This window comes from Eretmochelys imbricata, chromosome 1 (genome assembly GCF_965152235.1).
Source record: "Eretmochelys imbricata isolate rEreImb1 chromosome 1, rEreImb1.hap1, whole genome shotgun sequence".
NCBI lineage: Eukaryota > Metazoa > Chordata > Testudines > Cheloniidae > Eretmochelys > Eretmochelys imbricata.
Window position 1 is genome coordinate 67,951,571 of NC_135572.1, and position 144,179 is coordinate 68,095,749.

The 144,179-nt window shown below is 39.5% G+C and overlaps 1 protein-coding gene across 1 annotated transcript; it reads left to right on the forward strand.

Moving 5' to 3' along the window:
- The first annotated feature begins 16,755 nt into the window (after positions 1-16,755).
- On the forward strand, positions 16,756-118,959 carry PCDH17 (protocadherin 17). Its single transcript, XM_077806844.1, has 4 exons — positions 16,756-19,465; positions 45,200-45,258; positions 45,390-45,562; positions 118,277-118,959. Exons 1-4 carry the CDS (start codon positions 16,859-16,861, stop codon positions 118,957-118,959), a joined length of 3,522 nt encoding a protein of 1,173 aa, XP_077662970.1. The 5' UTR covers positions 16,756-16,858.
- Positions 118,960-144,179: the final 25,220 nt, after the last annotated feature.

The following is a 144,179-nucleotide window of genomic DNA, read 5'->3' on the forward strand; positions in this document are numbered from 1 at the left end:
TCCCCACCTCCATTCCATAAGGTTTACCGTAATCAGCCAACACATTTTAAAACTACAACTATAATTTGCTTTATCTATATCAGGATTAAATAGGTGTTAATTACCATATGCTAAAAATACACCTTTGATCCTTGTAAAGACAAGGCCCCAGATTGCCGGCTATCAGTTCCAAAGCTTTCTCAGTTAAGGACCCTGTTCCTTATCCCCCATCTGGCTTAACCCCTCTGAGAGAAGGGGCTTTTTTCTGGAAAATGGCCTTATTCTGGAGTGTTTGTCAACCAAACACAGCTACTGGTGCAGAGAAGCAGCTAAATTTAAAGAAAGAAAGAAAAAGGGGTGCATGGAAAGAAAGAACAGAAACGGGGGAGATTAATTGAGCAAGGGTTTGTGCCATCAGTTCAACCTGTTTTCTCTCAAATTAGAAAGGAAATCTGGGGAAGGAAAAAAAATAAGAAAGGAACCAAAACAACAACAAAACCCTTTATTCTTTTGAGTTCTTTTAGATGAAGCCTCTTTATCTCACAAATCATTCCTGTGACTCAGTTATTAAGCATCTGGATTCTCTAATCTATTGTCAGCTAAATTAATGTCTGTGAATCTTTATCACTGACAATATTATAATATCAGAAGTATCAAAGGGCAACTGCTTTCAGTTTCATTGACAAAAGCAATGGGAAGTAGAAGCAAAAACTTGCAGCAGCAAATCATTAAATTATTCTGCTAATAAAAATGTGGCATTTGATTCATTCTTTTTAATTTAGAAATCATGATAACCAAACAGAAGAAATCAAAATGCCTAGTGACACTAGGTTTGCCTCTTGAAATATAATTAGGAACTTGTTTAATTAACAATAACACTCCTCAAACTGTTGTATCATGTCAGTTACGTAGATGACTTATATGAGTAAAGCAGGTTGCTAAAATTTGTAGATCTGATGCTACTGTAAAAAAATCAGAGAAAAAATACTGAAGTAATTTTATCATGATAATTGGAGAAATATTAAACATGGAGAAATGGTAGATCATAAAATGGTCCAAAACTTAATCTCCTCAGATGTTTAACATATGATTATTCTCTGTTGATCACTATTTGCCTAAATTAAAATATGCTTTAACGTGATTTGTGACTTACACCACATGCATTTAAAGACCTGGACCTTCTATAATGTATACCTGCTTGTAGTCTATCTAAAAGTACTAAAAGAAAATGTTTAGCATTCTTTCTTTTAAACATAGTCTCAAATCCGTAAATATTTTGACACCTAAAATTGACTAGCACACTTTTTTAACCTGTTAAATTCAATGAACACCTGTTAGCTTTAGTGCACTGATCCTTTAAAAAATTTATCAGGGACTCTGCTCCCCACTTTGTGGTGCTAGTGAGTCAGTGTGGATAGTGAGCAACAGTCTAAATATTTTGACTGAAAGTCTCTTATTTGAAAGACAATTCATAATCCGCTAGAACAGTTTACTCTTTCTTTTTCAGCGTATCTCTGAATCAAATCAGAGTAATATTTCAGCAAATATATGTACAACTTAATTTTAAATAATTTACTTTACCTTTTACTGAGATAACTTTACTCTATGCATTGTTTTACTCTGATTGATATGTTAGGGATCTTATAATTTATTGACTGCAGACTTTATTAGTGTTGTATTTGCCTATACTAACTTTAAAAAAACACATGTATTTTCAATGTCAACATTCCTGTTCCTGCTGCCATGGAAATCAACTACAAAACTCCCACTGATTTCAATGAGAGGAAGATAATACTCCATGTTGACAGCTTAAGATATTTGTCCCCAAGATTTTGCATGATAATGAGCTGCACACATTTATTCAACGAAAATGACTCTAAATTATTTACTTGACTGTAAATAATACAACATGCAACTGGAAATGAATAATCATGTATGCTTTTTCACATAGTGTAGCACAGACAGTATCAATGGTAAAATAAGATTCTTTAATCTTTGATTTATTTATTGTTTATATCAGGGATCGGCTACCTTTGGCACGCGGCCCACCAAGGTAAGCCCCCTGGCAGGCCGGGCTGGTTTGTTTACTTGCTGCGTCCACAGGTTCGGCCGATCGCAGCTCCCACTGGCCATGGTTCACTGCTCCAGGCCAATGGGGGCTGTGAAAAGCGGCGGCCACCACATCCCTCGGCCCGCACCGCTTCAATAACATCTGCATTCAATCATTCTTGTGACCTAAATGTACTTCAAACATTTCAGTCTCTGAACACTAGACATAGAGATGTTCGCATCAGTGTTGTGGTCTTGTATCAATTCTATTCTATATAAGTTCTTATACCATGGTCATCACTATCATATGTGAGCGGCTTCCAGTGGTGCATTAAACAATCTAACATCTGTTCTCTCCTCCTCTCCCCAGGGGAAGAAATATGTGCAGTGTAATATTTTGTTCAGGATTTTTTAAAAATTTATAAACACACGTTTCTCTGTTGCAGGTCAAAAAATGCACTTTGCACTTTCAGTGAAAGGTGGTGAAGTTTCTGGTGGTCCTTAGTTTCTGGGCAAGTTCATTCTTCAGTCTTGGACTGACCCCTGAGGAAGTTCCATCTCCTGCACAGATGAGCTTTACCCTTAGTGCAAAAAATTCCATTGTGCCAGAGGAGTGAAGTTGTCAACCACAGTCTTCATCTCAGGGCTTTAGACGATCTTTTAGATACCCTGGTACAAGTAATTGAATGCCTTCAAGATAAGAACTGAGACCTTGAACTTGATTTGAAATTCTATAAGAAGCCAGTGTAGAGAGTGGAGGACAGCTCTGATGGATTCTCAGAAGCCAGAGCTGCCAAGACACACTCCAGCGTTTTGTACTAGTTGGAGTTTTCTAAGCACTGAAGGCTTCATGCCCAGATATATTGCCGTGCTTTAGTCCCGCCGAGGGGTGGCAAGGCATGAATAGTTGAGGCTTTCCCAGGATGGGATCCAGTCTCTTAGCCAGTCAGAGATGGTGAATCAATATACTTTGCATTTTGAAGTTAAATTAACTAATCTTCTTCAGTAACACTTTAAACTCAAGTTCCCAAATATGCATTTAATTTAAAGTTAATAACACAGTTATAAATTAGTTATTAAGAAACACAGAAGTTTAAGGATAGATACAAACTAATTACACAGTCCTTAAATCTGAATATATGTATAAAATAACTACCTTACTTTGATGAATATACAGTACTTATTACATCCAAATTAAACTTCTATAATTTAAACAGAACTTTAATTTTAAATATTACCCCTTTTTATTAAACTGTACTTTCCTTCTTTACACTGCAATGGAGACATCTCTTGAATATGCACATCAGTGAATTACCCAAAGTTAGAAATCCTAAACAGTTATACACAATACATTAAAACCAAGTTCACAATATACATTTTCAGACTGATTTTATTTACAATGCAAATCTTAACTTGGAATGCATGTTAAGATGTTATTTCTGCTAACATTTTAAGATGTTATAATAAAATGAAGCAGTATAGCAGTTCATTTATATTAATTTCTTTAAATTCTAAACTCCTAGGGGCAGCAGCCAGGAATTCTTCTCTTTCTTGGGTAGAACCAAATACTATTTTGGTACTTAACAAATAATAACTAGTGATAGGAACACTAACTAGTGCAAATAGGTACATGATTTTCTCTTTTTCAATTTTTTTAAAAAACAACAACATTGCTATTTGGGTATTGTTAATTTACTCTTGTTTAGTTTAGAGCACAAAACAAGACAACATTTAAGACCATGATTTTCAGAAGTGACTAGTGTTTTGGGTACCTCACATTTTGGGTATCCAGCATAAGACATCTTAAAGGGACCTGATTATCAGAACATGGGTGCTAGGCAATTTCTGAAAATCAAGTCCTTTTAAAGTGTCTTATTTTGGGCAGTCAAAAATTAAGGCATCTAAAATGACTAGACGCTTTTGAAAATCTTGGCCTTAATTTTGGGGTATATTTTCTTTTAAAACTTACAGTAAGGGTTACTTTTTAAAAGGCTGTTTCACCTGGGTTGTTCATTTGGTGCTGGTTTTCACTACTGTAGTCTAATAATTTATGACAAGATTGTAACATAACAGTTTGCCTGGAGTAAGGGGTGGTGCATAGCAGCAGCACTAGAGTAGATTGGGCAAGGTTTCTAGAGACATAATCCCCCCTGACTCCTACTGCTCTGCACAAGTAGCTGACACCTCCATCTCAGGTCAGTTCACCCCAGCTGGCCAACATATTCAGGGAGTAGAACCAAAGCTCCACCTGTTCCCTGGCCAAGGCCCAGGAAGTGGGTCAGCAGACTCTGCTGGGACCCATGATGCAGGTAGCCAATGCAAAGGAGTGAGCTCTTGAGCCTCCTTACTCTCCTTCAAATTGTCTAAAGGGCATCAATTTAATTGATGATTACACGGTTAAGAGCAATGTTGAGGCCTCAATTTAGCATACAAATAGTCAAATTAAGCAGTTATCTGATATACAGTTATCCTAATGGGGCCATAATAAAAAGAGCTTGAGAGGTGATCCTGGCAATTACAGACCGGTAAGTCTAACATCAGTACCGGGCAAATTAGTTCAAACAATAGTGAAGAACAAAATTGTCAGACACATAGAAGAACATAAATTGTTGCGCAAAAGTCAACAACGTTTCTGTAAAGGGAAATCATGTCTTCCTAATCTATTAGAGTTCTTTGAAGGGGTCAACAAACACGTGGACAAGAGGGATCCAGTGGACACAGTGTATTTAGATTTCCAGAAAGCCTTTGACAAGGTCCTTCACCAAAGGCTCTTATGTAAATTAAGTTGTCATGGGATAAGAGGGAAGATCCTTTCATGGATTGAGAACTAGTTAAAAGACAGAGGACAAAGGGTAGGAATAAATGGTAATTTTTTTAGAATGGAGAGGGATAAATAGTGGTGTTCCCCAAGGGTCAGTCCTAGGACCAATACTATTCAATTTATTCATAAATGATCTGGACAAAGGGGCAAACAGTGAGGTGACAAAGTTTGCAGACAGTACTAAACTTCTCAAGATAGTTAAGACCAAAGCAGACTGTGAAGAACTTCAAAAAGATCTCACAAAACTAAGTGACTGGGCAACAAAATGGCAAATGAAATTGAATGTGGACAAATATAAAGTAATGCACATTGTTAAAAATAACCTCAACTATACACTCAATATGATGGGGGCTAATTTAGCTACAACTAATCAGGAAAGAGATATTGGAGTCATCGTGGATAGGTCTCTGAAGACGTCCACGCAGTGCACAGCGGCAGTCAAAAAAGTGAATGGGATGTAAGGAATCATTAAATAGAGATAGAGAATAAGACAGAGAATATCTTATTGCCCTTTTTAAATCCATGGTATGCCCACATCTTGAATACTGCGTATAGATGTGGTCTCCTCATCTCAAAAAAGATATACTGGCGTTAGAAAAGGTTCAGAGAATGACAACTAAAATGATTAGGGGTTTGGAACGGGTCCCATATGAGGAGAGATTAAAGAGGCTAGGACTTTTCAGCTTGGAAAAGAGGAGACTAAGGGGGGATATGATAGAGGTATATAAAATCATGAGTGGTGTGGAGAAAGTGAATAAGGAAAAGTTATTTACTTGTTCCTATAAGAACTAGGGGCCATCAAATGAAATTAATGGACAGAAGGTTTAAAACAAATAAAAAGAACTTCTTCACACAGCGCACAAGCAACCTGTGGAACTCCTTGACTGAGGATGCTGTGAAGGCTAGGACTATAACAGGGTTTAAAAGAGAACTAGATAAATTCATGGAGGTTAAGTCCATGAATGGCTATTAGCCAGGATGAGTAAGGAATGGTGTCCCTAGCATCTGTTTGTCAGAAGGTGGAGATGGATGTCAGGACAGAGATTACTTGATTATTACCTGTTAGGTTCAATCCCTCTGGGGCACCTGGCATTGGCCACTGTCGGCAGACAGGATACTGGGCTAGATGGACCTTTGGTCTGACCCAGTATGGCTGTTCTTATGTTCTTATATTGAAAAAGGACCTGATCTTGCAAGTGCTAAGCAATATCAACTCACTGAAGGTTTGGGCCCCACAGGATTCTTATCCCCATAAGAAGATTAAGTGAAGCTTCATGCACATAAATGGACTGTATTGCAGCTACAAACGTCAAACTTTTTCCAAACCTCATGCTCTAGACAACCTTGCATTTTTGCTAATTGGTATGTTTTTCTTTAAAAAGTGAGAATCCTAACCTTTTACTTGACAGATATGTGGATAAAATGCCACATAACATTTTGAAAGCTTATCTACTATATGCTGTTTACCAGCTTTATGTTGGACCTCACACAGGAGGATACAAATGAAAAAAGTCCACAGACACAAAGCTATCACCTAAATGGTTGAAATAAATGTGTACACTATTAGTGAATAGTTTTCAACTATGTAAAAGTGCTAAAATACTGCTGTGCTTGTAAAAATGACTATAAAAATGGTTCATTTTTTCTCAACAGCTCTATTCCTTGTTTTTATTCACCATTCTGTCTGTTGATTTTAGTGACAAAAATAAGATGTCTTACTGCTTTTTTTCCTCATGTTACCGCTGTAGCTAGAAAAGAGTAAATAAGATTTTATTCCTTCCTGAGGATTAGCCACTGAATTGTTTACAGTGTTACAATCAGTTATACCTGTGCAAATCTGCTAAAGCCATACGGTTGGAATCAGTAAAGGAATACTTTGAAATTGAAGACAATAGGGTTTGCACAGGGTGTAACCAAAAGCCTAATCTGGGTTGCAGAACTTTTAGTGCATGATGCATGAGAAAGAAAGAACCAAGTGTGACTCCTAAAGGAGTTTGTAAGGCTTACAAATAGGAGAGAGAAAAAAATGTTACTTGTTAACCAAGGAAAATGTATATGAAAATAATTGAGATGATGGACAGACAAAAAAATCCATAATTTCATCTTCTTTTCCAACTACCACTCTCCCTTCTCCCTTTTACATCCAAACTCACAAAAAATGGCTTCTACATTCACTGTGTGGGGATCCTTTCTTTCAGTTCCATCCTAAGCACTTTCTAATATGGCTTCACCCCTCTATACTCTATTGAAACTTCTCTCAACGAAGTCTCTAATGACTTCTTCACAACAAAATCTCAGCACCTGTACTCTAAGGATGAAATAGCTTAAGGATCAGCTAAGGGTAGCATTCCCTATCTGTGACTGACTTCATTGACATAAGTGTATATTACACTGGACTGTCTAATAAGTTGATTGTTTGCTAATCCTATTAATTCACAGATTCTAGATAATAAAATTTGGAACCACTGCTTTCACCATATTTCTTGTGTCCATGTCTTCTTCCTGACAGTGTATGATCAAAAGAGAAAATTACATATTTTACATGCCATCAGGAGCTTATTATTAACTTTGCTAGCTAGTTGTCTCTGTAAATATGAACTCATCTGAGAAATACTGAAAGTTTCTGTTTGCAGTATTAGCAATTTAGACTAAAACCAGGCTTACACCATTAACTGGTACAGTATTTAATAATCACTACTAGTAAAATTCATTTTTATAAGAGTCAGCAACACATACAATTCACCAGCTGAAACATGTAGTTTGATGGAAATACACATTCAGACGCCAAGAATGAAACCACTAAACTAAACTATGTAAACACTTAATTTTTTTAATCAGAGAGTAGAAATGGAAGGAAGAGTTTTTGTGACTCTACCTACTATAGATTCTAGATTTAATAGTGGACTTATTTTTAAGGGACATACATTTATATCAATGGATTTTGATATGCCTAATAAGTGTACTCATTGTAATACAATATTATACACTTACATACATATGAGTATACTGCATGTATGTGTTTATATATTATTACATTAAAAGCTATTTTGGAAAGAATGTTACTGTGGCAAAATCAAGCACTCAAAAATTAGGAAATGCCAAAATTAAGATTGCTCAAGCAATGCTAATTCGGCCCCCTCATGTGTATGCATTATGACATAGTCTTTAATGACATGATCACATTCTTTTTTCCAGAGGATTCTTGCATCATTCAGTGAATGGGTAATTATTTAATATTTCTTTTTATCCTCCTAATCAATATGCATAGCTCAGATCTTATTTACTGCCCATTATTCAAATGCTGTATTGAATACAAAATTATTTTCCTGATGGGCTTTTCTATGATGATCTCACCATAGTATCCAAGTGTTTCACAAGGATGAATGAATTTATCTTCACAACACTCCTGTGTGATTATCCCCATTTCACAATTAGGGAACTGAGCAACAGATATAGTTAGGCCCAAAGTGTCAAAAGCGTGAGCCCAACTTAGGACACTTAGAGCCTTATTTTTCAGAATACTTAGGATGGGATCCATAAAGGAATGTAGGTGTTACAACACTGAGTGTGATAGCACCTTTGAAGCATCTAGAAAATCACAGGAACACCACTGCAATCCACAAAACCAAAGTTAGGTGCCCAGGTTCCCTATACAATGAATAGAGAGAGATAAGCATCTTAGAACCCACAAATCCAGCATGCTATGTGCTGAGCTGCCTGAGCTAGCCAATGGGAGATGGTGATGAAAGGGGTTTGTCATAGATCCTATCATTCTCCAAGAAAGAGGCACCTAAAACCAGGCTGCATGAAGCTGTCTATCTCTGCTCAGTAATCCACAAAATGGGAACCAGACACCTGTAGTCAGATAGATGAGGCACCTAAAGTGTTTCTTGTAAGAATGAGTTAGGCACCTGTCTTTGACCACACAATAGAGGTGGAGGGGCCTGCATTGCAACTTTTAGCTGTGTGGTTATAGCACTTGCCTGGGGTGACCCAGGTTCAATCCCCACCTCTCTGCCAGAGGGGAGAAGAGAATTTGAAAAGACATGTCCCACTCTCAGGAGAGTGCTCTAACTATTGAGCTTTGGGATATTCTGATGTGGGGCTCTCTCAATCTCTCCTCTTGAAGCTGTTCCACTGTGGATAAATAATGAAAGAGAGATTGAAGCAGGGGGACTGGACCCAAGTTCTCCCACCTCCCATGTGAGTGCCCTACGCACTAGGCTACTGTATCAGTCTCGCTCTTTCTTGCCCAATGACTGTTCCGCTGTGGATAAATATGTAAATAGTCATTGGCCGAGAGAGAGAGAATTATCCTCAATGTGGGGAGGGTGGGAATGAGACATATATTTTCCCACGGGGGTTCTCGGCTATTTGCTGGCAGCAGAGGAATGTAGACACTCAGGGGTCCTGGCAGGGAGCATAATATAGTGGTTATAGATCATTTTGTTTCGGTGCCCCCAGCCTGTCTCTGTCCTACTCTACTCCTATCCACCTTCTAACCCAGTTCCCGTCTCTGCTCCTATTCGATTTCCCCACCTGCTTCAGCACCATCCGCTCTTTTCCTATCCATCTCCTCCACCCTGGATTTTGCTTCCCTCCCCTTCTGCTCCTAACCAATCCACATCCACCTGAACTCCTACCATCCTCTTCCTGCACTTATCCACCCCTCACTCCTGACTTCCTCTTCTGCTGCAACTGTCGGCTCCCTGCCCTTCCCCCAATGCTTCAGTTCCTGACCCTCTTCACCTATCTATCGAGGTTTAAACTGATGTAAAAATGTCCACATGCAAAATTACATCAGTTTAACTTAGTTAACTTCTGTGTGTGTAGACCACACCTTGGATAACTTCTTGCAAGACACTTCATTAAAATAAAGTAAAATTGGAAATTTAAATATATTATTTGAACTTTAGACATTATTTTGTTAACACACACGAAGAATTCTAATAGACTACAGAAGCACCATTTTACTTTACAGAAGCTGTGCTAATTTGTCCTTACAGGCTGATCCAAAGCCCACTGAAGCCAATGGAAAGATTTTTGTGGGCTTTGGAGCAAGTCTTATATCATGTTAATCTAGATGTTTTATAATTCTATTTTTAATTGTAATTTCAACTAATTTCCTGGTATTGAAGTAAGGCTCACTAGACTATAATTCCCTGGATCACCCTTACAGCCTTTTTAAAAGATAAGTGCATTTACTACCCTCTAATCCTCTGATATAGTAACTGATTTTAATGAGTGCATATTTTATAGCAGCTCAGTCATTTAATTTTTAGATTCTTTCAGAATTCTTGATGTCTATCATCCAGACCAGGTGACTTTTTGATCTTTAGTTCGTCAGTTGCTCTGTTGACACGACATTCTATGTAGTACCTCATCTTTGTTATGTGAAAAGAGTAGGTCTGGGGTAGATATCTCCCCAGTATTTCCGGTAAAGCCTGCTGCAAATAAAGCATTTAATTTCTCTGCGATGTCTTGATATCCTTTAATTGTTCCATTTGCTACCTGGTAATCCTGCAGACCCACCAATTCTCTCACAGGCTTTCTGATTTTGATATACTTAATAACGTATTGGTTTGTAAGTGTTTGGCTATTTCTGTTCAATTATCTACAGGTACTTTGCTCCTCAAATTCCCTCTTAGGCCTCCTAATTTTCACTTTACTTGCAGTAGTTTATGTTCTTTTCTGTTAGTTTCACAATGATTGGATTTCTACTTTCTGAAGGACACCTTTTAGACTGAAATAACCTAAATCTTGAACCTTGCCATTTAACCATAATGATTTTCTCCTTGCCATCCTACTTTCTTTTTTAGTTTAGGGATATGAATGTCTTCTATCACTGTTATGATATGTTTAAGTGGCCCCCATGCAGAGACTAAGGATTTTAATTTCAATACTTTTGATTTAAGGTTTTTTGGACTAGTTTCCTGTCTTTTTAAATTGAAATAAAATAAATCCTTCTTTCTCAGGATAGGGTCACCAAGACCTAGTGTTTGGGATGAATCCTTACTCCAAAGATTTTGAACTTTGTTATATTGTGGTAACTATTATTTAACAGTTCAATTAAAGTTACTTCTTGAAGCAACCGCTGTCTGTTACCTTAAAACGAAGTTGAGAATAGTCCTGCTTTTGTTTGTTCTAAAACCAAAAAGTAATAATTTCAGGTGTCAAGAAATTGATTTTCTAAATCTTGTCCTCTTGTACCATTTGACCAGTTCATATGCAGGTAGTTAAAGTAATTTATTATTGCCATTTTATTGGACTCAGTTGTCTTGTTGATCATCCTCAACACTCAATATATTTTTTCAGATCAGGAGGCTGGTTAGTATAATCCTCCTAGTATATTTGTATTCTTATGTCCTGAGAGTTATATCCACATAGTTTATCTCTTTATGGTCCTCTCTACTAAGAAATTTTATCTCACAAAATATTTCTAATAGGTTTTTTTTCCCCCACTAAACATGTGGCATATGCAGAATACATGATGGTGTGGTGCACTACAAAGGTGTTATTGGCACTCATTTGCAATGACCTTCACAACTCTCTTGTGGCTTCTCCACACATGAGTAATGCACCTATTACAAATTAATGCAGATAAAACCTTTATAACACTCTACACAGTCATTTAATATATGCTACATATTTGACAGAAATAAATATTTTAGAAATATCTGCGAGTTGTTAAACAAACAAAAATTATACTATTTGCACATATGGATTGAAATCAATAAATGGCTTTTCATGGCTATAAATTGCATGGCAGAACAAACACCAGAAAGGGAGACAGATGTTTTAGAGGTGCTGAGCACCGAAGTCTATGAAATCAATGGAAACCACAGACAGTCAAAGTCTCTGAAAACAAGGGGTGAAATACTACACCCACCCCTCGAAGTGGGATGGGATTTCACCTCACACCACTTATGTCGGTGTTCAGATATGGATTTAAGGGCCTAACTTTAGGTACTCATATTTTGATATTTTTTTCCAAATATTCTACATGTGTATTTAGTATAAATGGTATGTAGCTCTTTGGTGCTTTTAGGAAAATTTTGCCAGCAAATTTTGCCAGCAAAACTTCCACTGATTTGTATAGAAGTTTTGGCTGAGTAAGGGCTATAGAGTTTGCCCCTTATTTCAAGGTCCTGGGAGCTTATCCTATGTGTGCCCTCAACTTCATTGACTTCAGGGTGAGTTGAGAACTGCTCAGCATGTAAAGTTGAATACTTAATTATATCAAATGGAAAGAGGCAATTGCTGAATTGGGTGGGGGGGGGGGGAGAGAGAACAAATCCCCAAATGCATCTTATTTCAACTGAACATAAAAATTAGAAAGAAATCCTTTGATGCATATTACTCATCATATTCCATTGTAAAAGTGAAGTGACTATTTTGGCATGCTGGAACCCTACTGGTCCCTAACAGAAAGGCAAACTAGAGACAACATATGTACATAAACGGGCACCCACCCACTCACCCACAAGATGCCCCAAATGCAGTAGTACTGGCTCAGTACACTAGAGGGAGCTAGTACATAAATGCAATGAGACACTTTTTCATATTCACAGAGCATTTATGTCACATATTTCGATATCCTGAAGTATTTAATTTGGCAACGGTTGCTTAACTATATAATAATAACAGCACAAGACCAAAGGATGGGTGATACAAACCTGCTGAGACAACTGAGTATCTTTGTATCGATGTTCCACTTTACAAAATGTGTTGTTGGTTCACGTCTTATTTTGGTAAATAAAAACAAACTAGTTGTAGCAGACAGCCATACACACTGAGCTTTCATCAGCCAGTCAGAATCCTCCTTTCAGAAAGCCCAGTTTATAAATATACCATATATATAGTGTCTCTCTTTGGCACACAGACTATGTGTACGTTTCAGTTTAGTGATTCCACACTGTAACAGATAGATAGATAGATAGATGATAGATAGATAGATGATAGATAGATTTTACACAGCATTAGTTTCATAATGGTTAGAAGCAGAATCAATCTTCATGGCAAACTAGCCATTTTAAAGCTACAAAGGGGTCTTAGGATTGGGAAGAGCTCTAGCAAGGACACTGATTTGAATATATAAATGTAAAATATGTACTCTGAGTTGAATGATATTGATGGACATAACTAAAAAAAAGCCTGAGTGTAATTTCATTGACTCAGGCAAAAAACCCCTCTCTCACCTGAATTTTTAACAAACTGCTCTAAAATAATTTCCAGAAGCCTCTTGTAATTGCTCTAGATTTTATTTTCTTTACTTCCTAAATGATACATGTTACTCACTTACACATTCGTCATTCACAATTTATAAATGGCAGCTTAACTTTAGTATTTATGAATTGAGATCAATACATTAGCAATCAAAACACTCACCTTTCTATTTCAATACATCATGCTTCCCTCCTCCTCCCCCAACTTTCGCCCGGGATGTCTGAACAGTAGTCGAAGTTTACAGAGCTCTCTCCCAGATGGCTGCTTTAAGAGGGAATATATGTGTAGAGACAGTAGTCCTAGTTTCGGTACTAAAACATTACTCCAGGAAAAGAAAGGGGTGACAGAGCACGCCAGGTGCTTCTAAATATTGGTAATACTTGGACGCAAAAGAATCTTCTTGTGGTCCAGAATCATTTGCAGAAGTGCCGAAATTGCCTATTCTAGTTGTTTACCACCGCATTGGCTTCCATAGGTACCACACAGCATTCGGACAAAGGTTCCTTTGTGCCTGATAAGATTTATATTTTGGTCATCTTGTGAAACCTGCCTACTGTGGTTAGGGTGGGGCCCGATTTCTAATGAAACGTTTAACGGACCTGCGGAGAGGGCAGATATATTTGATTACCGCCTCTTGAGACACTTATTGATCAGTATGTGCTGGAAAAATTATAATATTCGGGTTATCTGTCATGCATTACTACATTAGTGCGTTTCAAATAATTGTTTATCAAGTGGCAACTCAAATGTTTTTACCGAAGGCAGGGGAGTTGGGTAAAGATCGCTGCCTACCCGCCGGTATCACAGAAGATATGCAAGACCAGCAGCTGGATCACACGGCACATTCTCCCATTCCCACAGTGAAGCATTCTAACCGTACTCAGGGATTTACGTGGAGAACCTGTTGGGAATCTGGGATCTATGTCATCTATGCAAATTTCATCCCGTCATACGCCGCTACTACAGTTTGTTTAATGTCTGACATATGGGAAGTATTGGTCCTAATTTTTCTCTATTTTCAGCGATCACCGAAGACTCCTTAATATTTCTACAAAAAATTTTAAAAATGCCAGAGAAACACTGCAGTGTGTAGAAATGAGAGACTGCAATTTACAAGCAACAAGCCCTTCTCACATTGTTAGTCTCCAATCTAACTGATCTAATCAATGACACCAAAGCACTGGGGATTCAAGCACCGCCTCCCCAAGCCTTTCCACTGATTCTCATTGGCGGCCAGGTTCGGAGGCAGGTTCTTTTCCTCAGCACGGATTGGCTGGCAGGGAATCAGTATCAATGTTTAAGCAGCGGCGTGAGGTGAATAGAGTCAGTCGGCAAGAGGCACTGGGAGAGAGCGATGGGGCTGAGAACTCAGCAAATGCTGCAGTAAGGGAGGGGGGGGGGGGAGCTATAAGAGACAGTGTTCCAACTGTTGAATTTTCGCAAATCTCCACTTACCTACGGACGGCTTGTACTGTGGATCTGTTTTCTCTGAAATCGACATCTCTTTTGCATATGGTCTGGTTAACGTTGGCTAATGCCTTACTGAAAGGTGCCACCCTTCAATGAGACCGAGAGAAGAATTTTTAAAAATCCCTCTACAACAGACTGCAGAATTAACTATGTGCAGTGGCTCCGGACTCAAATAAAGGAGAAAAAAACAGCACAGAACTGAGACTTGGAACTAGAGCTGTGGGCATTTCAATGGGAACCTGTGCTTTCCCCCCCGTTAATGTGCAAGATCTCTGGGTGTTTCACACATAACACTGAGGAAAGGTGGCTAAAAACACTCAGCAAAGCAGGAGACAGACGCGCCTCTGTGCCCGTGAGTGGATAACAGCCTTGTTTTCCTGATCCCCAGTCTCCCGGAGAAAGAGGTATAGTAAAAGTGCAGCTGGATCCGACACCCTCCTCTTTCTTCCCCTCTCTCTTTTTTCCTTCAAAACGTGAATCTGATTTCTCTGTCTATAGCGTGAGTCAGAAAAGCGTTAGGAAGAAGCTGCAACTAATGTCTGTGAAGGGAGGAACATGAGGCGATAGTGAATGTGATTTGTTCTGCTGGATCTGACTCATCCAGCAGATTGAAACACCTGCATTTCTGGATGTGTCAATCATTTCTTTTCGGCTGTTAAAAGAACCTGAAATAAAATTTAACACTCCCCCCATATATACCTATACATAATATCACTGGGGAGGTAAATCATCCCTGGTGAACGCATCTGGCATTGCAGCCGCTCTTTCCCCATACACCAAGATGCACAGAAAGACTATTACAGCTTGAAAAGACTGCAAAATGCATCACACCAAACACTGAATTGTATTTGTTTTATTCCAAAAGAATTGTCGATCAAAATATTTGCCTCTTTTATTCATCGCCAAGATTCCCCCTCCCCTAAATGAAGAGGACTAGGAGGCAGTGTCATTGGAAGGAGATGCTGAATAGAAAGAAAAGAGAGGCACTTGACAGCTCAGCCTTGTGAATGCAGAGACTGTTTCCCTTTTAGCGAGAGACTAAGAGAGTGTGTGTGTGGTGGGTTGCTTTTATTTTTTTGTTCCTCCTCGCCCTCTTTTTTTAAATCCGTGCATCCAGCCATGGGTTGCCTGTTGATTTCCTCTCGAGTAGAGAGAAAAGCAAACTGGAATTAAACTGCATCGAAAAGTGCGGCTCCACAGACACACACACACACGCAGTGTGAGTGAGAGAGAGAGGATGTGGTGGTGGCGGCGGCTACTGGCCTGTCTTAAAGAAACCCAAGTGTGCATTTGATTGAGCACAGCCTGTGATTTAAAAAAAAAAAAACAAAAAAACCCCACATCTATCGCTAGTGGTGACGAGCAGCTGGTGGGTTTCTTAATTCCCCCCCCCAAAAAAAAAAAAAAAAAGAAAAGAAAAGAAGAGAGGGAGGCTAGTGGCGCGGGTAGAGAAAGGAAACTACAAATCCGGACACTAGTTTTCACACTGCAATTTCCCTCCCCTCTTTTTGTTGTTCGGCAAGGAAAGAGTGAGCGTGGAGGAGCCGGCGAGGGGGAAATACCGATGGCAGCGAGATGCAGTTCTCCGCCGCAAGCAATGCAAGATTAGATCTCTAAATGCAGCAAAACACTCCCTGAAAACCAACAACCCCGCGGTGCAATCAGACATTTCACTGCCTCTCACTGCACACGGAGCGGGCTTCTACACAGGCGAGAGACTCTTTTTACCCCCCTCCCCCGCTATCTCCCCCTCCTACCCACCCTCCACTCCATCAGTCGCATCACAAGCAATGAGTAGCAAATAAGCGTTTTCTGTTTACGGTCCTGCTTCCCAACAGCCAACTCCTTTTTCTATATATTTTTTTTTAATTTCTTGGACTGATCTGGAAAACCACCACTGCCACCGATCATTTTTTATACTCTTTGTAAATCGGCGGATATTAAAGGGGAAAAAAATCAAACAACCATTCGGATCCGTCTAAAGAAAAAGGTATATTTTTATTCTCCTCCTCCTCCTCCTCCAGCTGAAGTTGGGCAGCCTAAGTAACTGTGCGGGGATTGTGTGGCCGCAGAAGCGCTTGATTTGAGGCTGCTTTTCTCTCGCTCTCTCGCCCCTCCCTGCGAGCTACATGCTCCATTTGCTGCCCCGCATCCTGTGTCTCTGCAGATGTTTTAGAGCAACAGGTTCAGCAACTTAAAACACAGGGGTGGGGAGCGGGAACAGAAGAAGGGAGCGGGAAGAAGGCGGCGGAGGAAGAGGGGGCAGGGGCCACCCTGGTGCTGCCGCAGCTGCCACCACCCCCTGGCTCGGGGATGTACCTTTCCATTTGTTGCTTCTTCTTCTGCTGGGCTCCTGCCCTGACTCTGAAGAACCTGAATTATTCGGTGCCGGAGGAGCAGGGGGCGGGCACGGTGATCGGGAACATCGGCAGGGATGCCCGGCTGCAAGCGGGGGCGGGCGGGCCGGCGCCGCCGCCGCCGGCGGAGCGGGGAGGCGGCCGGGGAGCCAAGTCGACGTTCCGCGTGCTGGAGAACTCGGCGCCGCACCTGCTGGACGTGGACGGCGAGAGCGGGCTGCTCTACACCAAGCAGCGCATCGACCGCGAGGCGCTGTGCCGCCGCAGCGCCAAGTGCCAGCTCTCGCTGGAGGTCTTCGCCAACGACCAGGAGATCTGCATGATCAAGGTGGAGATCCAGGACCTGAACGACAACGCGCCCGCCTTCCCCTCCGACCAGGTGGACATGGACATCTCGGAGAACGCGGCGCCGGGCACCCGCTTCCCCCTCACCAGCGCCCACGACCCGGACGCCGGCGACAACGGGCTGCGCACGTACCTGCTCACCCGCGACGACTACGGCCTCTTCTCGCTGGACGTCAAGTCGCGGGGCGACGGCACCAAGTTCCCGGAGCTGGTGATCCAGAAGCCGCTGGACCGCGAGGAGCAGAGCCACCACACGCTGGTGCTGACGGCGCTGGACGGCGGCGACCCGCCCCGCTCGGGCACGGTGCAGCTCAACGTGCGCCTCATCGACTCCAACGACAACAGCCCCGTCTTCGAGGCGGCCTCGTACGTGGTGGAGCTGCCGGAGAACGCGCCGCTGGGCACCGCCGTCATCGACCTCAACGCCACCGACGCGGACGAGGGCACCAACGGCGAGGTGCTGTACTCCTTCAGCGGCTACGCGCCCGAGCGCGTCCGCGACCTCTTCAGCATCGACCCGCAGAGCGGCCTCATCCGCGTCAAGAGCAACCTGGACTACGAGGAGAGCGGCCTCATCGAGATCGACGTGCAGGCCCGCGACCTGGGGCCCAACCCCATCCCCGCCCACTGCAAGGTCACCGTGCGCCTCATCGACCGCAACGACAACGCGCCCGCCATCGGCTTCGTCTCCGTCCGCCAGGGGGCGCTCAGCGAGGCCGCCCCGCCGGGCACCGTCATCGCCCTGGTGCGGGTCACCGACCGCGACTCCGGCAAGAACGGGCAGCTGCAGTGCCGGGTGCTGGGCGGCGGCGGGGCGGGCGCTGTGCCCTTCGCCCTGGAGGAGAACTACGACAACTTCTACACGGTGGTGACCGACCGGCCGCTGGACCGCGAGGCGCAGGACGAGTACAACGTGACCATCCTGGCCCGGGACGGGGGCAGCCCCCCGCTCAACTCTACCAAGTCCTTCTCGGTGCGGATCCTGGACGAGAACGACAACCCGCCCCGCTTCAGCAAGAGCCTCTACGTGCTGCAGGTGCCTGAGAACAACATCCCTGGCGAGTACCTGGGCTCCGTGCTGGCCCAGGACCCAGACCTGGGCCAGAATGGGACTGTGTCCTACTCCATCCTGCCCGGGCACGTGGGCGACGTCTCCATCTACACCTACGTCTCCGTCAACCCCACCAATGGCGCCATCTATGCCCTGCGGAGCTTCAACTACGAGCAAACCAAGCACTTTGAGTTCCGCGTGCTGGCCAAGGACTCAGGCTCGCCCCATCGGGAGAGCAACGCCACAGTGCGTGTCACGGTGCTCGACGTCAACGACAACGCGCCCCTCATTGTTCTGCCTGCCCTCATCAATGACACTGCGGAGCTCCAGGTGCCACGCAACGCTGGCGTGGGCTACCCCGTGGGCACCGTGCATGCCCTGGACAGTGACTTTGGGGAGAGCGGACGCCTCACGTACGAGATTGTCGAAGGCAATGAGGAGCACCTCTTTGAGATGGACCCCACCAGTGGTGAGATACGCACTTTGCATCCATACTGGGAAGAACTCAGTCCCGTGGCTGAATTGGTGGTCAAGGTCAGTGACCATGGCAAGCCCAGCCTCTCAGCCGTGGCTAAGCTGATTGTCAGGGCCTTGGCTGGACCACTGCCCGAAGCTGGTGAGCCACAGGTGAATGGTGAGCAGCATCGGCGACCACACTGGGACCTGTCGCTGCCCTTGATTGTGACCTTGAGTACCGTCTCCATCATCCTACTAGCTGCCATGATCACCATTGCTGTGAAGTGCAAGCGGGAGAACAAGGAGATCCGCACCTACAATTGCCGCATCGCAGAGTACAGCCATCCCCAGCTGGGAGGAGGGGGCGGCAGCAGCGGGGGAGGAGGAGGAGGCAGCGGTGGCGGGGGTAAGGGGAAGAAGAAGAAGATCAGTAAGAATGACATCATGCTGGTGCCCAGTGAGGGGGAGGACAGCAGGGGCCCCCTCAATGTCATGAACGTAGTGAGCAGCCCATCCTTGGCCACCTCACCCATGTACTTTGACTACCAGACCCGTCTGCCCCTCAGCTCACCCAGGTCCGAGGTGATGTATCTGAAACCCGCCTCCAACAACCTGACTGTGCCCCAGGGACATGTGGGCTGCCATACCAGCTTCACAGGGCAAGGAACTAACGCCAGCGAGGCTCCCCCGAGCCGGATGTCCATAATTCAGGTAGGAGACTTTTAGAATAACCTGGACCTCACTTTAGACTCTGGTTTAAACTTTACAATTTGTCTGCAGTGAAACCTGTTGTAAGGCACCAACAAAAATCAGTCACTTCAGGGAGGTGGACTTATTAAAATAAAGGTGTACAGATCATACTTGAGGGATCTGATTCTGTTCTCATGCTGGTGTCACCAGTGTAAATCAAAAGTTATTCCACTGACATAAATGGAGTTACACCAGTGTAAAGCTGGTCTATGTGAGAACACAGTCAAGCTTAATATGTTTGGTATACTTTGGGGGTAGTCTCCTAAAATGGGAACTGCCTAATAAAGGTGAGAGAGACCAGGTAGGTGAGGTAATATCTTATATTGGACCAGCTTCTGTGGGTGAAGAAGACAATCTTTCAAGCTACACAGAGCTCTTCTTCAAGTCTGGGAAAGGCAAACTCACCCACCTTGTCTCTCTCATAACCTGGGACCAACATGGCTACAACAACACTGCAAACAACTATTAAAGGTTGTCTCTTCCACAGGTTTCACTGAACTTTTGTTTGGGGCGGAGATGGGGTGGGATATTTGAAGAAGTTATGTCTGCTGCTGTAACCAACAGGACATTGCAGAAACTGTACACACTAAGGACACACTTTTTTTTCCCGAGGAAATCTATTGCAACAGTGAATATAGCCTTCCAATCCTGTATGTAATATGGACTATTTCCAAAATGTATGCTTTTAATTTTTTTATTTTCCTTTTTTGACCATATATACATATATTTTTTATCTTTGACACAGAACAGTATAATTTGGGGCCCCATTACTTCTTTTTCTTCTCTGAAAACAATAAAACTTTCAGTCTTGGAAAGTTCGCTTAGTTAACTAGATTAAAATGTAAGTGATAGTTCCTTCTTCCCTCCCCAATGTTAACAAACCTCAAATCCTATTGTAAATCAACAGAATGACTAGTCAGATTTCCAGTAGCCTGAATCAGTATTGACTATTGCTTTATAGTGAAAGACTTGCATGCTCTGTTGTTTTTTTATCAAAGCTCATTTTTGAAAAATGCAGTAGTGGGCCACATTCTGCCTTCAGTAACACTCATCACCCATTGACTTTCATGTATGTCAGTGATGGCAGAATTTGGGCCATTGGATTGAGTTTAATATTTAATTAACAGAACAACTTAATACATAGTGTGCAGTTTGAAGTTCAAACACAGAAGATGTTTCTGGAGCAGTGGGCTTATACCATGAAATTGAGGGCAGAATCTGGCCCTAATTGATCTAATTTAAAGTATTCCTTGATTAGTGTGGCTTAATGTTCAAATGTTACAGGTATGCTCCAAAGAAATTTTTAGAGTTTTCATTGAATGCAGGCTCTGGGTAATGACTATTAAATATATCTGAAGTGTCATATCTGTTTTGTCCTGTGGTTCTCCTAATATGCTGTTCTGAGTCATAGGGGAATGAGCTGAGTGTATCAAAAGTGACACAGACTCATTTTGTGTTGCCAGCTAATGAGAAAAAGTTGCACTGTAGACACTTAATATATCAAAAAGAAATTCGTAATGCATTTGAGGCTTCATATGATGCAGTTTTGTGAACACCAAATTTACTAGTTTCCAGTGGCATCTAATATTCTCAAGGGAGGTAGCCAATAATTGATCTACTATAGCTGTATATTTTAATAACTGCAGAAAAAATGCCATGTGTACAAGGTCACTGCAAACTATTCCTCAACCCACCGTTGAGTTGTGTCACAGAAACAATTTCATTTTATACTTATCATGAATTTGTGTTGCTATCAATTAGGTGGTTGAGTAATATTCAAAATCAGAAATTAATTTTAACAAAAAGTGACACTTCAGGAGCAATATTAGGTTAGGGCAATACTGAAAATAATTTGAATATAATTCATGCTTTAAAAGACAAATAACTTTCAATGACTCTTGTTTAAGTCATGTAATTTTTTTTTACTATAAAATGAAGTTGTTAAAATACAAAAAATATTTTTTTCTAAGTGACAAGTGTAATACTTTCTAAAACATAGAAAATTATATTCTCTTGCAACCATGTAATGTTTATATAAAGCAATTAATACATGTATTGATGCTACCCAATAGTAAAGATTCAACTGTAGTGTAAAATCTCAGTCGTAAATATTATTCCTTTTTTAAAGTGTTCACTGTATCATATCAGTCATGATTTTTTTTTAGATTTATATAAAACTGAAAGAGGAATTTCCTCTCGTAAAAAAAGGTGTGTTGTGGTTTCTGTGAAAGTTTTGCTGTGATGACTGTGGAAAATCTTAACCGTAATTCCTGATAGCATGAACCTGTATACTAATATTTAACTTTCTGTTTTCCTGAGTATCTGCACACAGTATTTTGGAGCAAGGTGATGCAGCTAGTGAGCTAAGAAACACTCATCTTTCGTTTATGGAAAGCTGGATCAAATTTAGTTTAGGTCACAAGTGGACCTGAATTTAATAGTCACAATATAATCATAAAACAAATACGCAGTTTGACATAGTTGTTGGGCCTTGTTCAGGATAGGCCCAAGTTTATAGTATCAGGAGTTTGTATTCAGAGAACTCTGTGGAAAAAATTGCATGTCTTCACCAAAGGCTACAGATTTTACATGCCACAGAAATGAAATTTTATATTTTCTTGCCTTCTTTCTCTCCCCATCCCCAAATTAAGTATTATATATAAACTCTGCATTTAAAATCAGGAAGCACATGCTACTTTGGGTCTGATTCTGCACTTCAGTGAAGCTCTCATTGGAGTCAGTGGGAGTTTTCCATGAGCAAAGAGTGGAGGATCAGGCTCTCTCCCTAGTAGAATATCTACTTCTAGGAAAATAACCTATGCTGTGAGGAAGCAAAAGAGGTAGCCAGTAAAAGGAAGAACTAGTTTCTAAACATCAGGGTTTCTCAGAGGTTCTTGTTAAACCCTGGATTTGTGCTGGAAATGGCCCACCTTGATTATCATACACATTGTAAGGAGAGTGATCACTTTAGATAAGCTATTACCAGCAGGAGAGTGGGGTGGGGGGAGAGAAAACCTTTTGAAGTGATAAACACCCATTTTTTCATGGTCTGTGTGTATAAAACATCCTCACTGCATTTTCCACTTTATGCATCCGATGAAGTGAGCTGTAGCTCACGAAAGCTTATGCTCAAATAAATTGGTTAGTCTCTAAGGTGCCACAAGTACTCCTTTTCTTTTATCAGGGTTATTGTCCACCTTCATTAACTAGTGAAAAATGCACAATTTGCTCATTGCTTCAAGTAGGTGAAAGCTAAGCTATTTTATAAGTATTTTCTCTAGTGAATATTCAGTTTAGTTTTTTTAATACATATGTATGGTGGAACCACATTAATCTCCTACTTTCTAATTTACACAATAGAACAGCTCTCTTTCTCTTCCTGTTTCTCAGCAAGGATTTAATAGAGTTCTCTCGTGAGGTTCTAATAAGATTTTGTATGTTTACAAAATATACTACATTATATTACATCACATACACTACCAAAAATGTATAAATAATTAAGTAGAGACTACAGTTGTCTAATCAATAAGGGCCAGATTTTCCCTTTCTTACCTTTGTACTCTGCAGTTATTCCCAGACTGAAGTCAATAGGTCAGATAGTGATATCCTTATCCATGTGCATAGCATCATATCTCACCTATAATCCCATCAGAGTTGATGGATACCTGGAAAAAGGTACTACTTAGAATCTGGCCCAATGAGAATACTTGCCATGCAAAGTACTGCTCAGTATGAATGAGGTAGCATAATTTTCTCCCAATTTAAGTACATTTTGCAATTCATTATCTTTTATGTTTTAACTGTCCTTTTACTCACTAATTTGTGAGTAAATTTCAGTATTTGCAATGGGTTTATAAGTAACTAATGTGAATTAGTGGGGTTTTGTACCATAATTATGAAAATCTTCAGATTTCCTGTATTATGTATATGAAAAATTTTGGATCGATATTCAGCAGCACTGAGAACTCAGCACCCATTGATTTCTAAGAGAATTGCAGGTGTTCAGCAACTCTGAAAATCAGGCCATGTTTATTCAATAGATTAATCAGTTGACAGGATAACATATAAAGACTATTACTTTACTAGTCATACATAGTTAGGACACCTACTGTGCACAAACACCTCTTATTGTTACTTAACAATTCAACCAGCACAGTGTATACATCCTCTAATAAAGAATAGTAGTTTTAAAGAATAATTTAGCATAAATATGTTTAGACATAAATGTACTGGTGTGTGTTTATATACACAGACAAAATGTATTTACAAACCAAAATTTTAAATGGTTCACATAGAGGAAAAAAAGTGTAAATTTCATGGCCAGATTAAATCAAACTTCCATCCAAGCCCTTAATCTTGTAACAAATGGGACTTTGCGCTGTATTCTACAAGTACATGCGTTCATATTCAGTTTCCTATCAGTTTCCATATTCATATTCAGTTCCTATCAAAAACTTCTGTAGTTAAGTGTGTAAGCAATTCATGCTAACAGGAAACAGGCAAATAGTTCTGCTGGCAAACAAGCCACAATTTCTTTTTCTTCAAGTTTCCAGTAGATGAAAGAGTGGATGGATAAAGGGAAACCAGCAGAAATAGATTCTTTAAAGTGACATGACAGTAGTGTAGAAAACTATCTACATATGCAAGGAGTGTTGATGATCATAGAGAATATTTATTATTATACTTGGGATGCAGTGTGGAGAGATTTGTACATATATCAAGTGAGACAGAATGTGGAAACTGTGGTCACAGATTTTATTGAATAGAAAAAAAAAGAAGAAGAAGACGAAGAAAAGAAAGATACCATTTTACAAGGAACTATCAAGCTGGGAGTCACCACAGTAGCTGCAGTAGGCAGTCCTGTAACATTTTAAGATAAAGTGCAGATCATTCTTAATACTTCCAGGCACCTGATGTTTCCGATGTGTCAACAGATTACTGTTAAATCCCAATGCAACCTCATCACCAGGTGTCTAGTAGTATCTGAGAAGAAATAGACTTCAAGGGGAAAAAAAAACTCTGTAAGCTGTATTCATGCTGTTATGTGTTCAAATATACTATTGTTCTATTGTTTGCTTTAAGAAACTTCAGTGTGCAGTGTTGCAGAATGAAACATGCTGACTCTGTAATATCAGGAGAACTGAAATAATTAAAAAACAAATTGCATTCATTCCCAGAATTCAGAACTCCAATCTCAAAAGACTCACATTATGTTTGGTTTGTATATCCTTTGCAAAGGGGGAATATTCTTCGTCTGATGCAGAAGCTAATTTTTCTAATAGAGCTAGTGGAAGTTTAGGACATGTATTGAGAGGAGAATGTAGGAGAAGTCAGTGGAAGTTCTGTACAATTGCAGGCTTGCAGTTTGGACATTATATTTCCCAGGCATTTGGATTTACCAACTGTATTTTCTAAACTCAAATAAAAAACTACCAGACTAACATCTGATCTCATGCCAGAGCTATCTGGCTGAGAGGTATTACAATAGTTTTTATAATGTGTATGTTTAAATTAGGTATAATGTAAATTAGGCCTATTAAATGTTTGAGATTTGTAAATATATATTGCACTGAGTATAATTACAGTATACACATTTCTAAAGCTTCTAGGCCTATTTTTCATTGTGTATTAAAGTCAATGCAAGTATTGCCAGCGTAAGAACTGCAGGATTGGACATTTTCTTTATATTTGCACAACAATAAATATTTCCTTTCTGCCCAACAGATACTCTATTTGAATATAACACCGTTACATAAAATACATGTACTTTATGGCCTGATCTTGCAACCATATCCCACATAGTATCCACTGGGATTACTAATGTGGGTTATGGCTGCAGGATCAGGCTCCCCCTCTTTTATACCATGTCTGTCATAGACCCTGTGGGCCTGATTCTGATCTTCCTTCCTCCTACATTTTACACTAGCGTTACTCCATTGACTTCACTGTAGTTAAGCCTGATCCATGCAGGTGTAAGTGAGATCAATCTAAGGCCCTATACTCCAAAATGATTTGTGGGTTTAAACATTACAGAGTTAAACAATACAAAATAGCAAAGGGAGAGACAAATTACAAGTCAGGAGGAGAAAATGCAGATACTGGGAGTAGGGAACAACAACAATGCCTCCAAAATAAAAATCCTCATTAACTAGTTGGTTAAGAAGATCAAGGGCTCTGTATGACTTGTTTTCTGTTAACAGAGACATATACAAGCTGAAAAAAGTTAGTGCAGTTAAAATAAGTGACTAAGGGCGAGATCCTTCAGTCCTTATTTGGGTAAAACTCCCATTGACAGTTATGTGCTGCATAGTTGTTGAAGCTTTGCTCATGTTGGTGACCACTTAACATGAGTAGTCTCATTGATTTCAATGGAAGTACTCAGGTGAATAAGTGATTACCAGCATGAATAAAGTTTGTACAACTGATCCCTTGAAGAGTTAACTTTTGGTTTAGCAATAACTTTGGCCCAGATTCTGCCACCCTTACATTAAGTACTGTTTTACTCGACACATAATCCTATTGAATCCAGTCAAACTTCACACCAAGGAATCTAGTTTCCATTTTAGACAACAGTATAACTCTCATTGACTTCAGTGATGCAAAATCAAGCCTCCTACTAAGGTTTCTATGGAATGTGAGTAAGGGTGGCAGACTCTGGTCCTTTATATTTAGAACTCAGTCATAAAAATCGTCTGTCATAGCAGATGTGGAAAGTTGCTCATATATACATAATATGTGTATATATAGATAGATAGATATAATGGGACCAGCCTGTGCACGATGGTGCAGAATCCTTTTCTAATGAAGAATTGGGGAGATTTCAATCTAACTTTTTAAAAATAATTTAAATGTCCAAATTTATGGTTTGGAGTTGAAAATAATATAGTAATAATTCATTAATTAATAATTATAGTGATATAAAGGTCAGAGATATCTAAGACTCCCTTTGAACTATTCATAAAGAACACTTTTTGCTACTATATTATATAAACAAATATTTGTATTTGTTTTAAACCATATATACAATATTCTATTATTTTTAAAATGTGGTAAATATAGCTCTGTGGAAAATTTTCACTATGTAAATTTAAAGTATTTGCAGCTCTCACCTGCAAATAATCAAGTATAGACCAAATCTTGCCGTTGCTACTCAGGCAAAACATTAATGAAAATGAATGGAGTTTTACTTGATTAAGGATCGCAAAAGTGGACCCTAAATCAGTTCTTGAGGTTTTTTTTTAAAAATATGAAGAAGCTCCAGTTTCTCTTTATAGCCACTTTCTCCCCCTGAGTGAATTTTAGACACTTTGTAATTTTTCACCTTTATATTTTAAAAAAGCCACACTTAACCATCTCTTTCCCTTAATTCTGTTGCAAAAGTAAAAATGTTGTACCAAACCCTTCAGGCAGTATTACACAAATCCATGTCAGTCTATTTCACTTGTCAGAAGCCTTGAAAATAAACAAAAGAACACCCATAGCTGTGTTGCTTTTTGGAGGTAACAAACTCTTCAGGTTTGAGGAGTATCTGTCTATGTTAGATGAAAGGAAAAAATATTGTGCAACAGTTAAGAATTTCCATGAAAGGATCTTTAAACTATGATTTGTTGACCAGAGCAGAAACACAGTTCCTTTTTTATCTCTACTAGTACAGAAGCAGTATTTTGATGTCAGGAGGTCGGAAGAGAATACTTTGGACATATTTTTTTTCCCCAGAAAGTAGCTTGAGGACTTTATATTTTCAGTCATATCAGTGCTTACATTGTACAAACAGAGGTGGTAAAATTCATGATGAGAGGGTACCAAAAGATAGGGAATGAGTGAAATCTGCCTCTCATGAGAATGCAGATTCTTACGTGGACAGGAAAATGCTCCAGGGAGAGCCTGGCAACATCTTTTTGGGGGAAAATATCATTTTTGAGAGTAAGGACCATTTTGTTTTTTTAGTTAGGAAGAGGGAGAAACTAGTAGATCTGGCTTTCTCGTAGTTCTGAAGTGATGGGACTCAGTATTGCACGCATTCTGCCAGCATTAAGCATTTTGTATAAAATTTCCACTGTTAAGTATTTACACTGAAGAGTAAGCAAATTTATACATATACACCTGTTAATTAGGATATTAGGCAGTGCTTTATATAACCTTCCCAAACACAAATATATTTTATATATAAATCCCAGAGGCTGCAGCATACAGTTCATGCTTTATTAAGGTCACAACAGAAGCATCTATTTCTGTTGGTGAATTGCTTCAACCAGTTAGTGTTGCTACCTGTGCAAAAGGACAGTATAAAGATCAGTTCATCTGTCACTTACTTTCAGTTAGAGGATGTCTCTTTTTTCAGCTCTAAAGTTAATCAGTCCTATGCTGATGTACTGTCAATTTATTGTAGTAAAGGAGATGTCCTCTGATTACTTAAAATAAATTATCTTTAATACAAAAGGCTTTAATGACATCAGTGTGCTCTGTGACTGTGTGCTACAGTCTTCAATGCATGGGACAGCAGACTTTTAAGTGTAAAAAGAGAGAATTGTTAGAAAATATAAATGCAGAATTTCAGCTATGTGGATAGCACATCTTATCGATTAATTGTAAATTCTTTCAGTGATAGACATGTGAAATTAGTTTCAGACAGTGTTTCAGACAATGTATTGATATATGTATGACACACTTAGATTTGCTTGTTCTAGTCCCAGTGACACTATGATTACTGGTATTTGCAATCCTTGCCCTGGAACACTTCCAGACAGTTTTATTGTATTGAAATGACTCTTACAGTTCATTGAGCATCTAGCATAACACTGCTGAATATGATTGGCGCGTTTGCATATATTTATTCAAAAAAAATCAGGCAGTTAAACTGCATAATTATGGGAAAACGAATCATAACAATAAAAGACCATTTAAGTTAACAAGCTTTGTGATCAAAGGATAAATACAGGTTGGATAAATGAGACTCTAGATGTAACTAATCTACATAAATAGGCTTTGGTCTGATTAAAGGAAAGGAATACATTAAAATAATTTAAAAGTATTAAAAGCATTTTGCTTCAGTAGCTTTATAACATCTAGTTTTATCTTATTTTTGTTATGTTTCGATTCAATAAAAATAGCTGTGATCAGTGATAAACTACTTTTATGTGTTTTTTTTATTTCTTGATTACCAATGTTTACAAAGCAAAGAAAATATAAAATAGCACAAGTAAACAAAAGTAACAAATCATAAGTTTCCATTTTATTTTGAACACATTGTGTGTCAAAAACCTGAAGCATTTTTAAAAACTTGCAATGTTTTTGATTGATTTTTAATTAAAGAAAAACATTAAAGGGAACATTTAAAGGACTATTTCTTGTTTACTGTCTTTATCAGTGAAGAGCAGCCTTTGTAGTGTTTGAAAGCTGCTGCATTAAAAATCAATTTCAAGTCTTCAAAGCTATAAACTCTTCCTTGCGTTGTAGATATATACTGTTTTTAAAACCATTCAGAACACACTTGACAATTGAATTAAAAACAAAAGGTAAATAATGGCTTCATCAACATTTTGAAGGATTTTAATGTATTTTTAATAATAGCTAAGGATCTTTATATTTAACTGACTTGAATCACATTTTGTAGTGTGTGTATAATAATTTGTTCCTAAAAGCAATAATACTTAGTCTTTTATTTATACATTTTGTTTTCAACTTTCATTCTTAGTGTTTTTTGTTTTTCAATGAACATCGTGACTCAAACACAGAGTATGTCAGTCAATATCTTTACTTATTATATTTCTGCCTGGATCATTACTGATTGCTAAGCAACCACTTATGGATAGAATTGTTGTGGCTACAATTCAATAAAAACTGAGCAAGAGTACACAGAATTGCATTAGGAACTGTCATAACTGCCAGAAGTTTAATTGTATAAAACTGCAAAGGTCATTTAATTTAGAAGAGAGTTGCCATAAAACTCTAAAACACAAAGATTGTTAACTTAAATGGTCTTTTATAGCTTTTTTACTGCACCCCAAATTAAACACTTGGATCCTACTTGCACAAAGCTTATGCTCAAATAAATTTGTTAGTCTCTAAAGTGCCACAAGTCCTCCTTTTCTTTTTGCGGATACAGACTAACACGGCTGCTACTCTGAAAGTTATGAGAGTTTTTTCATTAATTTAGTGGATCAGGATCATGCCCTTAATCTGTTTATGATTAACTCCAAGACCTGTGAAAACTAACCTCCTTAGATATGACAACTTCTTAAATAGAACAACTGCACTGGTATTACAGGTCAAAAGGCCTGATTCTGAAAATACTTATTCAGCAAAGTGTTTTAACTCATGAGAATAGATCAGTGGTGGGCAACCTGCGGCCCACCGCACATGGCTCATCAGGGTAAACTTCTGCTGGGCTGCCAGACAGTTTGTTTACATTTGCACGGCCACCCGTAGCTCCCAGTGGCCGTGGTTCGCCGTTCCCAGCCACTGGGAGCTGCAGGCGGCCGTGCAAATGTAAACAGACTGGTGGCCCAGCAGCGGATTACCATGACAGGCCACATGCAGGCCGCAGGTTGCCCACCAGTGGAATAGATCCATCAAATTAAATGGGATCACTTGTGTGTGAAGTTGCTCGTGTGTCAATATATGTAGAATTGGGCCCAGAATTTGTGATTCTTTATTATCAGCATCCCTCCCTGTGGCATCTTCCAAAATTGAATCCAAGCTGCAAAAGCTGTTCATTTCACTTTCCCTCAAACTGCACTCTCTAGTGCTCTATTGAGATAATCCTGATGACTGAATATTTGATAGTTTTTGCTGTTTTGCATACACTTGTGTAATTTGATATGCAGATTTGAAGATCATAAAACAATCCTGCTTTGATGATCATGAGCAAGATTATCCAGCCACAGCTGTAAAGTACCCAGTGTGTTCTTTACTGATCTCTTCATCATTTCACTGGATCAGATTACAATAAGAATATAGTGGAATTTGGAGTGCTTGGGAAATAGTGGATTTAAAAGCTTTAAAAATGGCAATCACGAAAACCTCAGAAACTGGTTCAGTATCTAGGCCACACTTCAAACAAAATAAGTGTGCGTGTGTGTGTGTGTGTGTGTGTGGTAGAGAAGAGGATGGAATGTGTTTCAAAAAGAGATATCTACAGCTTGAATGGAAAAGAATGTTAGTTAATGCACTTTTAATGGCTTTTTTGTATGTATTACATGACCTGTAAAGAACTGTTAAGCAGTCCTGGAGAAGATGTTGTCAGTCTTTACCCTCTTGCAACAAAGGAGAAAGCAACAGGTTTAGAGGCAGATTCTGTTGTCATGTTTTCCTGGGGCAAAAGTGTAATGAAGGAAGGGCCTCCCTTTCTACTGCATAGTTGCAGTTAAACATCCTGCTTAAAACTGTGTATTCAACTATCAACCTTCAGTATTGAGAATAATGATGAGGAGGAGGTATAAATCATGTGGAATGTGAAGTAATCAGCACTCAATCGGTTCTATTAACAGCATTAGGTATTAAAAAACACACGGTAATTTGCATCGCCATAGCTTCAAGGTAAGGAACAAATCAGTCAACTATGTAGGCAGTGTGTAGAAAAGGGGGAAAAAAATGTTTTATGTTTCTTTTGAAGTATAGTCCTCTCTTTATGTAAGTCCATAAATGTATTCTATCTGTTTAAGTCACCTGTAACTTCTTTGCAGGCCTGGCAGAATAGAATATTGAATAGTGCTAAAACTAACAGGATGGATTTGCTTTATTATTTATTCATTGACCACCCATTATATATGAAGTCTCTTCAACAGTATACATCTCATTAACACAATAATGTGACTGTCATGAAATAAAGATTTCTTCAGAAGTAAAGTAAGCAATTTTAAATGTGTGTTTCTGCTTCCAGAATCTTGAATAGAACTTTTAAGTTCAGCTCATTTAAAAATTATACACTAGCATCTTCCCCGCATCCCCTGCACTTTGATTTTTGGCAGAACAATCCTAATAATTAGTGGCTAGCTTTCCAAATCTTGACCTGATCTGTAAGGCTACTGTTTATCCTTGAATGAAATTAAAACAAGAAGTTAAAACTGCTACGGTTAAACAAATGCAAGCTGCAGGAATTTTGGCTGGTATTGGCAAAGATCTATTATGGATTGCTTGCAGTTGTGTTTGTCTTGCTGATTCCAATAAATGAAGAAATGGGTACCCATGCTGAGTAGCAAGAGGAGGAGAGAATACATTTAAAGGAGACTGTTTGTTCTGATTTAAATTTTGAGCAATAGGTTTTCGACAGTATTTTATAATCAAGACAATTACATAGTAATTTGGGTTAGAATACATGCCCAGTTCCCTATCTTAAAACCCAATTTGTTACCACCTGTGGCTATTTCTATTAAAAAAAGAAACATAATTACTATGCGTCTCAGCAGTCTAAGAGTAAATTTTTGCAATTACAATACCTCCCTTGGGCAGATATGTGAAAATGGCAGATTAATTCTTGCCAGGGTCTGTCAGTTCCTTGTGAATTTTTAAGGTTGCTAGTAGTTTGGTATAGTCTGCTTATTACATTGGTACTGTTCGTAATGTTGTGGTTAAGGTTAACTCAGCACTTCCATTATAAATCTCTAGAAATAGGGCTCTATAGCACTGCCATAAAAAATTCTCTCCAAATTGAAACTTGACATATAAGGTCTCAGGCAAGGAGTGAGAACCCAATTCTGCTTGCATGGGAAACTGATAGGAGTTTTGCCAGTAAAGTTTACTTCAGTAGAAACAGGACTGGGATATATGTTATTATTTTATCCCTGACCAGATTTTAACAAACAAGTTTAGTTTTAGTACAATAGCTGGATCATTCTCAGAGTCATATAGTAAAATTGATGTAATAGTGTGTGAACTGAAGGGCCACATATTGCCTTTAGGATTGCAGAAAATATTGATGGTTTCAAATAGGATTTTTTGTTTTGTCCACAATGGCAGACAAACTTCCATGTTTCTTTAGAGTGGAATGTCTGTGGGCCACCAGGACCAGATCCTGAAACATCCACCGGAGTTACTCATGTGAGTAGTCTTATTCAAGTCCTAATGAACTTTACTTACCTGAGTAAAGTTACTTGTGTGCATAGGTATTTTCAAGATTGGGTGGTTAGGCTCATAGCCTGTACACAGCTTTGCACAGATGAACTCTTGCCTCCAAATCGAGCCCTTGTTGAAGTCAGTGTGGCTGCACATGGGCTCATGAGTCCACCTGCAGGGAGCAGCACTAGCCTGTGTTATGGATTAGTGCCTTATTAGTGTTCAAAGAGAGCAATTTAAGGAACCCTTAATGTGTCCATTTTCTTTACATTCACGTGTTTGATTTTATTTTTCATTGTTGCTGTTGTGATTTGGGATTTTTTTGACAAAAGAATTGTTTGTTTCAGTACTCTCAACTGATTGTATGGGCATTTTTTTGACTTGAGCATTGTCACAAACACAGCAGGTTGGAATGGCTTCCTTAGAGCCTTTACAGCCCATTAATTGAAAATCCATGGGGAAAAAATAGGTTTATACATCACACCACAATATCAATTGATTTATTTATTCTTGATTAAAGCATCCATATGATGGCTCTGAGTGCCTTGCCATTTAAATAAGATTATAAAATCAAACCACCAGTTCAGTCAACTCACCCTCCTACCAAGCAGCTGCTTATAATCAGATATTAACAATCACATATATTGGCCTGTACATCAGTCTCCCATCCCCAGGTGAAAAAAATGGGCCCAGCAGCTCATTGACAAGTTGACAAAAATCCATGCTATTTTGGAATGGGGCAGGAGGGCATTCCAGAATCCCAGGCTCCTTACAGAGAATACCTTTTCAGCTGTCCTCTCTCTACTTTACCAAGCAGCTCTAGCTTCAAAGCCTCCACAACTGTGGCAATGTATTACAGGGAGAGAGGCAGTGCTTATGTGAAGATACATGACTGTAATAGTTCAAACATCTATTTAAGGACATAACCTCTTGTTAAATTTGTGCAGGCCTAAATTATTTATCTTATGTCATAGATAATAAAGCAACATCACAAAATTTTACAACTGCAGATGTACGTCACACAGGCATATGATGTCATCAGATTCGATAGTTTGGTGTTCCTTCATTGTAGTTTCAGTTTTCAGTTCTCCAGCTGTTTCCATATACAGAGGATGTGACTCTAACTAGTGCTAGTTCGTGATAATTATATCTACATGAGAATAGACCATCATATCCATGAACCAACGTACATGAATAACAACTTTAAAATGTTGAAATAAATAGTTACATGAACCTAAATAAATAGTAACCCAGACAGAAGTAAATGTAGAGTTCATGGCCTTCAGTGAAGAATTAAATAAAATTAAAGGTTTAATTTCTGACTGGCTCTAAGAAAATCTTCAAAAGAGGAAAATATTCTGAAAGCTCTTTAGCAACTCCTAAAGTATCAGAAGCAGGTGAAGGGCACCAATTTAAAGAAGAAGGCAACTGAAAGAACTGTGGGAAAATGCAGATCTGCCTCTGTATATTTCATAAGTATCGCACCGACAGGCAGGTCCAATGCCCTGCTCATTTGTGTCCTCTGCCCCTAGCAGCATGGCTCTAAAATTATACTATATCATAGACTTCCCCTGGACACAAAGCATGGAGTCAGAGTACTAACACCTGTGCAGATTTGCATTTGGAAATCTGCTGGGTTTGAAGTAGAACATGTCATATACAGGGTCTGCTCTCTTGGTCATTCACCATTCCCTATCATCACCCGCAAAAACCCACTGAACCCCAACCATGTGTCTGTGTAGAAGGGCATCTGCAAGTGTATATGGGGAGGTGGAACATACTGTACAGGAGTTCCTTCACCCATCATTTCACATAAGAGCCCATTGTAATCTTTTTCCTGCGCCTTTGCAACTTTCTGCAGCATTCAGTTTATATGTATGTGGGAATATAATCCCGATGTAAGTACTCAGTTCTGCTTCAGCTGAAGTAAAGGGCTGATCCAAAGCACACTGAAGACAGTGGAAAAAAACATCAGTTTATTTTAGTGGGCTTTGGATAAGGCTTGATGTGAATTTTGCCATTATCTTTAGATGGAAAGGGAGCAGCCCCAGACTATATAAACAGCAAATTAAGGTGTTGAAACAAACTGAATAAAGCTAAGACGTTCAAAACAGAATGTCTCTGTTTCCCCCCCATCAGTATACTGTGAGTTCAGGATAGTATACCAATAAAAGGACACATTTTGATCTACCCCCCCCCACCATATACTGTTGCTTTTATAGATTTTTTCCCCCTAGAAAACGTGTTCAGTGCTTGTAAAAAAAGGAAAACAATAACAGTAAGAATAGGACAATTCCTGAAGTATTTGCTTGCTCAAGTGGAAGTTTGAGTAAGAACGTTGGGATTTCACTCAAAATTAAAAATAAAATGCCCCCAGCTCAGCATTCATGAGCATTGTAAAACCAGTGTGCATGGTAGAAAGAAAAATGTCAAAAGATAAAGAGATGGTTTTCATAGTTCCAAGGGAGGGTTGCAAACAGGGGGAGAGGAAGAAGAATATTTTTTTAATTATGCAAAAATACTTGGACTGTCTACTTAACTTTTAATATCCTTGCTTTTGTCAGCTTGTATATAATTTTAATTGGTTTAACTTTCAGTGTTAACATTTAATAAGTAAATCAGGATGGCGTTGGTATCAAATTTGATATCAAAGATGTATTATCTCTTCTTGCTTGTGATTCACTAGTCCTGGAGCAAACTGATACAGTGATAAGGTGGTGCAGATATCATCTAGTCATTTAATTGTAGCTGAGTCAGTTAGTTGTAGTAAACATAACATCTTGTTTGGAATGCTAAGGTAGATTCAACATAGTGAGAGCCATAGATAAAAGATCCGTTAAAGCATTTCAGATTCAATCATTAGGTTTCATTGCACCCATCTGCTACCAGAAAATGTAATTGGAAACTTGATTCATTGACCTTTAACTGTCATTTTGGACTATAATTTTTAAATCCATATTTTCAAGTCAGAGTTAATTTGATAAGAGCAATGTCCAGTACATTTTAATGCAATTATTTTTGTGCAGTTTTAACAAAAAAAATTATAATCAGGTTTTAATGGTCTGTTGTATATTCTGCTAATCCAGTCAAAGTAGTTATTTAATATGAATGTGGTTAAAAGCAACTAATGTTCAACTTCATTAAGGCTTCTGTTAAATAGGAGGCTTGCTGAACTTTTCACTGTTATTTTATGCACGAACTACTACCTCTTATTAATTATTTCCAGGGGTCCATGTTACACTAAAATTATACTTACAAGTTCCAATCACACCAAGATTATACAGCATGACACAGAGGCTAAATAAGCACTGAAATGACATAGCGCTTCAGGTATTCATTCCTAAAGCATGCTTAGTTTCATAGCCTTCCTTGTATTTTTCCTAGCACAGATGCTGTCTCATGCAGGGGGGATAGCACACACACATCCCGTAGCACTTCTCCTACATGTGTAGCACACAGGTAGAGTGTCTTGTAAAATTACAGGGTTACTTAGAACAAGCAGGAAACGTGTTGTGATAAGTGAGCGTGATTTAATATCCTCTCAGTGATGGTATGCTGTTCTGTTGTCTGAAGTTCATGTGATGGGAAAAAATGATTAGACAGGTGTTTCTTCAGCTGGTGGGATCAAATTCCTGAAATATTTTACATAGTGTAGAGACAGATGTACACAACATAACCTTATAATCCCATTTCACAGCTTTTCCAAATACTGGGGAGCTCGATAAATATAAAGCCGATTATATTGGCAGCATAACTCTATTAATAGGATTCAGATCTACATTATTGACAAGTCAGTGCTGTTAATATGATCCAGTATATTAAATTGACAGGAAAACTAGAACAATAGGATGCATCTGCAGCCTAATTGACAGGGAAGCTCTTTCAAAGGTTCTTAATGTGGTTTTTATTGACAGTGTGGCTCTAGTAAGTACATATCGTTGGTCAAAAGTGAAAATATATTGGATACAACTATACTAGCAGGCTAGAGTGAAGTAGTTATTGTTCTGGTTTCCCATACTGCCATCTTAACTTTGATATAAGTCATATCAAGTCCCCTCATAAGAACTTCACAAATACCTCTTAAAGCATCAGTCTCAGCTGCAATGCTCACAGGCATTTGACATGTTGTGAATTATTTTAAATGTGCTCATCTTTTTTTTTTAAATGAATAGAGGCAATACAGAGTAATGTAATAATGTGTCATGAATTTCATTATGTTTATTTATTGATTCTGCTCTGCAATAGCAGAGGCAGAGCTATTGTATTTTCAGCCAGAGCTCTTTATACAGTGTGGTATTTGGCACATCTTTCTATATGCATTTCTTGTGCCTTCTCCAAAAAATAGTTTATTTTAAGAAGTCATACTACAATTAAATAAATATTTTCTTACTGCTTTTCCTTCACTTTGTTTATGTTCTCATCAGATGTTCACATCTCATGTGAATGAGGCTGAAAGACCTCCTAGTGAAAAAAAAATCTCCATTATGCACAAAGGGAAGCAAGAGCTGGACCTTCAAAGTCTTCCCTCTGATTGCCATTTTAGTAGGAGAGGAGTCATGGACTAAGTGAGGTTGTCACCCTTTCCCCAGTTCTTCTCTTTTTCGTGGAGAGAGATTTGGCTGCTAGATGTCTCTTGTATCTCCTCTTGCAGTGATGGGGAGAAAAAGGGATGTGTTAGTCTGAAAGAGCTTTCCCTCTGAGGGGGGAAGAATTGATCATGGAGAGGTTGCATTCTCTCTTGTGTCTTTTATTTCAGATGCTAATCTGGCCAGGATCCGTCCATCCCCTTTCCCATCTATCTTTCACTTTTCCTTTTTACAAGGGCTAGGGGGAAACCTGGCAAGTATTCTTGCGTCTTTTTTGTTTGGTGAATTGCCAAGTACACCATTGGAAGAACTTGGCAAATAAATAATAATACATGGATTGGGGACTGATTTGGCCAGGATAATCTGTGATGCTCTAGTTTATTATATCAGATGTAGAGAGCGGTGGATATCGCTCATTCTTTTGTTCTCTGCTTTCCGTGTATATGGGTTTGAATGTGCAATCCATGGCTTCCTGAAAAGAATCCTTCTTCCTTTGGGCAAAAGAAAAGCAAAAGAAATGCATGATACCAGGAACCTGCAGTCAGTATCCCTACAGCAGAGGCTGGTGGTACAATCTTCACATGTGCCCTTGTTTATCATGTGTTTTCTTAATGAAAATATGCTTTTGGACAATGTCATATGTTATTGGAAAAATCATATAAGCACACTGCACATTTTCTAATATGGAAACCCACATTTTAGAAGTGTGAAGCTTCCCAGCCATGTATATATGTAATATAAAATATACCACAGTGGTGCAATTCCAGAAGGAAATGAGAGCACAGCACATAAGAGGACAATTGTTCCTAGATTTGTCTAGAATGGTGTCACTTTTTAATTCTATCCTCCAAATAGGTAAAATTCTTCATTACTGATTTATGTACAACTCTTTGTTCGCTGTTGGGCCAATACCTTTTGTTAATGGTAAAGGTCTGAGGTTTAAGGTTTTTATACCGAAATAAAAAACTAAGTCTTCAGGCCAAGTAAATACACTCAGCAGCAGATTTACCAAGAAATCTTTTCTTTCTCTTTGTGGAAAATTGTACCATGTAGAACATAAACAGTTTCTAACAAAATCAAGACAATTGTCTGTTCTTTCAAAACTAGATTTGGCAGAAAACAGTTCTTTTGTCTTGCAAAGTGATTGCGAAGTATGTAAGAGCTCTGTTTCATTGGGTGGAAAATACTTGGAATTAAGGTTTTCAGAAAAAGAATTGAAAGATGTTTGAATTAGATATTAAGTGGCAGTCTGATAAAGGGGAGTGATGTTCCATTTCATTTTCTGCTAATGTTTAATTAAAAAGATGTTAGAGTCAGCAAAGACATTTTGTTTTATTGTAGTTTCAGGTATGAACACCTACATAAAATAGACTTGCATTGAATCACACATTTTGCAGCTGTCATGCTTCTTCTTGTAATTCTGAGACATAATCTGAGAAAGATTATGAATATTCTAGTTGCCTAATATTCATAAATCTGATTAATGTTTGTCTTCTTTTTTAGATATTAGAATATATCTTCTTCTAAATATGACAGTTATTTCTGGGCACAATTTGTCAAGAATACTTGAATACCATGTTTCTCTAAAATTTTCTGGAATTGTGTTGTTTTCAGACGTTTATTTTTGCAAGGGAGGGAGCTGTTAAGTTGCAAGCTTGAATTTTCTGTCTTATTTTCTAATCATTTTGTGCAAGCTAATGAGAAATGTACCAATAGTGGATTTCAGACTGGAGAATTGCAGTGTAATAGTGGGCCTGATTTTGTAAAACAGCTTTTAAATTTGCATCTGTGATTTTGGAAGCTCTACACATGCACAAACACCCAAATCTGCACCAGTAAAAACCTTTGGATGCAGAGATGTGGGATTTTGTGCACACAAATATTAAGAGGCAAGGTTCAGGCCCCTTTGGAAATTAAATATTTATGTAAGGGACATATTGATGTTTCCAGCGTGGACCCAGATCATACTCTTCTGTCATAGTACCCAAGGGAAATGACTCTGGAGGGGAAAATTTCCACAGGTATCATGAAGTTGCCCTATGTTGTCCCGCTGCGGAATAGTGGGATGCGTGCAAACTTAGTGGATCCCAGAGGGTGTACCTTTCTCCTGCGAATCTTCCCAAAAGAACAAAACCTCTAGAACCATCGTGGAAATCTTCTTCATCTACAAAACATTAAAAACATTTCATTTCAAATAATGTACATTTCAGTACCCACATTCTTCCCTTGCATGGATTAACAAAAATTAAAAATGGGAGAGACCTTTTAGCTCAGCAAGACTATCCTCCCCTGCCACTAGAGGAATGTTCACTGTAATACAACATCATCTAGGGCTGTATCCAGTCTTGTTTAAAATGTTTCAAATGGTGGGGCTTCCATATCTTTCTGTAGGAGACTATCCCTCTCTAGTGGGTCTCATTAGGAAGTTGTTCCTAATATTCAGCCTCTTATTATCTCAATTTCCTCCTTTCCTTTCTCTTAAATTAATCTTTTTGTAAGCAGTAGCCATTGTAAAGTTAAACAGTAGAACCTAACCAGTGGACATGCAAATTTCTGGGTCACATGGTTGTGAATTTGGAAATTGAGAATTCTGAGTTCCCCATATGTAAGTAATAGGCAAATGCAATGTTGGTGTACTGAAATGTATTTCTTCTGAGTACACAGATCCAAGCTGGTATCACAGAATGTGGATAGGTAGGGGTGTACCACAGCATGCAATTTAAAATTCCATACGGCCAGCATTTCTTATGACTAATAGCAGAATTTGTATGTGTGTTCTTCTTCAGTACTTTATCATCACCGTGCTTGATCCCTGTCTAATGCACTGTGTTAGTTAATTTTACTCAGTGAACATCTTGAATTCCAAATAAAATCTCCAAAATCTGATGCTAAAAAGCTGATGTGGGGGGTTTGGTGCGAAGGTGGGTAATGCTATCTGCCTGTTCAATTGGGGGAGCAGACCAAGGTGCATTAGTGTAGCCCCTTGGATGGGCTGCTCCAGGCTTCAGATTAGTAGCTGTTGCCCAGCACCCCTTATATGGGGATTCCTGATCACAGAATACATGTAAAATGCAGTCACCTCTCTGCCCAAATATATTTGAATCTGGTGTAGAAAACACCTCCCTAGCAGCCAGCATGGCTGCCCCAACTAGGCCCTACTATGCAATGGTTCTGTGGACAGTTCTAATAATTATAAATGGCAGTTCAGTTCTGATTCTTGAACATCCTTTCAACATCTAGTTCAGACAAAAACTGACCAATAAATTATTTCCTAAGAATTAAAATGATCAAGGCAACTGCTTAGATTGCAACACCTAAAATCATAAATAGTGTTTAATAGGGGTGTAGTTTGCCTGCCCTTTTATCTTCCTTCTCCTCCAAACACAAAAGATTGAATTCTCTGCTGATGTAATGCCACTGATTCTTAAAGTTTGACTGTGTTACTCTGGTTGTGTGATACCAGTGGCACTTGAGGTCTTATCCTATACTGTATAAATGAGTGTGTTCCATGTAAATGAGTTCAAAAGTTAGCAAGGAATATGGGCATACAGTATGCCACTAATAAGATCTGCAGCTAATAACATAGAAAGGTTTTGGGTAGTCAGAGTGCAACAAAATGCTTTTTGCTGGTGGTAGGTTTTTCAAAAGCCATACATTGCTTAGAACTGCAGCGGTGTGGTATAAAGTGGTATGACTAATAAGTCTGCTGAAAATATTTAAGATGAAGTTTGGTGAAAATGTTTCATATCAGCTTTCATCAGTGTTACATTTTTTAATTTTTTTAATGTCTGCTCATTTAGGCTGGGATTGTCAATGCAACCGATGTGAGTTAGGCACCCAAATCATTTAAATCAATGTGAGTTGGGAACCTGACTCCCTTAAGTGCCTTTGAAAATCTCAGCCTCAAAGCTTAATGTTTAGTATTTATTGTAATGGTTACAGTGTATGTAAGGATAGTGTATGTAAGAATTTTGCCCTCTAGCTAAGCGTGCCCTGCTGTAGCTCATCATTGGTAGGGAGTTTCCAAGAAGTGGTAAAAGTCTATGTTTCTGGAGTTGAAGGAGTAGGATTTTATACTTAGTTCTGCAACTATACATAGATTATCTAGTAATTGTGTGTGTTCTTTTGTAACAATGGACTTATTGTAGGATGGCACCCAACTGTTTGTTTTTCTGCTAAGTATAATATGAAGAAAATTAGTCGAATTATTATTGAGTTACAGGTCATTAACCTTTACTTTGATGGTAGCAGCTCCATAGTTAAGATTGCAGTTAGGGTTCCATTATGAACCCTGTTTTTCTTATCCCTTGTAACGTGGCATAGAAAAAGTATTTTCGGCTAAAATTCACTTTAACATTTAAATTCAAATGTATGTATTCCAAAGAATGTTAATTTATATAAAAAATTAAAATAATGGAAATGGAAAGTAAATAATCAAGTACTCACTCCATACAGCTTCTTGAATAGATGTTCATTTATAAAACATCACATCTAATATTCAAAAAACAACTTTAACTCTGCTGCCAAATACCAAACTGCCATGCATCTAGCAGGGTTATGCTTTACACCATAACACCTACAACATTAGACATTTTATAACTGTTAGTTATAGATCCTTTCGCCACTCTTCCCTCCCAGCTCCTCTGTGCTTCTCTGGCAGCAGAAAGCAGACAGCTAGCTCACTCAGTCAACTGGGTTTCCCCTGGAGTAGGCAAATCACTAGGTCATACAAATCTGGTATATTCTACTGTATGCACCATGTTCCTATCCCCTTGGGATTGGAGACTGAAGGGTGTGTGGCCAGAACGCACATTGTTCCAAGAATACTGGCAATACTGCTATGGGGCAAGTACAAAACACTGTAACATGGCTTGTTTTGTCTTGCACCAGTGATCAAATACCTTCAGATGATCCCAGGATTGGAAGGGAAAGATGGAGAAAAGCCATCTACACCCTTTCCCGAGGTATACCATTGGCACTGGCCCATGGATTACAAATGAAAGTGTAATATATTCTAGACCTACTCTATCTCTCTTCCTTTATATAAGTAAGTATTGTGCAAGCCTTGGTGAAGGAAAGGAAATTAATTGTGGGTTTTTTTAAAAATATCATAACCCTGAGTGCCTCGGAAGAAGGAGGGTGAGAAGTTTGCAGAAATCGCCTGTTGTGATTTGGTTATTATTCTTTGGGAGGATATATATGCTCTGTGATAAGATGGTGTGATGATTGGTGCCGTTCCAAGAATCTAGATAGAAAGTTTGAACAGAGTATTATGAGGCATGGACAATAGATGTAAGGTGGATTGAGCTAAATTTAATATGTGGACTGTATCTGTAAGATAGCATCTTTGACTTTAGGAAGATAAAAAGGGAAATTATATTGAGCTATAAATATACTGGATGAAGTAACTAGCTTTTTGCCTCATAGTGGAACGATAGATGGGAGCAGTGTTGATTCTGGGTGGTCTCTTGAACATAATAGATAGTTGAGATTAGGAAGAGGCAAATGTCTAATTAGTATAGATAAGAACAAGAGATTAGCGTCTCTGGCTAATAATAGTTGAGACGAATGGGATCTAGAAAATAGTCTGTGGTTGGTTCTATTGGCTATGAACAGTATGCTGGGTGGGATGAGCGGTGATTTGTGAGCAGTGGTAGGCTGTTTTCAGAATGTATATAGTGTAGGGTGCATGAGTATAAGAGCATTTCTGGTCTATAGGCTGAGATTGAACAGGGATATGGGAGCAGAGGTTGTTTTGGTGATATGTTATGAGGTATTTAAATATTCTAACAGTTTATCTTCCTTCTTCCATTTCATAATTGTTATTTTAATTCCTTTAAATGCCTATTTTAAAAATTGTAATATTTATTGCTATATGTACATTACAGCCTACATGTTAACTAGCAAGCTTAATATAAATAAAAAGCTAACAGAGGCTGTTTTTGATAGTAGATATTAAGGATCATGTTTTCAAAAGGGCCAAGCACCAAACGGCATCTGTTTACGCATCTAAATTAAGTGGCTGGGTTTTCAAAAGTGCTTAGCTCCCTACAGCTCCTACTGTGAGCACTTTTCAAAATCTAACCTCAATAGTGAGAACTGAGCACTTCTGAAAATCTGTTCCTAAGAGGCTTGCCTAAGGTCACACAAAAAGCCAATGAAAGAGCTGGGATTAGAACCCATAACTCCAAAGTTCCACTTCTCTAGACTACGTTTTCTTAGGTTATACCTAAGAATATGATATTTCCCACAGCAGAAATCCATTTTATCTTCTAACATCTGAATAAAATCAGTTGCTATATGCATATATAAACCCCTATATTTGAAAAGCACTGTGAAGATTTGAGGCTACAACCATAAATTGGAGCCATGAATCTAAAACATTTTATTTTGAAAAAAGAGGAGTAAAAGTCTGATTCTGTTGTCAGACATATGATTTGCATTGCTACACATCTTAAAAGTAAACTCTCACATGTGCAAAATCAGATTATTTTAAAATCAACATACACAGTATGGTGCATTCCAAATCTGAAATTTGAAACTGCTTCAAATGTTAATACAAAATGCCTGGTAATACTGTACCAACTGTCTGTGCCAAAGAGTTAATAAGCAATAAGGGGGAAAAAACCCAGAGTATAAATACTCTGCGTTAACTAGTGGGTGAGAGCATGTAGTTTTTCCCCCAAATAATCTGTAGTTTAAAAAAACACACCACAAGTTATATAGCTAAGTTTATTTTGCATATACTGGGAGAATGATAGATGTTTGATAGTTGGTTGCAGCAACCAACATAGAATAGTAGATTTCAGATGTAGGGTCACATTCTCCCAAACTTCCCATACAACCTACAAACAGCAGCAAATCGTTCTTATTACAGTGGATCTTCATCAGTTGCACATAACAACAAACAAACCTAAGAAATTAAGTTGGGAGCGAATAGGGAAAACAAATATTTAAGCGACTAGTCATTTATGTAAACACTTGTCCTGCAACATTAAACCTTACCTTGGGCCTTCTGCTTCGTTAATTGAGTGCTCCCTGTGTTACTGATACTTATGCGCTAGATGCTGTTCCTGAACTCATTGCTGCAGAGCATAATGGCGTGATATGAAGTGTTTCAGAAAACAGTAGAAGCTTTGTCGCTAAGTCAGCTGCAAGAAGAAGTGATGTGTCTGAATGTATAGTATATGGTGTTTTATGAAAGATACAGTCTCTTTCTCTCTCTTTCTCCCAAAGAACGCTAGTTGATGATACAAGGGGAATTCAGTTCCCTTTGGCAGAACTCCATGTCAGTCTGGATGCTCTAAATACTCCTGTTCTACAGTTACTTAGCTCATACTGCTAAAAATACACTAGTCACAGACTTTATAAAATATCTTCTTTTAAAAGAATGTTTGGCAACAACAATCATTTAATGTTATTGTGTGCATGCAACCCCTATTTTTCAGAAACAGCTATTAATACTGATGAGAATTAACTAGAGAGACAAAGTCAAACATATGCATAGTGCTTGCATTTGGTTCCAGTAATATTTAAAAGAAAAGACCCATAAACCACTAACAGAAAGATTCTTAAACTATATTTTTTGTAATTCAGAAGTAATGTACTAGTTTAAATGAAATTGTATTCAGCAATAAGGGCATCAGAATCCCAGAAGATGATGTAACTATGTTAAAAGTGAGCATTATTGAATAATTCACTTTTGTAATATGCAAAAATTGGGTAATTTTTTCTTTCCTCTTTAATAACCATCAGTTATTAATATCTAACTAATGAAAAAACATAAACAGTGTCATCTGTCAGGTTACTGACAGAGAATACCACTTATTATAGCCTCATTGTTTACTTTAGCAGGTAATTTGTGGACCGGAATCATTTAATTGTTCTGAGTACATAATTACATGCCAGCATTTTCCAATTTAATTAAAATGTACAAATCTGAAGATTAAGGGATTTTTTTGAATTATTAATTATTTCTCCTCTAGGAAATCTTGTTGCTCTGCAGGAGATTTGTCCAGTGTACAACTATACGTATTTTTTTCCTTCTCTTTCACAGACAGACAATTTTCCCGCAGAGCCCAATTACATGGGCAGCAGGCAGCAGTTTGTTCAAAGGTAAGGCCTATTAAATAACTTTCTCGGCTTCCCCATTTGCATTCTTGTCAAAATTGCTTTGCCAGAGAGTACAATTCAAATTGGAACAAGTAAATACAACTCTCTCTTTTTTTTTTAAATATGTATTTCAGTAGCTCCACGTTCAAGGACCCAGAAAGAGCCAGCTTGAGGGACAGCGGGCATGGGGACAGTGATCAGGCTGACAGTGACCAAGACACTAACAAAGGCTCCTGCTGTGACATGTCTGTTAGGGAGGCACTGAAGATGAAAACTACTTCAACTAAAAGCCAGCCACTTGAGCAAGGTGAGTGAAGCTTCCAATTCCTACAAAGTGTAAAGCTTAAGCAATCATTATAAACCTATTAGTGCTACAGTTGGAGTTTATCATGGTGGAATAGCCCATTGATACTACTATCAGATAAAACAGTAAATCTTGGCCCAGAGCAAAGAATGTTCAATATCTTTAAGTATAAACATGAAACTACAATAGCCTTTCTTTTTTTATTCCAAAGAAAATTTTAAAAATCATTAAAAATTAGTATTTTTCCAAAACTATTAGCATATATTTTGTTTTCATGGACATTTCCATAAATGTATAGTGTACAGTCTTTCTGCCTAGGCATGCCTTGAAAATTGAAATTAGATATGATTACAACAACAGACAAAATAACATCTAGTCATTTCCATTCTTTACATAGTTTGGAGTGAGGTTTAAGAAAAGATCTTGGATATCAGGGGAAAAAAAAAACTGGATCAGAAGAAATTTTCAGTTCAAGGCTATATTTTCCTATTTGTAACGTTGACTTCACTATTCATCGCAATATAAGAAGCAAAGTGTCAAATAATGGCATCATACGATTTTCAGTATAATCATTTCATTCACACCCTAAGAAAGACGCAGATAAGTGTCTGTTAAGCTGCTACAATGATTTATACTAGGACAGCGGCAATGCTCTATAAGCATACATTCTGATAAATAAGCATGTTTATTGCCTCCAAGTCTGTGTCCAATTCTTTTTTTTTATGCCTTTTCACTAATTATGATATCTTCTATTTCAAAATAAATATGACATTTCCTAACAATGTCAGCCAAACTGAATGCTCCAGCATCATGTATGTTTGTGGTTTTTGTTTGTAGTCTCAAAAGCAATGAGGAAATGAACAGCTGAATTCTTTTGAATTTACTGTCACATATCTGTTAGTCATTTTAGTCTGTTGTGTGGAAAGTGATTCACAATGTTAAGGATATTTAAAAATTGATTAATTAAATCATTCTTAATGAGAAGCTATATTTATAATTAAGCAGAAATACATTATAAGCTTTTTATTAATTGATGATTAATTGGAACTAGATTTTTGCCTCTAGCACTGTCTGATCTGTAGCACATTCATCAGCAAATACACGCTCTACTTCATTTTTCTGATCATGTTGAGATTGCAATATAATTTTTGTTGTGTACAATATTTATAATGCTGCAGTATAATTTATTCTGTGTGTATTGGAGGGTTGACCTCATACAAGGCCTTGTTTTCCAAGTAATAAATGCCAGAAAGATTATTTTTTTTCCTGACCTTTTACCACAGTGACTCTGCTTATAATTGGACATTGATCTGTATAAAGATGCAGTGCTGGACTTTTTTTTTTTTTAAAAAAAGAAACTGTTTGAACATGGATCTAAGTTTCTCAGTTTTTGTATAGAAAACAGAGGACAGGGTCTCCAGGCTTCAACATAACAGGTAACCTGAAAGTACAATGGAATTCCAAAAGACAAAAAAAAAGTGGAATTAGGAAAGTTATGTTCTAATAATCTAAACAAAATAGGTGCATTTTTAGGAAAGCGTTAAAAGACAGAGTTTGTATTATTGCATTCTGTGCAGCAACATGTTATACACATGAGCCAGATACAGGTCAGAATACAAGAAGACTAGTAAGCAAATTTAGTCAACCATTCGTATTGCTTATTTTTGTAATCATGCAAAGAGCTATTCGGAAGTTTGCATTTGTCATCATATCTGGATGAGGGGTCCTATTAATCAAAAAACTACTCATGCAATTGGCTCATATTAATTCCTCAGTTTCTTTTTATACAGAAATTGAACTATGAATATTAAGTGCAATCTGTTGCTGAATGTCAGCAGGAGGCATTTAGGCAAATCTGTTTTGGGGGGTTTTGCACAACAAATTAAATGTAAACATAGAGACGGCAAAGGGAGCTATGTTTCAAATGTAATTAAAAAGGGTAATGATATTTGTTGTTTCCTGTGAGTTCTTCAGGAACAAAATGGATGGTGGAGTTATGTAGACTAGGGTTCCAAACCTTCACTGAACTTCATATGGACACAGAGGTTCAATTCATGCAGAGATCATTGCAGGAATGAAGCCCAAAAGCCCAATTCTGTTCTATTGAATCAATGATTGTTTTTCTGTTGATTTTAATGCGAGCAGTATTGGGCTCAATAATTCTACCTGCACCGGTATAGTCTTTCTCTTCAGAAAATGGGTTTTGTTTTTTGAATGAAAAGGCCAGTTTGTGGGAGGAGACATATGACAAGTAAGATAGTGAAAGAAAATGATCTTGTTTTCCATAAAGAAAAATTGTCTTCCAGGGTAAAAGAGATGGAAGAGTGGCCAAAAACCAGTTGTCTAGACCAGAGCTCAAAGTGGTAGCAGAAGTGCTGGCTCTGTCATCATTCTAGGTTGCACTCAAGGATGGAAAACCATCAATTTGTAACAAAAATTTAAGCCAGGTGGTGTTTGTTTAAGTATATTTAAAATGCTGTTGCTTTTGTTGATCTGAGGTCAATTAGAATTATTACGTGTTCAGCACTTTTTAATATTAGACCATGCTTAAATGGACTCAGGAACCTAATGTTAGGGTTTTGAAACTCTTGGCCTGAGTTTGTGTCTGCAAACTTTTGTATATAATTTCCAAGCATTCCTATCAGAAGTGTAGCTCCAGACCCAGCCATGGTAGCAGCAGCAGGAACACTCGTGTGAACTGGTTACTGATACGTTAACAACTGTGTCATCTAATCTGGCTCAGAGCAGGTCTAGACGACATGGTGGTTAAATGTCAGTGGTTGATCTACACTTATGCTACCACCTGTACAGCCACACAGTGCTAGCAGAATAGGAAATTTTATGAAAAAAAATGTCTAGGATAGAAATAGCTTCTGGCTGGATATGGGGATCTGCGCAACCCAGCTCACATTTCGGCTTCCACCAAAGGAAAGAGACAGTGGAGAGCAAAGCCCAAATACATCTGCTGTTGAGAAAGTTTGATTTTGAAGGGGAAGTCTACAGGTGGCACTTTTCGTTTTGCGCTGGTCTCAGTACTATTAAATATGGGAGAAACTGCAAATGAGAGAATTTTTATCAAAACTAGACATTGGCCCCTAATGGGAAAAAAATAACCCACACGCTTTAAAAAAAAGTCACTGGAACAATAAGTCTCGTGTACTAAACAATCATGTCTCCATTCAGTTATTTCAGTGAAGCCAGCCTGCTATATACTTCAGTCCTCTCTTCCAATAAAAATGTCTAGCTGTCTTTTAATCTTATTTATACTATCTGAGTCACTATTCTTACTAAGCAACTTATTCAATATGCTTATGGTTTTGCCAGAATTTTTTGTTTATGCCTCATTTTTAGGCTGTGTCCCTGAGTTATTTTAACCCTTTCACCAGACAGAACAGTTTGAACTCATTCCCTTTGTTAAACACTTTTAACAGCTTTAAATAGTTCCTATTAAGTTACCTTGAAACTCTTCACTGCTCCAACTGAAATAGCTCATAGTATTTTTTTTCCAATAGTATTTTTTAAATACTGGAATCATTCTTTTTGATGCCAATGGTTTAAACATAAGGGCAATAATATCTTTTCCTGGAAAAGATGACCAGAACTGAAAATCATATTCTAAATGGTATCTAGAAAATGGCTAGTACAATAGCAAAATAATTTGTATTCCATCCTTCTGTTAGTGCATCCTAGAAATCTATTTTCCATTTCTTGCAGCTATCCACAAAGTTGGATATTTTTCTAATAACTCTTAAATCCTTTTCCTGGTTAGAATGCTGCAGGATTTCTATTTCATTTCTATTTTGGTTTATTTTCATTTCTATTTTGGTAGCGGTTTTTCTACTTTTTCCTACATAAAATTATTTTATTATTTTATTGTCAAAATTACTTTTGAGATCAAGTCTCTCTGAATCTAATAGCCTTGTTCAGTATTTGTTGTAACACAAGGTGTGGTATCATAATTTCAAATATATGATATCAAAGTTTGCTTTTCATCCACATCTCACAGGAGGAGTTTGCATAAATGCTGTTGCCTAGTTAACAATAACTTTATTCTTGAGAGAGAAGAAATGACAGAGGAGCCTCCTGAGAGGAAGATTAGAAGGAAATTCTTCAAGATTCATGTCAGAGACTCCCTTAAACCCTATAATCTGTTTACCAGGTTTTTCCGCTAGAGGGTACAGTTTTGCCCTAATTTACACAACACGGCTAACCAGTATAAAAGGGGCAAAATGAACCCGCAAGAAAAATAAGAGATACTAAAGCATCAGCCCCAAAATATAATACTTCTTTCTTCTTACAACAGAAATACACATGCATCTTAACTGTAGTAGCGCTACCTGCAGCAATCTTATAACAAAAACATTATCAGTGTTTTAACATCTCAAAGAATATTCTGAACTCTTGAGTTTGTCCACAGAACAAAGTCCCTTAAAGTCTGTTGTAGCTTGTTTGTTGATTTTTTCCACTCTTTGAGCAAGCGTGTGATAATTTGTTCTTAAAATCCAGTACTCTGCATTGATTCCCCAATAGTAAGCATGAGATTATCAGAATTTTTGACCAAGAATTTTTCTGATCTCCCCAGTGACAGCCTTGTCACAATTCCTGAGGTCCCCAGGATAGTTAAAAGCCATTGGCATCTATTTAATTGGCTGAAATTCAGCCCTTGATGGTCAGTGAGGAAAGATCAGGCACAATTCTATTCTGCTCTCTGACGCCATCACCAGTGCTTTTTGTGCCATTTGGAATGATGGGTTGTTAAACAAGTGCATTAGTTTAATGAGATATCCAAACAAGAAGATTGTGGAGAAATTCCTTCTCACAGTTTGGTGATTGCCTCTGCTGAGAAACTGATTCAGGTTGGGAGTCCCCCCAAAACTGACACAACCTGTGAAATATTTTGTTCAACATTGCTTCCTCCCATAGGTTTCCCCCCCCGGACAGAACATCTTCTATCACATTCTCTCTGTGCCCAGAATGTGAATAGCTGTCAGACTGCACTACTTGTTCTGACGCCACCTAAGAATCTTTATGTCCAAGAGTATCATCCACTCCAACTTGGTTACCCCTAACATGGTCAGGTAAGAGACTACCTTGCTGTTGTATGTCAGGACTTGCACGCAATACCCATTCTTCACTTTCATCTGATTCAGTGTGATCCAGACCCAGAGCAATGCCAGCTTGTTTATACATAGAGTCTCTTACCTTTTGATGTCTCAGGGACTTTTCTCATTCTGATTTAGAAGTATCAGTTTCTAGAATTATAGAGTATAGAAACTATTTGATAGTGCCCAAAATAAATGAGGTTTTATCCCTATCAGATTTGTTCCTTACCATACATTCCCTGGTATTCCCACTCCTTTTCTGACTTCTGTGATTTAAGCAAGCGCATCTGTAGTTTTATGTAAGCAGTTGCCATGGGAAATGCTAGCAACAAAGCTGCTTTATCAAGGAAACGACCTATCTAGCCAGCTGTCTCTGACCAAATCAGTTACCAACACCCCGTGAGATATTTGGGTAATGCAGTATCATTTTAACAATAGGGATTTTAGTTTAAGACTCAGAACCCACTGTGGCTTTTATTATTTATGTATGGCTTTTATGCTCAGCTCCAAAGGTTTCTTAATTTTCTGCAGTGCGCAGGATCTGATGAGAAACAGTCAAATGAAAAAGAGTCCCATTCAATTACATCACATAATGGCACACAGCTAAAAAGTGAAAATATTTTAAAGTGCTTATGTACAAATGCTAGAAGTCTAAGTATTAAGATGGGTGAACTTGTGTGCCTCATACTAAATGAGGGTATTGGTATAATAGAAACTTGGTGGAATGAGCATAACCAATGTAACATGGTAATACCAGGGTACAAAATATATTAGAAGGACAGAATAGGTCGTACTGTTGGGAGAGTGGTGCTATATATGAAAGCAGGCATAGAGTCAAATGAAGTAAAAATCTTAAATGAACCAAACTGTACCATAGAATCTCTATGGATAGTAAGTCCATGCTTGAATAATAAGACTATAGCAGTAGGGATATATTACCGACCACCTGACCAGGATGGTGATAGTGACTGTGAAGTGCTCAGGGAGATTAGAAAGGTTGTAAACATTTAAAAAACTCAATAATAATGGGGGATTTCAGTTATCCCCATATTGACTGGATACATGTCACATCAGGGCAGGATACAGAGATAAGGTTTCTTGACACTTTAAATGACTGCTTCTTGGAACCCACAAGGGGAGAGGCAATTCTTGATTTTGTCTTAAGTGGAACACAGGATCTTGTCCAAGAGGTGAATATAGCTCAACCGCTTGGTAATAGTGACCATAGCATAATAAAATTTTACATCCCTGTGAGGGGGAGGGAGAAACACCAAAGCAGCCCACCCCGGTACCATTTAATTTCAGAAGGGGGAGCTACACAAAAATGAGGAAGCTAGTTAAACAGAAATTAAAAGGTACAATGTCAAAACTGAAATCCCTGCAAGCGGCATGGAAACCTTTTAAAGATACCATAATAGAAGTTCAATTTAAATATATACCCCAAATTAAAAAAATAGTAAGAGGACCAAAAAAATGCAAACATGGCTAAACAACAAAGTAAAAAAAGCAGATAGAGGCAAAAAGCATCCTTTAAAAAGTAGAAGTTAAATCCCATTGAGGGAATTAGAAAGGAGTGTAAAACTCTGGCAAGTGAAGTGTAAAAATATAATTAGGAAGGCCAAAAAAGAATTTGGAAGAAAAGCTAGACAAAGACTCAAAAAATAACAGCAAAAAAAAAAATTAAATACATCAGAAGCGGGAAGACGGCTAACCAACCAGTGCGGTCCCTGTATGATCGAGATGCTAAAGGATCACTCAAGGAAGATAAGGTCTTCACAGCTGAGGATGTGAGGGAGATTTCCAAACCTGAGCCATTCTTTTTAGATGACAAATCTGAGGAACTGTCATGGATTGATGTGCCATTAGAGGAGGGTTTTGGAAAAAAATGATAAATTAAACAGTAATAAATCACCAGGTCAAGATGGTATTCACCCAAGGATTCTGAAGGAACTCAAATGTGAAATTTCAGCACTACTAACTGTAGTAGATAACCTATTGTTTAAATCAGCTTCTGTACCAGATGACTGGAGGATAGCTAATGTGATGCCAATTTTGAAAAAAGTCTTCAGAGGCAATCCTGGCAAATACAGGCTGTTAAGCCTAACTTCAGTACGAGGCAAATTGGTTGAAACTATAGTAAAGAACAGAATTATCAGCCACATCGATGAACATGATTTATTGGGAAAGTCAACATGGTTTTGTAAAGAGAAATCATGACTCACCAATCTACTGTAATTTTTTAGGGGGTCAACAAGCATGTGGACAAGGGTGATCCAGTGGATATAGTGTACTTAGATTTTCATAGAGCCTTTGACAAGGTCCCTCACCAAAGGCTCTTAAGCAAAGTAAGCTGTTATGGGATAAGAGGGAAGGTCCTCTCATGGATCAGTAACTGGTTAAAAGATAGGAAACCAGGGATAGGAGAATGGGACAGTTTTCAGAATGGAGAGCGGCAAATAGTGATGTCCCCCAAGGCTCAGTACTGGGACAGTATTGTCCAACATATTCATAAATGATCTGGAAAAAGGGGTAAAAAGTAAGGTGGCAACATTTGCAGATGATACAAAACTACCCCAGATAGTTAAGTCCAAAGCAGACTGTGAAGGGTTACAAAGGGATCTCACAAAACTGGGTGACTGGACAACAGAATGGCAGATGAAATTCAGTGTTGATAAATACAAAGTAATGCACATTGGAAAACATAATCCCAACAATACATATAAAATGATGGTGTCTTAATTAGCTGTTACCACTCAAGAAAGAGATCTTGGAGTCATTGTAGATAGTTCTCTGACAACATCCACTCAATGTGCAGCGGCAGTTAAAAAAGCTAACAAAATGTTAGATAATAAGACAGGAAATACCATATTGCCTGTGTATAAATCCATGGTATGTCTACATCTTGAATACTGCATGCAGATGTGGTCGCCCCATCTCAAAAAAGATATATTGGAATTGGAAAAGGTACATAAAAGGTCAACAAAAATGATTAGGGGTATGGAACAGCTTCCATATGAGGAGAGATAAGACGGGGAATTTTCAGCTTGGAAAAGAGATGACTTAGGAGGAATATGATCAAGGTCTATAAAATCATGACTGGTGTGGAGAAAATAAATAAGTAAGTGTTATTTACTCCTCATAACAGAAGAATTAGGGGTTACCAAATGAAATTAATAGGCAGCAGGTTTAAAACAAACAAAAGGAAGTATTTATTCACACAACTTATAGTCTACCTGTAGAGCTCTTTACCAGAGTCTGTTGTGAAGGCCAAGACTATAACAGGGTTCAAAAAAGAACTAGATAGGTTCATGTAGGATAGGTTCAGCAATGGCTTCTAGCCAGGATGGGCGTGGATGCAAAACCATGCTCTGAAGTGTCCCTAGCCTCTGTTTGCCAGAAGCTGAGAATGGGAGACAGGGGATAGATAATTTGATGATTACCTGTTCTGTTCATTCCCTCTGAAATATCTGTCGTTGGCCACTGTCAGGATATTGGGCTAGATGGATCATTGGTCTGACCCAGTATGGCCGTTCTTATGTTCCTATCAGTAGATTGGTCAAGAAAACAGCACTTCTAAGCTTGAGAGTCTGATCAGCTGTACCACTGGCCACGTCCTCCTCATGAAAGTACTAGGTGCGCTGAACAGACTGAACATTGTAACTTTCCATTGGTGTGTTACTGCTTTTGACACAATCATCTAGCATTTTTGGTAATAATAACACTCAAATGGCTTTGCTGAAGTCCACTTTTGCTTAAAAAGTTTTCCTGTTGAATCTTTTAAGCTGTCCATTTTGAATGCTTATAGCACTAAATACTTGTTCAAGGATTTTAAAGGTAGGACAAGCCAAAACCAAGACTTTCTGACCAAAAATATAGATCTGAACTCGTCTCTGCAAATGTGCTGCCCCTCTAATATTTCATAGCAGCCTCTCCTGTAAGGCCAATAAGCATAAAAGATATATTTTAGCAAAGTTCAGCCACAGTTGTTGGGCTAGATGCAAGAATTATTGGATGAAATTCTGTGGCCTTTATTATGCAGGAGGCCAGTCCAAATTATCATAACATCTAAAATGTATGATTCTGAGAAGTATCTATTTCTGTATGTTATATGATAGGAGAACTTACCCCCAAATTATATTTTGAACAAAACTAAGCCTGAGCCCGTCTGACATCCAGCTCTTATTTACTGATATTGGAGGATGTACAGTGTGTTTATTATATTGCGAGAGGAAGGGTTTGTTTGTTTTTGTTTTTTTGTCCCATCCCTTTAAAAGTCCTTTAATAATGAATCCCCTTTTTGTTTGCATGTTGTGTTTTTAAACTTGAGTCTACCAGTTAATTTTTAGATTGAATTTCTGCATTTTCAGTCTCAATTCTGTATTGAGAGTAGGTTCTCGGATGGCATTTTGTGATGTCAGGCCAGGAGACAATAACAGCTGCTGTTGAGAAGCTGGGTCCAAGCCTTTATGCTGGGTTTCTGCCATAAAGACAAGAGAATTCCCGCAAGCTACCTCCCTCCACCAATGTGCTCCCCTCAAGTCTTTGAAGCTTTCGGGAGTTCTAGCAGTGGGATAAAAGGGGGAGCGGGATGAGGAAGAGGATACTATGCTAAAAATGGGCAGAAAAATTATATGAAGTGTTGACCCTCTGATGGGAGAAGAGGTCAGGTTAATGTCTCTATCTATTTACTGCCTTTATATTATATAAAACAGATAAATGTAGGCAGATGTTACAGTAGTTGAAGAGTCAGTGAGCAGCACACTTTGCATGAGAATACCTCTATCTACTATTACCACAAGCTGCGTTTCAACTGGAGTTGGGTTCATCCAGACCAGGTTTTCAACCAAGGACATGTTTCATTTTGTCTGGGCTCACCACTAGGATATCCTGGTGTTTTGGCAGTGTAGTTAAGTATATGGGAGAGACTAAATGAAGCTATTTAAGCAAAAAATTAGGGGGAAACTCTCTCTGACTGACTTTCAAAACATACCGAAAAGTACTTATGTATCTATATGGAAATAGAAATGTGTCTTTGCAATATAAAGGGGGGATAATCAGACAGCAGGGCACTGTATATGCACCATTTGCTGTGTTATGCCACTTTGTCAGACAACATTTTACAGGCAACTACGTTTTTTCTCCCAACAATTCACCTTCCTTTTTAACTGGAGGTTGGCCAGGCTAGACAGCTGTACTGTCCCCATTCTACTCCAAGCCTGCCAGTCTGCTCTTCTCCTCCAGGGACCTTCTCCCCATTGCCTGTGGGAAAGAAGACTTGTCCTGTGGGACTGGCTCCCAGACCTGCTATTTGAAGGGTCAGTTGTGAAAAGATTTCCATATTTTTCCTTCTATATCTTTATTTTTATTTTGTAGACAAAGTTTCAGCACCAGATTAATTTGCTATCTGATGCTGATGAATTCTTAAAGGGGAAGAGATTGAAACCTGATCTGGATAAACTACTACTCCATTTCAAATGCTGTTTGCTTGGTGTGCTTGTTTGCATATCAGTACCTAGGATATTCCTCAAGTTCACCACTGTTTAACAACAGGTCTTGTGTTTGAACTCAGGGTGTAAAGGGTAAGGTTTGGGAGCTCTACTGTAAATACTCATTTCTACATCTATTTCTGAAAGCTAAAAATGCAGAAGTCACCCCCCCAGCCACTCCTTCACACCCTCACCCCCAGTTTAAGCCTCTCTACCTTTTCCTGCAATCCCTATTTTGAAACCACCTTAGCTGTAGTCAGGGACAAAGTCATAGTGCGGTGATTTGTTCTTGGAAGTCTTGGAATTCATAAGTATTTCACATAGTAGAGCTTTGTGTTTTTTTACTGCAAGAAAAGCAGAGAAAAGGCTCACAGTGCTCAGTAAGATGAAGCACTTCTGTGTCAAAATTATTATCTTGAGCTAACAATGTTCTTTCAGATTCTTTCTGTAAATGGAAAGAAAAGTGGGGGCATTGAGAGATCAACAACTTTGGAACAAGGCAACCAAAAAGGAGATAGTTCTTATTGTTTTAGGTTTTATACATTTTTCTTCGTAGTAAACAGCTATTCTGTTGTGCTTACTTTTGTTAATAGAAGTTTTAGGCGTACACATATGAATTCATGATGACTTCATAAAACCCATACTCTTGGGACAGGATTGTACCCTTTTTCTGAGAAAGTTCTCGGTTTGGTGGACTTATATTATAACTTTCCCTTCCTTTATTATAGTTTCTTGTATGGAATTCAATTTTATTTAAAAGTATGTGTCTATGTTTGTGTGTGTATCCAGTTATTTAAATTACATAATTAGAGCATGTACATAATAAAATGTGATGATGGGCCATATCCTGCCTTCCTACATTAAAATGCACAGAAAGGGAAAATTTGCATTGAATAATCCCAAGGCTTTTTTGTCAGTGAGCATCCTCTCTGCTATGAGGCTTGGCTGGCTGTGGTGCAGAACTGGCAGGAGGTCTTGACTGCTGAGTGCTCTGAGGCAAGAATCCATGTAATATAATAATACTACTTAGCATTTATAGAGGGCTTTGCTTAGACACAGTGCTGTAACAACATTAACTGATTAATACTAATTACAAGTTGGGTCTAAACCCCAGGGATGCTGATGTATATATACTCAATGTGTATGTACATGTACTCAATGTACTCTGCCACCATACACTTATCAGATACCCCCAAATCCAAAATGGCAGCTGAGCTGGCTTCCATGTCCTGCTACCGCTTCCCCTTCATCCCAGCAGCTATACTTATATAACTTCCCTGCCCCAAGTGGGCTTCATATGTTGTGAAAGAGACTTATTGCTCCTGAGAGCAGCAGGAACTTCTGATGCATATTTCATCATGTTACAGTTCTTTATACTGAGAACACTCCATGTATAACAGATGTTCCCTGACTACTACCCTTTCCTGAAGGTGACATGCCCTTTTTTCTTATGTTGCAGCTCTGCTGTGTGTGTTTTCCAAAGGAGCTGATAGTGGCTATGTGTTACTAGGAGAAGAAGCTGCATAGCGGCCCCTGTGCAGCATGCTAAGCTACATTTAATTCCATCTGCTCCCCTGTGCTACACAGAATGGAGGGGAGCATATGCCTGTTAGGGGGCTTATTCCTTCACCCACTTACTTCTCTGGTCCTTCTCGCATGAACAGAGAGCAACAATACCCGAAGTCCAAAGGTGCAAACAATTCAATGTTTATTGGGGGGAACTTCCAGAAAGCATGATTCCAGTTTCCTTCCTTAGTATCCCCCTTCCCAGCTCTGACCACAGAGCCTTACACCTGTGTCCCTGTTCCCATTCCTGCCCTTAGCCAAACATGATCCCAATTTCCCCATCCCCAATCCCTGTTCACATTTCTCCCTTTAGCAAAACATGATTCCAATTTCCCCCCGACACCCCACTCACTTTTTGATTGACTGCAGATTATATAGTAAAATTTGAGTTCTGCTTAGCTATATCTTAACCATTTTCCTGAAATTTAACTAACCAATCCTAACATATTGTAACATGATTATGTAACCAATTATATCCCACCACCTTAATTAGTTTACACCCAGAAAAATTAATTATACAGCAGACAGAAACAATCACAGAACTAGACAGAGATTATACAGACAAACAATAGCAAATTGGGAACTATCATGACAAAACAATACAGAAGTGAGGATTTCACATCCCAGCTATTGATAAGTGAGTTCTTGGCAGACAGGATGCTATCAAACTAAGTTTCCTTTTACATTTTCTAGGCACTTCCCTTTCTCTGGAGGTGATAGGCACTATCAGGACAGGACTGTGTTCCTAACAGCCCAATAGCACCTTATTTCAATGTGACTAGTTTGGAATGTGAGGATGTGACCATTCGCTTCCCAGCTTATGGCTGCCTCTGCTGCTTAGCCAAAGATCTTAGCGTAAGCACAGGGCCTCAGACTGTCATAGTACGAGAAGGCTCTTACACTGGCAGACAGTGATTTTGATTCTTTCTTTTATACCCCTAACTAGCCAAGTGATAAGAATACACCTAAATTCTTAAAGTATAGGCCTTTACAGACAGGCCTGAATATCTGTATCCTAACAATGCCCAATGTAACAAAGTTATGCTGTAACATCAGATTTCAGAGTAGCAGCCGTGTTAGTCTGTATTCGCAAAAAGAAAAGGAGTACTTGTGGCACCTTAGAGACTAACCAGTTTATTTGAGCATAAGCTTTTGATGCATCCGATGAAGTGAGCTGTAGCTCACGAAAGCTTATGCTCAAATAAATTGGTTAGTCTCTAAGGTGCCACAAGTACTCCTTTTCTTTTTGTGACATCAGAAAATCTTTATTTAAATCTGTTAATGTGTTGTACAAATTTAGGACCAAATTCTGCTAGCCTTACTTACATGAATAGTCCCATTGAAATCAAGGCAATCAAGCAACATATAACCCACAAATCCTAATATTTCAGATGTTAACTTTTTCTTTAATAGTATGTTATTAATCAACAGTTTCTGAAAGTTGATTATTTAAAATATCCCATTTTATTTTGAATTATGGGAGCAGTGTGAAAAATTCAGATTTGTACATTTCTTATACCTGTTCCCAGATTGTAAAAGTAAATGTAGTTTGCAAGTGTGTTCTTATGCCAGGGCAGTCCGTTAACCTCTGTGTTTGTGAAGTTTAATAATTCTAGGGTAAAAACTGCTGCTAGCTAAAACTTAGTGTACAGTATCTCTACCCTACTAAAGAGAGAGAGTGTTTTATAAGTTGAAAGATTTAAAATTGTCGTGTTTTTTAAATAGATCATTAATGGGCACCTTAGAAAAACCGACTATAGGAAGACTTGCGTGTTTTAACAGAATATTCAACTTCAGCCCTCCTCCTTGTGGGTTATTGTGAACTTGCATAACTCAAACCAGTTTTTATGTAAAAACTGAAGTTTGGCAGTCTCATTGGGCCAAATCCTTGGATGCCTCACCTGCCCAAATAAGGTTCAAAAAAATCTTAAAACTGTGCAGGCCAGGTGCAGCAGAAGGACTGCATCACCTTTCATACTGTGAAGAAAAATCTCTGCGATAGTCTCTGCAGTGTGAGTGGTCACAAAAAGTGGCCACTATACAAATCCACCGTTCCTAAACCCCACATATAGTAAAAGCATGTGTTGTTTCTGCTGCTCCATTCCTAGGGTCTGTGGCCTGTTGGTGTTGAGGATTCTGACCATTAGCCCTGTGACTTTTTTTGTTGACGTGAGCAAAGCCCACATTAAAGGGCTTTGATCCATTTCTAGGATTTGGCCTTTGGTCTATAAATTTACAATATTATCAATATTTTTTTTCTGATCTGAAGAAGGAATATCTTTTTATTTGCCAAGTAACTTCGAAAATTGTCTCCTGCACCTTTGCAATAATTATTTCATAAAATGCCAGCCTCCCCTCTCTTTTCCAGCAATATTCCACTGATAGTTTAAATTCTGCATGTATGATCAACAGTATATTCTTAGGATATGGTCCTAACAGTTTTAGAGAGGATTGGCATGAGAATAGTTGCCGACCAATTTCAGTTAAATTCCGATACTTTTGGACTGATTTTTTAAATATTTGCTATGTGTCCAAAGGCAAATATATTCAGAAAGTTTTAACTAATTCCCTTCAGCTCTTTTGATTTTGAAAGGGGTAAAAAATGCTTTTTCCGTTTAAAAAATTCTGGCTAAACTTCTTTAGGCAAGGCTTTGAGATTGTGACCTCTAGCAAAGAAAAGTTAAAATTGCTTTGGGCACCATCAATTGGCAACATTGCTTTTTTTTTTTTTTCTGCTCTCTCAGTTTTTCAGTGCAGAACGTTACTACAATAGAACCTCAGAGTTCTGAACACCTTGGGAATGGAGGTTTTTCATAACTGTGAAATGTCTGTAACTCTGAACAAAATATTATGGTTGTTCTTTCAAAAGTTTACAACAGAACATTGACTTAATACAGCCTTGAAACTTTGCTATGAAAAAGAAAAATGATGCTTTTAACCATCTTAATTTAAATTAAACAAGCTCAGAAGCAGTTTCCTTACCTTTGCAAATCTTTTTTTAAACTTTCCCTTAACGTTTTAGTAATTTACATTTAATACAGTACTGTACTGTATTTGCTTTCTTATTTTATTTTTTTGTCTCTGCTGCTGCCTGATTGTGTACTTCAGGTTCCAAATGAGGTGTGTGGCTGACTGATCAGTTCATAACTCTGGTGTTCGTAACTCTGAGGTTCTACTGTATTTATTATTAATGAAAATTGTACCATATTATATAAGCAACATGGCAGAGTTAATGTTGCAACCTTAACTTTTAGAATGTCTTAGCTTTTGAATACTTGATCTAAAATCCTGAATATTGGAATAGTGCAGTCTAATTTGAAAATTGTTTATTTAGGAATAATTGTCATGTTTTGGTGTTATTCTTCATACCTGAATGTTTCTTCTTCAGCAGAGGCCGAAGAATAATGTTCTATTTCAGAGAATTCCAGGAAAAACTGGGTTCAGTTGGCTACCATCTCCCATTGTTCTCAATGCGATAGAGGCCAGAGGATGCCCTTAGCAAAGACGAACACTGTCTCCTGTCACCTCCTGACAGACATAGAGGGTTACCATCTTCTCTGAAGGCATGTTGGCTTTATTTCCTTTTGAGAAACAATGGCTATTTTATAAGAGGACATCCTCACTGAGGGCAGGCCTCTGGCCATAGCCTCATTGAGAACAGTAGAAGATGGTGGCCATTTTGAAAAAAGTCAGTTCTTTTTGGGTTCTCTGAAAGAGATTTTATTCTTCAGCTTCCATTGACGGATGCATTTTCAGTAATGAAAGATAGTGTTTCTTCTATTGTACATACTCATAAATATTTCTTTTTTAAAAACTATCAGGCCTACTCAACAAGGAGGATAGGCGATGAGGTGTATGGGTGCAAACTAGGGAATATGTGTTCGGAGGAATGTAGGGGTGTAGAAGGGATGGTGGGCTTGGGGAAGATGGGTGTTTGTGTATTCAGAGGAATGTAGGTGGTTAAGAAAGGAGGGGAAAATTCAGGGTGGTGGTGCATGGGTATATAAAGGAATGAATGAGATTTTGGAGGAGGAAACTGGGGTATACACCATATTTTGCACTGCTGTGATGATGCAAAGTCTCTCTAAACTCAGTTGACTAGTCAGTATGCTCTGACTGGTTTGTGGTTCTCCAGAGTGCAATAAAGTATCCAGAGCATATTGATGAATCTGGCCCGAAAAATTAAAATAAAAAAGATATCTTCAAACTATTAGAAATATCACATGATAGCAAGAGAACACTTTTTATTAAGTGTTCATGTACAACATTTTCAATTAAAAAAAAAACAAGAAAATTCCCATACAAAACCTATTTTCAGGTGAAATTAATGTTGAGGGTATATATTAGTAATTTAGGATAAAATAAATTACAGGGATGTTGCGGTTATCGCTAAAACAGGCATTATAATTTATACCCAGCAGAGTGATAGTTAAGGTTAAACTTTAAAGAAATCCAAAAATGTTAATATATGGAAATGCGCTGTTAAGGCTCCCAAACAGACTTAGTACTGCCCTATTGTGACACCAAGATGGGGGGTGGGGATTCCTATGTGTCTTTAAAAATGACAAGTGTCTAATCTTAGACCAGAAGCACTATGATTATTGCATGATGTCACTATAAGCTAGGATTAATATTGTTTGGATGCCTTAACTGTGTATTTACATATCTCAACATGTTTGGATTTCTTTTAAATTTAACCTTAACTCAAAACTTCCTGAGTTTATAATGTCTATCTCTGAAATAATTACAAACGCACTGTAATATATTTAGCCCTAAATGACTGATATATATTCTCAACCTTAACTCCACCTTAACCTTGTTTTTGTCTGAGAAAGTATATTTTATCTATACTGAACTGCCGATGATTACTAAAACGTTGGCTTATGTGTTCTTTCTGTGTACATGTGTGTACAAGGGGAAAGATTTAAAAAGACAAATTTGACTGTCAGTGGAATTTAGGCACCTAGCTGCCCTTTGTGTCTTTGAAAATCTCCTCCAAGATTCTTCACTAAATATCTACTATTTTAAATTGTACAAAACAGACATTTAACCTGTTTTAAATAAGACAATGTAAGTTCCAATGTAAGCCCAGAAATGGCTTTAACATCAATGGAAAAGATAAGGAGCCAAATGCTACTTTCCCATTTTAAAGTAATTGGAATTACTCCAGATTTCCACCAGTATACATAACTGAAGAATTTGGCCCATGGGTTATAATAATAGATTCTCACCTAATCTTTCTGCTAGCAAAGTGAAAATGTAGGGCTACATTCACAAAGGGATTTAGGCACCTAACTGCCACTTTAGGCACTTAAACCAATACAGATGTATTGGGTTTCTAGCTCAGGATTGGGAATTGCACTAGGCGTCAGAGTGCCTGCGAATTAGGTGTTGCTATCCTCAACATAACACCACCTAAATCCAATTTGTGACTCTAACCAGCACTTACTATATAACTGCATCCCTTCGAATGCAAATTAGGATATTTTTTGGCTTTCCAGATGTATGTAAAGACAGAGAAGAGAGAGGGAGAGGAGAGAAAAGAGAAAATTAGTTTTGAAGCATTAGAGTAGGAATACAGCATGTAATACCAAAGAGAAAAAGGCAAATAACCATGACACGTTTAGATTCCTTAAGAATAACCAGAGGCTGTCCTACCCACAAAGCAGCATAGTGTGGCCTTCTGGTGAATGCTGTATTTTTTACTTCTCTGTTAAGAATTAAGAAGAAAGCAGAAATTTATTTCATCATCCTGAAGATTGGGAGCAGTTAAACTTAAGTTGTAGTAAGGCTTACCATAGTGTAAGTACACTTTGTTGTGTGCTGCAGAGACTAATCAGGGTAAGCAGAGTAGACCCGCCTTTTCCTGTTTTGGATCAATACAATATAATCCTTACGTACTGCTGTAAATAGATTTAGCATAATTTAACTTTAAATTTTCTCTGCTCACTGCCAGATATCTCCTCTGTTTGTGTGAGATTTTGTTTGTTAAATGGGAAACAGATTAGTAAAAGAGGCATAGCAACAATTTTTTTGTGTGGGGGTTATGCAACTGTTTAATATTTACATTTAGTAGAAATTATTGGAAGCAGTTGAGAAGTAAACATGCTGAAAAATTGGACAAGAAAGTAAAATAAATTATTTGTCAGTCTGTCCAGATCTTAATCAAAATGTATTATTAATTTTTAAAGGGAGAGAAAAATATCCATCACATTGTTAATGAAATCCAGGAAATTTAAGTTACCTAAGAAAGAGAGCAACTTTAAAAGAATGTTTAGTTGAATAAAGTTAAACTTTTCCACTAATGAAGCTATTGAAAACTTAGGCCCAGATTCTCCCCTAGGTGGGTTATTCCTCTGTAGAGACATGGAAATTGAAAGAGTTAAGACTCAGAGAGTTTCCTTGGTTTGGCCCTTCTAAAGAAGTGGAAAGCACATTCAGCCTCCAAAATTTGCAGATTTGCCCAGCATCTGCCAGTGTCCATGGAGGTCCTCTGCCTTCCAGTTCCCTAAATATAGAGGCAAAGTTTCTTCAAGAGTCATGCTACCATGGACTTGCACATTGGCCATTGACCTCTCTCCCATGGGAGTGTGTTTAGGGGTCTGGCAGAAGTTGTTGTTGGAAGTGGAAGCATTAATTTATTCCTCAGATCTTTTCTAAATTAGGTGGGAGACACAGTGATTGTTTGTTCCACATCAGAAATGTGATACCTGTGGCGTACCTACCCATGGAAGGGCCTCTACACGGTTATGGAGAAGAGGCATCCTATTGCAGAGCCTGATCCCCGACTTCCATGCTCCCACAGTTAGGTTCTGCTATTCTTCACTTGCAAAAGTGGAGACCAGCATAGGGCCCTTAATTCTTGATGCTATAGTTAAATATTCATCTGTTTAGCTCTGGAATCCATCTGGGCTTGTATCTCTGGTGCCAAAAGCTATAAAAATAGTGCATTTAATATTTAAAATTAGAATCTGAGGTCAACCTGTAGCTTTGCTGTAAAAAGCCAGATTGCAGTGAAATACTCTGCTCAAGTGATTTGACAGAAAATGTTCACTAGTAGCCAAAGAGTATATGGGACTCAGACTAAAAGTCAAAATAATTATCATGTTTATCTGACCACTTGAGCTGTTAAAAGTTATGTTAATTAAATACCAATGAATTATTACAAACATTAATTTAGGGATTAACTTCAGTATATGATATCTATATTTTGCATAGTGTTAATCTTTAGTAATTAATGTATCATTTGTAGGTTTGAAATAATTCACGATAATATTAAATCTAACCTTATTAAATCTAAGACAGTTTCTGTATGTTCATTAAATTCTTAAACAGCTGTTAATCCTTGGCACATGTGTTTAAGAATCAGTCAGCATTTCATAAACATACAGAAACAGTCTTATTAAATCTAAATAATGTATTTAAGACACTTTGAGCCCTATCCTGCTCTATTATATTCATCATAGCTCAGCATGTATCATTATTTGCACTAAAATCACAAAATACTGCTCAGCATCAACGTTATTAACAGTGAACATTCTGTCTTCTAAAAAGGCCCACATATATAAGAATACACTAGGGGGCTGCACATTTGGCAAATAGAACAGGACTCCCAAGAAAACATGCTGCATAAATTCCCATCTTCAAAGTTACCTCATTATCAAATGTTTAGCCTTCTGGGTGTACATCAAAAAACTTCCTGCAGAACAAATCTGGCTGTGTTGTACACCAGTCAAAACCTCGTGACCTGGAAATGTTAACAGTAGATTTGGGTTTTTTTTAAGTTTTCTCAAGTGGTGGCCAACTTGCACAGCCATCAGGTCATGAGGATTTCTTACTGGAAGGGCAGTTTGGTTACTTTATGAAATATGGCCACCTTCTTGTACTGGCCTGCTTTTTATTTTATTTGTCTAATCCTTAATATCCACACTGCAGGCTTCTTTTTTGTTTCACATAATTTTAAGTGACTAGTTCTTTGGGGAAAATATGGGTTTACATTTCAGGAAAACTGGGTGTGCAAAATGTGAATTTCCACAAGATTCTCATAGGCCTAAAATAAACATGTTTATCTGAAAAAGTAAAAAGGCCAAAGTTTGTACTCAGAGGTAATGTGTAATTTAGATCCCATGATACTAACTTAGGCTCCCTTACATGCACTTCGATTTACTCTGCTGATGAATAAAAGATTCCACATGTGTATAACTTACACCCAGAGGATTCAGAAGCAGATGTAAGTTAAAGCAGTCTCCACCCTATTTAAATTTACCACATTCTACAGCTTCGCCTGGCTTTTCTGGGCTCTATGCTCTCTTACACTCTCTTCTACATCAGTGGTTGTTAGGGAGACTAACTTATCAGTCCCTTCTGAACTTGCCCCCAGATCTCTTGTATTTTGAAAATTCATTAAATTATTCGTTCATTTTTATAGAAAATACATTGTAAAATTATGTTTTAATAAACATAAGAGCTAAGTATTGTCATTATCAGCAAGGGTAGGAAGTAGCGCTATCAATCAAATTAATAAAGAGAAAAGGAGTTTCAGGTTAAAATAATTATATCAAGTGATATATAATAATAACTGTCATGTGAAGCTATTGAAAGGATATCTAGAATCTTATTTTCTCTGGATTTATGGGATTTTTAACCCTGTTTCTAATATGATTCCTCATCATCCAGGGCCTGCCCATTTTTTGTGTGGCACTGTAGTAAAGCAGGCTGTACAGTGTTTTTCTTAAAGAGACATATTGTATCGATATCTTTCAGACATTTTTTGTTGTATGTTCATAAGCAATCAGGTGGGTAAGCATCTGGTTTCACCAAAATAAATTAAGCTAAACTGCTTTAATTTTTTTCTGATGCAGATATTTTAAAACCTGCTTTAAGCAGAACTAAGCTGGTACTTAAAATAGCTCACTGATATTCAGAATAATGGTGTGAAAGTAAGTATAGTAAAAATGGACATTAAGGTGCAGTGTAAGCACTGATTCAGCTACTACAACACTAATTCAAAAATTTTAGCATGTAAGGTCTACATCTGTGTGAATTAAAAAGTGTATGTACACAGAGGCATTCTAGAAAGTGTGTCTAAAATCAGGCAATGGTGGTTGAAGCTGTGAGGAAATCTGAAGTGTGATGTCATCTTCAAATCCTGATTAGGACAGAAGAGGAAAGCAGCAAAACTATTTTCCAAAATGAGTTGGATAATATTCACTGTGTCATTTTCCCAATTTTAGCCTTCCTTGTGACCCAACTGACTTTATCAGCACTTCTTTATGAAAAGGATCTCCCATTGTCATGTCTATTCCTAAAGGGTCAGGCAGATGTGTCTGTCTCTATTCTGCCTCATGAAAGGTCCGATATTTAGTTTTGTTCTCTCTGGAATATCCTGACAGTGTTAGTACTAAATAAAAGCTACCAATTCCCTGCTTGTGTTTATCCTTCTTGGGAGCTTTGCCTTCAGGAGTGGAAAATTATCATATGTATGTTTAGTGATTATATCTGCTTTTGATTAGTGTATAGACAAAGGTACATCTCAGTGAAAGTACTTTTGAGTAAGATTATTATTAGTTCCTTTATTATAAAATGTTCTAAATACAAAAATTAGTTCTGTTCTTTGTGCTGTGCCATCTTTTTCCCTACTACATCACCATTGGCCTGCTTGGTTATTTCAGAGAGTTATTTCAGGGGTTATCTATACAAATCTCCACTCTGGAGTATAACTTTCAGCAGTTAATATTTTTTCTCAAACTAAGACACCTCTCTGTGACTTTGGCACACATACAGCTGCATTTCCCATGATGGATACAGCACATACACTTCCAAATACATCATCTACAGTTCCAACTTGGACTGAAATTGAGATTGCCACAAAATGTGCACCTTGTTTCCTATATAATTTAATAGAATCATAGGACTGGAAGGGATCTTGAGAGATCATCTAGTCCAGTCCCCTGCATTCATGACAGGACTAAGTATTATCTAGACCATCCCTGACAGATCTTTGTCTAACCTGCTCTTAAAAATTTCCCATGATGGAGATTCCACAATCTCCCTAGGCAATTTATTCCAGAGCTTAGTCATCCTGACAGTTAGGAAGATTCTGTTGATGTCCAACCTAAACCTCCCTTGATGCAATTTAGGCTCATTGCTTCTTGTCCTATCCTCAGCGGTTAAGAAGAATTTTTTTTCTCCCTCCTCCTTGTAACAAACTTTTACATACTTCAAAAGTGTTGTTATGTCTCCTCTCAATCTACTCTTTTCCAGACTAAACAAACCTAATTTTTTCAATCTTCCCTCATAGATCGTGTTTTCTAAACTTTTACTCATTTTTGTTGCTCTTCTCTGGACTTTCTCCAGTTTGTCCACATCTTTCCTGAAATGTGGCGCCCAGAACTGGACACAATACTCCAGTTGAGGCCTAATCAGCACGGAGTAGAGTGGAAGAATTACTGCTCATGTCTTGCTTACAACATTCCTGCTAATACACCCCAGAATTATGTTTGCTTTTTTTGTGAAAATATTACACTGTCGACACATACTTAGCTTGTGGTCTACTATGACTCCCAGATCCCTTTCCATGGTACTCCTTCCTAGGCAGTCATTCCCCATTTTGTATGTGTGCAACTGATTGTTCCTTCCTAAGTGGAGTACTTTGCATTTGTCCTCATTGAATTTCATCCTATTTACTTCAGACCATTTCTCCAGTTTGTCCAGATGATTTTGAATTATAATCCTATCCTCCAAAGCATTTGCAACACCTCCCAGCTTGGTATCATCTGCAAACTTTGTAAGTTTACTCTCTATGCCATTATCTAAATCACTGATGAAGATATTGAACAGAACCGGACCCAGAACTGATCCCAGCAGGACCCCACTCGTTATGCCCTTCCACCATGACTTTAAACCACTGATAACTACTCTCTAGGAACGTTTTTCCAACCAGTTATGCACCCATCTTATAGTAACTCCATCTAGGTTGCATGTCCCTAGTTTGTTTATGAGAAGATCATGCAAGATAGTATCAAAAGCTTTACTTAAGTCAAGATATATCACGTCTATCACTTCTCCCCCCCCATCCACAAGGCTTGTTATCCTGTCAGAGAAAGCTATCAGATTGGTTTGACAGGTTCTTCTTCGAGTGCTGTCCCTGTGCTCCACTCCAGGTGATGGTGCATCCCGGTGCCATTGATTGGAGATCTTCGGTAGCAGTGCCTGGTCAGGACGCATGCGCTCAGCTGCTGTCTCGCGGTCTCGTTAGAGTCTGCCTGAGCGCGCGCCCCCTGCACTCCCCTCAGTTCCTTCCATCCTCGACTGAAGACAGGACTCGGGGCAGTGCTGATCCTCTTCCCTGGTTTCTGGAGGAAACAATTACAAAGAACATAGAAATAGTTAGTTAGTAATATCCCAGTTGTTTCCCTTCCTCCAGATTAGTTACTTAGTTTTTTTAAAAAGAAAACAAAACCAAAAAACCCCGTTTTTTTTCTTCTTCAAGTTTGTCTCCCGCTGAGACACGCTCCCTGGGCATTCCTAGAGCCAGGGGCTTCAGGATTCAAGAAATGTGCTTCCTGCCAAGTGTGTCCATTGCACGAGCCTCAAAACCAGGGCTCGTCATGACAGGGACCTGCGGCTAAAAATGCTTCCCAGGCAGAAATCCCTGCAGCCGCCTCTAAAGACAGGCAATGGCAAACCCTCTCCCTCACACTCCCCGGCCGGGTCCGAACCAATTGGGAGCATGGCTTCACCCTCTCAGGTGAAGAGGCAAGAAGCCCACTGTCTCCGTTCAGAGACTTTCACAAGAGTAAAGGGTCTCCTGCGAGATCCTTACCCTCAGTGGTGACGGCAGGAGCCTCTGACCATCCCAGCACCTCAGCCACGGCTCCCGCGGAGCACAGAGGCAGGGACCCGACTTCCCATGCCGGGACGGTCTCCTCGGTACCAGTCCCCTCGGCACCCAAAATAGATCTGGTGCTAACAGCGCACTCTGCCCTGGTGCCGAAAAGAACATTGGCACTGAGCCTGCCTGCCGCTCAGATAGCAGCAGCGGACCTCCTGCAGGGCACCTACAAACTACCCGAGGCACCAGGAAAATCCAGACAAAAGTCTGTGCATGCCTCTGAGCACAGATTGCACGCCGCGGAATCAGAGTCCGGGGAGCAGCAACAACAGTTCCTAAGTCAGGACAACCTCTCAGTGGCACCTGAGCCTAACTCTCCGTTCCTGGACACGCAGTGCTCACTCTTTGACCAGCCACTCTCCCCGCCTGACCTGACAGCGAGCCTGATATGCAGCAGCATGCAGAGTTCTCCCCACCTACGTCTCCTCCTCCACCGGAACCTTTTGCACATCAGGTCATGGCTCACAACCACCAGCCGCAGTTTCCCTACTTCGCACCCCTGTGGGCGACACCTAACTTTTCTTATTCGATGCCTTGGCCTCACTGGTACGCTTGGCCAGCTCCTACTACCACTGGCCCTCATGCTTCTTCCACCAGACCACAAGCTCTTTCTGCTCCTCTATTTCCAGCTCCGTCTACTTCTAGAGCGCCTGAACTCCCCTCTGAAGAGGTAGGCTATGGACCATACCCTGATTCACTGACTCCTAACTCTCCATCAGCTCCAGACGCCATCATGCCTCTGCCTCCACAGAATGTGGACGATTTCAAACAATTCCAGGAACTTTTCAAGAGGGTGGCCCTCAGCCAAGATATCCCTTTAGAGGAGGTCCAGGAGACAGATCACAGACTCCTCAAAATCCTTCAGCCCTCTGCGCCCTCAAAGATTGCGCTTCCCATAAATGAAGCACTCCTAGAATCAGCTGACACTCTCTGGCAGATCCCAGCCTCTATCTTACCAACCTGCAAAAAGGCTGAATGTAAATATTATGTTCCTGCTAAGGATGTAGACTTCTTATTCTCTCATCCACAACCAAATTGTCTTGTAGTGGATGCAGCGACACACAGGATGAAACAGTTGCACTACCGACCCACCCCGCAAGATGAAGACCTCAGTTGCCTTGACATCTTGGGCCACAAGGTTTATATCTCCTCCATTCTGCAATTCAGAATTGCCAGCTATTCTGCCCTACTTGCAAGCTACGACTTCGATAACTACAATAAACTCTTTGAATTTACCTCCCATATACTAGAGGACAGGAGAGCAGACTTTAAGTCAGTCCTCATCGAGGGCCAGTTGGTCTCCAGAACAACCCTACAAGCATCTCTAGACATGGCAGACACAGCTGTCCACACTACTGCAACTGCAGGGGTTATGCGCAGATCTTCCTGGCTCTCTTCATCCGGTATCCCCAAAGACCTGCAGATCAAAGTGGAGGACCTCCCCTTTGATAAAGACAAATTCTTTTCCAAGAAAACCAACAAAGTCCTTCACACCATGAAAGACTCTAGAGAGACCCTGGGCATCTACCCATCCCTTCCCAGGAGACAACGGTATCAACCTTACCACACACACAACAGTATCATTGGCATCAGCCCAGACCATATGATATACCCAGGAATCGGCCTAGACCTCCTAGGCGCAGACAAAACCAAGCGCAAACAGCTACCTCCCAACCTTCAGGAAATAAACAACAATTTTATAGTGTTGGTCAAGGGTCTGCATGACCACTCCTTAACTCCACTGCCTACTTGCCCATTTGGCCACCGCCTCCAGGTTTTCCACCATGCCTGGCAGGAGATTACACAGGACCCCTGGGTCCTGGAAATAGTTCAGTCCAGTTACTCTATCCCTTTTATATCCTACCCTCCTACCCTTCCCCCTCCCTCTTCAGGGACCCCTCTCATGAGCACCTGCTTCACGTAGAATTGGCTCATCTTCTACAGATAGTGCAGTGGAACCTGTACCGACACAACATCAAGGAAAAGGGTTCTACTCCCACTACTTTCTGACCCAGAAAAAGACTAAGGAATGGAGGCCTATTCTAGACGTACGCGAACTGAACAAATTCGTAAGAGTACAGAAATCCAAGATGGTCACACTGGGCACAATAATACCTGTGTTGGAACAAGGGGACTGGTTCACAGCCCTTGACCTACAGGATGCCTATTTTCATATATCCATTCATCCAGCCCACAGAAGATTCCTACGATTCACAATCGGACACGACCATTTCCAATACAGGGTACTACCTTTTAGACTCTCCACAGCACTGAGAGTATTCTCCAAGACCCTAGGCGTAGTCGTGGCGCACTTCTGCAGACATGGGATCATACTTTTCCCCTACCTAGACATTGCCTCATCAAGGGCAACTCATATGACGAGATGCTACAAGCTACCGATTTCACCATCTCCCTCCTTCACAGCTTAGGCCGGCAAATAAATGTCCAAAAATCCACCCTGACACCTACATAGCAGATCAAATTCATTGGGGCTCACCAAGACTCAATTCGAACAAGAGCCTCACTGCTACACAACAGATTCCTCGCTATCATACATCTCATACGCATGCTCTCTGTTCGTCTCAGAATACAGGCAAGAACTTGCCTACAGCTCCTTGACCACATGGCAGCCACCACTTTCGTAGTCAAGTACGCCAGGCTGCACATGAGATGTCTTCAGGGCTGGCTCAACTCCCAACTATAAACCCAGCAGGCACAGCCTCTGCAAGCTGCTAACTCCTCCAGCAAATGTACTAGCTTCCCTACAATGGTGGACGAGACCAGAGAACCTCTGCATGGGCATTTCCTTCCAACAACAATCCCCCATGCTCATGCTCACCAAAGACGCTTCTCTGATCGGTTGGGGAGCACATCTGGGGAGGACACACGGCACAGGGCTGCTGGTCCGCGCCAGAGACACGTCTACACATAAATCTTCTAGGGCTCAGAGCAGTGAGACAAGCCTGGCTTCACTTTCTTCCCCTCATAAAGAACAAATCTATCCGGGTCCTAATGGACAATATAGCATGGATGGTTTACATCAACAGACGGGGGGAGTACGATCGCACTCCCTATGCATGGAGGCCATCCTGTTGTGGAACTGGTGCATACAATACCACATACAAATCATTGCTTCATACATACCCGGATGTCACAACACTACTGCCGATGCACTCAGCAGACACTTATTCACAGAACTCAAATGGGAGTTGCACCCCATGATACTACAACAGCTCTTCTCCCACTGTGGCACCCCATCAATAGACCTCTTTGCCTCAGCCCAGAATCACAAATGCCACCTGTTTTGCTCCAGAGCAGGATTCGGGACTGCATCCCTAGGAGACGCGTTCCTCATCCTGTGGAACAACTCTCTTATGTGCGCCTTTCCACTGATCCCTCGATACACAGGGTCCTGCACAAGATCAGAGATGACAAGGCCCGGGTCATATTCACTGCCCCAGCTTGGCCGAGACAGACATGGTATCCTTTCCTGTTCCACATGTCCTCCCGTCCTCCACGGACTCTCCCCAACAGACCAGATCTGCTTTCTCAGGACAACGAACGGATTCTCCACCCTCAGTTCCCAAAATTTCACCTGACAGTGTGGTTCCTTCATGGTTCCAGACCCATGAACTAACCTATTCCAAGCAAGTCCGATATGTCCTCCTGCATAGCAGAAAAGACTCCACTCATAAAACTTACCTGCAGAAGTGGAAGCGCTTCTCCCTGTGGTGCTCAACTAAACTCTTAACACCCCATATTGCAACCCTTCCTAACCTCCTACACTAACTTTTGAAACTAAAACAGGACAGACTCTCAGCTCCATCAGAGTACACTTCATGGCGCTCACCACCTTCCATGATTCGTTCGACGGCTATTCAGTCTTTGCCCACCGCACCATAAGACACTTTCTCATGTGCCTACACAAATCTCTGCCCTGAGATTTATCCATCAGCAGTTGCATGGAATCTCAATCTCATTCTTTGCGATCTTATGAAACCTCCATTCGAGCCCTTGACTACCTCATCTCTTCTTCACATGTCCATGAAGGTAGCTTTCTTTGTTGCGATAACATCAGCAAGGAGAGTAGGGGAAATAAGCGCCCTCATGGCCTATGCTCCCTACACAACCTTTTCTAAAGATAAGACCACATCCTAAATTTCTCCCAAGGTGGTGTCCACCTTCCACCTTAACCAACCAATATACTTACCTACATTCTATCCCAAACCTCATGAGACACCACACGAGGTGACTCTGCATACTCTCGACATCAGATGAGCAATTGCCTTCTATTTAGATAGGACTAAATCATTTTCTAAGTCCTCATGACTATTTGTCTCTACTACTGAGAGATCGAAGGGTGTGGCTATCTCTAAGCAACACCTTTCAAAGTGTATCTCTGACTGCATCAGATCCTGTTACCACATTCAGAATGCTCAACAGCCTGAAGGCATTAGAACTCATTCTACTCAAGCTATGTCAACATCCGTTGCCTTCCTCCATAACGTATCCATTCCTGATATCTGTAAGGCGGCCACGTGGTCATCTGAACACACATTTGCCGAACACTATGCTATCACGCAGGACACCACAGCAGACACCATAGTGGGCCATATAGTACTGTCTACAGTACTCACCTCCGTAACTCCAAAATCCCACCAACCATAGTGAGTACTGCTCCACATTCACCTGGAGTGGAGCACCCACAGGGACAGCACTCGAAGAAGAAGAGAAAGTTACTCACTTTGCAGTAACTGAGGTTCTTCAAGATGTGTGTCCCTGTGGGTACTCCACTCCCCGCCCTCTTCCCCTCTACTTTGGAGTAATATTCTGACTTCTCCAAGGTATAGAAGGAACTGAGGGGGGCATGGGACACGCATGCTCGGGCAGACTCTAACGAGACCACGAGACAGCAGCTGAGCACATGCGTCCCGACTAGGCACTGCTACCGAAGATCTCTGATCAACGGCACCGGGATGCACCGTCACCTGGAGTGGAACACCCACAGGGACACACATCTCGAACAACTTCAGTTACTGCAAGGTGAGTAACTTTCTCATTTGTTCTTGACAAATCCATGCTGACTGTTACCTATCACTTCATTATATTCTAGATGTTTGCAAATTGATTGCTTAATTATTTGCTCCAGTATCTTTCTGGGTACAGAAGTTAAGCTGACTGGTCTGTAATTCCCTGAGCTGTCCTTATTTTCTTTTTTATAGATTGGCACTATATTTGCCCTTTTCCAGTCTTCTGGAATCCCGTCTTCCATGACTTTTCAAAGATAATCGCTAATGGCTCAGATTTCTCCTCAGTCAGCTCCTTGTGTATTCTAGGATCTGTTTCATCTGGCCCTGGTGACTTGAAGATATCTAAGTAATTTTTAACTTGTTCATTCCCTATTTTAGCCTCTGATCCTACCTCATTTTTGCTGGCATTCACTCAGTTAGACTTCCAATCACCACCAACCTTGTTGGTGAAAACGGAAACAAAGAAGTCATTAAGCATCTCTGCCATCTCCACATTTTCTGTTATTGCTTTCACCCCCTCATTGAGTAACAGGCCTACCCTGTCTTTGGTCTTCCTCTTGCTTCTCATGTATTTGTAGAATGTTTTCTTGTTACCCTTTATGTCTCTAGCTAGTTTGATCTTGTTTTGTGCCTTGGCCTTTCTAATTTTGTCCCTACATACTTGTCTTATTTGTATATATTCATCCTTTGTAATTTGAGCTAAGTCAAATACTTATGAAATATCTTTTTGAAGTATCTTCTTCCTTTATTTTTCAAAGAAAGTTTCCTTTGTCATTTTTTGTTAAATGAAGTAAATAATGTTTTGTAATCTCATTATTTTGTTTTAAAATTCTTGGATTTTTTTCTTTCACATAGTGTTTTATAACCAAATGTATAAAATCTCAAAATTTTACATTCTAGATTTCACATACTGCATTGTGTTAAAATAACATTTTATGAGCACAACACCTTAAGCTACCAGCCCACTTTACATCCACTGCTGTTACAGGTTCTTGTATGGAGCCATTTGGGGCTCCATGCCAGTTACTCTGCCACCTATCACAAACTGATGTTGTTTCACACTGCCTGCTGTTTCCTAGCTTAAGGAAGGTGGCAGGACTCAGTAGAAGGAAAAGACAGAGCATGTAAAGGGTTCAGATCAGGGGTGGGTCATGACACCTACAGGTGCTCAGAGCTCAAAAGTAGTGAAATCACCATGCCCCTACTCCATAGGAGGACAATGCTATGGAGAGGCCACAGAGGAAGAATCTAAGTCTCCATCTTGAGATCTGCTTCACAGTGCCTCGCTACTCAGCATGTCAGAGGGGGGTAGGAATGTGGTAGTTGCTCTGTGAGGGAATGACCGTTTTTTCTTTGAGTAACATCTGCATATTCCCATTTGTGGAATCAAGGCACCTGAACCATGAGCTTCTTCAACCTTCTGGAAAGCAGTATCCATTAGGGCCACACACCACTCATCCCCCCTCTTGAATGGTTCTGAGGGTATAAAACAGGGAGTGGCCCCAATCACCCCTCATTTCTTATCTATTTCTTATCTTGGATTGCATAGTGTCCTTGATACTTTCCTTGTTGGTTTTTTTCTTTTCTCTCTCTCTTCGTATGCCTTTTTTGAAGCAAATTTTTGTTTATAGTTTTTCAGTTACTCACATTTTTCTTTAGAAAGAAAAAATGAGATCCTGTACTGCCTGCGCTCTATAGGGCAGCCTGAGACACACCTCCTGATAGAGGTGGCTCATGAGGCCCAGTCGACTAAGCTAGCATTGAATAATCCAGTATCAGCTCCAAAATTTGTCCCACCGGACCAAATTTGTCTGTCTCTCAAGGCACAGTAGAGGCATCTCAGGGTGGTTGTTTTATGGCCGTTTCTTTCTGAGGGAGTGGCCAGTTTCTAATCTGTTTCACTTATAGGTTCTCATTCACTAATGTAATGTTTGGGTTGCAATTTATATTTATTTTAAAATATTCTGTTAGAACCTTAAAATTGAAATATTTCTATTCCTATAACTATAGCTAAAATAAGTTTTTACAAAGCCTAAAATTTGTGTCATATTTGACCTGACTGTGTCCCTCTACTAGATTGGTTGATTCAATCAAGCAGTTCCATCAATCCCATATTCAGGGGTTTCCAGATCTGAAAAGAACAATGCAGGTTTGAATTCAAAGCCATGGTACACTACAGTGTCAGACTGATCAGCTCAAAAGGGGACAAGGATACCTGAAACTCTATGTAACTAAGCTGGAGTTCTACACTGATGCATGCTGAGAACTAACATGACTTATTCTCTGCAGTGACTGCCAACCATGTAATTCTTAGATGATATCCTGCCATTTGTTCTATGCAGCAGAACTGATATCAGTTCCAAAGTTGCTCTCTCCACTTCGTGTGTAGAGTTAGAATGCAAAAATAGTGATTTTTCGGTATTGTGGAGAAAATAATATAAAAATGGACAGTGATGGAATATGAGGAGAAACAAAAATAAAAAGTTCATTGTTGCCTTCTAAAAACAAATTAAAGTCAGATAAATCTTTTACAATCTCCTTTTCCCATGTGTCATTAACTTTCCTTGCATTAGCCTTACTTGTATATATGAGCTTTGAAAGTTCATATGCTGCAGGTCTATCTATCTATACTATGGTGTTTCTAAATATAGCAATTCAGATACACATTATTGAGTCTGCTCTTCACCTTTCACAGGTTTGGCTGATTTTGCTTTCTCTGGTTTGTTTTATGTTTTTGTAATTTTTGGTCTTTGATTATTGTGTTCTATTAAGATTGCAATGTGCTTTGAAAAGTTCTGTCTTGATCCCTTCTTATGTCTTTGGTAGGTTTTTCCACAGATGGCAGCTATCAACTAAGAGCATTTTATCTCTGTTCTTGAGAGCTTCACATGGAATACTGTTACATATATTGGCATAGAAAACACTGCTGTCGCAGTGTCCAATGAATGGAGAAGTGGTCCCAGATATATTGTATCTATTAAAAGCTTTAAATATTATCACCAGGGTCTTGCATTGGCATTGTAAGTAAAATTGGAGCCAGTGGAGAATGCAGAAACTGATGTGATATATTATTGATAGTTTTTCCTTCTGAAGAACCAAGCGTCAGCATTCTATACAAGTTGGAGTGTTTATGTGGCATTGAGGGTGGAAGCAACGTTGTCCACATTCTCCATTGGCTCCCCATTTACTTCCAATGCCAACAATAGCAGTAGTAATAGTGAGAAATTTCTTTTGCTCCTGCATCTGGCCACAGTGATCAGTCCCTGTCTAGAAGTGACTAATGCATTGATTACTGTGGCCAGAACCAGGACCAAAAGAAATCGTTATAATTTTCTGGAAAGATGGGCAACAGGGGATGGATCACTTGATGATTACCTGTTCTGTTCATCTGCTCTGGGATACCTGGCATTGGGCACTGTCGGAAGACAGGATACTGGGCTAGATAGACGTTTGTTCTGACCCAGTATGGCCATTCTTATGTTGTTATGTTCTAAAGATGGAAGTTAAAGAAGGCATTTCTCACTATTGTTTCTACCTGTTATTCAGGATTGGTGATGAATATAGTAAGATCCTGAGACTTTGTATTTCCTTAATAAACATAGTGCATATGTCTCAGGTGGTGAGAAACGTTACTGTCCTGATTATCTTCTCAAACTATTCTTTTTCCACCATCATCACTTCAGTTTTGCTTTGGTTCAGTTGAAGCCAGTTGCTTTTCGTCCAGGTACTGTCAAGGTTCCTCCACCACTCTGAACTCTAGGGTACAGATGTGGGGACCTGCATGAAAAACCTCCTAAGCTTATCTTTACCAGCTTAGGTCAAAACTTCCCCAAGGTACAAAATATTCCACCCGTTGTCCTTGGACTGGCCGCTACCACCACCAAACTAATACTGGTTACTGGGGAAGAGCTTTTTGGACCCGTCCTTCCCCCCAAAATACTTCCCAAAACCTTGCACCCCACTTCCTGGACAAGGTTTGGTAAAAAACCTCACCAATTTGCCTAGGTGACTACAGACCCAGACCCTTGGATCTTAAGAACAATGAACCATCCTCCCAACACTTGCACCCCCCCCTTTCCTGGGAAATGTTGGATAAAAAGCCTCACCAATTTGCATAGGTGACCACAGACCCAAACCCTTGGATCTGAGAACAATAAAAAAGCATTCAGTTTCTTACAAGAAGACTTTTAATAAAAATAGAAGTAAATAGAAATGAAGAAATCCCCCCTGTAAAATCAGGATGGTAGATATCTTACAGGGTAATTAGATTCAAAACATAGAGAACCCCTCTAGGCAAAACCTTAAGTTACAAAAAAGATACACAGACAGAAATAGTTATTCTATTCAGCACAATTCTTTTCTCAGCCATTTAAAGAAATCATAATCTAACACATACCTAGCTAGATTACTTACTAAAAGTTCTAAGACTCCATTCCTGGTCTATCCCCGACAAAGACAGACTATAGACAGACCCACAGACCCTTTGTTTCTCTCCCTCCTCCCAGCTTTTGAAAGTATCTTGTCCCCTCATTGGTCATTTTGGTCAGGTGCCAGCGAGGTTACCTTTAGCTTCTTAACCCTTTACAGGTGAGAGGAGCTTTTCCCTGGCCAGGAGGGATTTCAAAGGGGTTTACCCTTCCCTCCATATTTATGACAGGTACTAATGTCTGTAATACAACAGCTTGGTGATGGCATCTGTTTAGAAGGTGATATAAAACAGGGTTCCATCAACAGTGGGGCCCCTTTATGTCTTATCCCTTCAAAGGAATCACCAACAGAAATTGAAGAGGAGGGGGAACAGTACTGATACTTGCGGAACTTCATGTTAGAGCAGCTGCACATTACATGTTCAGGATACTATTTGAAAGAAATAATTGTGTCATCATAGTGCTGCACCATCCTCTCTGGCTAGGTCTCATAGGTAGGTCAGCAACAGCTTGAGACTCACTATGGCTGTTGCTTAAAATAGATTGAATACTACAAGCACTGAGGTTTGATATCAGTCATTTTCCCTTTGGGAAGTCATCCATCAGTGGAACAGAGTCATCTCTATGTCCAGCCTTGGTCTGTGTGGGAAGCTTGAATGTGTGTGGGATTTGGGATGTTGGAATATGCCATGTGCTGGCAAAATTTGAAGAGATGGTGGAGGACAGGGTAGTAGTAGGAAAGACTGTCCATATCAAATGTTGGTTTCTTAAGGAGAAAGTGGGCTGTCACAATCTTCAAAATGGCTGGTAAACTATCTTTGGTGAAGGAGGCATTGATAATTGCTTTCAGTTGTAGGCCTAATTGCTCTTTGCTGTTGTTCACTAGCCTGGAGGGATAAAGATCTGTTTAGTAAACTGGCTGGGAAATGGGGGAAAATGGCAAAAATTTTGTTTACATTTTTTGTTAAAGTTTAATTTTTGACAAATTTTGCAGTGATCAGTGCTTTGATCAGATGTTTGGGATACACTGTCTGGGGTGATTAGGCAGTTGTCTGCACTGAACAGTTCTATAAACTGTGATTTCACCACTGCTGGAGCAGAAGAAAATACGTTTGTTTTTTCACAACCTGTATAGAGGTGGCAAGTTTCCACTACGAATGGTTGAATTTAGGGCCATAGTTTCTAAGCTGGGCATAATAAGTATGCCTGCAAAATTGTTCCGTTACCTGAGCTACTCGGTTTGTGTTCAGTGAGTGCAGACACATTTTAACAGTGGCTTTTGTTTTGTTCTACTGAAAAATTGGCCCTTAATGTTTAAGCAGTAGACACATTTTCCTGATTGTTAAACCAGAATTAAAGGAGGATCAAAATTGTTCCTGTGTGTGATATGAGACATCAGATCTTGAACTAATATGTCTGTATGCAGTGAAGTAGGATTATATCGTAAATTTTAAAGTACTTTTTACAGGTAAGACCTTGAAAAATGTGTTGCTATTATTTATTAATTACTTTATGTTTGTGTTGCAGTCTTAATCAGATGAATTGCCCGTTGTACAAGGAACTGTGCAAACAAATGACAGGTTTCAGAGTAGCAAATTGGATACAATTAACTTAGGCTTGAATAGAGACTGGGAGTGGCTAAGTTATTATGCAAGGTAACCTATTTCCCCTTGTTTTTTCCTACCCCTCCCCCCCCCCCCCCCCCGAAGTTCTTGTTAAACCCTGGATTTGTGCTGGAAATGGCCCACCTTGATTATCATACACATTGTAAGGAGAGTGATCACTTTAGATAAGCTATTACCAGCAGGAGAGTGGGGTAGGGGGAGAGAAAACCTTTTGAAGTGATAAACACCCATTTTTTCATGATCTGTGTGTATAAAAACATCCTCACTGCATTTTCCACTTTTATGCATCTGATGAAGTGAGCTCACAAAAGCTTATGCTCAAATAAATTGGTTAGTCTCTAAGGTGCCACAAGTACTCCTTTTCTTTTGTGCAAACAAATGTAAACTTTCTTAATGCAAACTGAGGAGAATAGGTGTAGTCTTCTTTTCAGCTATTATTTCTGTTTAGAAAAATGACTTTATGTCCTTCCATCTTAAAGAGGAAAATTATAGAAAAGGATATCCAGGGATAATAGCTCTCTTTTCAAATCATGAATGGGTGCTGTGAAGTGATTCCTTTCCTAGTAAAAAGCTCAAGAGTTGTACTGTAGACAAACAAAGTAACTGAAAGGTTTCAGAGTAACAGCCGTGTTAGTCTGTATTCGCAAAAAGAAAAGGAGTACTTGTGGCACCTTAGAGACTAACCAATTTATTTGAGCATAAGCTTTCGTGAGCTACAGCTCACTTCATCGGATGCATACTGTGGAAAAGTAACTGAAAAGGATTTAAAGTGTTGTTGAACAAGATGTTAAGATCCTAACATTTACAGAAATCGGACTTGGCAAACCTCGTGTAAGTGCAGATACACTGTATCTAGATAAATATATTAGAAATTTTATGTTTCAGAGTAACAGCCGTGTTAGTCTGTATTCGCAAAAAGAAAAGGAGTACTTGTGGCACCTTAGAGACTAACCAATTTATTTGAGCATGATTTTATGGCAGTAAGTAGTGAAGTTTAAATCTATGTTTTATCAATTACCCTGGATAAAGAAGGTAGTCGTTCCGTTTCCAAAGTGTAAGACTTTTTCACATCCCTGGTGTTAAAAACGATGCCATGCCAAAGAATTATAAATAGAAATGCTACGGTCTAAGAAAGCTTTTAGTTCTGTTAGGGAAGTAAACTGACTGAAGTTTTTCTCATTTAGTAGAAGAAAAATAAAGGCTTCAAACATGAGGACTGGCAGTACTTGTATCTGCTTAAATTCCTTCTACATTTCCAGTTGATTGACATACTCAACAAGCTGTTAATTGCCCACTTGGTGTGTTTTAAATGAGCCTTAAATTTTTAGGATTTCTGATGTAGATTTGTAAGAACTGGAAATTAAGTAAGTTTAATTGCATGTTGAGTATTTTTATTCACCATTCACGGAAACAATACTCTAGGCCATAGTAGCACTTAGTGTGGATTTTCAATGGTCCTTTCCCCCTGATTTGAGCAGCATACATTTGTTTTCTTTAAATGAATAACTGTGTACTATTTATACAAAGATAGTACCTTTTCACTAGTTCTACAATGAGAATATGCGTGTTGTATCAGTTATTCATAAAATAAAAAAATGTGTACGTAGATTGGTAGTGTTTTAGAATAGTAATTTAGAGGCCTTCTTAGATAAGAATATAAGAGTGTTGGAAGTCAAAGGTGACTGTAGTTGTCTTCACACAATGAATTGGAACTACTCTTTTTTCAGACTACTTGCTTTACTTTTACTTCAATAGTTTTGGTCCCTGGGGTGCAGAGCTGAGAAATATAGATTGTAACTATGATGCCACATAAGCAGAATAGTTTAAGTGATGATACAAAATGAATTGCCTCTGGTAGTGAACAAGTAGAGACTGGTTTGTGTAAAACAGTTTTTTACAGTCTGACTGTGATGGGCTATTCTCAACCCCAGTGATACCTGCTGAGGAACTGTTAAATTTAGTTACATTATAGTAACATTTCTCTGAAGAAATGAATTATATACCTGTAGAGTAGTAATTGTTTGCATGCAGCCATGGCTGTTATTATGCACTCAATGACATTTTGTCTTCAGATGTGAACATTTGGATTGGTGCCAGATGTGAATTAATCTGTGGTTGCGATATAACAGAGAATGTTGGCAAGGTTGGGATGGTTGGGATGGCAAAGTTCTCTTCTCAGTGTCTAGACTTGATTGTCTTTATTGTGGTCAATAAATGCCATGTGATCTTTCATCATGAACCATAAATAAAAAAAAAATCAGAACATAAGATAATATTGAATACAAGGAACTGTCCAACTATCCAACAGAACCCTCTAATATTGGACACTTACAGCATAGGGTACAAATCCTGATTACCCAAACTTTACCTCCTCAAGGACTACATTGTCAACTTTCAAGTGGCCTATAGGCTGCACCTAATTTGCATTAAATGGAGAAGATGCAGCCATAATTTTGAACATGGATGTATGGATCATGGAGACTAGAGAGTGTAGTTTACAGTGTTCCATCGTGAGCTGTGCGGAAGGCTGCACTGCATGTTTGCATATGTAGTCTCTATTCATGATCAAGACAGCTGGTAGGCATCACTTCAGCCACCCTGCTCTGGAGATAGAAGAGTATGCCACTAACTGAGTTATACTGAAATACTATATCTGGTATAAAATAGCCACTGTGTTTTCTGTGACCTCATCCCTGCAAACCAGCTGCTAATAGGGGATATCTGTTGAGTCTTTCTATTATACATCATCTCTTACAATTCCTGTCTGCACAACTTTCATCTGTCTTTATACCTATTGCACGCATAAAGTAAGGTGGGGGTGGGGTGGGAGGGAGAGGAGCTAACCTTTTCAGCTCGATTACAGAGAGAACAGTTTGTTTTTGTAATTAGAGCTCAGCAGTGATCTCTGTTTATTTCACTGTTATTCAGCTCGCTGTAAACAGAACTCAATTTTGACAACTGTTTAGCTCACGGCACAGATTTAAAGTATTAAAGGATAATGGAAGACTTATTAGATTAGCTTTTGCCATGATCTTTTAGTGTCCCAGATAATTATTATTTGTGATACAGCTGAATGGTTTATGCTTGTATTATTATTATGCATGCATTTCTGTGTAATACCTTATGTACTGTTGATAGGCACTAAAATATGCATTAGGAAGTATACATTTAGTCAGATTGCACTGATGTCAGTGGCGTTTTCAAGTGGTTCAAATTGCTCTTTTATGTGAACTGCTTTAGTTTCCATATTAAAAGAATGAAAAGGTTCTCAGGCTCCTGATTTTTTCTTTTAAAGGCTCCGTCATCTTCTTCATCATTATTACTACTCTTAAGCATTTTTAGTAACACTCATGTGATTCCACCACACACCTTTGATCCAATCATTACATTACATTTCTCCTCAGGCTCTGGCATTTTTACTTTTAATGCTCTCTCTCTCAAGCTTTCTCAGTGTTCTTCCATATTTTTTCTTGCACTACTACCCTTCTTTTGTTTCTTGTTTAGTTCTTTATCCCTGCTCATCACATGCTGTTTTGGACTTTCTCATTTCATTCTTTTTCTGATTGCCTCTTAATACCCATTAATTATGATACATTGCTTCTTACTCTGATTTTATCATTGACTTTTTACCTTTTGATCACTTCCTGCCCATTGTACATAAAATCTGTCTTTTCAGTCTTTCCCCCACTTTTCCCCACATCCTGGGTCCCCAGTTTCTCTTTCTTTTAGCTAACCTTGTTCTGTTCCTTCGTCTGTCTCTGATCAGAAACAATACCTCTAATCTTATTTTCTGTTTTTAGCATGAATTGTATACACTATTTTGCCTTTGTTTATAGCTTTGATATCCTATGTAGTCTTTCTCTTAAAAGACTTAACTCAAATGGCAACTTCCAGGCAATATTAATAGATTAGGTCACTGTGTTCAAAAGAAGTTAACCTGATCATCTTGGGCACATTTTACAATTACTGGAAAAAATAACTGAGAAAAACTTTAATATGGAGTTTTCACATTTGAGAGATTGCATTTACTCTTAATGTCCATTGGAAAAGAGCATATGTCAGTGACGAAGTGGATGCATTTAACAAAAAGATGGGGATTAGTTCATAAGTGAAACACATTTCATATTTTCTTCTCAACCCCAGATGATCACTGGTGGCTTACTGGTTCACAATTTGCTTAGAGGAAAGGGAGCACTCTGTCAAGGCCCAAAATTGTGCCTAGTCTACAAAATTTTCTGATTTTTTGAAATGTACTTTTCAAAAAAACAGACTGATATGCATGGGTCATGGGTGAAGCTTCTCCTGGGGGAGGCTAGCTCCCTGTCCTGCCTCTTTCTCCCGTGGCTCCGCTTATACTCCACCCCCACTCTGCCCCAGACCCCACCCGTGGTCCACCCTTGCACCCCCCCACCCCGCTCACCACATCCCTCCTCACCTACAGCTCTCTATCCCGCTCAGCCCCCTCCGCCGTCACTCCCCACTTCCCTCCTCTCCTCCACCCCCTCTCTCACAAGGCCCCCACCGCCCACCACTCCCTCTGGCCCTCCTCTTCTCCACACACCCCTTCCCCCAAGCCCCCCGCCGCTTACGCTAACCACATCCTTCCTCTTCTCCATCCCCCTCCCCCTCGAGGCCTCTGCCGACCACTCACCACGTCTCTGCGGGGGAAGAGCGACTATGGAGCAGAGGAGGGATTCAGTGGGCAGGAGGGACCTCATGGGGGGGGGTGGAGGAGAGGAGGGATGTGGCGAGCGGCGGGCACCTCCGGAGAGGGGGCGTGGAGTGGAGGAGAGGAGGGACTCAGCCAAGCAGAGTTGGGTGGGTGCCTCAGGGAAGGGGTGCAGCAGGGACAGGAAGAGGCAGAGTGCAGGTGGGCCCCCAACGGCCCAGGCATCTGGTGGCGGGTTGGCAGCCACTGTACCAGGGGAAGCTTAGACTGCCTTGGCCTATTATACCCGCTGCCTATGCTGATATAGAAACAAATACCAGCTTCTCGACAATGTGATCTTTCTCTCAATCTCTCTGTTATATATTAGTCTTTATACTGCACTCGTACTCGTGGTATCTGATCTACTACGATAAAACAAAACAAGCTCAGTTTTTTGATAATTTTAATCATATGCGGATGTTACCCCATCCTTTTGCATGGTGCTCTCTTTTTGTTCACTTAGGCAGGCAAGATATTGAAACCTACAAGCACCCCAGTTTTACAGCAGTGTTTACTACTTGGGGGTGAGGGGCTTGTCCGTCTTTTGGGAACCAGACTGGTTATGTGGGCCGAAGATAAAGGAGTAGATAAATGTAATCACTTTGGATCGGAAAAGCCATAGTTTGCAAATTCACATGCACACATTGCAAACATGCTGCTGTGTCTGTGGGAAAAGAAGCAGGTTGCTCTCTGAAAGCCAGAATCCTCCTTCTCTATGCTTGTTCCTTGTGACCCTTAATGTAGTTGATTGTAATAGCTGATTGCAATCGCGTGTATACAAGATTGCAGGCTCAGGCAGCATCCCACAAGTCAAACTTTTTTTTTTGCCCCTGTTGCACAAATAAATACTGCTCGCCCAGCAGCATAAAGTCTCTGTATGAGTGAAGGAATTGGGAGAGGGCTCAGACTTCCCAGACAGCAGGAGATTAGGACCGGGGGTGTGTGTGTGTGTGTGTGAATCAGACAGAACATGTAGAAATATTGTAAAGACTAAGGCCTTGTCTACACTACAGGGGGAGATCGATCTAAGTTATGCAACTTCAGCTATGTGAATAACGTAGCTGAAGTCGACGTACTTAGATCTGCTTACCATGGGGTCCACACTACGTTAGTTCCACTGGAGCTCTCCCGTCAACTCCCCTTGAGCCTCTTGTTCAGGTGGAGTACAGGAGTCGACGGAAGAGTGATCAGCGGTCGATTAGCGGGTCTTCACTAGACCCACTAAATAGACTGCCAGTTCATCTATCACTGTGCATTGAACCCCCAGTAAGTGTAGACAAGCCCTAAGAAAGGAAGATGGTGGAAGGAAGCAGCGAAAGAGAAGACAGAAAAGGAAAAGAGAGAGGAGAGAGAGAAAAGAAAGTTAGTGGTATCTGTGGCAGGAGGACATAGTGTGAGGGGCATGTTCAGTGGCCATCTGCTAATCCACAACAAATAGAGGCTTCAGCAAAAAAGGATGGAAACCACTGTCTTAGATTTTCTTAAACTTCTCACAAGAATGGAACAGATCAGCAGGATGGCAATGTGCATGCATACTCACAAATGCTGGCAGGTCTGATTTCAGGCTTATTGACTCGGTGATGTCATTTAAAAAAAAAAAAAACAGCAAATTCTTTCCCTGCAAAAGAATGTGTGGTACTTTCATCTGACAGCTATCCTATCTTGGTAGAACTCAGAAGGTGATGTTGCACTGTAGTGCATGTGGCCAAAAATGTGTAGACATAAATAGCACTTACAAGGTCTGTATTTTTTAGTGAAAGAAAAAACCCCACAAATATTTGGATTAAATTTATATGTAAAATTTTCTTCTTTAACTCAGAAATAACTGTCCTCTGAATTCATATATAAAATCTGAGAAGACAGGGTAATTAATCACAATCCAGTGTGTACTGTGAGTGTGCCATTTTATTTTAACACTGAAAGGAAAAGGTTTAAATTATTTCCCTCCTTTTTTTGTAGCCATATTCAAAGATAATGATTGTATATATATGGCTTATTATGTCTTTTCTTTTCTTTTTTTTAAAGAAATGACATAATCTGCTCTGCAGAGTACTTGAATGTGCAACTGATAATATGTCCGTAACGCTATTGTATATCATTCTTCTTTTCTTTGATCATGATTCTGATAATAATAATAATAATTTAAAATACAATTCTGCATCTTTTTTCAGATCAACATAGTGGGTTATGGGCTAAATGTCATGAAAAATTAAATTAAATCACAACATAATTCCCTATAGAAATCTGTTTTGTTCTGTAGAATTCCCATCAGGAAACACTGAAACCTAAGATATTTGTATTGTTTGGTGAAAAAAGTTGTTTGAAGCTAAGTGAGCAGGGTGTAATTTGCAGTGCTACAATATAGTATGCATTTCTTTTTCATCCAAGCAAACTGTAATAATGTGGCAGAAAGACTTTCCTATAAACAATATCACAGTTGCAGCAATCTCATATAAAAAAGTTTCTTGTATTTGTATTGAAAATGTTGTTGTGATTTTTTACACACAGTTAGGTTCAAAAGTCTTGCTGCAACTTACAACCTGGCTGGATCAGTTCCAAGATTCCCAATTTTCTGTGCACACATGAGTGCACAATAACTAACAATACACTGATATGTGGCAGTTAGTACAAACTAATCTTCCTCACAGTCTTCTCAGGTAGTTGCAGGATGTGCCAGATGTGGGGTGTTGTCTTTTAGCTTCTTTCAACGTTTTGTGGCATTTTCTCTCCGTTTCTAAACTGCCTCTTCTGCTTTGATTCCTTTGTTGAGAGCAGGTGAGGATGATTTGGAATAAACGGGTTTTTTGTAACTCCAGTAAATTAAAACCAAAACTGTAAAGAGATTTGTCTCAAGCATATGCAGAAGAACCTCTGCACAGAAATAGTATTTTTTTCCAAAGTAAAATTTTACATTACAAAAGAAATTTCCATGTTAAATATGCACATATTTATGGCTAACTTTACAGCCAAATTGACAAAAACTACACACGTCATCTTTCATTATTAGAGCAGCTTCTAGAACTAGATGCCATTTAAAAAAAATCACATGCATCTCATTACCTTATCACAGAAAGAGATTTAAAATCTGAGGTGTTTCATTTCAAAATGATTTTTAACCTTCTGCTTGGGGGAAAAAAACACGTCTTTCAAGAGAACAAAAAAAAAAGTGGAATAATCTGATAATCTGTAACTCTGTCTCCTAAATGTAATTTTGCCCAAAGAAAAGATATTAAGCTTTCTGAAATATTTTCTGTTCATATTTAGTTCAAAAGCATTCTTTTATTCATCTGCATCTGACTCTCCTAGTGGAATATCATGATTTCTCTTTTACTGAAAAGCCTGAAGCTTAGGAGCTGCACACTATTTTATGACCTTCTTTAAAGAGCAGAAGCTAACTAGGAATACTAGGAAATTAAGTTTTGTCTCCAGCACTAAAAAACTAAAAGTAAAAAGTATAAGGTAATCTTTTGTGAGAAATCAGAAAGGGGCCTGCAAATGATATTCTGTTCTAGGGGATAGTATCTCTTCCCACTGTAACATAAACTGTCAGTGGAACCCAACATAGAATAAAAATTGCACGCTGCAGAGCAAACCGGAAAAAGATTAAAATCAACATTTTCATAACAGCCTGCCAAGAAATATGGAGAGAATATGGAGAAATATGGAGAAAGGTGTCCACAAATACTGTATAACAAACTGTGATAATATTAAAACAGAAACCATATTCCAACATAAAAAGCCTTTCTCAGTCCTCAGAGCACAAACTTGATGAACTATTAATTCATAATCTTGTGGATAAAATATTCTATTTTAAATTATTAAGAATGATTTGGATCCATCTTGTTTACAATAATTTAGTATTCACTGGATAATCTGAGGTGAGATATTTACTAAGACCTGAAGATAGGAGTATCGAATTGCTCTAGCACACATTTTTCCAGAATCTGCTGTGTTTTATGCACTTGTGATCCATCATATATAAGATGAGATCCCGCCTAACAATTTCTATCTAGTATCCTCTTTTGAATATGACTTCAATCGCTTCTGCATTGTTTTTACCCTTTTATTCTAATATGGATAAAGTGAAGATTAATTAGACCATTTTGTTGTTTTTCTTGGTTAGCTCCTACTTGTTACAACATATTTTTCACTTGTACATTGGAATTAGGACCCCTTATTCATCCTAATAAATGATCTCTGAAAATTCGTGGAAAACGGAGCATGTTATACCACTCTCTGTTTGCATGGAGGAGCTGTGTGTTTCAGAGGACCTTTTGGACAGAGCGAACACTTGTCAGTGTAACATTTTCCACTTTTTTTTAGGTTGAATTTCAAGTGCTCCTTACTGAAATGAAGTATTACAAAATGAGAAGTATTTATCAGAGAAGCATGACTACTTTTAAGATATATGTGATAAGATATGTATGTTTTATGTCAAATTTAGGAAGGCAAAAATAAGCCTGTTGGAGAAAAGAGAACATTTATGAATACTGAAAGACTGTGAACCTATATAAAGAATCTCTTTAAAAGCTCTGGAAAACTCACTGGAGTATCAATTTGACTGTGGTAACAAGATGACTCATAGATTAATTGCTTTTGCTTCAACAAAACAAATAACATGCCTTTCACTCTGCTCTTTGATGTGCTGAATACCATAATAGTAGCCTTATAAACATGTGCATATCCCAGAATTACTTTCAGGTGCTTCCATATGTTGTGAGAGCACACTTTAAGAGCAGGATAGAAACGTATACAAATTAAACAAGAAGAAAGAAAGAAAGAAAGAAAGAAAGAAAGAAAGAAAGAAAGAAAGAAAGATCTGCAGGGCAACAGTGCGAAAAAATGTTTAAGCTGCCTACTCAACCTGTTTTACACTGGAATTCTGCATAATTATGTTACAGAGGAGGGGGAAACAACAGATGTTGAATAAAGATTGAAAGTAAGAAAATGAGATTGTTCAAAATAAAAAAAATTAAAAAGGAGCTACAGTTGCTCTCAGCTAGACATTTTTTTGGCAAGACTTTTAGACAGCAATCTATTTCTCAAATTCATTGCCCATTTCAGTAAGATTAATGTAAAACAAAGTGTTTCTTTTTGAGTCTGATCATTTGAACAATTATACAGCTTCAGTAATCCCCAAGTCAATCTTTCAGAAAACAGCTGAATGTTTCCTCAAGCAATTTCATAAAGTAGATTAAATGAATTTGATATCAGGTCAAAAAAACTGTAAGTACTTTGCATGAGTAGGTGTTTTTTCCCCTATTATCTTATATAATTAATTGTTTTTACTTTCTGTACAAATATTTAAATAATCAGTAGATTGGACAGTTCTTCCCAATCTTTGTGGGATAAATGCCATTAAACTATACTAAAACTTTTTATTTATTTTTTTAATGTCACCTTTCAGACATGCCCTGACACACCTCAGACATTAGAGCAAAGGCAAAACTTTTACTTGAAAGAGAGTGGGTCCCATTTTTTCCTCTCATTAGCGGATAATTTCTGGTTTTGACTTTTAGTACATTGTTACCTTGAAGTTACTGTCAATAGTGAGCCACGGTATAGCCAAAATGAAGTGCTGAAAGATACATACAGAGACAACACACTATTATCTGAAACTATTTGAATCACCACTATGACACTCCCATTATCATTTGCACATAGAATAATTTACCCATTGACTTCAATGGGAGTTTTTCCTGAGTAGATCCTTCACAGGATTAGTCCTTGACTGGAGGCCTCATGCATTTCTGTGACACTGCTGCCCTACTCTTAGAGATGGTCATTCAAAAAGGTTGTTTTATACAAAAGCAGAGACCATTTGGGGAGCGGGATTCAGAATTGAAATGGACCCTTTTCCCAACATTTTATTTTTCTACTTGTTAACTAAAAATATTTTATTTTTCAAGCATTCCCGACTTTGCTTTCCTTTGCTATCCTCACCCTACACACCATCACAAGTAGACTTCAGTCTGTTGATCTGCTTCTGCCAGGTGAGCAAATACTTCATCTGCTAGCTGTCTTCTCTTGTGATCAGAATTTTACATGTAAGATTATGAATCTTCCTAGGTTTATTTTTTAAGGCTATGGCGCAGAACTTGATAAGACTGTATTATTTCTTAAAGGGCTTACAAGTAACATGATGAAGAAAGAGACTGCAGATTTGTATGCATTTTATATTCCAGAAGAGTTGAACCAAAATTTCATCTGAATAATATTCAAAGTTAAATCACTTTGCCTTACTATATTTGCATTAGTCCTGACAGAACTTTATAAAAGATGGGATGCAATGCAGAGAGGGTAGAGGTATGAAAGAAATGAAAATGTATCTGTGTGTGTGCATGTACGTTTTCTGGACATGCTCTTACTGCAGACTTTCACTGAAATGTATCAGACATGAAGATCCATAGTTCAACACTTTAACACATGTAATACTGCAAGTCTGCTACTACCACCAATCTCTGTAGGAATTGTATGGTTCACAAGCACCAGCATGTTGATGGATCTGTCTGTGGAATCAGGACAAATCTTTCTTATGATTCATTTTTGCCACAGATAAGTCGTAAAACTAAGGCAGCAGATTGATGGGGGTTTAGGTTTTCTGCGCTTGTTTTAAACAGTAGATGTAGAACAGGTTCTTCTGTTTTATAGCCTGGAGCTAAACTGTCAACATAAAAGATGTTCGGACTTAATACCTGAGAGCCAGGCAGAAGAATTTCTTCCTACTTTTTTTAGAGCAGATTAACTGCCACACAATATAGCTCATTACTGCCTAGTGTAAATTTATTGAAAAGGCAGTTTTTGCTAAAGTACATGAAATACTTTATCTAGTCATTATCTGCTTTACTGCAAGACGTAGAAATCAGCGGGAGAGGATTCTCCAGCAGCTCAGAGAAGAAAGATATTCACTCAAATCACTGTCTGTCTGTGGAGATTTCTGCATCTGACCAAAACTTATTGGGCTTGAAACATTATTCTTCCATTTTGCGTGAAAGTGAGAGAGAGATTGAGAAACAGATTGACATATATATACCAACTCACTGTCACACGATGTCACATGATGGTGGTTAGAAATAATTTTGATTTATTAAATCTGTAATTAAAGAAGAAAAGAGTGGAAGTGATGATCACATGGAGAGTAACATAACTAAAGAAATAACTGTTCAGGTTTTGCCATGTTTGATTAATATTCTTCTGGTTTGTGGGTTTCTAGTAATTAATGAAAAGGGTGACCTCTATAGAAATCAGTATATCATTTTGTTATTATACCTATGTCATCTAACAAAAGCATATCACATCATTTTTTTCTGAGTTAGAAAATAGCCTGTGAAACAGTGGAATGAAAAAGAAAACAAAGTATCATAGAATATCATGGTTGGAAGGGACCTCAGGAAGTCATCTAGTCCAGCCCCCTGCTCAAAGCAGAACCAATCCCCGACTAAGTAAATGATTTTTAACAAATAACAGCATTTGTCATCAGCAGCAGCTTATACCTAGTAGAAACTGCGTTCTTTTTTGTAGTTGTTTTCCATGTTCCTCATGTATAATTTTTTCTAGGAGTGCAGATGCCCTGGACAATAGAAGCCAAATCCTGCTCTCTTTACCCTTGCAAAACTGCCATTGAGCCAGTTCTTGAGAGGTGCAGTGCAACTACAACTTTGAGGGGGGTCTAAGAGAATTGTAGTTGCTCAGTATCTCTGAAAATTCAGCCCATTCATTTTCTCAAGGTAGATGTACTCCCATATTTACTTATATGACAGAATTTAACATGAAGTGTTTGCTTTAATTATTTATTACTGATAAAGATAAATGGTGAAAAATACTTGCTGGGTATTTTTGATAAAGCTAAATGGGGGAAAGTTGTGCTGAAATGCATTGTTGTTTAGCTTTTATTGGAAATGAAACATCCTTTGTTAGCCTTTGCATTGCATAGGATTTTCTTTTATTTTTGCTTGATGTCAGTATTAAAAAATCCACCTGTGCTTAACCACAGCCCTTTATCAAAGCAATAAGCTGATCTTGCAGGGATTTGTGATTGAACAGTGGGAAAGGCAGCAACTTACTCAAAAGGTGGATTGGGTGTTTTCTGTAACCACTAAATGTTTGGGCGGAGTTGTTTTTAGTTTTTTTAAATTTTGCCCTTAAGTAAGGCAGGTATATGTCAGACATCCTATTTACTGCCTCTGTGTTTTAGTCTGTGTATAATGTGTGTGCATGTGTAAATGTTTTTTTTGTTAGGGTTTTTGCCTTTATTTTTTCAGAATGACCTCTGAATAAATAACTTTTTTAGTGAATGGTGTTTTTCTGTGTATGTAAAAAAAAGGCATAATTAGGTTGTTAAGTATAAAGTTTGCCTTACCTTGACATTTGTCCGACATTGAAATTCTTACCTAAAGGGCTCCATTCATGAGGGTGCTTTCCTTTTTAAACAAATCCTTTTTGCCACTTAAAATTATACTTTAAAAATAGCACCTAAATTACTGGAGAGCCAAGGTTTATGAACCAGTGGGTCTAGAGCAGGGGTCTGCAACCTCTGGCACGCATGCCAAAGATGGCACGCAAGCCGATGTTTAATGGCATGCTGCTGCCTGCTGAGTCCCAGCCACCGGCCCCACTCAGCCCCCTGCTGAACCCAGGCCGGGACTCCAGCAGGCAGCAGCGAGCCATTAAAAATCCTGCCCGCCCCGACCTGCTCTTCTCCGCCCCCGCGCCGGCTGTTGCTGCAGGGCAGGCGAGCTCCCCCTCCTCTTCCCCCAGAGTGCTGCGTTCCTCCCCTCCTATCCCTCCCTGCCGCCCATCAGCTGATGACCGTTGCGAGGGAGGGGGAGAAGCGGAGCAGCAGTGCGCTTTCTGCTCCAGGGAGGAGGCGGAGACGAGGTGGGGACGGGGGGTGGAATCAGGGCATATGCCCTTCAGCCCCCTGCTGTGAACCGCTCTGGGCAGGGGGCTGGGAGCACCCCCACAACCCCAGCCCACACCCCCAGCCCTCTGCCCTGACCCCTGCACCCCCCTTACACACCCCCAGCCCTCTGCCCTGATCCCTGCACCCCCCACACACCCAGCCCTCTGCCCTGACCCCTGCACTTCCCACACACCCTAGCCTCCTGCCCTGATCCCTGCACCCCCCCATGATCCCAGCCCTGACTCTAGTACCCCCCACACATACCCAGCCCCCTCACACCCTATGTCCTGATTCTTGCACCCCCCACATTCGCACCCCCACCCTGAGCACCAAACGGGAGCTCCTGCACGCCCCCCCCACTCCCCACATTCCCACCTGCACCCCTCGCACCAAATAGGAGCTGCCCAGGTAAGCACTCCACACCCAAACCCCAACCCTGAGTCCCCTCCCTCATTCTAGCTCCTGGCCAGACCGTACACCCCAACCCCCAGCCTGCTTCTTCACCCCCAGCCCTGTGCTCAGTGCACTCCCACCCTCAGCTCAATGCAGAGAGAGAGAGGAAGAGAATGAGCTAGAACCAGGGAGAAGGTAGGTACCCACTCTATGTGGGCAGGGGCAGGATCCCAGACTGGCAGCGGGCTGAGCGGGGCCGGCAGCCGGGACCCTGGCTGGCAGGAACCGGCGGACTGAACCCCAGACCGGCAGCAGGCTGAGCCGCTCAGCCCACTGCCCGTCTGGGGTCCCGGCCGCCAGCCCTCCTCAGACCACAGCCAGTCTGGGGTTCTTGCTTCCAGCCCCTTGCCAGCCGGGTCCCGGCCCCAGGCCCTGCTCAGCCTGCTGCCGGCGTAGGCGAACAGAACCCCAGGCTGGCAGCAGGCTGAACGGGCCGGTGGCATAAGATCAACATTTTAATTTAATTTTAAATGAAGCTTCTTAAACATTTTGAAAACCTTGTTTACTTTACATATGACAATAGTTTAGTTATATAATATATAGACTTATAGAGAGACCTTCTAAAAAAACGTTAAAATATATTACTGGCACGCGAAACCTTAAATTAAAGTGAATAAATGAAGACTCGGTACACCACTTCTGAAAGGTTGCCGACCCCTTGTCTAGAGATTGTGGGTCTTGCATTCTAGAGAATGATGAGTCAGAATTTGCAGTCCAGATTCAGACAAAGCTCCCATTATTGTCAATGGTACTGTTGCCCGAATCAAGATTGTAGGATTGGGCCTTATGTGTATACTCTGGTTTGTTTGCATAAGACCCATAGTATGTTGGGTATCTGTTTTTTAATAGAGTTATGTTCTGAGTAGATGTAAGTACCTCAGACTCTTATGGCCAGCACTGTCTTAGATTCTCTGTCAGCTCTTGCTGCTTTCTTGCCCTGTACCAGTATGGATAGGAGATTGTTTGCTGTTCTCCATGTCTGGACAATGCCGTTAGGGGCCCCATAGGCCAGTCTCTAGCATCAGTGATACTCTCTACCTTCATGGAGGGGATAGGATTATAAGCAAGTTTCTTTAAATTAGCTCTTCTTTCCTGTCTACTTGGTGGATGCAAGGTGTTTCATTAACCATGTGCAAATTTCTTGCCGAATGATTCAGCCCAACTGGGCATGACAAGTTATAGCATGTCATCCAAGAAATTTAAAAACCATGTTCCTGAAAACATGAGTGTGAGAAATAGCAGATATCACAAATAAAAACTCTTTTATATAAGATTTCATTATGAAAATAGGCTGAGTTCTATTTGCCACAGAAACAAAAACAATCCATTTGGATGTTTGGCTCTGCAGTTTTGCTTATATTTGATAGCAGAATTGTCTGCAAAGGATATTTTCCCACCTTGCCATGAGAAGAGCTAGGAAGTCACTATTTAGGATCTAAGTCCAAAATCTTCAAATGTTTGCAACTAAAGGTTCAAATCTATATCTGTATTTAGGCACCTCAATCCTCATTAGGTGCTTGAATACACACTTAGTTGACCAACCTCAGAAACCCATATTTGAACATTTTAGCCAATTTTGATTGGTTAGTTAGTTTATGGTAACGCTCATGATGTGCTGGGCACTTTCCCAGGCATTCCAGAATGGAAAGTTCTTGCCCAAGCAGCTCACAGTCTCAGGACAGATAGATAGGTTGACAGAGGTTAGGGAAAGAAGAAGAATAAAGAGGGAGATATATTATGGCAAGTCCTATCTATCTATCTGTCCTGAGACTGTGAGCTGCTTGGGCAAGAACTTTCCATTCCTGAATGCCTGGGAAAATAAATACAGAATGGACAGATAGATAGATAGATAGATATCCCTGTATATTATATATGTATAATAACTCTTTATTTACTTGTATTTATATATGCAAGAGGGATATATATTGATATATATAGTCAACTAAGAATTGTAGACAGTATATTAGATGTAGGTCTTCAAAAGAGAATTAAATGTGGGAAGAGTAGTGGTCTTTCAGATGAGTTCAAGGAGGTCATGGGAGGGGGGCAAGGAAGAAGGCAGAGGCATTTGTGCAAGAAGCTGACAAAGGCGTGGTCAGGATTTGAAGGGAGGAGTGATGTGATCAAATCAAATTGCAAGCAAGACCACTAGTACCTGCTGAATATGAGGGCCTGAATGCAAAATTTGGTTTGTGAGCACTGAAAGAGTATATGTATAATAAATGGGGCGGGGAACTTTATTTTTTCTATCCCGAACTCTTGACCCTTTCTGTGATGTTGGTGGGTGACTCCCAGGTAGATTTGCACTTGAGAGGAGCATGCTAGAGAGAAAGGGCTGCATACTCATTACCCTCTTCTGCTCATTACCTTCTCTGCTCCTACCTGCACGCCACAGAGCCATGGCTCCCACATTCCACTAAGAGGCCTCCCTTAAAGCAGAAGAAAAACACAGCAAATTCTATCAGAGGTTTGGAAACTCTTAAAGCAGATTTTGCTCCATGTAACAGAGAGTAACAGCTGGTCCTCAAAGTATTTATTTGCTACTAAATTATCACCACTTTTATTCATGATCTGTGTTCCTCACAATAGATGTTCTCCACTTTCATTGTGCCACGTCATAGCTCCTTGTTAATTTATCCTCTGTCTATGATTCTTCAGCTGCTGTCATAGGGATCTCTAAAGCTGCTTGTTAAGAGAAAGCATTTTAACAGATGCCCTTGCACATTGGGATGAATGTGTTATGGATACAGAATTATATTCACACTTCTTACAATCACCTTTTTCACCTGCTCAAGCAGTGAACACCTCTGGCTTGTTGTCAGTTCACTTGATTGCAGCGTGGGAGGTGTACAGGGTCAAAGCAAGCCTTGTATCTTATGTTCTGTCATGCAAGTCTTGTGAGCTTTATTCCCATACTCCCAATTTTGATATGGCTGCTTTGTGCTTTTAGAATTACAGTATAGTAACAGCATAATTAAATCTTTTTCATCCGTTTGTAGGATGACAGTTTTGTCCCCATAATATATATCCCTAATATCCTTATGAATTTAACATATACATATATGAAGCTGATCTCAATATGATAAATTGCAGAGAGATGTGATAAATTAACTTTATCTTTTACCTTTACCTGACTAACCTGCCCCCTGAAACTAGTCCCTTTCCCGGGGACTTATTCAAACTATCCATCCCTGCAAGCCTTTCTAACAGCCATCATTATTTTAAGTCTACCTGTCAAACAGAAATTTCCTCCTTCCCAAAATTCCACCTTTGCCCAAACTGTGATAGGCAAAATTCAGCTCTGCACCAGTAACAGCTTTTCTGTGTATAAAAACGTCATTAGCATAGGCCCCAATTCAGTAAGGTACTTAAGCACATGCTTACTTTTAAGCATATAAGTATTCTCAATGAAGTCAAGATAGAAATTTGCTTCCTTTTTTAAAGACTGTAAATGAGGAAAGACAAAAGTAAGCTTCATGTGTAGCTGTACAACAAAGTCAAAGGGACTGGCTCAGAGAGCTCCCAGCATGGCTTGTGAGCATGAAAGCATACACAATAAACGGCCAAGATGTTTATTGTCTTTCTTTGCTCTGTCCCAAACACTTGGTTCTTTCCGTGATTTTGGTGGATGGGACTAAGTATTGGGCAGACCAAAAAAATTCTAAATGCTAGGTTGGCAAGTCAGGCATTTCAGCTCGTAGCCCATTACTGTGTTTGAAGATCTTCATGTGGCATTTTAGAAGGATTTTAACTCTCTATTTAAATCTATCCTCAAAGATCTCAGGTTCCCCTCTGTAGGCCTTTGTGATTCAATTTATCTCTGAAAAATTGTCACTTAATAGTTGTTTTTTTAATTTTAATTTGTGGGTGTTATGGAGGGAGGAATAGAGAAAGTGAATAAGTTAACTTTAATGTTTTGACTTACGTAACCCAGAAAGTTACTTTTAATATGATAATTTTTTAGGTAGTGTAGCTCTACAGGTGATATCTACCAAATGGAACTTTTTACAAGGCATATCTGAAACTATAAATCTGATTAAAAGAAACATCTTTGCTCAAATTGCTTTCCACCCTTAAAAGAACGCTTCTTTAGATCCTTACGGTGATCTCCTTCTCTTGGACTCCTATCCATCTAGCTTAGTTTAACTTAACTGGCAACCTTAGCTCCCTCCATGGAATTGGTTCCATGAATATGATGAATAGTCTCAAGAGCAGAGAAGCAAGCTGAATTTAACCCTTTCCTTTTAACACAGTCTTTTGGGACTCCCAAATCCTACTGGCAGGCACTGATTGCTGAATAATAAGCAGTAGGGGATTAGCTGCATCTGTATTGACTGTGTCTTTGGAGAATGCTACCAGTAACACCAATTCTGTTTGTCTACCACTAGGAAATGAACAAAGGAAATGTGTTAGAAGCAAAATATGAACAACAGGATTTAGCATGGTAAACAGGTGCATATCCCTGTAGAAATCAGATAGCAAAGCAGAGAGAGAAATCCTAATAGGAAAATGTTGCTTACAGCTTCTAACTGGTTGGGTTTAATAGGCGTATTTTCCTTGACCTCCTGTACAGGATTACAGCTTTGCTAGAAGGAAGACTTGAATTTTAGATGTGTTCATCCATGTCATCAAAGATGCATGTTATCATCAGAGCTAGAGTTGGCTAGCAGTGACACTGAAAGCATTTAGAAAACTCTGTGCTTTCCCCTTCAAAATCAGAAAATACAAAGCAACAGAATGCACATACTGTAGTTAATAATCCTCTGTGTCTGAAATACTTTATTCTCCGCTTTTGTCCTCATTAGATTTGTAGTTTGGGATTGAAGAGTCCACTATACTCAAAGATGACATTTGCTGATTGTTTTATAAAAGATATGCTACCCATAAGAAAAATAAAATAAAAAATGATTTTGTAAAACTTTCACTTATTAAATGCTACAGCTCAGATTTTCTTGGAAAAAAAGAGACTGAATATGAACAGTCTATACAAAATGAGTTTTGATTGCCTATTTCTATTAAATATTAGAGAAGACATTTTATGTTTCATATATAATTTCCTCTCCCTTCTCTGTTTTCCATTTTGAAGTTCAGAATACCTAATGTCACTTTTTCTACTAGAGAACAGTTAATTGGTTAAAGAGTTACCTTTTCTTTATTCATGTCTATTGGCCATTTTCATATTTCTTTTCTTATGTCTTTTTACTTCAGTGCTTATCTTTTTTTAATTTTCGTTCCAATTTCTCATTCTACAGGCTGCCAATACATAGCCCCGAAGATACTGTAGATGTTAGTTTCAGTACTCTGTCCAGAGGGTCAGTAAGCCTCTGAAACACTCCCTGAAGGTGTGCAGATGCATTGAACTGTGGCTGCAAATGTTGGAGGCAGATCGGAACATCCAGCTGCCACTGAATTCACTTGAACATGATGTAGACCAGTAGGTTCTAGTGTCTGAAAGTATCCATAGTAATATATCATAGGAGCATTTTGTAATGCAGGTGCACTCTACAGGATTGCTGTCACTGTTTACACTTGATTGTGTTTTAAGAAATTAGCTGCTAAATATGTGATGTCAACTTGTCAGAAGGGCAGAGGCTTATAGATTACAGTGAGGTTTATTGAAACCTTTCTTTATCCCCAACTCTGGCTCCCTAAGAAGTACTCTTATTGAATCAAATAGTTAAACTGCTAATTTATTTGCATAAATGATATTTGAGTTAGTGTTCAGAAGCCAAAGACCTAATGGAAAGAAAGAGGTCAGGCCTCTTGAGGCTTTGAAATAGGAATTTCTGGCTCAGAGTGCATTGCTAGCAAACCCAACAGGGGAACAGTGATATATCACAATGAATATTACAGGTACATTGTTCTAGTAAAATAAACTTTCTTCTCTGTTTTTCTGTTAGAAAAGAGAAAAGCTGCATATAACAGATCTTCCTCCTGCCCAGCTATTACTGGTGGTGAGCCCGGCTTACTTAAAGTCAAAGTTCAAGATCCAAAGCTAGTGGTTATACAATACCAGGAGAGGCAGACGGTCATGGAAAAACCTGTAAATAAACATGGGTTAAGACTTACTCTTTAGAAAACAAAAGTTAAATTGTATACTTCTGATAGTGTCTACCACAGTTCTGTAGGTAGATAGACAAGGAGGAGGAATGCACCTTTATTTTTGTATGGAAATAACTATGTGGAAGAATAGCTTAAATCTTGTTTTGACTAGTATGCTAAGTAAATATGACATAGAAGTCATATTGTGAATAGGTATATGTACCAGCAAGGTGTCATTTTACAGAGTGACTTTTTTTCCACCAGAAGGAACACTTAAGAGCCTGTAGACTTGTGGAGGAAAATGGATAATCATAAGCATTACAAAAATAAAGACCTTGAGCAGTTATAGTGTTTGTTGTTATAATTCATGAGGGATGTCAAATTTCTAGCATGTTACAGATTTTTGTGCTCCTTTGCAAGAAGAATTCATTTTTATTAAAGTTATACACACATTTTTCATCTGGAATTAAGATCATTGCTAATGTCGCCATTTCCTCTGATGCAAACATTAGCACGGAGATTCAGATAATTTCAGATTAGGCAGTCCTCTTGTTTGTGTGTTTGCTTTAGTTTTGTGCAATTGCATCAGTATTTTAATGGACCACTATTCTGCATGAACTACCAGACCAGAGGTCTGGACATGCCATAGGCTTGGAATTTTTCAAAATGCTGAAAAATCTGAGATCAGGTGCTTTGCCTAGGTATTGCACTCTTTTGCCAGTAGCAAGCTGAATATTACACTAAGCTGTAGAGTACCGCTGCAGCTCACCCAAAACCATTAATGGGCGTAGCTTCAAAAATGACTCCTCTCCTGCCTTGCCAGTCAATTAGGTTCTAGGAAGGCTGATATGGGTGAAGAAGGGAGGAATGGCAATCGAAAAAGAAAAATGAGAACAAATGGGAAATGAAATTCCAGTTCAAGCATTTCCTGATGGAAACAGCACTGAATTTGATTAAGCAGCTATGAGAAGTACCAAATATCATACTACAAAAAGACCACTGTTTCTATTTAGAAGGTAGAAATAAACTATTTTGTTGACAGCCATGATGCAGAGCAAGTTCTGTCTGCAAACCCTGCCAGTAATGTAACAGTAATTCTCCAACATAACATTTGTCCTTTTACTTATTTATTTTGTATTAAATGTCCAGAGCAGAGATTTTCACATAATCATACTAGGGACAATTAAGTCTATTTTTACATAGGGATGGATGCCATGTGTATATGTGTAGCAGTTACGCTGGAAGCATATGCATGATACCAGCTTTACAAATACTTGGGCTCCCTAGGCACTAGATAATTTTGAGCTAAGGGAGGGAATGTTTTTCATGTTATAACGTTTTTTTCCTTGGTGGTAGCAAATTAACTGCTTTGTATGCATCTTCAGCTGGAACTGCACAGAGTCACTTGAGAACTTGACAAATAAGTTTAAAGCTCTGCCATTGTATCATTTTAGCTAAATTACATGCCTGAAACCTATGAAGCATGGTGTGTGATGTACCTGTACAGTAGCAGGTAGCACAAAGAAAAAAAAAATTAGAGTTCTCTTTCTCTTAAGAACAATTTTTTACTTCCTTAACTCCTTATGCGGTTTTTCCTACTGAAGGACAACAAGTATAGTTACATGTGGTGCTACTTATCCATTTTGGCCCCTTAATAGTCAAAGCAACATTTTTCATTACAAGAAAAATAAAGCAAATCAATGTCTTATTCAGAAGTCCATTGGTCACTTTTAGAACCATCAGACAACCTTTGGGGATCAGTTGTTTCGGATCCCTGTTATATTTTATTCTAAGATCCAAACGATTCAGACAGCTGAGCCAAAAAACCCCACAGAAGACCCTCACCTTTTCTTTCCATGCACACAGAAAGACTAAGAGCAGAGGTCTAATATAAAACAAAAGCAAATTAAGGTTTAGTAGAAATCATATATGAAGTTCTGTATTAATTAAAGCAAAAGGCTTCAGGAAACCAAAATGGCTCTCTGAATAGCCCAAGATAGTTCATAATGTTTACGTCTACAACTAGATTGGTCATCTTTCTAAATGTCACCCATGTCTGCCTAAATGAAAGGCTCTATCATTTATGGAGTGGAGATTTTGTCCCAAGGAATTCATGGACAGACATATTGTGTGATTTATCTTTAAGAGAAATGATGAGGCTTCCTCAGTAGTCTTAAGGGCAGAAGTAGCATCTACCTGCTTTGCCTGAGCTGTTTTTTTAGACTGTGGAATGTCTTACTGTAGCTCCTCCTTAATAAAGCATGAGGATAAAGTAGTAGACAACATCTCTCAGAACGATTGCACTTCCATTTTGGTTGTGCCTGTGGATGCCCTTTGGCTTCTTGACCAGTTCTGTAGTATGTAATGCAGTTTCTCAAAGGAATATGATTCAGATTGTAAGAAGCTAATGGCCAGGCAAAGTAGCTTCTAACCAAATTCAGGGAGGTTATTTAGGAAACCTGTGGACGAGTAATGGCAAAATCTTTGGGGAAAAAACCCATAGAGACTACAAGTCTTGCTGTAAAACAGAATGCCATTTTGTTATGGCATAGCACTCAAGCAGATCTCTGTAACAGATGAAGATACAAGTTCAAAGGTGATGGTACCAAGGTGACTCAGCTGTTTATTTCAACACATGCAAATCAGAGGAACCAAGAACGTTCCTCCAACAGAGAATTTTTAAGGTCTATATTCTATTTTAATTATGATCCTCAAAGTATTAAAAAACAACAGCACAATCTAGAACTTGAGGCTCTTGATCAGGCATCTGGAGAAATTAAAGTTCAACATGAAGACTCTAAAAGTCATCTTCAAACAGAATCTCTTAGTGATTTTTTAAAATTATTATTGACTATGAACCTGGAAAAAATCTAACTGCATCTCTCTGTGTTCCCAATAGTCTATGCCAAAGTTCTCATAGTCATAGAGGCAGCTTTCAGACAAAGGGGCATCTTTATTTATTCTCTCTTGAATTATCTTGTAATGGAGCATCACTCAGGCAGAAAGCCAAGGATGATATTTTTGTGACACTCAAAATCATAGAAGAATGTGGATTCCTCATAAATTGGGATAAGTGAGAACTCCATCCAGGAAATCTCTGACTTGAAGGTACTAATAATACACTAAAACATAAAGTCAGCAATTGGCAAAATCATAGTCCATGGTGCCATTACTCAAACAGTAATGTCCCCTGCTGGTTATCCGACCTAGGGCAAATCCCACATGAGGCATTTCCTACACCTTCCTACAAAAACATCTCTAAATCCATATCCAAAGTTAGGTTTCCTCGGAGATCTCAGCCTACTATGTAGCGAGGGAGAGGTTTGTGATGATCTGATAGCTGAATCTTGGCAAGCAGAAGTAGCAATGATGGCCTTCAGGAGGAATGGAAAAACATTCAGCCTCCCACGAGGATTAAGGTGTATGACGACAGCATAATATTAACCTTTTGAAACAGAAAGTGATATTCAGTTGGTTTCCCCTATCAGTAGAGAACAGACATGATCTTTCCCTGGCAGGCAAAGAGTTTTTAAATGTAACATTAGTGCTTGATGGCAAAAATGTGAGAGAAATGGTAATTTTTTTCACATTTGGTAACATGGTGGTCCAAAAGTGGCCAAAATTAGGATATATGTCCTGGATTCAGATTGTATTTGTGTCTATGTAAGGGTGCATGGCCAACCCTCTTTATCAATCTCTGAGGGAGGCCATGCCTCCTCACAGTCACATCCTTGTTACAGCACTCACTCAGAGGGGAATTAGCTGTCTTTAAAGCTGAGGCCACCTGACCTGGGCCAAGCAGCACCAAGTGTAGTTGCCCAGGCCCTTAGGCAGTGTGGGGCACCACCAAGTGAGGGGCTCTGGACAGCAGTCAGGGCAAGTGCAATGAAGTTTATAAGTGCAGGCCCTCTGGCAGGATGGGTCAACAAACAAGTAGGAGGCTCTGACCTATAGTCAGGACAGAGCAGCAACAGTCAAGCATCCTGACTTTGGCAGACTGCAGACAAATGCAGTCCACGTGGTCTACAGTGTGGAGGCTGCTGCCCCAGTGGCAGGGGATGAGGGGACCGGGTCTCAGCCCAGGGCCCTAACAGTGGTGAAATGGTCCACAGCTAGGTCAGCGGGTCTCTTCCCGCAACACGCGGACCTAGTATCAGGTCAAAGCCCAATCAGACTGTCATCTAGTTCTGATGGACTACTTCCTACTTTCCCCTTGATGGGTACCTCATTCCATGGGTGTCCTCCATCTCCCTGCAGTAGGTGGTCAGCAGCATCCCCAGCAGCTCCTCGGCATCTTAGTCGACCGGCAGCTCTGGAAAGTCCTTGGTATGGAGTCCTCTTCGGGCTCCAGTAGGAAGCAGAATGCAGATATCTATCTCCCTCAGTGGCTCCAGCCCAACTAAGCTGCAGGACCTGCCTTTTATACTTCCGCTTCTTGTTCTACCCCTTAGCTTCCGGCAGGGCAGGCATGACCCTCCTGGCTCTGCAACCCAAGGGGTGGGTTGTAGTCCCTCCTTGTCAATCTCTGAGGGATGCCACGCCTCCTCATCATAGTCTACCATGTATAAAGGATTGAGTATCTATTGACAAACTTTAAGGTATTGATCCTGCAATAGGCAAACCCATTCTCACAGAACCCTACTGACTTCAGTCTATCACAACCAAAGAGAAGTGATGACGTACTCTGAATGACAGCAAGGCTGTTAAAATGAGTATATAAACAAGAGAGAATCCTTCAGAAAGTCACCACGTCACCAGTGCCACATAGCAGTCAGACATGGCCTTTAAAAATATCTGCCATCCCCAAACTTTTAAGATGGTGTATCTCAGCTTAAAAAGCAAAAGTCTCCTCTTCTAGCTATAGATGTAAAGACTGTATGTTAAGCTAATTGATAGTTTATGAACAATAGTTCATGTGGTAATATAAAGCTAACCACTGGTGCTTGGTTATGTGTTTGTAAGGGATAGCAACGTTTATTTATTTAAAAAAAAATTGGTATGTTCAGAAAGGATCAAGAGTCTGATCATGTTTTCATTACCTTTGTCTATCCTCCCTCATTCTTTGCTTTTATTTCTCATAGTCACTTGTTGCCTCTTCTCTCCAACTAAATTGTAAATTCTTTGGAGCAGGGACTGGCTATTACTATTTGTTTGTATGGTGTCCAGCAAAATGGGGCCTTGATCTTGACTGGGCTTCTAAAGATAGATATGAACATAACACAAAAGAGAATTTGAATTTTATCAATTATTGGTAAATAATTATACAAATTCAGTAAAATTTCTGAACTAGAGCAATCCCATCTCATTGAAATAATGTTGATAAAATCGCATTGTATGATCTACGGACCTGCCTTTGACAAAGAATAGAAAAATGTGTTAGTCTGAAAATGTCCTTTCTAACAGATCCACAGATCCGTCCTATTAATTACTGCAGTCATATTTCTCTTCTTTTCCAGGAAACAGCTCTTGGGCTCTACAACAAGGAGTCACTATAGTCACAGTTTAAACGCTAATAGTTTATCAGTTTAGGCCAACTGTTTGGGCAATGCAAACCACCAGCTAGTCTCTTGCTGGAGATTTCCTCAGCAAGCATAGAGCTGGAATAGCTGGCTCTTACATTTTCCTCCCTGCAGCCCTGGCTCAAGGGAGTATTTTGGTGGTGGGATCGGGGAGAGCCAGAGTATGCTGTGCTGTCTATCCACAGCTGGCATTTGGTCCATTGGTGAGCAAATTAAAGCAGACTCCAGCCCCCCTCAGGGTTGGTTCAGAGGCAGAGAACTAGGGAGCCAAAACTGGTTGCTCGTTTTCTATTTCTTTTTTCCCTTTTCTTGAGCTGTCCTGTGTGAAGAAGGGGATATGTCCTTTTCTAAACACTTCCCTAGGCTCAGACAGAACCACTTGACCTCCTATCCTGCTCACTTGGGGCTCCCAAACCCTGGTAGGGAAGCAGGTACCATGGAGCATCCAGAAAGACTCTCTCTTCCCTTCTCTCTGATGCAGCAGGTGGTGAGCTATCAGAGCTGTTCCTGGAGCTAAATGAGAAACTGATCCCCTTGCCCCCCACTGCAGAGTGGGAGGCCTGATTTAAGCTCTTCAGCTGACAAATTACAGGATATGTCTCCGGGAACACATTATCAATTCAGTCAAGTATAAATATTCTTATTAACGCCGTCACCCTCAAGGGAACACAGTTTAGATTCTCAGGGGCCACTAGTGGTGCCAGGATCACATGTTTTACCCCCCTCTGGTTTAGACAGTATTTTTTCTGCTGAGGAAGTGTTCACATTTGTGGGCTTTGGGGAAGTGGAGCCTATCTCTGTCTGTGACTCACAGATCTGGTTTGCCTCCAGAACAGCTAGGCAGAGGCCAAAGACCCATTGTTGGGATCTGTGGACCAGCCCGCTGTGAGGAAGGAAAATTTTCAGGTAACAAGTACATTTTCTTATATTTGCACTGCCTCTAAAAATATGTAAGACTGACACTAACTCTTTCACAGATTTCAAAGCATACTTTAATGTACTGTATGTAATCATCCTCTCAGCCCTGCAATATTTTTGAAATGTTTATGGACTAACACAGCAGTGATGAACTAGGACTAAATCTACTGGCCCACCACCTTTTAATTGCCTTTCTAACATTTTATGCAGTATCAATGTTAGAAATATCCTTACCTTGTTTCCAGGAAAACCAGAGGAAAACTCTGTATAAAGGTAACAATCCTCAGGTGTTGATAGTTGTAATATCAGAAGAAAAGCCCACAAGAGTTAAGAGGTTTAAAAAGATGGGAATCCATTTTGGTTCTACTGTCAGTCATCTTTCTAATCTAAGCAAATTGCTTTGCCTAACTGAAGGAAGCCTTTAAACAGACAAGCCAATATAAATATGCAGATTGCAAACAGCTCTGTTTAATAAATGCAAGCATGTGCAGAGAACTGTTTGTTTACCTCTGCTTATTTATGTCAAAAGCAATTGTAATTAAACAGGAATCCAACCTCAGAAGTAGTACTTTAGTTGATGGTTCTCATCAGAAGTGTCATATAATCCTAGTGTTAGGGCATGTCAGAGAAACCATTATTTTTGTCACTAATAGATGCCTACTGATAAATAGTTCTTTCAGGTTACAACATTTTTGAGTAAAGGTAATTGTCTCCCTCAAATCAAAAGTGAGACACAATTTCATATTAATTCTAGAAGGTTTTCTAATCCAATTACAGGAATTACTAGCTGTTGTTGTTAAGAGAGAGTTATTGATATCTCTTTTGGGAAAATATATACAGTTAAGTGTTCAGCTATTTATACATATGTGTACATAAATATAGGCATTCAATATTTAATATGTATGTCAAAATGTTAAAATAGTGTATAAAAGTTAGTGCATTCCATTGGTCTAAAGTAAATGTTGATTTTTCACTTTGCATAATTTTGTATGCAACAAGAGTGTTCAGCTTCTAGGAAAGTCCATGTGAACTTTGTGCATGCACCCAAAGGCAAATCTTTCCCCCCTTAATAGGTAATCAAGCTCAGAAAACACATTGTTTACTGTGTAATGAAGTAGAAAAGAGAACATTTCACAAGAAAGAGGTGGACTGTAATAGCATTATCTAAAGCCACATGCTTTAAGAACAGGTAGATATAAACTTTGGGCCCAGTCCTGTAAACCCTTTCTCATTTGAATAGCCCTGCTCACAAGAGCAGTATCATTGACTTCAGCTGGACTGTGCATACCACTAAGGATTTGTAGGATTGGATCTTTTTTTTTTACCTTTAGCATTTATAAAGGTGAACAAGGTAAAACAGGTAGATTAGAATGTGGCAGTATCCAGAGAGGATAGGAAACAGGGGTGAAATCTTGGCTCTATGAAAGTCAATGGCAAAACTTTCATTGATTTTGGTGGTGCCAAGTTTTCCCTCCAGGTGTCCAGGAGATCAGCTGTTATTTGAAAGAAGAGGAAAAAGAATAAAGCATATAAATATGTAAAACTGATGAGCATATGCTAGTATCCACCAAGACTGTAACAACATATGCATAACAAAATTATTGACATTTTAATTTACTGCCCACAAATGTTAGAAAGTAAGTGTTCTTTCTTTACTTATCCAATATGTAAATGTAATCTGTAGTGTTACAGATCTATTTTTCTGTGTTTTTTTATAGTCCTGTTACATGCCTATATGGTGATGGGTAGCTACACATGCTAAATGCCACGAGAATGAAATTTTATGCAAAGAATGCACATGAGCTATCATTTACCAAGTCAGCCAATATAAGGCATAATGGGCCAAATCACGTTTGCCTCACTCAGGTGTGAGTTTAGGGAATTGTGGTTTGGTTTTGTTTGATTTTATATAATTTCTTATATGTAAGTGAAGTCAGCTTACACACATAAACACAGAAACATGAACATATACTATTACATTATGTACAGTAATTTGACACAAACTGTAGTGACCTGGAAATTATAAACATATCATATAAGATGCTTCTTGGCAGTTGTTTTTTATGTTTGGTCTTTTATTTTTAAAGTAATTTAAAATAAACATCTAAGAGCCAATTAAAGTGAAGTAGTATTTGTGAAGTTAGGTTAGCTATACATTGTTAGAAGCAAAAAACTTTAATTCTATTAAATTCACCTTGAGATAATTAAGAAGACACTTAAGGGTTAATGAGTCAAATTATGATTTCCCATTTTTTTAGCCATATGAAAGAAGTCAGCAACATGAACCCACTAATTAGTTATCATGGTAATGCAGTGTATTTGTGCTGTAAAAAGAACTGTGGCACCATTTTTATTTTATTCTGTTTTATGAGGACTGTGAGGAAAGAGTAAGGAATTAGAGAAAGAACCACAGAAATGCATCTTTCATTTTAAGATTAGCTCAAATGACCATTTTTTGCATTGTTTTTTGTTGTAGATGTAGCATATTTTGATCAAATATATATCTTGCATTGTACAGTCTACATTTTGCCAGCATGACTTCATCCTGGGCTATCTTAGCTCTTTCTGCTACAGATTTCCAATCTAGGTTACTATCATTTGCCAGGTAGCTTGTTTCCTTTTCTTTCTATGGTTGATAATTTAGCAGGTCTATTTTAGGATTTGTTCTCCCTGAAGTGCATAAAGCACTTCTGATTGTTTACCCTTAAAGCTCCAGAGATTGAGGAAAGTCTCCAGGCTGCTGCTGTTTATTGTACACACTTGGACTGTTAAGGGTTTATTTTCAACAAGAGGTAGACAAGTAGAGATAAAGACCAACAGTGCATATCACCCTTCCAGTGCATCTTGCTGTACAATGCTGCATATAACCTATTTTATATATTTATTTTTACCTTTAAATTGATTCTGTTTTCTCATAAATACTAATTTGGCCCTTGGTGGTGATAGTTCACTTTGTGTTTATAGTTTCTGCTGCTGGTACAAAAGTGGCTGTTCGATTTTCTTCACTGTCTTCTAGCAGCAGCAGTCAAAATTACAGGCTAATGGTGAGGGTGAGCAGCTTATAATGTATGATAATCAATAGTCCAAATCTGCTTCCTATGATGCGACATAAAAGAGTGAAGTAAAAAGGTACAGATTTTCAGCAAGGCAAAAGCTCATGTACTGCTGTTGGTTTTCCCTTCAAGGTCAACTAGTATTTTTTTCCTCACAAAAATGTTCTCTCCTTTTTTTGCTTCATATTTAATTCAGTCAGTGCTAGGATGTCCAGGGAACAGAAATGGAAGGCTAGTCAATACTGCAAATATGAATGCAAGTATAAAAACAGCTTTAGCCAATTCAGGAAACTAGAGGGAAAAGATAAATATGATATATAAAGATAAGTATTCATTTTATTTAAAGGGATTGCCAAGTCTAATGGATCATAGATTTTTCTTTGTGTACTTATTGATGAGGGACAAATAGTGTGTAATAGTTACACACATATGTATGTAAACACTTATATGTATGCACATACATATATTTCATAAAGGTTGACAATTTCAAAGCTGACTAGGGAACTTAGCCACATAAGTCATATTGAAGTTAACGGGAGTTTTGTAAAGTCCACTAGTTGGCTTTGAAAATCTCAACCATAGGTTTTTTTCTATACGTTACAGATAGAGCCCTGTATGGATACAAAATTTGTAGGGCCTTAGCTATAAAATTTGGATCCGCATCCATCCATCACCAATCAGCAAAAATGGTTCACATCTGCAGATGCGAATATCTGCAGATATAAAGTGGATATCTGCAAATTTGCAGGGTTTTAGTTACAGACAGAGTGTATAGTGAGACCTATAGTTAACATTGCATAAGTGCTCCATTTTATTTTCAGTCTTATTATATATTTGGTTTTTTATCTTTGAATGGTTTCCTCTCAGTCCAAGGACTACTGTTTTTAAAAAAATAAGTAAAACTGGTTCAGCCATTTTTGAGAATGGGAGGCAAAGAGAAAAAAATACAACTTTCATATATGAAAATTTCCATTTCCATTCTCAAAAATGGCTGAAACATTATTACTTTTTTTAAAAAAGTAATCCTTAGACAGAACAAAACAGCCAGATTTCAGCCCAAGAGTTAAAAGACCAAAAAAAATATAAGACTGAAAATATTGTTTAGATTGGAACACATATGGAATGTTAAGTATAGGTAAGGCTGTGAGGTTGTCATGGAGATCACGGAAGTCATGGATTCCGTGACTTTCTGTGACCTCCGTGACTTCTCCAGTGCCTGGTGCGGCTGACCCCAGGGCTGCCCAAGCAGCTGGGGCAGCCCCAGGGCCAGCCTCACCAACCGCTGCTGGGGAAATCTTGGGCCACCACGCCTCCCAGCAGCAGCAGGAGTTTGAGTGTGGGAAGGGGCTCAGGGCTGGGATTTGGGGTGCGGTATGGGGTGAGGGCTCTGGGAGGTGCTTACCTGGAGGGGCTCCCAGGAAGCGGCAACATCCCCCTGCCTCAGCTCCTAAGTGGAGGCGTGGCCAAGGGGCTCTGCACACTACCTCCACCTGCAGGTACTGCCCCCACAGCTCACATTGGCCATGGTTCCCAGCCTATGGGAGATGTGGAGCCGGCACTCTGGGTGAAGGCAGCGCATAGAAGTGCCTGGCCACATCTCCACCTAGGAGCTGAGGGAGGGGGATGTCGCTGCTTCCGGGGAGGCACGGAGCCAGGTAAAGAGCCTGCCAGCCCTGCCAACTGCACCCCCCGGCACCAGTGGGGGTCCCAGGCTGCGTGCCACCGTCCACCCCCCACATCAGCGGGGGTCCCAGGCCACTCCCCCCAGCACCAGCGGGGATCCCAGGCCGCCCCCACATCACCACCTGCGGTGCCCCTGGGCTGCCACCCCCACCAAGATTTAGTCAGGGGTATATAGTACAAGTCATGGACAGGTCACGGGCCCTGAATTTTTGTTTACTGTCCATGACTTTTACTAAAAATACCCTTGACTAAAACGTAGCCTTAACTTTAGGTCTTGATGTGAACATTGTAGTTGTTAAAAACTTGAAATTTAGCAGGAATATAATTTCTTCTTTGTAGATGTGCATTTTAGTGGTTTCAGAAAAGTTGTCTATGATTTGTTAAAGTTATAAGTGTCTTAAAATAGTTGGCAAATATGCACTGATTTTTAAAATATGTCCTACTATAGTGTCTGCCAGTCTTCTATGGTCTCTGTGCACATGTATATATGTTAAGAAAGTTCAGAGAGAGAGCTGTGAAAGTGTGTAAGAAGGGACATAGGGCCTACCTGCTTTGATAGAATGATTGAAGGTACATAGGAAAGTGGAGAGAAATCCTGCATCTTTGATTGTGTGGTATAGAGCATTCTGCCCTAGCTGCCTAGCAAATATTGCATACGATGGCAATTTTTATATGGAATTTGCCAGGCTGTTTTAAGATGAGAAACTACATTAAAAGAATATTAAGGTTGCAGTGTGAAACTCTGAGAAGTCAGAAAATGAATGACTTATGCAGGAAATCCCTTAAGTTGGCCATAAAAACCTTTATACGACACTGTCATGCCTCTGTGTATTCCACATATTTAACAAGAAAAGTTTAGAAATGTTTTAGATAGATTTTAAAAAGAGAGCTATTCTACTTTTCATAGTGCTGTGCCTATAAAGCCAGAAAGAGAGTTAGAATGACTCTAGCCTTGTGGTTAGGGGACTCAGCTGTGATGGGGATGTCGGATGCTTGGGTTTCACTTCCTCCTCTAATGAATATTTATTTTTTTAAACAAAATAAAACAGTGTTAAATAGACGAGAATGAGAGAGCCCAACTCTAGAATATCCAATAGCCTGGTGTTTGGAGCACTCACCTGTAATTGGGGAAGGGAGAGTCTAACAACTTCAAATCCCTACCCAGATTGGACAGAGTAAGGATTTGAAGCAGGTTTCCCACATCCCAGATTTTTCTTTGACTTTGAACAAAACATTTAATTCAACCCAAAATGATTTTTTATTTTGTTTTCAGTTTTTTGTTTCACCCGGAATACCAAATAGCTTTTGTTTCAACTCGAAACACGTTTTTTTTTCCAATTTGGCCAGAAAACCAAAAAAATTGATTATTCACACATATCACTCTATCTGTTACTGGTCCAAGATGGAAAATTGTTTGTCCTAAACCTGACTGGCATCATTTGGAGAGACATATGCTATTGTTTGGGATGAAAAATAAAATAATATTTTTTAGCACAGCGATTCTCAGACTTTAGCAACCTGAGGCCCCCATTTTGATTTAATTTTTTTTGCGGACCCCATGACCCCCGCTCAGCCCCAGGCCCTGCTCCCCATTCCACCCCTTCCCCCAATGCCTCACACCTGCTTCACCTCTTCCCGCCCTCACTCCACCCCTGCCCCACTTCTTCCCCACCCCTGAGCGCATCCCGTCCCTGCTTCTCCTCCCCCTCTCTCCCTCAATTCCTCCCGCTCCCTCGCAGCACCTCCTGCATGACGCTGAATAGCTGTTCAGCGGCATGCAGGAGGTGCTGGGAAGGAACAGAGATGGGGCACGCTGCGGGAGGGGGTGGAATTATGTCCGGGGCCGCCAGCCCCACGGATCAATTCCTCCTCCTCCCTCTCTGATTTCATCTCCTCCCTCCCAGTGCCTCCTGTACGCCTGGGAACAGCTGTTCAGCGGTGTGCAGAAGGTGCTGGGAAAGAGAGGGAAGAGCGGGGATGGAGTGAAGTCAGGGGAGGGGGCGGAATCCTGTCCGGAGCCACTGCCCCCACTGATCAACTCCTTCCCCTCCCTCCCAGTGCCTCCTGCATGCCGGGGAACAGTTGTTCCCCAGCGTGCAGGAGTTGCTGAGAGGGAGGGGGAGGAATTGAGGGGAAGGAGTTGATCAGTGGGGCCAGTGGACCACCTGGAGAACTCTCGCTGACCCCCAGGGGTCCAGGGACCCCAGTTTGAGAAATGGTGCTCTAGCAGGTTGATGGAAGTTTTATTTTGTTTGGTTTGAGGTTTTTTTGTTTGGTTTGTTTTGAGATTTTTTCACTTTTTTTGGTCAGCCATTTATTTTTCATTTGGTTCTTTTGAAGCTGCTTTGGGGGTTGGAATTTTCAAGCAGTTCTGACAGAGATAGACTAATTGGTGACATGCAGGTGTAAGAGAAATGTAATTTATCTGTGTGGCTCTGCATTTTTATCACCAGGCAATTGTCACTACGTATTTTATGTGTGTATGGGCACTAGTGTCATCTCATTAATACAGAGTAAAAACAGGCATCACAAACTTCAACCCCAGTCTTTAAGCTCTTCCCAGCCCTTTCTTGGTACGCTCTCTTCATTTTCTTCTTAAACTCCCTTCTTCTCACCATCTTTACTTTACCCCATTTCCCATACACTAAGAAGAGTGTCCAACTTCTTGTTCTCCAGAGATCCTCTACTAATTTCTTCCATAAATCTTTCCTGCTATATTCTATTCCTTAAGAATTTCTCCACACTCTCTTCCCCCATAGCAATTTACTGTGTCTCATATTTGCTTCTTTTGTCAGTCTTAGATTTTAAGCTCTTTGGGGTCAGGAACATGTGTAGAGCACTGCATGAATTCGCAGTATTCTGTAAATGATTATTAATAATATATCTAGGTTAACTCTCTCACCATGAATTAAATTACCTCACTATAAAGTGATGTAGCACAGCATTAATTAAACTTAGCTCAAGCTTCAGTCATATGGCTGATTTTTTTTTAAGTGTAAATGATTAATGCTGTTTTACAGTATTTGATTCTGCCTCTCTGTGTTTTTATCTGTGTGTGGCTCTGTGTAGTTTGTGTATTTAATACATAGAGGTTGTGTTCTAAGATTATTAAATAGTTATTGTCTGATCCTGATAGGTGCAGTTCACCTGTACTATACTTTGACGTCAAGTCAGTAAACGTTACGGGTGCTCAGCATTTTTCAGGCTCAAGACCTTTTATATGTGTGTGTGTATGGCGCATACATATATCAGAATCTCAATCTTTTTAGTTCAGCTGGAATTCCAGATCTAAAAATTTTTATGGCTACCAAATTCTTAAAAAAAACTTAATGATTTGGAGGCCTGTCTGCTACTTTAGCGGGTGGAAATTTTTAGCAACTGAGGAACAGTGTTCAGAAAACCCAGAACTCAAGACATCTGAGATTTACTTTCTCAGTATTGGTTGGAGAGTACTGAGAATATGGGCAGTAGAATCATAGACTGTCAGGGTTGGAAGGGACCGCAGGAGGTCATCTAGTCCAACCCCCTGCTCAAAGCAGGACCAATCCCCAACTAAATCATCCCAGCCAGGGCTTTGTCAAGCCTGACCTTTAAATCTTCTAAGGAAGGAGATTCCACCACCTCCCTAGGTAACGCATTCCAGTGTTTCACCACCCTCCTAGTGAAAAAGTTTTTCCTACTATCCAACCTAAACCTCCCCCACTACAACTTGAGTAGTTCCCCTTACAATCAAGAATCCCTTAATAAGGGATCCAAAGGGTATTTCTGAAATTTTCTAGCCTCCTAACATAAAGCTGGAGTCATTCACACAGTGAAATTCGGGCTGAAGAATGACAGTCCAGAAATAATTGGTTTGGCTCAAGATGACCAACCAAAACACATTTTTTTAAGCAGAGAGGGATAGGTTCTTCAGAGGATTTAGGGCTGTGGTACTCAACCTATTTTTCATGCGGCCCACAATGTGTTACCTGGGCTGCAGGCTGAGAACTACAGTGCTCCCCCGCCCCGAGCCTTCCCCTACAGACCCGTATGCCCAGTGCCTCCCACGTAGAGACCTCTCCACAGAGTGGGGCCAGGAGCGGAGCCCTGGGCGGGGTACTGGGCAGCACGGAGGCAGCCTGGACCCCAACCCCACTGCGCCTGGCAGCAGGGAACCCGGATCTGGCCATGCGGGCCTGGCAGCGTTTAGCACACAGTTGGGCCGTAGCTGTGTGCCAGTTGGACTGCATGCTGGCCACAGCTTGGGGGCCTGATTTAGGGCCTAAGTCTGACATTTACTTGCCATTGAGATACTAAAAACCACCGCTCACCTGCCGCCCACCTCTGTAGGTGCCTGAATTTCCATCATTACAGTCCCCTAGGGCACCTACATTTCTGCCAGGGAGCATGCACACAGCTGTCGCATTCTAGGCACCTATCTCATGCCGAAGCCCCAGCAGGATGCTCAAACTAGGTGTTCCCCTGCTTATCTTGCCTGTGGAATCCAATCTAGTAGGCATTCTCAGCGAACACCTAAACCCACACAAAACAGCTGCTGGTGGTGCCCTTTTAACTTTTTGCCCACTGGTTAGAACACTCAGCTGGGATGTAGTAGATCCAATTCAATTCTTCATTCTGCCTTATGTGGAGAAGAGATTTCAACGTAGTTCTTCCCCCTTCCAATAGAGTGCCCTAATTACTGTGTTAGGGTGTAGTCTGAGGTAGGCTTCTCTCGATCTGTCCTGTTGAAGCTGTGCTGCTTTGTATAATTAACTAGGCATTGGAGAACAGGGACTGGGTCTCCTACCTCCTAGGTGAGTGCCCTAACCACTGGACTGTAGTGTCATCCTCTCTCACTGTCTCTCCCAGTGTGCATTTAAGCAATTATACACAGCTCAACAGGAGAGACTGAAGAAACCTGCCCCAGAATACATCATAGCACAATAGTTAAGGTAATCTCCTGAGACAGGGAAGACCCAAGTTCCTTATTTGCATCAGACAGTGAGGAAAATTGAATGTGGGTCTCTCACAATCTGGTTAAGTGCTCTAACCAGTGGGCTGAAAGATATAAGGGGACCACAACCAGCACCTATTTCTCTTTTACCTATGCACTGTACAGGGAGCCTAGGTGCCTAACTTGGGGCTGTGGATTCCTCTGAGCAGTAAGGTGCCTAAAAGTTAGGTGTGGTAACATGAAAAGGAGTACTTGTGGCACCTTAGAGACTAACCAATTTATTTGAGCATAAGCTTTCATGAGCTACAGCTCACTGTGAGCTGTAGCTCACGAAAGCTTATGCTCAAATAAATTGGTTAGTCTCTAAGGTGCCACAAGTACTCCTTTTCTTTTTGCGAATACAGACTAACACGGCTGTTACTCTGAAACGTGTGGTAACATGTTAGTCCCTCCGTTAATCTAGCTCAAAGTTCTTATGTATGCCTTTGAACTGAATTGTAGGACCAGAAATTTCCACATTTAGTCTTTAAAAATGCAGTGAACAAAAATGCTTTATTTAGCTTTTTTCCATTATCTCTTTCATAAAATAGAAATATAAAAATCCTGACTGAAAGCATTATCAATTCAAATAGTATGTCAAGGCTTATCATTCTTCCAAATTGTATGTATTGAGCAAATCCATTTTCACATACTTTCACCAAAACAAAAAAGGAGGAAACTGATTACATGATCCATTCTCATGTCTAATAAAATAGCGGTATGCATTTTTGACAAGCTTATACTGAACCATACAGATGGAAAATTCCAGTTCTCTATTCTCAGCAGGAAAAGTTGGCTTTTTAAAAAATCTTTTTATTTCATGACTGTCACCCAGCATAGCAATTACAAACAAAATGGAGGTGACAAAAATGAAAACTCAGCTGGCTTAATTCTATGAAGTGTTTGTATTTCCATAGAGCCAGTCTTTGCTCAGTTATTTGATTTGAAAAATTAATCCTGATAATGCCTTTTGAGTTCCTTAAGTACTGTTCACTATTTTTCTAGGATGAGTTCTACAGAACAAAGACTAACAGATTTCTACAGCAGATTAGTTTACAGATGAAGCTCAATTCTACTGAGAATGATTCTCTAACGACCCCTTTTTATTTCCTTTGGGCTATGTGAATGCTTTAATATTGAGAGAACAGAGTTAAGTAAATATATTGTCTCAAACGGTTAGTTTATGCAGTCCTCCTGAAATGTTTTAATTATTCCTTTTTTTCCATAATTAAGAAATCAGAGGTCAGGAAAGCCAACTGAGAGCTGATCATAGCTTCTATATTAGTTTAAAGGAACCCCTAATAACATGAGTTGTTGTTTTTCTCATTTGCTTTACAGAACAAGAAGAGTGTGTTAATTGCACAGATGAATGCAGAGTGCTCGGTCATTCTGACAGGTGTTGGATGCCACAGTTCCCTACAAACAATCAGGCTGAAAATGCAGATTATCGCACAAATCTCTTTGTACCCACAGTTGAAGCTAACGTTGAGACTGAGACTTACGAAACTGTGAATCCCACCGGGAAAAAGACTTTTTGTACATTCGGGAAAGACAAGCGAGAGCACACTATTCTCATTGCCAATGTTAAACCTTATTTAAAAGCCAAACGTGCCCTGAGTCCTCTTCTTCAGGAGGTTCCCTCAGCATCGAGCAGCCCAACCAAGACATGCATTGAGCCTTGCACCTCAACAAAAGGACCACTGGATGGTTGTGAAGTGAAATCAGGAGCCTTGGCTGAATCAAGCAGCCAGTACTTGTCAACTGACAGTCAGTATCTATCACCTAGTAAACAGTCAAGAGACACTCCATTCATTGCATCAGATCAGATGGCTAGGGTCTTTGCAGATGTACATTCCCGAGTGAGCCGAGACTCAAGTGAGATGGACTCTGTTCTGGAGCAGTTAGACCGTTCAAATCGGGATCTAGGGAGAGAGTCAGTGGATGCAGAGGAAGTTGTGAGAGAAATTGACAAGCTTTTACAGGACTGTCGTGGAAGTGACCCTGTAGCTGTGAGGAAGTGAAAAAAAAAGTGTAGGCTGGCACTTACTTGCCTCTTCTGCTTATCTGGAAAAAAAAAAAGATCGCCCCTGGTTATAACAGTTTTACAGGGATGAAGGAAGACCAATGCTGCTTTAAGGCTTTTAGTGAACGTCTGAAGTGCCCACAAGTATGTTCTTTTCACTGCTCTTTCTTTTTCACATAAAATACTGGTTTCATTTTGACCAAACTTTCATTAGGACAGTGTGAAGTACATTAAGAACCAAGAGAAAGAAGGAAAGACAGTGCCATTTTGACAATCTGATAGGAAGGTATGAGAAATGAGGAATAGAACTACGTCTGATATTTTAAGACTGTCCTCAATAGTTGATGCTGACTTTACTGTTTACCTATAAACCCCATGAAAAGCAGGGTTGAATCATTCTGATCTGTGGTGGATTTCCAGCAGTCACCACAGGCTTCTACTGAAAGTCCTAAAAAAGATTTTGTAGTAGTCCAAGCTACACCAAACATTAACATTCATTTGTGGTAAACATTTCTGTATAAAATTATCTGCCACAAAAATGAAACAAAAACACAAAAAACAAAAATCATTCCAGATCATTATTCAACAAAACATATCCTGGTCATTAGTAACACAACTCATATCATATTAAAGTTAAATGTAAAATGATATAGTCCATTTTGTCCTGCACACACATAAGCTAATTCACTTGATAAAAAGGAAAAAAAAAAGGTTTTAATGCCTATTTAGCATTTTAGTGTCCAACAAAAATATAAATAGTTAGCACTAAGTTAGAAACAAACCTGAGGTATAATACAAGTTCGCAAAAATAGTTACCTTTGAAGGGTAATACGTGAAACAAAATAACATTATTAACACGTTTTTATTAATTTGTGGACACTAAAATAGCTCAGGAAAGTGAAAATGTCTTAGACATCTACACAAATCACATGACCATTTAAATGTGCAAATGTAAGAAGATTCAATGTGTTTACATCAAATGACATATTTTTATTGATTTATTGCAGATTCAGTGCATATGAGCCAAATTGTTGAGTGTATAAGAGCTATATTGTGTATTTTATTAAATTAATATATAGTTGTGTTGCAAAAATATTTGGGCTTATATTGTAAATGGCAAGTGTTGCCTCAGTAGCTGTCGAACTCTATGAGTTTTGTTTTCTCCTGCTTCCTTTTCCCCATGGAGTGTGGGAAGCAGTGCCTCAGAGCAAAGTCTCTTGTTTAATGTATGGTCTACAAAGTACTTCAGTACATAATCTGTTCAGAATGTGTTTGAGTGAGCTGATGGAGCTAACTGAACGGCCTACAAATACAACTATCAGTCATGGTTATGTGCAAATCCTTCTATTGCAAACCTATGTTTAATAACAAAAATTACACTTGAACCAACACCTGAAACCTCCTTGTTTTTTTCCAAGCACATATGCAGACAGTCTGTTAGGTAACACATTCTTGGTTGAAATCACAACTGATCCTAATATTTAATGTTTTATGCTACTGTTAAGTTCCTAGAGTATAAAAATGTGTCAGAGCCTGTGTGGTAAAGCGCTGTTTTTTCTGGTTTCTTGGAAAGTGCTATGGTTTACAAAGGTTCTGGGTGCAGGCTGCTTATTTTTTATTTGTTTTTTTAACTATTATTTTAAGTTGCTTTGTTACCGCCTTGGAATAATTTACAAGAGAATCTCTCTCTCTCTCTCTTTCTCTCTCCTCCCCCTCCCCCTTTTTAACGTCAACCCTTTAGAGAGTTTGGCAAACTTCAAAATTGCTTCTAGATGAAAAGCTGAAAAAATACACATTTAAATATTTGCTTAAAATGAAACTAGCACAAGAAGCAGCAGAGGAAAAGTTTAGACTAAAATTTTCCTCTAGGTATTTTAAATACTCTCTATGACATAGCACCATGAAACACAGTGATAAAAAATTGTTGATCTGTATTACACTAAATTTAAACTGTCATATTTTTAAATGTATTTAAAAGAGTGAATTTAATTCAGGTTGGCCATTTCAGATCCCACAAGGCCGTACTTAAATAATATTCATCAGTTCAAGAAACAGAGTTGACCAACATCTGGCTGTGATGTTGTGTATTCCGTGATAAAGGTGTTCTCATCTAGTCAGACCTACAATGAATTGTCTTTGGTTCTTGAAAAGCAGCCATTACAAAAGTTTGCTCTCAGCTTCCATTGTACAGAAAGTCTACAATCATATGTAAACAAAGGATATTGTACATGTTTGATCAAGCTACTCTCCATATTTTGGACAATTTGTGTATCTAAAATGTGTTGTTGTCTGTGTACTACAGTATTATTTTGCCAAGAGATTGAAAGTTGATTTTGCTTGATAGCTAAAATTCCAGAGAGGATCCCTTTTTGTTTTGTCTGTCTTTTATCCTTATTTCCATGGTGCCCATCACTTTAGTTTATGAGCACCAAGCTTTTAGTTCAGCCAGTGAGATCCATGATTCAGATAAACCTAAATCAGTATGTAAATGCAGTCAAGTGATGGAGGCTTCTGTATTTTATAAACAATTTTAACATTCAGAAACCAATTGTACAATTCACTGTATGTGTCTGAAGACATAAAAACACAACATTCTGAGAAAGGGCTGTGCCAGTGTAAAAGAAATTTACCTTAAGGCTCTCTGTCACTAGTGATTTACTAGCTTGAGCTGTTTAACACATTATCTGTATTTAGTAGTTATTATTTATTTACCAGTCTGAGGTAATTCGGAATTCATGACTCACAGCTTTAGAGCTGAGTTTAGCAAATCTTGCTTTTATATAATTTGTCCAGTAACTGCCTTGTGTTGCAGATCTTTGGCATATTGCTTCCAATGAGGCTGTCCCGGAATATGATATCTGCGTCATAATTTAGGAGTCACCTGTCACTGCTGTTGAGACATCATGATCAACTGATAAAGTTTACATGGGGGGAGGTTTTGAGGGTTAAGTTAGCATCTGTGTGATTAAGTGAAGGAGATACCACATATGGGAGAAGTAAAATATAACTGTTTATCCTTCAACCTCCTTGCAAACAACTGGAAACAACCCAGCAATTAAAACTAAAGCCCATGAATTATTTCTTGCTTTTTTTACATACATAAGGCAGATTTTAAAAGTGACTTTTAATACTAAATAAAAACTTCCACCAGACAATTGTAAAAATAATTATTGTTACAAGGGGAAATCCATTAAGCAACTAATAAAGATGTGTGAAATATGAGTGGAGAGGAATGGATGTCTATGCCACTTGTATATTAACCAAAGCAAATAATATAGTAATATTTCCTATGATTTCAGAAAATGTTGACCAACCAAATCATAAACAACTGAATTCAAAATCAGTTAGAAAATTTACTTTTTTCTAGGCCTGTCCTACAGAAGAGAACTTCTCTTGAAATGTGATTTGCCATTAGAGCACACAGGAGATTGTCCATTTAGAAATATGACCATTAAAAAGTCATGCAGATGCTAGTGATGGAGCTCAATGCTTTATTCAAACTAGCTTTCCAGCTGTTTGTTGCCTAATGGAGTAGAAATGCTGAGGTCAACAAGTAGTCTGAAGTCTGGCATATTATACGCCCACTCATTATTGTCTAATTACATTCTTTTGACATCAGGCAGCATTTATAAGTGCATTAATTCAAATGGGAGTTTTGGCTATCAAGATTTGTTGATTTGAAGTGTAATTGAATGAAACCTGATTAAGGTCTTGACTTCTCTGGCCCCATTGTTCCACAGGTTGGCAGTTCACATTTATCAACCCTTGTCTCCCCATATGGCTAAGAGCTGCACCAAGTGATTGGTGAACAACACTACAAAAACAAAAGCAGCATACATTGTATGGATTATCTCAACCGCTATTGTTTAATGGCTGTGTTTAATGTGACCTATCTGGAAAATGAGGACTACGAATAAAAAGCAATTACTAATAGTGGTGTTGCCTGCTCTTGCATTCATTAACAGAAAAGAAATGTGTTAAACACTGCATACCACAGGGAGCCTGATGGTAATTACTTTGGAAAAGCAACTTGTGGCAATGCGGCTGTTACAGCTAGTTAACAGTTTGCCAAAAAAATGACAGTTCCTGCTTCATTTATTAGAAATGTGTAACTGTTTTCTCTCAACAGGAAAGTGGTGAAGACTTTTCATCAAGCTGGGTACGGTTATCTTTTAAGCAGCTGATGTGATGAAGCCCTACAGGCTATTATTACAACAGTATAGAGCTTCAGTAATAGGACTTTACTATACTGTTTTACTATACTGAAGTGAACTCACTAGAAGTATTTTAAATGAGGGTCTCAGTTCTCAAAGGCTGTCAGCCTAAGAAGAAAGATCAAATCACTGCTCAAGTGTACAAGTGGAAAAATAATCCAAACGATGTAGGGTTTTTGGTGGTTGTTTTTTTTAAATCTTTCTCAATGTCCTGGGTATCGGAGGTAAGTAATCTCTATTCCTATTCTGCTGTAAGCAACTTGACAAAACAATGGGGAAAAATGTGACTAAGTATTAAGTCTGGCTGCTTGAGTTGTTAACAAAATATACAATCTTAACTAGCCTGTAACTTGTTCAGTTTTTACATCAAGATGAATTCACCAAATGATGTTCCAAAGGGCTTTTTTAAAGTGCTCTAATTTGAAGTCTTCTGTGGTTACCCATGTGGCATAATGATAATAGGTTGATATATGTGGAGCTGTGGGGAAGTTACTTCCAGAAATTTTCAACCAACAAGAGAATAGTTTTTGCTTTTGACAGATTCATATTTAGATCATTCAGGATACTGCAGGTATTAGGGAGATATTTGTAAATACCCAGCTTCTAGCTCATGGTTAGTCTAACATGATCTTTTGTCCTTTTCGGTTCTGTATTACCAGAGGCTGACCTTTACAGTCCTGAAGGCAAGAGGCTATTCATCCCATATCTTCTATAGCTCTATTATGCATAAACAAAACCATCCTGCATCTAATTAGCTGACTACCCTGCACACAGAAAACGCCTATTGTTTTCTTCTCTGCTTTCTGCTGCATATGTTTGTCTTCCCAAAGGCTGCATTCCAAAATCCAGCAAGCCCTGTCTATGCAGAATCCTGCCAGAATGTACCTTATGCTCCTGAAGTCCTTGTTTGACATGCTGGTTTGCTGTCATGAACTCTACATAATTCAGAGCTTGGCTGGATACTTAGTATTGGTAGAACAAACAGGAATAAACCATCCCAGCTTCCCTTTACCCCAGGATACAGTGTCATAGATTTCTCATTTGCAAAGTGGCCAGTCTGTTGCATAAAGATTCTTAGATCTCCACTAGGCCAATCACATATAGCTGCTTTACAGTGTTCACTCATGGGACAAATATCCTGTTCTCAACCCTTATATGTCTGAGACAAGAAAGCAGCTGAAAGTATATTTCTTCACTTAGTTATATGTCCCTACAGGCAGAATTTCACTGACAGTAATGGGGAGATGGCCCTATGCAGTACATGTGTAGCCTGAACTGTAAAAGGTCAGCTTAGTATCAGTAGTGCACACAGAAATGGATCAGGAAGTTAATGAGCCATCTTTAAGCCTTTTGAGTCACATTTTCCAGGATGCTTGTGGTGTCAGAGGGATACATAGGGAGCACAAAATCGCCCTTTGTTCATTTTTTATTATTACTAATATGACCCCACTCACAATATGTTAAATTCAAGTTTAAGAGAAACATTTCCCTTAATGGTTAGGAGACAGTGTTTTCTTTCTTTCTTAATAGATACTGGAATCAATCTGTGGAGTCTATTTTAGTTTCAAAATAAAAGTACTGTTGATAGGCATGTATCTTTTCTACAGGTATTGTTGAGCAGATATGATTGGGGTGGTTTTTTATACACACAAAAATGTAATATGTCCCCAAAGACTTTTCTGTGTTCCCTGATAAGGACAGGAACCACAGGTAGATCTTAGAGCATGGCCCGGCAGTCAACAAATTTTGGGCTCTGGCTAACCTGTGGAGAAAGGGAGCAGCCAAGTACCCGCACTATTTAACAAGGAGACTATCAACTAAAGTGCGTCTGCTGCCACTGTATCGCAAGAAGAGAGGGAATCTGTGACTTATCCAAGACATTCGAGCTTTTTAGGCTAAAACCAGCAGCATAATTTGCACCTGGAAACGAACTGGAAGCCAGTGCGGATGAAGCATGTTTTTAACATGCTTTCAAGAAGAACCATTCCTTAACAAATCCAGTCACATGCTGTGCTAGCTGCGGTTTCTAAAGGCTTATCTACAGGTCCCATTAGGGTGTAAATTCTAGGGCGCACTAGCATATTGCGTCCTCGCTGGCCTATGTGGACCCTAGTGGCACATACCCATAATGTGTCTTAGCGTAGTCCTGTTTGAAATGGAACTACATTAGCACACTAGGGAACTTTTATTGCACATCAGCAGGATCCACAGGGGCAAGTTAGTGTATGATATGCCAACACACTAGAATTTATAACCTTCTTTTGTGGACTAATGCATCATGTAGACAAGCCCTAAGTGGTCTTAAGAAATAGTCACATGTAGAATTCTTTGCAGCAGTCCAGTCTGAAAGTGACAAAGACATGGATCACTAGGCTGAGATCTGCATCCAAAAAAAAAATGTCACACCTTTTGGGCCTCATGTAAAAAGACCTTTTGCCCATTTCTGCTATTACCACACCTCAGCATAGTTGCCAGTAGCCACTATTATTTGTAACAATGGTTTTCAGTGTAAGTTTACATTTAATGTTTATATAGTATAAGGAAACAGTTTCACAGAAGATAACTTCTACATCACATACTCATTTGATCTCCAGCTGCTCCTTAGCAGTCCCATAGTGTTTCTCTCTTTTATTATAAATTTGTACTTAAAAATGTAAAACAAAGTATACATATAAAATACTTATATTGCATAAAACAGAAGATTTATCACCATATCCATTATAAATTTACTCCAGGAGTAAGCTTTTGGGGGCAGAGAACCCTTGTCCATCTTTAGGAGCCTAAAACGCTTGTTGGCAAAACTGTTTGGTGTGCATGTTTTGTATAGTTTGTGTAGTTAATATATTTTATAACTACTCAACGTAGTATAGTTCATAGTTAAATAATGAACAGTGATAAATTACAGTATCTCTGAAGTCCTATTTGAGTCTAAAATGATGTAAATAAATATTTACCATGGGACTGTTGGGAGTATAAGGTGGGAAACTGAGTCACAAGTCCACCCATTTAGGCTTAATCAATTTTTGCCTTTATTTATACAATTTGAGACAGAAGTATTGTCTCTTACAGTACCTGAACATATGTTTATAACAGATGATAAACAAATAAGTTAGTATGGGGCACAAGTTACCATAATCCCAGGCACAGAGAAGTTCTCCTGTATGTCATGATGGTCATCACTGCCTCTGATCTCTGGTCTAATCCTTCAAACCCGTTCCTTCAGTTTGTGGTCCAGGGTTTCTCTGATTTGGTCTTATTCACTTGGGGGTATTTATTCATTTCCACATTACATATTAATTAACCTTTTTCCAATAAGTGTTTAGTATATTATGCATTTGTTTTATGTGACCCGTACAATACTCATGCACAAGATTCAATTTACACAACTTTTGCTGTTTATACAATTTCCATGTCATTCTGTTTCTGTGTCACCCTGCTCCTGTGACTTCTTGTCATTACAGGGTTGTGTACTTTTTACCTAAAATCTTCCAGCACATCACCTTTGTCCTGTCAGCAATAACATCATTTTAAGCAAATCAACAAATCTATGTCAAGGGAGAAGAATTGACAAAACCACAATCATGCCAGAAGGGCATTGACCTAAGAGTGACCTCGTCTAAACTCATTCATTGTCTATTATAAATTATCATGGCATAACTAACAAAGCTCTTAATCTTACTATTTTGCAATTCTTCACTTTTATATTCCAGTATCATAATGCTGTATTTGTATTATACCCCTTTAATCTTCTTTAACCATGGGTTTTCAAAGGCCCTTTTCACTCAAAGTCCACTTATATTTGTGAATCATTACCCCCCAAAAGTAACCCTTGTTAATTTTCCTTGTGTTGCATTTTGAGGGGTGTCTTGAGTTTTTGGCCTTAAAAATAGACTTCCCCAACAGGACTGATTCTCTATTGCCTAACATCTTGTGCCAGCCAAGTTCACAGTGTGTGTAAACCACTGATTTGGTAGCATTTAGCGCCCACTTGGCACAAGCTGCAAGGGTGTTGAGAATCAAGCCCCATATCATTTGATAAGGATTCATTGTAGTACATCAAGAAAAGAATAGAAATGTAGAGAACAAAAATAGTCCAAATGTGAAATTATTTGAATAACTTGTATTTTTTTTTTACCAAACTGTCTTATTAGGTGTTTAGAAGACAGATAAACAAGTGTTAATAAATCTTTAACTTTGGCCACAAGATAAGCTTCTGAAAAACATCTAAGCTTTCACTTACTGTATATAAAACAAACAAAAGATCTACAATATTGTGCTAAAGATTTTATATATCATTTTAGTTTCCAGCTGAAACACCTTTCTTAAAAGACCCATTCTTTGACCCTTAAGCTTAAAAGCAACATCTACCAAACTGGTAAATTTTAAAACCACTAAAAGGCTACAAGTCTTTGGGATTGGTATGTGTGGTGATAGTGGTGATAAAGCAAGTGGTTTGGAAGTGGTTGATGGTGGCAGTTCCTTAACACCTCTGCAGAGGAAGTGAAATGCCAGGGACATGCCATACCACTGCAGTTAGAGGTAAGGCAGGAAGGCTAGAGGACATCTGAATTAGGCTCTCATGCTTGAAGAGCTTTGCTGGAGCCTTGCCAAGCTTAATGTGGGATCAGGAATGTAAAGCTGAGACAGCTCTGCTGATAACTGGTGATTCTTTTAGTCTAAGGTGCTGTTCACATCACCGCTTCCCTGGATGAAATCCAAGCATTTACAGGCAATGACAAATCTAGGCAGCAAGGAGCCACCAGAGGCTGCAACTAAATCTTGAAACTAACTCACAGATCCTTCTGAAGTGTTTTACAGCCGTCCTCATTCATGTTTCGTTGTTTAATCCATCCTAATTATTTTTAAGGAATACCAGTAAGTACTAGGCTGCATTTCTAAGCTTACAGAGGTAGACCAAAGAAAGACCAACCTTTGGACGTGTGCATATTGTTTTGTGCCGCAGACACAGTTTCTGAATGCAGCAGTCAGTTAAAATTCACATTGGCTTGTATTTGAAAAGCCACCTGTTTGTTTGTTTGCCTGGGTTTGGGGAGGTGTTTAAAAAAATAATCCAGCATGACAGGCTTCTTTTGCGAAAAGCAGGCACAATTTAACTACAATATAAATATTAATCATAACCAGTAGTCCACACTGAGGATTTTAGTTGGCATAACATGCACATATGCAACAGTTATGTAAAAGTGGAAGTTATTATAAACAGTAATTAATACACTGTATTACCAGCAGACTAAAAGCACTTTGCTCAGCATTCACTGCTTTAAAGACTGCATCAAAGTGGCAGTAAAATGTTTACCAGATTTAGTAAAGCACATCATTAGCCTTAGGGTTGCTGTTCCAGTGGTGACTCGCATTACCATCCACAACATGTGTTGCAAACTTGTTGGGTTTTATTTGTGCTGGAATCTTGCTATATAAAAAACAATATAATTGCTGATTTACCACTGCTGTTCAATCTAATTTACTTCTTAATGGTCCATTTGCATAGCAGAATTTGCATTTTATTTCACAAATAATGTTATGACTCCACCTGCCCTACTTCAGATAACATACCAGAATGGGGAGATGAAATGGCACCAGAAGGGAAGTTAGAAATTGGCTGCCCTTATCAAAGGCTCCCACAACTGAGGTAAAAGGGGTGGGGGGGGGGAGAGCAGAAGGGGGATAAAGGCACAACCTATGTACCAAAAAAAAAAAAAAATGAAAGTGTTCATGCCCCCATTCTCAGCTTTCTTTGGCTTCTGCAATTCAGAAGAAGTAATTTTCATGTGACGCTATCACATGTCACCATCCCTGTGAAATCTTATTCGTTTTGAAGAATGTGTCAGACAAGTGTGAAGATATATGCAGATACTCATTGTTTTATCAAGCGGTAACATCACTCCAGCGCAACTATTTCCTTATTGACTTGGACCCTGTCTAAACACTGTAGATCACGGGTACGTTACGAGGGATTCCTCAGCGCACTGTAAGGTGATCACAATAATAAAAAGTTTGGAGGGTTTTTGTTGCTTTGGTTTTGGTTAACAGTGCATATTTACTTCATTGTATTTTTACTCCTGCTTCAAGACTCAAACCCTGGGGTGACAGCTGTCATTTTAAAGATAACTCGTTACAGATTTTACAGAATCCTTTAACAGATGGGTAGGTCTTTGTTTCCCAGGGAACACTAACAGGTTAAGTTTTTCATGAGCTTTTAATCATTTGAACAAAACTTCTATACATCTATCAATTATTTAGTAATGTTAATAACACAGCAAGCTGAGGATAACAAAAGTGGGGTTTTTTCACCCATGAAACCAGTGCTTTTCCATAGAAAGCAAAACAAAAATTCTTCGAAAGAGTTCTTTTCCTCCCAAGCAATGATGCTAAGTGCCACTGTTTGTAATAGCAAGTGAATTTTATTTTTAAGGGGTCTGTCTGTGTAGCCTTCTTTGGCGCCTCACAACCAACATTAAAACCATAAATCATTAAAACATACAGCAGATAACACATGACAAGATAGAACCACATGAATAATGAAAACCGAAGTCATTGTTTAGAACTGATAACTTTGCCCAGGTGCAGGTTTCCACTATGGCACTTTTTCAGGTCCTTTTGTTGAGTATTTCACAGGCCTAGGACTTTGGAGGCCAAGATACCAGGAATATACACACCAATATATGGTCTTGGTCTGCTTCATGGTCTGCCTCATGCCCCAATCCCAGCTCCTTGTTATATTAGGGCCCGAGCCTGCAACCCCCTCCTCACGCTACTAGTTTAATTGTAATGACATTTTATAATAATTACACTGAAATCGTCCAACGTGAAAAGTAATTATACTTTGGTTTGATATCTGTTATTACCACTAACTAATATCACCAGCAGGCTAAGTGCTTAGGTAAAATACTTATTAATACCCACTTATTTTCCCACTTAATGCATCACACTTCAATTACCTTGAACATTCTACTTTTTGACTCTAGTGCCTAGCACAAAAATCCCATAACAAGAAGGTAACTACAGAGGTTAGATATAATTGCAGCATCTAGTATTACAAAATGTACATCTCCTATTGCCTTCTACAGGCCTACTTGTGTGAGTAAGTCCCTTATTAGTTCTACTAGTAGTATTACAGTAGCACCCAACCAAGACCATTGTGTTAGGCACTGTACAAACACAGTAAATGACAGTCCCCGCCTTCACAAGCTTACAGAAGAAATGTAGACAAAGGGTGGGAGAGAGGAAGTGTTGCTATCTCCATTTCATAGATGGAGAATTGAGGCACAGAGAGGCTGTTGCTTCCCGTTGCTCACACAGGAAATCTGCGATGGAGCTGGACGTAGATCTACAGAGGCTCAGTCCTATACCTTAACCATAACACCAGCCTTCTGCTTACCCTCAGAGGCTGAGATAGATTATGGGGCAAAAAAAAAAAGAGTTCTAATACGTTTACTAGAATTTACCTGTACTCCATGAGTGTTTACCACTTTTCCGAGTGCTTATATATTTCAGGTTTCAGAGTAGCAGCCGTGTTAGTCTGTATTCACAAAAAGAAAAGGAGGACTTGTGGCACCTTAGAGACTAACCCATTTATTTGAGCATAAGCTTTTGTGAGCTACATCTCACTTCATCGGATGCATTTTAGGTGCTTTTCCTTTCATCATTGTAGCATCAACTTAGTCCTACTGCACTGAGTTTCCAGTATCTCAACAGGAATTTCTAAGGCCTCGACTTGTCTGTGCCCCATCTCATGGAAACAATACATTCCGTGGTCAAATGCTATTCCGCAGAGTAAGACAAGTGGCAGCTGGCACCATATAGTTCTGTTATAATGAAAACATGAGGTGGCTGCCATTTCACAGTCCTGCACTAATGAGAACAGTAGGAGGCTAGCATTACAATGGTCTAATGAAAACAGGAAATGGCTGGCATTCGACTGGTATAATGAAAACAGGAGGTGGCTGGCATTACTCTAGTACAATGAATAAATTAAGATTTCTGGCCTTACCGATCTCATCTACATTATATATGAACCTAGTGTGCACAATGTAGGCTCAGTCCACTCAAAGTGAAACCAACAGTGAATGGAAACAGAATCCTCCTTTAATGCATTTTGAAGCAGGAGGCTTAATTTTGCTGCACCTTTTAATTCTTTTTAGTGAACGCGGGTGAAAGAAAATATGATGGGATAAAAAGAAGGCACACCATTTGCACAGATCCTCTTTTTCCTTAAAAAAAATGCTGTGTGATTTCTCATGACTAACCCGTTAGACCTGAAGGTTAAAGTTGCTCAGCAACAATGAAATCCAATACAAGAGCTTTTAATTTAGTATCCTACTTTTTGTGGGGGAGGAGCACGGGGGGGGGACGGGACACAAGTATCCAATGGCTACTAAATGCTTTGTGGTATTGCATGTAACATAAAGAAAGAGAACAAGAGGAAAAATAAATGCTGAGAAGAAAAAAAGAAGTTAAGCACAAAATCAATCATTCAACTAATGGGCTTTCTTCTCAGAACAAAAAGGTCAGGCGTTTTTGTTCCTTGCTTTTCAAGCTAACCTCTTTAGTTGACTTTTTTTTAATTATTACTGCAGAAGAGAGTCTTGTGTGTAGGTCTCTGACAATAAATATACAACCATCTTCTGTTTTATTGTGACTTTTACAACCATCAGAAACTGATTGATTCTCAGTCTCCCTACTCTGGCTGGATTCACCATCAAATTCCTGTAGTTCAAGGCCAGTTCATTAAGACATTGCATCAATCTTCTTGTACAGTACCTTTCAGTTCCTCAAACCCCTGGGTTTTTTTACCTCAAAAAATCAACCACATCTTTCTGGATATCTTCCATTTGAACCGATAGACAAGATCAAGCGAGTATAATTTCCAAAGCAGCAATTAGTATGCTGGAAAGTTCCAGCATAAAATGTCATGCTTCCTGCTGCCTAGTATGCTGTCAGGAGCCCCAGCTTCCCTGCTCAGGCTGCAATGAAAATATTCTAGGCAGGTACTACTGAGTAAAACAGCAGTGTGATGCAAACAAGGGTACAGATAATCAAATCAAACTTTCTAATCGAGTTTTGCTATGCTGACACTCTTATTTCTCTCTAGCCTGCAGTTTGCATGTTGTTTTACAACACTGCAGAATTACTTAAAGAATAAATACTTGTGAGTTTATGAAATCATTTATGGCCAACATATATCTGAGAAAGTTAGAGGGTGAGGGAAATAATCTTCCTGTGATGCCTGTACTACTAATTTGATTTCTTTACATGTCAGCCTAACTTGCTCTTTTCTCTTGCTATATTTTTTGAATCACCAGATTCCCATTTGGGGGTAAGGCGTGCGGAGGGTTAAGAGTAAAATGAAGTAAAGGCAGACATTTTTTCCCCCATCTCCTTCAAAATGATTAAAGCTCTTGCATTTAGAGAAATGCATCTTTATACCTTCAGGATCAGATTTGAATCTCAGATGCACAGCAGTGGTATCACCGAGTGTTTCATAAAAACTACTGCTGTGCATTACTTGTGCTAGCCGCAGACGTGGCTTAATCGAGATAGGAGCCCAACGCGTGCCATGCATCTGAGATTAGAAGCTGGCCCTCAGCCATTAATGCTGGCATCCCAGGAACCAACAGAGTCCTCTGCCAAACTTCTGGGATTTGGATTCACTGAATCCAACTCACAACCTCTAATCCCCCACAAGCAGAATCTGTTTGAATTGTGGGGCCTGTGAAACATCCAGGTGGCAGTAAAATTGTGGCATTGCCTGTATAAACTCGAAGAATACCAAACTCAGTTTAGGAAGCTAGGAGCTATTTTCCAACCCTGAAGTTTTTCATTCATTGATTACTGTGGACTGTTTAGCAGTCTGAACTTCACCTATTGCACCTTTTTAGCTTGTTTATTCTGCACAGAGACCATAAACATATTGTCTGATGCCCATGCCACCAGACTCCGTTGAAATATATGAGAGCTTATAAATCTTGCATACTGTAAATTTGCTTGACAGGTGTCATCACTTTATAAGCAATATTTTTTCATTAGCCAACTTTGTAGTAAAATGGCATTTTGCCCTATTTTCAAACTAACAAATTCTGTCAGGGATGGCATCTTTATTGCATTATTAAATACATCAGTCAATACCACCTGGTGTAATTGAGTCTTGTTATGTGATTCAGATAGTCATTTAAACTATGGATTTTTCAAAGTCAAATCATCTGGCAGAAAGAATATTGTTTTAGTGGAATTTTAGATAAATGCTTACTGTATTACCGCAACCACTAGTCCTGATTTAAGATAATGAATTGACCTTTCCTCAGATGATACTCAAAATCATTTATAATTGTGTTGTACAGAAAAAGCTACAATAAGCACTTGATTATGCTTGATTTCTGTTTTGTGCTACATATCAAAACCAGCACCTGACAGTTATAGCGAAATATGAATGAGTGTGACGGTGCAATTATTTTGGAGATAGGACTTAGCCAAGTTCTTTTTAAGTACTTTAAAATAATAGTAGAGATATATGGTCCTTTCTCTCTCTCTCAAGGTCTATGCAAAAGGAAAAAGGGCTATCATTAGCAAACTATATTGAATGTTCTCTAGTGGAATGTTAAAATGAATTTTTTAAAAACCACCAGGGAAAAAATTATGGGAAAATAAGTGGATTAAAGATGAGCCAACAAATTCGGAATAACTATAATCTGATTCAAAGGTATAAGTTTGAAGCTGAGGCATGATACTATTTTACCACAAAGGTGGCTACTGAAACGTTTTTTTCATTTTCACGTGCTGCTGCCATTTCTGTTTCTGGCTAGTTCCATTAAAAAAGGAAATGTTGAAATAACATTAGAAAAACTTTTATTATGGTATGTCTTGCTAAGTTTTTGAAAATTCAAGAGGTTCCTTTATCATCTGAATAAGCATTCAAATAATAGGTGCTTATCTTAACCAAACCTAAAATCTTGATTTAAACCAGCATTGCTCCGTGCCAATTCATTTTTCACATTACGTATTTCAGTTAATCACAAGTTACTTTGGCCCAGGTCCACAAAGGGATGCAGGCATCCAAAGCCCATGTTTAGGTGCCCAAGTCCCAGTTTTAGTCACTATCGCAATCCACAAAATCCCTGCTCATCCACTGCCTAACCCTATAGGTGCCAAAACTCACTTGCTGACTAAATTTTCACTGGAAGAGTTCATTAGGGACTAACTTTCTGCCCCTGGTCATGCACGCTGCTGCCTCACTGTAGGCGTCTGCATGCCTATCTCCCACCTAAACTCCAGCACAATCCACAAACCAGGCAAAAACATGCCTGAACTAGACAACTTGACTCCTAAGTGCCTTTGTGGATCTAGACCTTTGTCAATAACTTCCCTGCCATTTTCCAAAGGTATGTGAAATACAAGTTTTAAGCTACTGTATCTTCTTTGATGCTCGGTATCAAACGTTTAGAAACTATGCATGGCCTTGGTGTCCTGACACCCTTGATATGTCTTCACATTTCATTAGATAGAATGGTCATTTTACTGCAGCTGTATTACCACAGCATGTTTTTGTGGCAGATCTAGTAAATTAAGCAGAGGTGGGCCTAGTCAAGCAAACTGGAGAAATGTGGTCTAGATGAAATTACTATAAGGTGGGCACACAACTGGTTGAAAGACTGTACTCAAAGAGTAGATATCCAGGGTTCGCTGTCAAACTGGTGTATCTAGTGGGGTCTTCCAGGGGTCAGTCATGGGTCTGGTACTAATCAATATTTTCATTAATGATTTGGATAATGGAATGGAGAGTATGCTTATAAAATGTGCAGATGCAACCAAGCTGGGAAGGATTGCAAGCACTTCAGAGGACAGGATTAGAATTCAATATCACCTTGATGAATTGAAAATTGGTCTGTATGCAACAAATTCAATTAAATAAAGACAGGTGCAAAGTACTTCGTTTAGGAAGGAAAATCAATTGCACCAATACAAAATGAGGTATAACTGACTAGACAGTCATACTGCTGGAAAGGATCTGGGTCAACAATGTGATGCAGCTGTGACAAAGGCTAATATCATTCTGGGGTGAATTACCAGGAGACTGTCATATGTAAAACACAGGAGGTAATTGTCCTGCTCTATTCACCACTATTGTGTCCAAAGTTGGGTGCCACATTTTAGGTGAGACTCCAGAGAAAAGCAACAAAAATGATAAAAAACAGTTTTAAAAACCTGTCCTATGAGGAAAGGTTAAAACACCTGGGCATGTTTAGTCTTGAGAAAAGAAGACTGAGAGGTAACAGTTAGAGGTAGGAAAAGAAGTAAAGGGCTTAATGTATAACCAGGGAGATTAGGTTAGATATTAAGAAAAGCTTTCTAACCATAATGGTAATAAAGCTCTGGAATTCCAAGGGAAGTTGTAGAATTCTCATCGTTGAAAATTTTTAAAAACAGGTTGGACAAACACCTGTCAGGAATGGTCTAGGTTTATTTGGTCCTACCACAGTGCAGGGGCCTGGTCTTGATGACTTCTCAAGGTCCCTTCCAGTCTTACTTTCCATGATTCTATGAACTCTTGGAAGAGAGACCTCCAAGGAAAACACAAATTGGTCTAGTAAATGAGCTTGATTATTTACCAGATGATACTGTACTCTTCCTTCTAAGTAAACCAAAGGCCAGTTAACCAAAGGCCAGCCTAGTGATAGGGGAAAGAGAGATAACGTGTTGTCAAAAGTACTGGGTTTGGATGAGTTGTAAAACTGAGCTACTAAATACATAGTATCGTTAATGACTCCAGGGCACTTCCTGTGAGATGATGGGTTTTAACTCTGTTATTTTACCAAATTTCAGTTTGGAAAATTAAATTATTTTTGCTATATTCCCCATACATCTGCAGTAAAAAAAATATAACAAGGCTCTTTTCCAGCAATGGTACAGTTGCACTGGTGCTAATAACAGTGTAAGTGCTAGTGTAGATAGGGGTCAGATACTTTCAGCACAGGGTCATGAAGCAATGATGAAAATGCTTGACCCTTATGTACCCAAGTACTGTCACCATTTTTATACTTGTGCTGCACTGGAAAAAGAGATACAGAATGTTCTAGTATAGACAAAGCCTCTGTCTGAAACTATTGTATGGTGTATTATATCTTGTGGCATACATACTGGGACAGTGAAACACTGTGTAACCCTTCTGCCTGTCAGAGTTGGCAGCAACAAGGGCCGGATTCAGGATCTAGGGTTCCATTCCAATAACACAATGCAAAACCGGTTCGAGCCCCCACCCAGTGACCTGGGACAAATATATACCATCCCCGCTGGGCGCCTCCAAGAGGCAATACTTCCCCTCTCGCAAGCACATAGTCTGAGTGTAGCAAAAAGCCTTTTAATAACAGAGAGAAACAATGTGGCATTATGTTGGGGAAACAGAACCAACAGGATTCATAACACAACCCATGAGCAAAAACCCCACCCCAAGCAAATTGGGGCGTGTCCTTTCCCTTTGGTTCTTGAGTCCAGCAACCCAAAGTCCCAAAAGTCCAACGACCCAAAAGTCTCTGTCCCTGGTCAGGGCAGCCCCAGAGTTTAAAAGTTTATCTGCAGAGTTTTACCTCCCAACCTTACGTGGTCCGAAGCTGATAGCCCCACCTCTCCATGGAGCTCCACTCTGCCAGCCACCCCATGAGCTGCTCTAGGCATCCGACAAACTGCTCTGCTCCACAAGCTGCCCTGCTCGCCATCCTGCAAACTGCAATGCTCTGCTCTACCAGCCGTCCCACAAACTGCTCCACCATATATCTTCAGGCTCCCCCACTACTTAACACAACACTCAGTGATTTCATCTCTTAGTAAGTTTAGCTCTTTTGTGATTTCAGCTTGTAGTAGGGGAGCCTCAGTGCTGGTACACCATTAGCCCCAATTGAATTCCGGTCAGCAGCCTGTAACTAGATTCCTAATGGAATCAAAATTAGCTCTGATATTCCACAGTGGAGAAAGAAGGAAGTGGGCCTCACCAGGGGGCCCATACCACCAAGTATTAATACCTGTCCCAGCCTCTCTCTCTTCACAGAGTTTTGGAACCCATGTCCCTTGCCTAGCGAGTGCTATTTAGGTGATGGTGAGTCCCTCCATCATAACAAAAGGCCAGGTGCAGTTCCACCTGTCCTTGATTCCCATAATCAGGGTAATAACAATTTATTCTTCCTGCCCCAATAACAGAGTCACTGGGGATCCCACAGTAGCCAAAGTGACCATTTGGGCAGCTATGGCCTCATTCTAGGCGGGGTGGGTGTGCCTATGCAAATGAGATCGGCCCCTGAAGTTCTCTTCCACAACTTGCCACACCTCACCACCAGATGTCAGGGTGGAGCTCATCCTGACTCTGCTTACAATTGTCTCTATATTTTGGGATGAAAGGTGTTTGCAGATACCATGGTGATGGAAATAATATAATAAAATATGGAGCATTGTGAAATTTTATTTCCTTGCTCATCCTAGGTATGCAATTTTGCTATTGTTGTGATGGGTGAGTAAAATATTATTAGCTTTTTTTCATCATCAGTTATCATGTCAAAGGGAAAACGAGTAGATTTTTGTACCTACAATGATAAATGTTAATGGCAATTTTTGCAAGGCAGATATAAAATATAGTAATCATGTAATAACATAGATTGTATTGTTTGCAATGCAACTATTGTATGATACAGAACTGTTTGCGTCTTGTTAATGGCAAGACAAACTTTTTCAGCTCCTTGACTTGTGTGTGAATGGGGGCGGGGGAGTAGAAAGGGAGGGCTGATGGGGAAGAGATGCTGTCAAATAAGCAGATCACACTATGATGGTACGTCTAGCAAACCACAGTTAAAAACAACATTTTGTCTTATCTGAACTTCAAAGGTTACAACGAAAGGTTAGAGTTGGCATCTTCTATGAACCTGCATGTTCTTCTAGTTTGGCAAAATTCCTAACAAGGATGTAGGACGAGGCATTGAAGTGCCTCATTCTCACCTTGATGAGCACTTAAAATGTAATTTACTGTTGCTCTCAATTACTGTAGATTCCACAAGTGTTTACTATTTTTGGCATCCTGCAACCTCACAGCCAAATGATGATGAATGAATATAGTGATTTGTTCTGTTTCAACAGAAATCTGGTGGTAGGGCAAAATAAGATATTTATACTAATCTGCATGAGTCCTGTTTGAAACTTTAATACACTGTCAAGAAGATGCGCTAGCACTACATTGAAAGAAATGCTCTAGGATGACAGACTTTTTCCATAGAATAAGTTATTTCTTTCAAAAAAGAGAAAGAGAAAGGACCTTTTCACAAATATGTTTTTATATTAATTATGAAGAAGGTCCTATTCAGTTGCACAGTTAAGCTCCCATCTAGAACCTCAGCAATGGGTTCAAGTTCTTAGGAGGATAACAACTACAGTCTGTTTGCTTCATTTGTATCTAATTTCTTTTTTCTCTAGGCATAAGTCACAAAGAACCTTCAGCAACTTGTCCTCAGCCTTTCAGATTTTTTGAGGGATTTTTTTTTTAATCTTGTATTTTGCTCTTAACAGGAAGGTTTCTTGATTTGGCTGTGGCAGGAAGCAGAATAGCCATCATGAAATAAAATGTCCACTTCCTCATCCCCATAGGATAAAGCTTTTCTTCCTCGCAACTTACTAAGCCACCTTCAGACTGGGGACTGGACACAGAATATACCTCCTACAAGGCTCAACAACCTCACACAGCGTGAAATTCATCCCACTGAAAGGGGCCCATACAAGATCCAATGGACCACTTCAGATGTAGCTTAAATACTGCATATGAGCTATATGACCCATCTGCATTGGGGTGAATTGCACCCTTCCTTCCTGTGATAATCCACCATAGAAAAAAATTCACTGCAAACAAAACAGTAAATCAGTTACAACCACCAAATTTACAACCATTTTCAATCTGGACCTCCAGCTAGCTAGCAGGTGTGTGATATATTTTTATATTATTTCACCTGATGGTTTGGGAGCCTAGCCCTGCTTTCATTGAAGTAAATAGAATTTTATCACAGGCTTCAATGAGAACTGAATCAGGCTCTTTGACTCTGATCCTCCAGTTGGATTCATGACTGCACTCCATGCCCATGGGAAGACCCACCCAGGCAGATCCTATTGCAGGATTGGTCCTTTAGCTTGTAAGGCTTTGTGACAGAGCCATCACAAAGATTTTCAAAAATAGCTAATGATTTGGATGGCTTAATGTTTGAGTGCCCAATCTGAGACATCTTTTACACAGATTCATAGATTCCAAGGGGACCATTGTGATCATCTTGTCTGACCTGTGTAACATAGAAATCCCCCAAAATAATTCTTAGAGCATATCTTTTTAAAAAACATCCAATCTTGATATAAAAATTGTCTGTGATGGAGAATCCACCACAACCCAGTGGTCAATTACTCTTACCATGCCTGGGGTCCCAGCTGCTGCACCATGCCCGGGGTACTGGCTGCCGGCACATGCACAGAGATGCTTTGGTCCCAGCCTCAGCTCTAGGGGAAGAGAGTGAATAGGGGTAAAGGGGCTGGCTTTCAGGACCCGCACTATTAAAAATGTTCCAGCACCACTGTCTATCATTATAAGGCACGTTTAATAATCTTTGAATCCATCTCGTGACTCTTCTCTGAACCGTCTCCAATTTATCAACATCCTTCTTGAATTGTGAAACCTGAACTGGACACAGTATTCCAAAGGCCTTCACACCAGTGCCAACTACAGAGCTAAAATAATCTTTCTACTCCTACTCAAGATTCCCCATTTATCCACCCCAGGATCACATTAACAGTCAGGAAAGCATATTTATGGGAGAGAGACAGGAATTTTGAGGCCTGTGCTATGCAGGAGTGCAGACTAGATCACAGTCATACCATCTGTCCTTAAAATCTATGAAATTCTCCTACCTCAGGATGCAGACTGCTTCTAAATGATGGGAGTTAGGAAGAAACTTCCCTTATGGGCAGGTTATGCCAGAATTCTCTACTTTGGGGTTTATTGCAACTTTTGCTGAAGCATCTGATCCTGAACATGTCAGAGACAAGGTATCTATGTAGACAGACCCCTAATCTGATCCAGAAATTCCCATGTTCCTGTGTGAATATATTCAGGAAGCTAGATTATATTTTTCCTGAAGTCATTTTGTTTCTAACAAAGGTTCCACATGGAATTTCTTTTAGTCTCTTAATAACTATTCTCTAATTATATTTTCTTATACAACACAAATGCATCAGTATTGAAATATTAATCCTTGGGGATTAGTTTGCATTGCATGTGCTTTTTTATAGGACCATGTTTTTTGCATTATTTCATTTTTTGAATACTTGTTGTCTTCCACAGGTTAAGGTTGTACAAAGTGTGTGTAAATACTCAGATGTCAAGAAAAATATTTAAACACCTGCATACGGTTTGCTTATTTGCTCCATTTTAGTGCTTTTAAAAGTTCACATTCAAAAAAACTACTGTTGTATTCTCCAGGAGCATATTGTAGCTTGTGAGGGCATGAGTAAAGCATTTGGGGCTAATGCCATTTAATACTGTGGGGGAGATTGTTCACCTACATATCCATGGTGAAGGACCCTTCTACCTGTGAATATCATCCCTCCCACATTGCCTCTGCAGACCATTCCCTCATAGTTCCCTGCCTCAGACCACACAGAGTCTAGATGGGCCAGAGTTGTCTCTTGTCCCCTCCTCCAAACAGCCATCAGCAACACTGCTGAAGAGGAAGTTCAACACCATGCTGTTTCAGCCTTCCTGTGGCCCCTTGCAGTGCAGTGAAATCCCATCTCTTTTATGGGGTCCCAGGAGCAGCCTCCATTTCAAGACATCCTGACAACATGGTGTCTTTGGAGCTGTGCTGAAAGGGAATTAGAAAGAGTTGCAGGGTACCTAGCACAGAGCCGCTGGTAAAGACCTGCAAGTTTTACCATGGGAGGCAAAAACTGTTTTTCTGTGTCTTGCCAGACAAACAGCTTTTGAGACTGAAGAACCCTATTTATTTTACTCGTGTTGTGTAGTACTTTATCCTGTGGCATTCCTTGTGGAGCATGGTATTACTCAACCAGAGTAAGGCTGTCAGAGTCTTATCTTTAAAGAGCCATGGCACCAGGTCTTGCCCCTCACAGCTCAGCCAGTATTCCCCAAACCCTTCCTAGAGGTTTCAGAGTAACAGCCGTGTTAGTCTGTATTCGCAAAAAGAAAAGGAGTACTTGTGGCACCTTAGAGACTAACGAATTTATTTGAGCATGAGCTTTCGTGAGCTACAGCTCACTTCATCAGATGCATACCGTGGAAACTGCAGCAGACTTTATATATACACAGAGAATATGAAACAATACCTCCTCCCACCCCACTGTCCTGCTGGTAATAGCTTATCTAAAAGCCATTTCCAGCACAAATCCAGGTTTTCTCACCCTCCACCCCCCCACACAAATTCACTCTCCTGCTGGTGATAGCCCATCCAAAGTGACAACTCTTTACACAATGTGCATGATAATGAAGTTAGGCCATTTCCTGCACAAATCCAGGTTCTCTCACTCCCTCACCCCCCTCCAAAAACCCACCCCCATACACACACAAACTCACTCTCCTGCTGGTAATAGCTCATCCAAACTGGCCACTCTCCAAGTTTAAATCCAAGTTAAACCAGAACATCGGGGGGGGGGGGGGGTAGGAAAAAACAAGAGGAAATAGGCTACCTTGCATAATGACTTAGCCACTCCCAGTCTCTATTTAAGCCTAAATTAATAGTATCCAATTTGCAAATGAATTCCAATTCAGCAGTTTCTCGCTGGAGTCTGGATTTGAAGTTTTTTTGTTTTAAGATAGCGACCTTCATGTCTGTGATTGCGTGACCAGAGAGATTGAAGTGTTCTCCGACTGGTTTATGAATGTTATAATTCTTGACATCTGATTTGTGTCCATTTATTCTTTTACGTAGAGACTGTCCAGTTTGACCAATGTACATGGCAGAGGGGCATTGCTGGCACATGATGGCATAAATCACATTGGTGGATGTGCAGGTGAACGAGCCTCTGATAGTGTGGCTGATGTTATTAGGCCCTGTGATGGTGTCCCCTGAATAGATATGTGGGCACAATTGGCACAATTGGCTTTGTTTGCCCGTTGCCAATTGTGCCCACATATCTATTCAGGGGACACCATCACAGGGCCTAATAACATCAGCCACACTATCAGAGGCTCGTTCACCTGCACATCCACCAATGTGATTTATGCCATCATGTGCCAGCAATGCCCCTCTGCCATGTACATTGGTCAAACTGGACAGTCTCTACGTAAAAGAATAAATGGACACAAATCAGATGTCAAGAATTATAACATTCATAAACCAGTCGGAGAACACTTCAATCTCTCTGGTCACGCAATCACAGACATGAAGGTCGCTATCTTAAAACAAAAAAACTTCAAATCCAGACTCCAGCGAGAAACTGCTGAATTGGAATTCATTTGCAAATTGGACACTATTAATTTAGGCTTAAATAGAGACTGGGAGTGGCTAAGTCATTATGCAAGGTAGCCTATTTCCTCTTGTTTTTTCCTACCCCCCCCCCCGATGTTCTGGTTTAACTTGGATTTAAACTTGGAGAGTGGCCAGTTTGGACGAGCTATTACCAGCAGGAGAGTGAGTTTGTGTGTGTATGGGGGTGGGTTTTTGGAGGGGGGTGAGGGAGTGAGAGAACCTGGATTTGTGCAGGAAATGGCCTAACTTCATTATCATGCACATTGTGTAAAGAGTTGTCACTTTGGATGGGCTATCACCAGCAGGAGAGTGAATTTGTGTGGGGGGGTGGAGGGTGAGAAAACCTGGATTTGTGCTGGAAATGGCTTTTAGATAAGCTATTACCAGCAGGACAGTGGGGTGGGAGGAGGTATTGTTTCATATTCTCTGTGTATATATAAAGTCTGCTGCAGTTTCCACGGTATGCATCTGATGAAGTGAGCTGTAGCTCACGAAAGCTCATGCTCAAATAAATTCGTTAGTGTCTAAGGTGCCACAAGTACTCCTTTTCCTTCCTAGAGGGTCCATTTTAGGAGGTGAAAAGGAAGTTCAGTGTCCATGCCAGTTCAGTGCTTGGCCTCTCAGCTGGAACTGTGTCTGCTCCATAGTTCCAACTGTGATCATGGTTTTTATGCTATGCTCACAGGTCCAGAAGAACCCGATTAAAACCATCAGTTAAATTTAGATAGGTCACCATGTAGCCTGTAGATAGTAACAACTTTAGGTCACTCCCAATTTGAGCCAAATTTGGCGTAGCAGCTTCTACAAGGGAAAGGCTAATTATACCGTTGTTAATCAGCTGAGTCACCTACTCTCCCACGAAGCTCATACAGAATGTTTGAATAAAGCCATCTTGGCTTTTGTGCTGCCATATTTCATGTGATGTACTGACAATCTTTAAATGTACTGAACTATGGTTATCTCATTTTTTGATGATGTGTAGCTATCTGCATTACACTAGACCAAGCTCAGACATCCTCAACTCCGTTGGGGATGTAGTGTGGTGACTCTTGTCCATGTCTTTCTTTAATGAGAAAGAAGATGTCACGTAATACTCATCTAAAGTTTTCTCCACATAATGCAGCAGGTTCCAAAGGAGAACAATGAACACTCACTAACCCCATGCACAGCCCAAAATAACTGGGTTCAACCAATTACTTGGTTTAGGATCCACCCAGAAATAAGAAAGGAAGGAGCTTTCTCTGGAGGCTGCAGAACAGCTGTATCCGTACTTGGATATATATAAATAATGTATGGGGAACAAATATTTAATAATGGGCTTTTCAGTGTAGCAGAGAAAGGTGTAACACGAGCCAATGGATGGAAGTTGAAGCCAGGCAAGTTCAGACTGGAAATAAGGCATAAATTTTTAATGGCAAGAGTAATTAACCATTGGAACAATTTACCAAGGGTCATGGTGGATTCTCCATTGCTGACTATTATTAAATCAAGATTGG

Excerpts from the sequence above, each read along its gene's own strand:
- PCDH17 (XM_077806844.1), top strand. The coding sequence starts at position 16,859 with ATGTACCTTTCCATTTGTTGCTTCTTCTTCTGCTGGGCTCCTGCCCTG. Across the intron at positions 45,259-45,389 it reads AGGCAGCAGTTTGTTCAAAG|TAGCTCCACGTTCAAGGACC; the intron begins GTAAGGCCTATT and ends TATGTATTTCAG. Across the intron at positions 45,563-118,276 it reads AAGCCAGCCACTTGAGCAAG|AACAAGAAGAGTGTGTTAAT; the intron begins GTGAGTGAAGCT and ends TTTGCTTTACAG.